Source organism: Ursus arctos, unplaced genomic scaffold (assembly GCF_023065955.2).
Source record: "Ursus arctos isolate Adak ecotype North America unplaced genomic scaffold, UrsArc2.0 scaffold_11, whole genome shotgun sequence".
NCBI classification, from domain to species: Eukaryota; Metazoa; Chordata; class Mammalia; order Carnivora; family Ursidae; genus Ursus; species Ursus arctos.
Genome location: NW_026622775.1, coordinates 419,164 through 563,342, shown reverse-complemented (window position 1 = coordinate 563,342; position 144,179 = coordinate 419,164). Strand labels below are relative to the sequence as shown.

The 144,179-nt window shown below is 36.3% G+C and overlaps 1 protein-coding gene and 1 pseudogene across 1 annotated transcript; one reads left to right on the top strand and one right to left on the bottom strand.

The window, feature by feature from the left end:
* Nucleotides 1-20,475: 20,475 nt before the first annotated feature.
* On the bottom strand, nt 20,476-20,989 carry LOC113255458 (translationally-controlled tumor protein-like; annotated as a pseudogene).
* A 3,631-nt stretch (nt 20,990-24,620) lies between these two features.
* Nucleotides 24,621-100,946, top strand: TACR3 (tachykinin receptor 3). The gene is made up of 5 exons (XM_026499108.4): nt 24,621-25,470; nt 57,862-58,050; nt 60,489-60,639; nt 96,822-97,018; nt 98,673-100,946. The coding sequence occupies exons 1-5, from the start codon at nt 24,938-24,940 to the stop codon at nt 98,983-98,985; spliced, it is 1,383 nt and encodes a 460-aa protein (XP_026354893.1). The 5' UTR covers nt 24,621-24,937; the 3' UTR covers nt 98,986-100,946.
* The last annotated feature ends 43,233 nt before the right edge of the window (nt 100,947-144,179 follow it).

Below are 144,179 nucleotides of genomic sequence, written 5' to 3'. Positions count from 1 at the left end.
CTATTGTGACTTCTGTTAACAAATAATACATTTGGTCTTTTAATATTATATTTCCTAACAGCGCTAGACATAGAGTAGATGCTTCAAAAATATATGTTGTAAAAATGAGTTAATTGTATATTTGTTGACATAGCATTTAATTTTACTTCCCATAAGGACAAATTCTGGGCATTATGCATAATCATTTTCAATAATACTTGTTAGATTTAACGTAATAACAGAGACACAAAAATGCTGTATATCATTCTGGTGAAATAAAACATCGATCCCATATAAATAGAAAAGGGTCTCATTTAACCAAAATCTGGGAGTAAATTGCTTACATTATTTCGTCCATTCTAGGCCTGAAAATTTTTTACTGTGATAATCAGATAAGTTTCACTCAGTTTGATATCTGATAGACTCCTTTTATGGAAAGGATTAAAAATAGTATAGGATTTGTTGAGAATTACTGAGCCAAATTATAGTGTTCGAGCTATATACAGTCTCTTCTATGTGCATATAAAATTATCAGTGGGTTCATATATATAGCCTTTTTCTAGTGTCAGAAAGAAACAGATAATAACCCCCTACCAATATGTCCATTTCATTCCTAAATGTAATTAATATAAAATTATTGAGATATTTTAACTATTTTCATAGTAAGTGCTTGAGTCTAATGTGTATATTATACCCAATGCACATCTTAAATTGGACTGACCATGTTTCAAGGGCTCACTCATCACAAGTGACTAGTGGCTACTGTGTTAGACAGTGAAGACAATGTCTTAACATTTGCTTATTTTCTTGCTTAAAATAAAGCCTTTGAATACTGTTTTTTGTCAGTTTGCTTGTTCTGCCTATTGTTATCTACCGAAGTTTTGCTTTAGAGTAGGAAACCATCCAATTCAAGATGGTCAACTGTCATGCAGTTTATGAAATCATTTTTGTTCTGCTGAAGTTCTCTGCCTTTCTATGTCTGAGACTTCTGTCATATCTGTGCTACTCCAGCAGATGTTGTATTCTTGGCAATTGCTTCTTTATCTACATGCTTTAAAAAGAAATAATTTAAATAATTTTTCATGGAAAAAAGAATGGCCCAGTTCTGTAATAATGCCATGAAACACTTCTTCTTTTTTTTTTAAAAAAGATTTTATTTATTTATTTGACAGAGAGAGAGACAGCAAGCGAGAGAGGGAACACAAGCAGGGGGAGTGGGAGAGGAAGAAGCAGGCTCCTAGCGGAGGAGCCTGATGTGGGGCTTGATCCCAGAACGCTGGGATCACGCCCTGAGCTGAAGGCAGACGCTTAACCGCTGTGCCACCCAGGTGCCCCATGAAACACTTCTAAATGATGCTATTAAATATCCTCCTGGAAGAAAGTTAATTGGCATTATTTTATAATCACTTCCCAAGGAGAATAAATTTGATCCGATTTGAGCTCATCCAACTCTCCAAAATGTAAATTAAAAATTTAGCTTTCTAGAATATTCAGAGCAATTAATGTGTGCTTCTGACCACCAGGTTTTTTACTTACTCAACCCAATTTGAATAGTCTTTTACTGGAATTGGTCATCATGACCTTTCTCAATTGAGATTACCAGGCCCTCTCAAGTAGTGTTTGTTTTTAAACTTTAGAATGGTAGAATTCTTCCAAATAAAATATTTAAAGATAAAAGCTAATCTCTGAAGAGAGAAAACAAGACTTCAATTCACTTTCTCTTATTAATTCTCTCTGAGGCTTCAGAGAAACTCTCTATGGCATCCTTATGGTGATGCAAAATACAGTGAGAAAATAAATGGTTTTGAGTAGTTAAGAATAAAATCACATTCAAATTCTGAATTAGGGTTCTCTCTTACTTCTTCAACCTTAGAAATTCATATACACAAAGAGAAAAATCTCCATTTTACTCCAAATTCCCCAAGAGCAGTTGAAACTACATATGATATCCCAAACCAGATCCTATCCAGTTAAATATAATCTGCAGAGCTATACTTATGTTTCATCATGTTTTGTTTCTACAAAAAAATTATGCTGAAAACCGAGTCCTTATAGAAACAGAGGACATTCACACGGCGTTATCACTAGTTTCTTTCTTCTTGCTGTCTTGCTTTTTATGATATAGTTTGTGATATATAACTTTTCTGTGGTGTGCTTCTGAAAACTAGTGAGAAAATACCTCTCCACTATAAGCAAGCTATGTTCATACCCTTTGGTGGATACTAACTATAATAGGAGCCATCACGCAACAGTTTTTAAAAAATACTGTACAAAGTGGGGAGATAAAGTTGGCTATAACTAATGCCAACAATAACGTGCATTCTGAGACCATAGACCCTAGCTTTAAGAGCTTTTATTGTTATTTATTTTCTTCACTATTTGATAAATGACTCCTTTTGGTAGAGCTATCCTAGTAAGTTAGTGGAAGTATGATTTTGCTCAAATACTATTTAGTTTCAATGCCACGGATCAAAAAAAAAATCTTTAAAGAAATGTCAGATTAAAAAAAAATAATTCAAATTAGTAAAAGATTTTTATATATTCGGTTCATTTTTCTAAGACTATATTAAGGGCTATTTCTTTTTATTCACATTATTATATGAATTTAAACATACAAAAATATATTTAAAATATAAATTTTTCATGTGTTTTTCTATTGTACTTTGAAGCAAAAAGTCAGAATACAAAAACTGTGTAAATAGTTCTTTGTATGTACAGGTTTCTTTGAAATTGTTAACTTCTTATAAAAAAAAAAAAGCAAAAGTTAAAGGGATATACATTAAATGAGGAAAAATCTGTTTCAGGTAGCAGAAGCTTAATAAACATTGTTTTTTAAATGATTAAACATAGAATGATCTTCATATGTACTGTTTTGAAATGCTGGCCTCCACAATCAATATTTATTTAGTTCTTAACATTGTATGCTGGGTATCTCCTACTGAAGAGATTTAAAAAAAAGTATAATAAAGCTTATTCTCTGTCCTCAGGAAGATTATAAGCATATTCTTGAATTTATATTTACTTTCATATGATGGCACTATTGAGGTAGATGTAAAAGGGATTCTGAGAACAAAACTAACTAAGCAAGCAGGCCTTCTTCCCTCCCTGCTTCCCTCCACTCTCTGTTTCTCTCTTGAACCAAATGGCTTCTGAGGCTGTGAGAGTGAATGATCAGGAGTTCTGGGGTCTCTTGGAGTCTCTATTGAGAACAGGTGCATTATTCATTTGTGGGAGAAGGGTGTGTTTGGAGACCACTTTGGGCGAGACACTATATTGCAAAGCCACAGTTCACTGTCTGGACATGAATTTATTCCTAGAGAACTGCAGGTGCCCTTAGGAATAGAATAATATCAGGCGGTTCAACCATGCCCAGTTTTTCTGACCCTAAGAAGGCAGTTAAGAATTGGAAGGAGTTAGTCTGTTGTTCCTGCTTCTTACAATGGAAAGGTAGAAGGAAACAGGCTTTGCCCAGTACCTTAGCTGCCCAGGGAGAGAAAGATGAGACAGAAGAACATTCAGCCAAGTAGAGCTAATGGAAGAGGCAGAAACTTGAACTTAAAAACGAGGGTGATGATGATAACAGCAGGAACTGAGAAAATTTTCCTGTGCTTGAAAAAGTCTTTTTGAATCTAAACCAACACAAAACAAAAAACCATGATTTTACCAGTTAAACAAGTCAGTGGATGAATTGAATGAGGAGATGGAAACAGTTAATGGTTTGGAAAACCAAAAAATATCTAAATCACAGAGCAAAACTGTAAAAAATAGACATAACTGAAAAAAAGATGAGGAGATTGGAGAATGTATTAATGGCACCTAAAATACAAATACTAGTATTTTCAAAAAGGCACAGATGCAAAAGGATGGAAATTAAGCCAAGAATGTAAGAAAGTGTCCTCTAGATGAAGAGAAACATAGGTTTGAAAATTGGAATGACTCAGGCTGAATTCATGAAAAAAAGTCACAACTAGTCATGTTATTTCTGAACTTTAAAAACTCTAAACCCTAAGAATAAAAAAAAATCATACATTGACCTACCCCAAATCAAATTTATATTGGTTTTCTCCATTTATAATGCTAGAGGCTGATAAAGAATAGAATAGTATCCACAGACTACTCTGAAAGTGGAATATAATCCATGAGACTTGATAAGGGAGGAGTAAGAAAAATATTGATGACAAATGCAATATATATCAAACTAGATCTAAATATTCAAAGATAAATAAGATGTATTGAAATTGATGATTAGTTTTCTGAAAACAGAGAGCTATATACATCAGGGGATATTAAAATAAAGTTAAAGATCCAAATTACTAAACTATTTCATCAAAGAAGTTGGAGCAATGCTGAAGCCGGGAGAGTATAAAGACGGTGCAGAGAGAGAGACTGAGTCACACTTACTGCCCCAGTTTGACAGTCAGGTAGCTCCTCCATAGCTTCCCAGACGATGGACAAATGATGACAGATACATGAATGAATACTATTACTACATATTATGAAACATAATCAATACTATGTTTATAGTATATATGTCAATATACTAGGTATATGGTATACATAGTATATATATTATGTATAGTACTATATATCACATGTAATTTATCTTATATATTTATATAACCATAAAACATTTTAATATATTTAAAATGTATATCCATATAGCTTTGTATATGTGAATTTACTATAAACAGGAAATTGCCTGGTGGAAGAGAAAAAATCATTTTATTTTCTCATAGATATGCTTAAATTAAGCAAAATACACTAATATTAATGGATATCTGTCTGCATAGACATAGTCTGATATGAAAGCCAAATTAATTTAAGCCACATTATCCCTGTTACCATTCCGTAAATGTTATCTTTGGAAATTGTAAGACAGACAAAAATTTCTCATATGTAAGATGTGATCTGTTGAATTGTGAAATAATCTCATGTTTAAGGACTTCCATCAAAATGGCTATTATTAATCAAAAATTTTTGTTATTATGGTATTCAAGGCATAATAGGTAGCTCATTCTCTAAATGTTTGCCACCTTTGATACCAAAGTCAGAGTTGTCATCGCTGACTAACAAAAGTTAATTCTCCACAGTAATAACAAAAATTCTCCTACAACGTGTAGTTAAAGACAAGGAAATAAGAGAGATCTAAAATTCCCATTTGATGAACTGATGAAGGATAAATAAAATGAGGAAAGGCAGAAGGAGATAGGATAGAAGAGGAAAAAGAAGAAAAGGAGAGGTAAAGAAAGAAATAATGGTGAAGTTCAGGAAAGAACCTGAAGCATTCAACATTTAGAGTCCATGAATAAGGAGAAGGTATATACAAAGATATAATGTCTCAAACTCTTAAGTGCACAAAGGTTGGTTACCAAAAAACCTCACCCATACGCATAGACATATATTACTTTTGCTGTCATGACATACATTCATTAGAAAAGAGACTACTTTTAAAAGGTAATATCCTTAAAAAAAAAGTTAACATCTTTCATTTCTGTATATTAGATGGCATTATAATAATGTCATTACCAAATATTATAGATACCATAGAATACATGTGTTTTTTTCTTTTAGGGGTATCCCCATTAAATTTAATAACTATGAAATCATAAGCTTGTTTTTTAATTATTATTATCACATTTCAATATCCCAAATAGTGTCTGGCTAATAGTAGTCCTCAACAAATGTTTGTAAATAAAAAAATGAAGATATGACATAAAAATTCTCCTGCAAAATTCATTTTCTGACCTATTGTATAAAAACACCCAGAGTTACAAAAGCATGAGTAATTATGATAAACCATTCCCTTATGAGACCAAGCTGATATTAATGTTTTTAGAATCAAGTGCTTGTTCACTTTTCCCCTTGTATCATAAGTGTCTGTGTATGAAACAATAGTGACAATGGAGATATCTTTTAGAAAGTATCAATATTATCTCCATCTTTTTTTTTCCTTTAGCACAGCAAAATGAAATAATATTTAAAATACTCCATTTTGAGGGAATAAGCAAACTACTCCTTGGAAATTTATATTTATTTTTAAAAATATGTATTTTTCTATTTCAAAAGAGAGACATTGTAGTATTTGTAAAGAATGAGTTTATGTTCCCTAACCTTGACAAAATGAGACTATTCACTTTTCTATTATTCAGAATATTATGGGTATTAAATATTTATATTTATAGAAAATCCCAAACATACATCAATTAACCAGCAGGTTCTTCAAGATGTATCTCTAGCATGGACTTTTAAAAAATACAACTATGCTACCATCACACATAGTAAAATTAACAATTATTTAATTAGGTAATATTAATAATAGCCAGCCCTTAATCACACATTGTCTCAAGCGTGACTTAATTTATCCAAACCAAGATTCAAACAAGTCCACACACTGCACATGGTTGTTATGCTCCTGAAGTTTCTCTTACTGCCTGATAGTTATTTCATCCCTCTCCCCTCCACCACCTCTTGTACTCACCTGAATTGTTGGAGAACTCAAATGGCCAACAGACACATGAAAAGATGTTCAACGTTACTCATCATCAGGGACATACAAATCAAAACTACAGTGAGATACCACCTCACACCTGTCAGAATGGCTAAAACCAACAACACAAGAAAAGTGTTGGCAAGGATGTGGAGAAAGGAGAAACCTCTTACACTGTTGGTAGAAATGCAAACTGGCGCAGCCACTCTGGAAAACAGTATGGAGGTTTTTCAAAAAGTTAAAAATAGAACCACCCTAGGATCCAGCAATTGCACTACTAGGTATTTACCCAAGGGATACAAATATACTGACTCTAGGGGCTGCATGCACCCCAATGTTTATAGCAGCATTATAAACAACAGCCAAACTATGGGAAGAGCCTACATGTCCATTGACTAATGAATGGATAAAGAAGATGTGATATATCTATATGATGGAATATTACTCAGCCATCAAAAGAATGAAATCTTGCCATTTGCAGTGACATGGATGGAGCTAGAGTGTATTTTGTTAAGCAAAATAAGTCAGTCAGAGAAAGACAAATACCATATGATTTCACTAATGTGGAATTTAAGAAACAAAACAGATGAACATATGGAAAGGGAGGAAAAAAGAGAGAGAGGAAAACAAACCAGAAGAGACTGTTTAAGATAGGACAAACTGAGGGTTGATGGAGGGAGGTAGGTAGGGGTGGGTTAAATCACTGTCTTGATGAGCAATGGGTGTTATACGTAAGTGTTGAGTCTCTGAATTGCATACCTGAAATTAACATTACACTGTATGTTAACTAACTGGAATTTAAATAAAAACTTAAAAAAATAAAAAATAAAAACATTTATACTTAAAAAAAGACCCACATTCTAGAACTTCAGCACTAAAAATATTTTTCTTGTCTAGATTGTTATTTTGTCTATCAAAATTATGACACTTTTATAGTTTTTATCATTAATTTTGCATGTACCTTGTTTACTTCATGGCTTTTGCCTTATTAGACAATCTGAATATCTTCTATTATATTAATGGTTGAGTTAGAGTCATTTACACTCATTGATATGACCAAGTATTTGTTCTCAATTCTATCACATTGTTTTATTTTACTTAAAGCCTACATCATATGGTGTATTTCTTTTTATTTCGTCACATCACTTCTTGTGTAGATAAATTTATTTTTTTTGTTTTAATAATTGGCTTTATACTGCTAATAATGATTACATATAATATTCTAGGTCTTCTTTTGACATACTATTTTTGATTCCTATTATTCACAATAATTAATTAGGCTAATAAAATATTTCTCCCTTTCTCTCCCTATGGTCTAATACCTAATTACAATCATATTATTTTAATTTTTATTACCTATAAAACAACTAGTAAACTTGTTTTACTTCCATATACTCTCTCTCTCTTCTCTGCCAATTTTTGATAGTTCTATTATATCTATGATGTCAAAGCATACACATTTATAATTTTCTCATCATCATCCTAAACACTTAACTTGGTTGCATTGTTTAATATACTTTATGTTTATCACCATACCTAATAATGAAACTTCTCCTATGACTGTTCAGATGATTACAGTAGTTATCTAGACTATTATTCATAAATAGTTGATGGGAACAATATTAGTCAATTACTCTCATGTTCATAATTGTCCGTGACCTTTATATTTTGGCTGAATATCTTTAATAAGTTGCTCCACTGTATTCTATTATGAAATATTATGTTCTAGAAGTGTTGCACCTATTTGCTTTTTTTCCCTTTATAAGTAAATTAATTTTTCCTGGTATCCAAATGCCTTTTTAAAAGATATTTGACATTCAGTAATTTTAATAGGTTATATCTTGGTGTTGATCATTCTCAGTTGAAAGTCACATATAATATTGAAGTCTTCCAGTACATAGGTTTAAGTATCATTGTATTCCATAAATAGTTTCCTTAATGATAATTATTAGTATTTGTTCTAGTCCATTTCATTGTTTTTCACTTTGGTGATGCTAATCATAGTGTGTTGGATCATCTTTTCATGCCTATTTTTCTCTTGAAGAGTTTTTTTTTTTTTAAATTTTTAACTCTTAATTTCATTTTCCTTTAGAGATATTGTTATGAATCATATTCAAAAATCATTTCTTCTCCTGGAATTCATAAATGCAATCCAAGTTCCACACTATTGAATCAGGGACAGAAACGGAAAAAATATCAGAAGGGGGACAGAAATTAATGCTATGTGTTTGTACTATCCCTCATTCCTTCTTCTCTATTTTCTGCACAATGTGTCAACAATCTATGCTATCATGAACCCCCTTTATATTCAGATATATTAAGTTTTAACACACATTTATTCAATTTTGCAAGCCTTCCTTATAACCTCTTAATGTAGTAAGCAGCTGTTTCAATTGCCCATTGAAGTTTTTAATTTTCTAATATTTTGTGAATGTGGTAAGATGTGGTATTGTTCCACTGCATTGTTCCACAGCACCCGCAATAAACTGAGTTCCCTCACCAAATGCTATACGAGCAGAAGGTCCAAACTGGAATGTCCTGCGCTAGGCTAGGCATTAACAGTGTTAGAAGTATTTTCTTCAGTTAATGGATATGTAAATCTAGATTCAAAATAATTGCCTACATTGGTCAAGGCCCTTTGGTATCCACCCAGCGACAAGAATAATGAGTCAATGTAATCTATAAACAATGGGCCTGCATAGATCTACTCAAAATGCAGCCATGGCTTCTTTTAGTCTCTAATGTTCCTATTGAAAAAAGCAAATAGTGTCAGTTTCTAAGCCAGTAGGACACATAGTTTTTCTCTGCCAATCAGTGTATTTCTTGGTAGCTCCCCATGCCAACTCATCTCATGTGTCCAAGAGACCACTTTCTAGGAACCATCAAGAGTATCTACTGCTTGGTTTCAGGCCCCTTCTGAATTTGGATGGCATTCTCTTGGTGGGCATCAATATGGCCCATTTTGATTTCTGCCTCCTAAATTCACAACATTTTCCATAACATAGCACCCACTGAAATTTCTTTTGTCTTCCAATTATCTCTGTCTCATTTTCTAGATATGTTGCTGGTTCATTAGCTATTGCCCTATAAATGTGAAAAATCTATATCATATTATCAGCCAGTTACAGTACAATTGCTTTCCAGATTATTAACCTTCTACTCTTGAGACATCTGTAAATCATGCTGCATTTTTAGCACCTTCAGATAACTGATCATTGGAAGGGGCCCATTTAGTCAGAATGTTAGGTAATTCCTCAGGAAGATTTAATGTGGGACCCAAAGAATAATAGCTGTGTGTTCATTTATGTAGTTTGTACCCTCAGTGGTTTCTTCTGTTGCATTTTCTTGAATATTTCCAAGAACCAAGAATACTTCCACTTCCACTTGCTGAGGAACATCTCTGCGCAATTCCCATCCTGCTGGGATGATGATCTGATAGAACACAGACCAAAATAGAGATTTCAGGTCTCAAAATAACTGCATGCCATTCAACAATAGAAGCTTAAATTAAAACCCAAGAGGTAGTTAGCAGTTGCTAACTGAATATGGCAGTACACTGAGCACCAGTGTCCACCAATACTAATAAAGTTTTTTCCTAACCCAAGCCATTTTACCGTATTTACAAAGCAAATGACTTCTCATTTCCTGGTGACTCAATTGCTCTATCTCCAAGGTGTTTGGAGTAAGTGATCTCTACAGTCCCTCTAAGATAAGAGACTTTTGAATACTTCAATTTTTTTCTCTCTTGATTTTATTTCTTCAGGCATCCAAGGAAATTATTTCTGCAGATGAAGTAATCACTTTCTTCTAAGCTCAGAGAGATCAGTTGGGTCTATTTATATAAATAAAAAAGAGTCAGTCTATAAATAAACTGCATTTTTCATAAGTTTGCTCTCTAAGATTTCAGAAACACAGCCTTAATTACGGCTCAGTAGGTAATACTTTTTATCATCAACAAATTGTAGCAACCATAAAAGTACAGTAGGAATCACTGCAAAGGGTAAGATCAGAATTTTCCCATTTTAAGAATGCTTTATTCAGGCATTTTTCCCACCAAAATTATTACATCTGATTTCCCCTAATGCAATAGACCAGAAAGAGTCAATAAATCTATTAGTCTAATATTTCTAGAGAAATAATTTTAAGTCTTTGGATAAAGGATTAATACCAGCTGAAGAGAATGTAAGACATCGGGATTGGAATAAGGGTCTCCCACATAGAGTGGAAATTATAAGCATAATCTCCTAAGGTTAAAAAAATCCATTCAGTAACCTTATTTTTCACACTAGCACTAGGACTCAGGAAGATGGCACAAACCAGAGAAGAAATGTAGTTTTCTGTCATGCCATCATCTTTGTGTCCTACTACTCTAAGCCAACAGGGGAAATCTTCCAGGACCAAAAGCAATGCACCTTGTCTGTGGCTGGAGAATGCGGTGGCAGTGAGAGAAGAGACAGGAAAGGGAAGTATAGCATTAAGATCTTTTATAACAGATTTTCACCAATTAAAAATCAGTGCACACAGGGCATGTGCACGCACACATAATCATTATTGTGTAATTTATACCTTTGTTCTATACTAATATATTATGTAAATTTTAAAATATATATCAATAGCATAAAACAGTTAAAGGATAAGATAAAGAATAAAAGTAATAAAAGTTCTAATATATCCCCCCACATCCTAACGAATCTTCTCCAGCACTGCGTGCAATTTTTCCACCTCACTTGGAGACCAATGGTATAAGGAAGAGATGCTAGGGTTAGAACCATTTATATTTATTTAGGTGAAACAATGCCTCCCTTTTTTATTGTTTTATAGATGTTGTTATTTCTAGAAAGTCTTAAATGTTATTTTTCTCAGTCTTTTCAGATTTTCACACTACTTTATTTTATATAAACTTAATACATTTTCAAAATCCTATAAGAATTTTGAAACTAAAGATTAAACTACCTTGGAAATTTTGCTTTGCCATAGAAAACAATAAAAATAATAAGATTATGAGGGTTGTTTCCAAATATAGGTATACCTCAGATATATTGTGGGTTCAGTTCCACACCACCACAAGAAAGTGACTAACAGTAAGGGGAGACAAATACATTTTTTTGGCTTCCTAGTGTATATACAAGTTATGTTTACACTATACTGTAGCCTATTAAGTAAATGTGCAATAGTATTATGTCTAAAAAAAACAGTGTACACATTTAAAAATATTTTATTGCTAAAAAATGCTAACCATCATTACAACAATGAGTTGTAATCTTTTTCTGGTGGAGGGTCTTGCTTCAATGTTGATAGATGCTGACAGATCAGGGTGGTGGTTGCTGAGGGTTGGGATGGCTGTGGCAATTTCCTAAAATAAGACAACAATGAAGCTTGTTGCCTCAACTGACTCTTAATTTAACAAAAAATTTCTCTGTAGCATGCAATGCTGTTTGATAGCATTTTCCCTACAGTAGAATTTCTTTCAAAATTGGAGTCAATATTCTCAAATTCTGCCACTGCTTTATCAACTAAGTTTATATAATATTCTAAATTCTTTGTTGTCATTTCAACAATTTTCACAGTATAACAGAAGTAGATTGCATCTCAAGAAACTACTTTCTTTGCTCATTCATAGGAAGAAACTCATCTGTTAAAGTGTTATCATAAAACCGCAGTAATTCAGTAACATCTTCAGGCTCTACTTCTAATTCTGGCTTTCTTATTATTTTCATCACATAGTCAGTCACTTCCTCCACTGAACTCCTGAACCCTTCAAAGTCATCCATGAGAAATGAGATTAAATTCTTCCAAACTCCAGTTCATGTTGATATTTCCCATGAATCACAAACTTTGTTAACATGGTATGTAGAATGGTGAGTCCTTCCTAGGAGGTTTTCAATTTATTTTGCCAAAATCCATCAGAGGAATCACTATATCTGGCAGCTTGGATCAAGAAGTCATTTTAATGCTCAAGTCTTATTGAAAAAAATACATTTTATAGCAGCATTATCAACAATAGCCAAACTATGGAGAGAGCCCAATGTCCATCAACTGATGAATGGATAAAGAAGATGTGGTATATACATACAATGGAATAGTATTCAGCCATCAAAAGAATGAAATCTTGCCATTTGCAACGACAGGGATGGAGCTAGAGGGTATTATGCTAAGCAAAATAAGTCAGTCAGAGAAAGACAAATACCATATGATTTCACTCATGTGGAATTCAAGAAACAAAACAGACGAATATATCAGAAGGAGAAAAAAGAGAGAGAGAGAGAGGGAAACAAAGCATAAGAGACTCTTTAAAACAGAGGACAAACTGAGGGCTGATGGAAGGAGGTGAGTGGTTGATGGGTATTAAGGAGGGCATTTGTTGTGATGAGCACTGAATGTTAAATAAAAGTGATGAATCACTAAATTCTACTCCTTACACGATATGTTAACTAACTAAAATTTAAATAAAAATTTTGGAAAAAAGAAGAAATGGCAATGATCTGAACTTGACCATGCAAACACAAAATCTTCAGATGTTTCTCCAAATCTTTTCCACAAGTGGATTGATTATGATTTATTCTGCACTGTCTCTATTGCAAGAAACCTCTGGAGAGGTCTGTCTACCTGTCAGGTAGAGCATTTTGACTCATTAATGAATTCTCCTTCTACAGCAAGGATGACATTAACAAATAGAAGAAAAACCCTATAGTGAAGAGAGACTTAAATTTGCAATTTAAATAAAACTGTAAGAACAGGCCAAAAAAAAAAAAAAAAAACTATCAAGTAAATGTCCTCATAGGTGTTTTATTTCTATGAGAAATTGATAAGAACTAATTTCCATTCAAAACATCTAACCAGTATAACTGGTTATACTGGTTAAATATAACTTGAAATATAAATAATTGTAAGATATGTTCCCCTTTACTTTTATTTTGTTGACTTTTAAGGAATGTTGATGTATTATTTTTTTTATTTCACTCTGTGTATTTTATACTCTGTGTGATGATTTGATGTAAAAAAACCACATTAGCCTCTTCCAATTACTTCCCAATTAAATTGAGACCAAAGAGTGTTTGATTAAGGCTGTGGGATTTGCTTTTGAAACATCTGGATTGGAATGCTGACCCTGTCAGTTAAGTTTCAAATTGCTTCTCTGTTAGTTTCCTCACTCATAAAAGAGAGATTTTAACAATTATGGCACTACATTGCTATATACATTTTTGGACTATATACACATCTATAGTTGACCCTTGAACAATGTAGGGCTTAGGGGCACTGACCCCCTACACAATCAAAAATCCAAACTTTTGCCTCCCCCAAAATTTAACTATTAAAAGCCTACTGTCTACTAGAAGCCTTACTGATAACAAAACTGTCAATTACCACATATTTTGTATGTTACATATATTATATAATGTATTTCTACAATAAAATCAGCAAGAGAAAAGAAAATGTTAAGAAAATAATAAGGAAGAGAAAACACATTTACAGTACTGTACTGTATTTATTCAAAAAATCTGCATATAAGTAATTCAAACTCTTGTTGTTCAAGGGCCAACTGTACTATAATGTCTTATAGACGTACCTGAAGGACTTCTGTTCAGGAAAAATAAATAGTTACATTTAAAAAAATCAGGGTATATGGGGGAAAAAAGGATCAGGAACAGTTCTCAAAATTTATACTATTTAGTTAACAAGAGCACTACCAAAATATACAATCAGTTCTGGGGGAGAGACTTTGGACTACTGAAACAGGCTGGTCAACACGACTGGAGGCAACCTCACCAGATATAAAAATGCACCAACATGGGTCACCTGGATGGCCAGTCAACTAAGCGTGTGATTCTTCATTTCAGCTCAGGTCATGATCACAAGGTTGTGAGACTGAGCCCCACATTGGGCTCTGCGCTAGGTATGGAGCCTACTTGGGATTTTCTCTCTCCCTCTCCCTCTGTGCCTGACCCCTCTCTCAAAAACAAACAAACAAAAAATGCATCTATCCCCCAATTACAGAGTTATCATTCCCTTATTTGCCAACTCCATGCCAACTAGCGCCTACAGGTGCTTCAGTATGGAGCGTTATAGTTTTAATTGTTGGGATACTGAGGAACTGCAAGTGTTCCCAGTAAAGAGGATAAAGCTTCCTAAGAAGAAAAAAGAAAAAAAAAAATCGGTGTTTCAATCAATTAGGAAGTATATTAATACTATAAAAGGTAGGACAGCCATTTCTGCATACACCTGTTGACTCCCGGCTGTGCAGGCAGCCATGGAAGTAGCGGGTTGCTAATAACTTGTTTTGTACGGGTTGTGTGAGAGAAGCACCTATGCAACATTATTAATATCATTTCAAATTAATTACAGAAGGAAAATGTTCCTATCCGTGACCAAATCTACTTTATGTGAATGGAGATTACATACTGAGATCCTATCTGTATGTTTTAAAAACTATTGTCAATGGCTTCATCTTTCTCTATCATTAATATCTTAAATGTACATAATATGTTAATGCAATAATGCAATACATACAATTTATGCATAAACATGCACATATTGATGCGTTCTTTTCAGCTCTTGATCAACAGCTGAATACTACACTAGTCAGTATGTAATAGTACAGAGATTAGAAGGTAATTTGTACCTCAGAGTGTTGGCTATATTTGATTTTTTAATCTAAACCAGATTTAGATTAAGCCATATAAAATGCTGATTTGATCATAGATTGTGTTCTTAGAAATCTTCTTAGACCACTAAGAACATTTCGGAATAAATGTGTATCCAGAAAATTTTGTGCACTATTTTGAGCAAATTTTACCTATTTTCTCTTTAATATATTTCCAATCTTGTGGAGTTTATGCAGTGATCATATTTGAAATGAAAAATGATACTAAGCAAAATAAAGCATACATAAAGATATCAGCTTCTCCTGTACACACTAATTTCTGATTCCTTCTTTAAATGATAGTAAGCGAGTGTGTAGCACAGAAATTATATACCAATCACGGACTCCTATAATTGTACTGATTAACTTTGATTTAATTAACAGATAGGCGTTCTCCAAGGAGCTCTTATTTCGAGAGCAAAAAAAAGCTGAATTATCCAACTACCCCCTACTCACACACATTTAGCAGTTTTTAATTTAGAGTAATAGATACTTTAATGAGTTTTGAAAGATTAATTCTTCTCTTAATTATGTCACCTGTATCTTTTGAATCAACATGGGAAATGCCAGTGTTTGTAGATAACCAACAGAAGTCTGACCCACCACCCCCTACGTATTTGAGTAGAAACTTTTCTCCTCTTAGACAAAAAATAAATAAATAAACAAATCTTGATGTTATTAGAATTCTTTTAATGAATTTGTATGAATATGTTTTTGTTTCTTTGGAAATTGTCTCCAAATTACTTGAGGGTATAAATGTAGGTAGCAAAATTATCGTGATGCTATAATTCTATGGAATTATATTATACATGCATTTCATTTTCTAAAATTCCAACAAATATACTTAGGAAATAAAGAAGGAAAGAAGTAGGGAGAAAAAAAGGAAGGGGAGAAATAATTTACATTTTCAGGTAATGAACTTCCCATTTTCTTTTCTTTTTTTTTTTTAAAGATTTTATTTATTTATTCGACAGAGATAGACAGCCAGCGAGAGAGGGAACACAAGCAGGGGGAGTGGGAGAGGAAGAAGCAGGCTCCCAGCGGAGGAGCCTGATGTGGGGCTCGATCCCATAACGCTGGGATCACGCCCTGAGCCGAAGGCAGACGCTTAACCGCTGTGCCACCCAGGCGCCCCGAACTTCCCATTTTCTTGATTTAGCATAGTCCCAGTGAGAAAAGGAGATGGGAGAAATGAATCTTCAATTCAGTCATTCTGACCTCTCATTGTGTAAAAGTTCTGCACAAATAAGTATGATTCTAGTGTTTGAAATGTGCATTTTGTACCGTCTGGACTCTGAATACAATCTAATGCTTTACCTTGTGCTAAACTGAAGCAGCAGCAATAGATTCCAGCTTGAAGACTAGCTATTTTGTTCCTTAGGAAATATGGTGTGTGCACATATCCTACTTTATAGGTGATATGGAGGATTCTCAAGGGCAACTTTGATAATGTGATTTCCGCTTGCCTACAAACTGTAGTAGCTACTCCTCATGTAATCTGTGACTCTGTTGTGCACACATATGTTTAGAAACATTGGTAGTGAGGACACTGATCACCTCAAAGTCATCACTGTGACTCATATCCAACTCATATCCATGGCTCCAGTCTTACTGATAGCTACTCCAGTCCACCTTTGTTGGCTGGGTTTTAGTTGCAAAGAGATTATCTCTTTGTTTGCTTGCTTGTTGGTTGGCTGGTTGGTTGGAGTATCATTTGTGTTCTACAAAACACTCATCAGTGTTATAATATCTGAGTCCCTGCATGTTTCAAAATGTCTTTCTGTTATCTTTATATTTGAAAAAGAGCTTACTTAATGGGATAAATTTCTTGGAACACATTTTTCTCTCCCGAAGAATTTTTAAGAACTCCTCGACTCTCTTCCAGCACGTAATGTGTAAAATTTCAAGACCAAATTGATTTATTAAACTTACAAGTGATTTAACTATTTTTGCTTGTTGCATATAATATTCTCTCTTTATCTATGAGTCCAGGGGTCTCGTAACTTCACTTGAATATGTCTTGACTTGATTCTTTTGTATAAACCTTGATTGTGACATGACGAATCCTTCTGAACTCTTAGTTCTTTGGTCTTTTTAGGAACTGTTCCCTGTTTTAGGTAAAATTTAAATAACACAAAATCCACCATTTTAATCATTTTAAAGTGTACAATTCAGTAGCTTTTAGCACATTCACAGTATTGTGCAACCATCCCTTCCATCTAATTTTAGAACATTTAAAACATGCTCTTCAAATGATAGGATAAAAGCCCATCTTTGAAGATACTAAGATTCAGTTTTTGGACATGCCAAAATTATTTTATGTTTATGCCTTTTACATTTTTGATCTCATAAATATAACTCTAAAATAGATCCTTGTACATAAATTTTTGTCTGAATTTCTGCTTACTTCCTTAGATCAAATCATTAGGAGTGAAATTATTGGACTTAAAGAATAAGATTATTATCAAGATTCTTGATATATATTACTTTATATCATATCATTTTCCACTTCCATAATAATTCATACACCACATTGGGGGCTATTGTTTTAACAATACTTAGTATTTTGAAGGGGGAAAGGATTCATGGTATCTTTACTCATAGTCTGTTTATTCATTGTTTCCTACTCAGCACTTGATTTGCAAAATCTATATACAACAGACGACCTGTCAGTCTCCAATTTAAAACCTTCCTAAATATGACCTTCGATATTGTGTCCCTCCATACACCCCCCAAATATATTCTGTTCTTAACTCTCAGTACCCGTGAATATGACCTTATTTGAAAACAGAGTCTTTGCTGATGTAATCAAGTTAAGATGAGTATATTTGTTTGGGGCTGACCCTAATGCAATGACTGATCTCATTATAAGAAGAGGTTAATTTGGACACAGAGAAGGTAATGTAAAGACACACAGGGAGAACGTTGTGTGATGACAGAGACAGAATTAGAATGATGTGTCTAGAAGCCAGGAACAACAAAGATTGCCAGCAACCAACAGAAACTAGGAAGGAGGCATGGAACAGATTCTTCCTCAGAGTCTCCAGAAAGAACCAAACTTGCCCACATCCTGACTTTAGGCTTCTAGCCCCTCAAACTGTGAAAGAATAAATTTCTGTTGTCTTAAGCCAGTCAGTTTGTGGTAATTTGTTATGACAACCCTAAGAAACCAATATAAATGTCAAATGCTAATGCTACAGAGAGGTCAAGGAAGTTAAGGACAGAAAATGACACTTTGATTTAACGTGCAGGCAATTGATAGGACAGTGTATTGACAGTATTAAATATTTAAAACTTAAGAATATTATTGTGAGTGACAAAGTGAAAATAATGAATTTAGATATTTTGTTAAAGAAGCTAACGTGGGAAGAGAAGGAGAGAGAGAAGAGTGATAATGATAACTAAAAGGGAATGTGGCGAGAAAAAAGCTATTTTAATGTAGATTCTTAGATGTGTTTCAACCTAAAGGGAAAAAAAAAGATGCTGAAGAGAAAGAGAAAAGAGTTGTTGAAAGAACAGGTGGCACAGATAAAAGAATGGGTTTCTTTTAGAAGATAAATCACTTTCACCAAGATGATAACAAATGATGAAAATATTGACGAAATTCACAGAAATGTGAAATTCACGGCTGATGTTCTTTTTTTTTTTAAAGATTTTATTTATTTACTTATTTAGAGAGCAGGAGGAGGGACAGAGAAGGGGAGAGAACATCTCAAGCAGAGTCCATGTTGAGTGCCCAGTGCAGAGCTGGATCTCACGACCCTGAGATCATGACCTGAGCCAAAATCAAGAGCTGGGTCATTAACCAACTGAACCACCCAGATGCTCCAACTTGGCTGATGTTCTGAATTTTTTTCAGATAAACTGGAGATAACTTGCTGAGAAGGAGAAGGATGATGGAGAAAGAAGAAAGTTGAAGAAATTTGGGATTCAGGGAAATGGAAACTGATAGATCCACATGAAAAGGGTGTCTGGCAGAAAGCAAACATTTTCAAGGAGCACCGGTCTGCACAATAGACTGGCATTTTATCGATTGCTGATTATTGACTGATTGCCAGCAATACTTAGCAGACTGATTGTAGGAGCCCAAAACTCAGAGAGTGGAAATGACCCAATGTGATTGCAAAGTAGTATGATGAAATAACAAAGGAAAAAAGTGCAAAGCAAGAGTCAAAGTGTGGACTATCAGATCTGAAATTCATAAGAAAGAAAAATAAATCTCAACGCAGTGGGAACACTGAACATACTGAAACCAAACTGTTAAAGAGAAGTTTGTTGTCAGAGAAATCTGGAATTTTGACAAAATTTTCTGAAAATAACTCGTCCACTAGCCAGCACCAATACCTGAAATTCTACCCTATTATTTTTAAGAGGACTGTTAAAATAAAAATACAGGTGTGAAATATGCCATATGGTTACCTTGAGTTGTAAGAGAGAAAAAAAAGGAGGAGAAAAGAGGGGGCGAAAGCATGTCATCAGTATCCATTCTATTATTATAAGTCGTTAGCAAATTACTGGGGCACATTACCAATAGGTATTCTAAGCAAAAATATGGAGAACAAATAAAACTTGAAAGAAATGTAATGTATTACACATAATAAAGCAGGTAAACATTTCTTGGTCATTAGGAATAAATAACAAACATCCACATAAAAGATCAGAATTTGTATTAACATTTACACAGTCAAACCAAGATTTCATCACTATAATGTAACCCTATTGGCATCTCCTATGACACCATGCTTGGCTCATCTCCTACCAGGCTCATGCATTTGCATAGGTTTTAAATGTGCTCAAACATATTCCCAAGGTTTTTTTTTTCCTTACTATGTAAGTCTCTTTTTATTCTTTTGGAAATCTCTTCAAGTTAACTACTGCTTCCCTTTGTATGTGATGAAATGTGTAAGGAGTCATTTCAAATGTTTGCACATGTATGAGCATGGTCTTTCCCTTTACTTGAACTCAGAATTAACAGTTTGGTTCTTGTTTTTTTTTTTCTATTCCAGTCCCAGATGAAGTTTTCACTGTAGAAGTTATTTGCAGGCAGTCTTATGCTTTCTAGCCGTAGTCTACAACCAGGCCCTAGCTTCTCCAGGACACAACACAGGATCGATTTAAATATGTATTAAGCTAAGAGTCATTCTCTCAAATGAGTTTAAATGCATTTTATCTTTAGATAACCTATATGATATGTTTTTTTTTAAAAGCCTTAAAAACAGTGCCTCCACTCCAAATAAATCAAGGTCAAAATAAAAGAAGAGCTCAAGATGACATCAGGCCCGTTTGTGTAAGTCCTGGTGTTGTGTGGATGAAGAGCAGCAGCCAGTTACGACAAAAGGTGATGCGTCCAAAGTAATAGCCAAATTTGTTAACACTTTTCCATTTCTAAGCTGTCCTTCAAGAAAATCATACATGGGGTCACACCATTCTCACAACAGTCCAGCAGAGCAACCATGCCATCTGGATTCGTGTTTTCCCCAATAAAGAACTGGTAATTTTTGAAACTAGCTAGGATGTGTTTGATTTGTTCTTCGCCTCCTGTCACGAAAGATTTTACTCTTTCTGGCCTCTGTTCTTTAAGTTTGCCTTTGATTGATTTCATGTAATCTTTGATGTACTTCTTGTGGGCTTCTTTTGTGAAGCCGGTTTCCTGCAAATGATGGTTCATGACAATAGCAACATCAGTGATTACTGTGCTTCCAGTACCTTTGCCAGGGACTTCAGTGGAAGCATTTCCACCATTAGTGAATCATCAATGTTACCCTCTGTCCTACTGACCATCTTCCCCTCCATCTCCAGGCAGAGTCCATCTATGATCTCCCAAATCTCGTAGATGTCGGAGAACATCTCACCTGGCTGAAGAAGTCCTGGTAGATGATCATGAAAGCAGCTGGAGAGAGAGCACTGTGGAGCTAGTTTAGCTGGAGCCTAGAGCTCTGAGCTAGTGGTACAGTCTGAGCGGCATTGGCGGGGAGGAGGAAGTGGCAGAAAAGTCACACTCCCAAGTTTTGAATGTAAGAGTATAGGGTCCTTCTCTAAGACTTAGCTTCTGGTATGTTACCGTTTCCTCTGCCTGTCCTCCTTCCCTTGGGAGTCCAAGGCCAGGACGTTTGGAGTTCTTATAGTAGTAGAAAGAGGAATTGGGAAACTAGCAGAGTGGACTCAGATAAGGGCAGAATTCAGATTCTAGAGCTACCATGAGCAGATTATTCATCAAATTCTCTTAGGAAGAAGTCTAAGGAAGCTCCTTCCTTAGCCATTATCTTCTAAACCTTCCCATTTTTCAAGGCATAATCTTCTGACAAGTCTATTTTTTGGCCCTTCATTCCATCCTTACAAGGAATTTTTGTTAATTGAAGTAGAGTTGACACATAATGTTACACTAATTTCAGGTGAACAACATAGTGATTCCACAACTCTATATGTTATGCTATGTTCACCACAAGTTGGCTACCATCAGTCACTGTACTCCACAATTACAATACCATTGACTATATTCTCTCTGCTGTACCCTTCATCCCTGTGACTTACTCATTACATAACCGGAATCCTGCATTTCCCACTCCCCTTCAACCATTTTGCCTATTCTCCCTTTTCACCACTGGCAACAATCAGCTTGCTCCCTATATTTATGGGTGTGTGTCTACTTTTTTGTTGGTTTTATTTTTTAGATTCTACAGATAAGTGAAATCATATGCTGTTTGTCTTTCTCTGACTCATTTCACTTACTATAATATACTCTAGGTCCATTCATGTTGTCACAAATGGCAAGATCTCATTTTTTATGGCTGAATTATATTCGTCTGTGTGTGTGTGTGTGTGTGTGTGTGTGTGTGTGTAACACCTCCTCTATCCATTCTTCTACCTATGGCCACTTAGGTTGCTTCCATATCTCGGCTATTGTAAATGAAGCTGCAATAAACAGAGGGGTGCATGTATCTTTTCCTTACAAAGAAATTCTTTAAGTTGACAGAATCCAGAATCCAGTTAACACAACAACGTCCTGTTCAGTTGCACACTCCCATTTTTCTCTGTAGTTTCCTATTCCACCATTCATAATACTTGCTCTAAAGTCAAAAATACTGCTAGACTGCAGGCTCAGTGAGGACAGGGTTCATGTCTGGCTTATGTCTGTAGTTTCACTTCTCCATCCCGAGTACTTGGCACAGCTCCTGGAAGGAAGTATACTCAGTACTGATGGGAGGCATGACTGAAGCAATGAATGAACAATAAATCCTCTACTCGGATACACAGAGATTCTCTCTGTGGAAGGCAAATCTAAAAGGAAAGCCATGACCTGGATCCCTCTCTTCCTCTGAAAGAACTCACTCATTAAACCCTTTTCATTGGGGGACTGGGTGGTTCAGTGGGTTGAGCATCTGCCTTGGGCTCAGGTCATGATCCCAGAGTCCTGGGATAGAGTCCTGCATCAGGCTGGCTGCTCAGTGGGGAGTCTGCTTCTCCTTCTGCCCACCCCCACCCCACCCTGCTCTCTCTCTCTCTCTTAAAAATAAATAAATTAAAAATCTTAAAAAAAAAAACCTCTTTCATTGTAAGTACTTCTAATTCTATCATTATCACTTTTTTTTTTCTTACCATTTCCATTCACAGAAAAGTCCAATGAAGGCAGAGTCACAGACATTATAATCTGTATGGATAAGTAAAGCACAGAGTAAACTGAATGGATTTCTACACAACTAGGTAATTTTACAACATTAAATATTTGATCAAAATATGCATAATCCCAAGCTACCACACGACTTATTTGATGACTGATGCAAGTCATACAAAATTTTTTTTTTTAAATTCTTCCTTGATTTCCTTAGGGAAGAAAGAGGTTTTCACTTGTAACTCAGGTAATTTCTAAGTGGTGAATTGGCAGAAAGAAATAACCTGCCTTTCAAAAGAAAGTGATTTAGTTTAGAATTAGTAAGCAGGACATGTGGACTCTATTAAATTCACTGATGATTTATCACATATTTTCACAGGCCTTTCTGAGGAAAAATAATAAATAATAACTTTTGATACTTATCATTTTCAGCCTGCATTTATTTTGAAGCAGAGTTAATTATATTTATTATCAGGTTGCCTCAAAGTTATTTCCATACACTACCTTGTTTGTCATAAAAACTACAAGAAAGAAAACATTATTCATTAGCAGACATCCAGGTCCATTTGCACAATAATCACTGCAGAGTTTTGGAGAAATATGTTCTACACCAGGAAACTAAAGGATACAGAATCATCACAAATCACATGGTACCTTTTCTTGAAGCAAATAAAACTTTCTGTGCCCGTCTCTTTTACCTGAAAATGTTCAGATGAACCAAACAATGATAACAAGAAGAAAGGATGCTAACATGTATTGAGGTCTCCCTCTTGCCTCCTGTTTTTGAAGGTCTGTTGAAACTACTTGCCCCATAATTATTCTGTAAATTAGATTTTTTAAATATTCACTTTCAAATGAGGTTCAAAGAATTTAGTGTTTGGGGGAGGTTGCTAAAACACGATTAACCCAAAATCCCGTTATTCCTGCCTCCAAAAAACTAATAAAGACGAGTTTCTGCTCTGGAACATACTGGTAAATTGCCGGTAACACCCAAGCACAGACTACTGCCTCCAGCTCGCACTGCACAGAGCACCGCTGCTCGGTGCTCCCAGCCGAACCTCAGAAGTCAGGCCCTCTGGGTCTGCGCAGGAAACAGGTCGCTGTCACTCACCCTTATCAGTGTGTCCTCACGGTCCGACCCGGAAACTAAGGCGCCAAATGTCCAAAGCCGGATAGCCACATGAATGTGTTTAGATGCTTACAAAATGTGTTCACGCCAGAGAATCGAAGAGTCAAAGCTTGTCATCGAATTACAAAAACCACCTGCACCTCGGGTTTCCGGTTTCCGCTCAGCGCGCTCTGGCGTTCCGAGGAGAGCGGACTCCCGCAGGAGAAACCGGGCTCTGCCCGGAGGAAGGCGACGGGGCTGATTTCTGGCGACAGAGTTCAGAGGAGGACACACGGGTGCACTTCGTAAGTGGGAGGGAAGGGACCTGGGAAGTGAGAACGCGCACGGGCGGAAAGTGGAACGAACGTCCACAAGCCCGCGGCGCCGACCAGCGCTGTACCCACAGCCCGCGGCGGTCACAGCCCCGCACGCCCTCGACCCCCCACCTCGGCTTTAGGCGCGAATGGTGTCACTGGTTTGGGCAAGCACAGCCCATACGGAATGTCTGCGAACAGGGACCTCAGCCGAATACTTGACGTTAAAAGAGGAGAAGACCATCGCGTACAGATTTAATTACAACCGTGCGAGCGCAGCCCTTCCTGGGCGTCCGGAGCCGCCAGCTCCCGCCGCGGGGCCGCACGCAGCGCACGAACGGAATGAGAAGGGCGCGAGGGAGGAAAGGCGCGCCACCGCAGCCCCGAAGGGGTTCGTCAGCCCCGCGGCCCGCGCGACGTCAGCAGAGCAGGGGCCGAGCGAGACTATAAAGCCCGCTGCGGCGCCCGAACCTCAGCGCTCCGGCCGGCGCCCGGGAACTAGCGCGGGGCGACCCCGGAGTGCCCCGCCGGGGACGGCTCCCCGCATCTCCCTTCCCTCGCACCTCGCGCTTCCTGCCGGCCCGAGCGAGCGAGCGGACGCCGCGGAGAAGCCGCCTCCCCCGTGACCCGTCACCTGCGGGCGCGAAGCGTCTGTCTCACAGCCAGCGAGCGCGGCGGTGGTTTCTCTACCCTGAAGTCCGCCCCGCAGCGAAGGGACCAGCAAGCGGAGAAGAACTTCGGCGGGTCGGCTCCGGCTGGCGGCGGGGAGCGCGGACGTCCGGGCTGCACACTCGCCGCCATGGGCTCTCTCCCCGCAGCCGCGAACTGGACGGATGGCGCGGACGCCGGGAACCTGAGCGCGGCTCTCGGCGCAGGGGCGGCGGCGGGAGCGGCCGAGGCCGAGTGGCTGCACCTGCTGGTCCAAGCCGGCAACCTCTCGGCCGCCTCCTCCGCGCCGGCACCGCCCGCGGCCTCCCCGGCGCCTACGCAGCCCCGGGCCAACCTCACCAACCAGTTCGTGCAGCCGTCCTGGCGCATCGCCCTCTGGTCCCTGGCGTACGGCGTGGTGGTGGCCGTGGCGGTCTTCGGGAATCTCATCGTGATCTGGATCATCCTGGCCCACAAGCGCATGAGGACCGTCACCAACTACTTCCTCGTGAACCTGGCTTTCTCCGACGCCTCCATGGCCGCCTTCAACACCTTGGTCAACTTCATCTATGCGCTTCACAGCGAGTGGTACTTCGGCGCCAACTACTGTCGCTTCCAGAACTTCTTTCCTATCACGGCGGTGTTCGCCAGCATCTACTCTATGACGGCCATTGCGGTGGACAGGTGAGGAGAGAATGGGGAGGAATGGGGGAGAAGGGAGAGAGAAGAGCTGGGCAGTGGGATAAGGTTACCAAGGACATGGTGACAAGATGGATTTGATAAAAGGAAAGCGCCTAGGAAAGAGTTCTTGGAGAAGGGAGGTCACCAAACACATTGGTAGCTCTCCAACTGGCTGAACCAGTTTCTGCTTCTGTGGCCTCCCCACTGTCCCTAACCCCTGATCCCATTAAGGGCATCTAGAGGGACTGGGAAGACCAATGAGGGAGATGGGGAAAATCTGTCATTCCAAGTAGGACAAACTAAGCTAGAAACAATAGTAGCAAGCTTTCCCAAATGGCTTCAAGCAATTGCTGCAAAACTTACGTTCTCTGTAAAACGTACTTTTTGTTCTTCCTTCTCTCTGTTAGTAACTATTCTGTCAGAAAAATGGACAATGAGTCACCTTCCACCTTTCCCCCTGTCTCTGCTGGGCCTCATCCCCACCCACCCTATTCCCTGTCCTTGCTCCAACGCCAATACTGGCTTGGCCTCCCAGTCATGGAACATCCATTAGAGGTAACAGTGCCCCTCCAAAGACTGCTTTATGCTGCAAGTTTCCACAGTGACTTGGGTTAGATTTCACTTTCAATAATCTGAGGAGGCTATGAGCTGGGTACACCGTGTTCCTGGAAGATCACATACAGCCAAATGTTTCGGACCATGGGGGAAGTCCTAAATAATAAATGGTTAAAAAATGAGACCTACCACTTTATAGCTATTTGAGATATTTTTTTTAGACTGTTCCCCCATCTTCGATGAGGATTCTGCGATTCATAAGCAATTAAAAGAAGCCTGATAGACCTCCAATATTTGTTACCATATTTAAGTTTTTAAAATTTCTGTTTGCACTTGCTTTGTCCTATTGAACATTATGAAATATGCATACTTGTGTTAAGACAATGGTAAACCCCTACTTATATTGAAAGCTGGTTACACTTTAATTCAGTATTATTCTAAAAACCAACACCACCAGTTGATTCGTCTCTGTTCTGTGACGGGCAGCTGCATGGGGGATGTGGGGGGGGGGGTGATGTGACTTTAACTTCAAGCTCAATGTTCTTAACCTTGAAAGGAAAAGAGCACTTTTTTCTATATTAACAACCTGTTTCAAAATACAATGAGACTTAATTAAGCCACCATTATGAAATAAAATAAGAAAAAACAAATTCTTTCCATAAATCTACCCCCTGTAGTTACTATTTGAAATAGACAAAGATATTGAAAACATAAATCTTTAAAAATTACTTTCACATGCTAGGCTCAGAGGATTAAATTGGAGGAGCAGTGATTAGTAGCCACTAACTAGGATAAAAAAAAATCACAAAATCACATTTTTAATGAGCCTCTGAAACTGTCAACCTCTTTATCTCTGATCTTCCACATGCATCTTACCCCTTCCCTTTTGTAGGGACAGGAGTGAGTGCAAAGAAGAACAAAATCAGCTCCAACTTGAGGGATAGGTGAAAACTGCCTCTAATCTTGCTCTACCAAGACAGAAACAAATGTTCCTTTGGTTTGAACATCTTCCTTTTTTGTTTTGTTTTGGTTTCCTTTTCCTTCCTTTTTTTTTTTTTATTACTTGCAAATGTGATTTTTAATGGGATCAGGAGGGGAATTATTATGTTATAAAATTCTCACTGTCTTCTTGAAATAATTATTCATTATGAGATTTGATAAAATTTTAGTGTGTGTGAAATTGGTATTTCAAGTCTGAGGGGCAAAAAGGGGTATTTTTTTTCCAGTTATTTTCTGCCAACAGAGAAAATCTGAAGTGGTCTTGGAGTTATTTTAATTGATAATATATATAATTCTATTTCTTCACAGTTACTGATTTGAAATTAATGGCTGCTTTACTTATTCTTTACTATTTCTTTAGTAGAAAACATTATTCAATCACCAAAACAATAAAAAATCTATTGAGCATGCAATTTGCAACTATTTAAAGCATGCTCAGCTTAGATACTGAAAATCTTTTTAAAAACTTGTTTAAAGGAGCACACAATTGTTGAAATACAGACATAGAAAAACCTGTTTAAGGTAATTTTGAGAATCAAAGACCATTCAAATATAACAGTTATTAGAATTTTCAATAGTTTACCATCCCATGGAATCTTTCTGCACTAGTGTCTTATCAACCATGAACTGGAAAAACTAATCCTGTGGTATTTGCAGTCACTTTAGAGATTCAAGTTTGCAAGGTTGACCCGCTCTGAGAAATTTCAGGTGAGTCATGGTGCCTTGGTTATGGCTGCATGGGCTCTCTACCCCGTATAGAGCATAGGCAATAGTATGTGCTCACAGAAATTATATTTTCCTGTATAATTCATGCTTTAGTGAAATAATCATAAAGGTTATTAGTTCCCTAATTAGTTCTTATTGATAAACAAATACATCATTTAGACTGCGATGTGAATACTTGTGTTATTGAATTGTGTTTTCCATCCTCATTTAACATAAACTGAATTGTATTCTCCCAGCCTAAATAGAAAACATATTTAACTCACTCTGTCCCTCTGCATAAAATCAAAAGATCCTCTGAGTTTGAAAACTACTTCAGCTTTGACTCAGACACAAATGGCTTTTCTTCAGCTAGAGCAAAATGCTTGCAATCTCCTAAGACCTTTGAAATTTTAGACCTGATTGTAGATATTCCCTAAATGAACACATGTATTTTACTAATGGAGAACCTCAAGCTGTCACACATTTTGTTTTGTTTCTGTATGATACTAGTAATTCGACTAACGATGTGCATATGAGGTCACAGGTTCTGGTCTTATCCTGAAACATGTTACTTTCTGTTTTGTTAGAAATTTCTGCAAAACTGTTTTTATTGGCTCAGAAACCATCTTTCAGTTCTACACAGTTCCCTCTTGCCTGGAAGTCTACTTCCGCATCCTTACACACCCACACCCACGCGCACACACACACGCACACACACGCACACACGCACACACGCACACACACGCGCACACACACACGCACACACACGCACACACGCACACACCCACACCCACGCGCGCACACACACGCACACACACGCACACACACGCACGCACACACACACGCGCACACACGCGCACACACACGCACACACACGCACACCCACGCGCACACACCCACACCCACGCGCACACACACACGCACACACACGCACACACGCACACACACACGCACACACACACACACACACACACAGAGGAATTATTTGCCAATCAGGTCCCTGTTTCTCTTCACCATCCTTCCCAAATTTGCCATTTTGAATTTTAACGTTTAAATATAACGATTATTCAGAAGATGCTAAACTTTCCCAAGATCATGTAGTAGAGCCAAGATTCAAACCACTGTAACCCACTCAAGGGCCTGTGCTATTCTCAGCCTCTACACTAGTAAAATGGCTCCTAAGGAAGTCTGATGACTGTAGGGTTTAATTAGACAAAATTATTACCTTCATTTAAATTATCATTTAGTGCTTATTTATACTAAATAAACTATATACCTATATATTATATATCTTACATATACATTTAACACATCTTACATATATATTACCTTTGTTGTAATTGAGAATGTAGATCTTAGAAAATTATTAATATAATACAAACATTGTATTTTATTCATTTATGGCCATATACCACTTGATATGTAGGAATATATTAAAAAACAGAAAATATTTTTTCCGTTTTCTAAGCACATTTTTGAGATTAAGTTGGAAGCTCTAGGAAGAGTTTATTAACAAATAGTAAAAGAGAATTTCAGAGCTCATCCTCCAGTATTGACTGGAATTTTTAATTAAAGAATTTTTAAAATGACATTCACTGTTTCTTACCTGCAAACCTTAAGGAACTGTTTTTAATATGTCTAATTTAATAGTCCAAAAACATTAACAAAGACAGCAGAAAATATTTTATACTCTTCAAATCCAGGGACACACCCAGCATGAATAATTGTTAAAGAAATAGCTTATCTAGCTGAACTGTTTTATTTTTCAGCCAAATAGATAAAAGTTGATGTTATATGCTGCTCTTCATTTTTTAAAAAATATCTGTAGGAAGATTCTTTTTCATAAAGCTGTTCATAAATGCAAAGTATTCATAGAACCTCTATTTCTTTTGAAATTTATTATGGGCAAATAAAAATATGTAGTTATAGAAAATCATGAAGCCTCAATGTGATCAAAATTACCTAAATGTATTGTGGTTACTTTTACATCACTGCTATGAATATTATCGATATAAACACTTCAGTAAATGTTTTAAAACTCCCTTATCAGTCTTTAATTCTGGTGCCCTGAGCCAAACTCCTCATTCCTCTCTCTGTTAGGGATAGCTACCGCCCATGCAGTTAATATTCTGCATAACACTAATATTAGTGTTATGGTAAGACTTGACCTCAATATTTAACCCGGATAATGAATTGGATGAGTTTAGCCTAAGATTAATTTCTCTATCTTTGCTCTATTTACAAAATAGTAAGTAAATCTATGTTTGGGGAAAGACTACTTTTAGGAAATTTACTGTGGAATCTTTGGCTCTTTCTACAATTTGTAGTTGTTATCCAAGGATTTTAAAATATCCCATTTACATCTACTAAAATTACTGCTGTAGTGAGCTATGAACATTCTGTTAAAATTAGAGTGCGAATTCTTATAAAGTTAATCATGAGCAAATAGTGAAAGCAATAAATATACATTAATTGAGTGGGTGAAACATATGATCATCATCGCATAAGATATAATCACAAGTGGCTCTTCTATAACTAGCAGAACTCCAGTTGATATCAAGGTTAAATTCACCGTAACGGGAAAGACTATGTTGAAGAAGAGTTTATAGCATAGTTAAGAGACTTAGTGTAAAGACAAAACCTTAAAATATAACACATTCTTATGCACTAATAAGAATATACAACACTAATATAAAAGAACAAAAGACATAAACAGAGAGTTCATAGAAGAAAAAAAGGTCTAACAAACATGAAATTATGGGCTGCTTACATTTCGTATTTCTCCATTTCTTCACCTGCTATTTTGTTCCTCAAGATACTCAAATCTGAATTCATCTCCCAAAACTCTATCTGAAGATAAATTGTGAAACCCGGGGGGCATTTCACTCAACTTCTTTGATTTTTCAGTAGTATTCCTATCAGGTGGCTACTGCTTCTTGGCTTCCAATTTCCCAGGTCCCCGCCTTCCTCCTCGGCCTGTCTTCCATGCTTGTATTTCTGATTCTCTGCCTCTAGGTAGTGAATAAATACATAGTTTCCTCAATGCTAAATCCTGGGCTTGAGTTTGTCTTAACTTTATTCTTTCTCCCCAAGTAAGCTCATCCAAACCCATGGCCTTATTCTTCTTCACTTTTGAATAAAAGAGCTCCCATTGTTTCTATTATCAAATTGGTTTTCTACTAGATTATAAGGATACATAACAATTTGTACAGTAGACAAATATAAATGAAAGAAATTTAAAACTGGAGAAAATAAAGAGAAAATATGAAAAAAAATCAGGGTAAAGTTATAACACAGACATTCAAGTTAAAGAGTTCTAATCGTTAATGAAAGTTGAACTTCAGATATGTCTGCAACTCTTGATATACATGCAAAAAAATACAATTAGTAATATAGCTTACACTGTCCATAAAAACAATACATACACATTCATTAAGGGCTAAGGATTTCTGGTATCAGGTTTTAAGAAATTCTTTGTATGGGTAATAAAGAGGACACTGTCCTCAACAACACTGTCACAATGGAAAAGCTGGCCTCCAACAGGTGTTTGTTAAGTGTTCCTCTGGGTGAGCTAAAGGCATTTGCCAAAGCAGAATTCAGTGAATAAAGTCCTCAGGGTACCAGTTCTCTATATGAACAGTTTCAGATGTTCAGGTTGGATGCACTGAAGAAATTACAAGAAGGGATAAAGTACATTTCCCCCAGAAGCATTTTCCTCACCTGAACTTTGGATGTAGCTTGAGAATCAGATAACTCAAAGTTGTAAGGTATGGCTAAAGCTCCCCAAATCATCTTCCTTCCAGGACCAATCTCTGATCCTTCTCTATCCTCTATACCAGTCTTTTATTCCAATGTGCTATTTCACTCATTCATTTTAAGAGACACATATGCACAGTGCAACAAAATACAAAACTATTAATGTTAGGGAGTTAAATTTACATATGCTTATCTTACTCCCCAAGTATAGCCAACCTACGATCTTCATATTCACGTTTCAACTCTCATTTCTGTGATATATTTATATAATCTGACATATATGTATGACACATATACACATACTCTGATGCATAGTACATTATATATATGCATAAATACAGACGTCTTTCCTTTAATTACTAAAATAATGTCACATTATTGTATTTTTAATTTAATAAACTGTTATTAAACTTTTACTGAACAAATTATAATCTTGGACATTATTTGATATGGGAATATAGAGATTTATCTTGCTCTATAATATTCTTTAAATTTTTAATAGATAATACATATATTCTGTTTAAAACTCAAAAAGTAAATGGCTCACAATTTAAAGTCCAATATCTAAACCTTCTTCAAGCTCTGGTTATGTATATTCAGTTACCTACTTGACATTTCCACTTGGATATCTAAAAAGCCCCTTAAACTCCACCAAATGTATTACCTTACCTCTAACCCTTTTCCTTTTCCAGTGCTCCCCATTTCAACAAACAGTACAAGCATCCATTCAGTTGTTCAAATAGCTCCCAAATCTATTACCTTTTTTCTGTCTCTACCCCAATTTCCCAAGTCCAAGCTACCATCATGGTCATATAAAGAATGATGCTTCAGTATACACGTAAGAACATGATTCTGCAACCCTGCTTAAAATCCCACAATGTTTGCCCATTGCTCTTATGAAAAAATCAGTATTCTTTTTTTTTTTTTAGATTTTATTTATTTATTTGACAGAGAGAGACAGCCAGCGAGAGAGGCAACACAGCAGGGGGAGTGGGAGAGGAAGAAGCAGGCTCCCAGCAGAGGAGCCTGATGTGGGGCTCGATCCCAGAACGCCGGGATCACGCCCTGAGCCGAAGGCAGACGCTTAACCGCTGTGCCACCTAGGCGCCCCGAAAAAATCAGTATTCTTAATCCCCACAGTAATGACTGATTCCTTCACCTGTCCAACTTCATCTCATACCGTAACTGAACTGACCTAATCTCTGTTCCAGGCACTCCTATCTTCTTTCAAGTCCCTGAATGTATGATGCTCAATTTTTGCCACGAAGCCTTTGAACACAATTTACCATTTCAAATTCCCTTCTGCCAACTCCTCATTAGTTAAATCTACTCCTCTTTTAAATAACAACTCAAATGTCACTTTCACAGGGAAACCTTCCGTGAGCCTCCCAATTTAAATTAGATGTCCCTTTATAGACTCTCTCAGCACATGTCAGTCATGGCATTTTCCATATATAAAATTTCATACTTATATTTAAGAATATTTGATTAATAATGTCCTCTAACAGACTTGTAAACGCCATGAAGACAGGTTCAGTTCTGAAATTAGTGCTTTTTGTGTCCTTATGCTTATCATAGTGGTTTGCACGTGGTAAGCACACAATCCAGATTGCTAAATAAACAAATCATAAGAGTAATTAAAACAACAAAAATTAAAGTAATGAGATACAACTCTTTATTAAAATTGGCAGAGATTTGTAAGTATGTAATGAACAGGGCATTTTTACATATAGTTTTGGATTGAGCCATAGGTAATTGCCATTTTTTATAGGGTTTTTTTTTTTAAGATTTTATTTATTACTTGAGGTGGGGTGCACCGAGGGACAGGTAGACTCCCCGCTGAGCAGGGAGCCCGATGTGGGGCTCGATCTCAGGACCCTGAGACCATGACCTGAACTGAAGGCAGATGCTTCACCGAGTGAGCCACCCAGGCACCCCACCATTTTTTATAGTTTAGGGGCGCCTGGGTGGCATAGCGGTTAAGCGTCTGCCTTCGGCTCAGGGCGTGATCCTGGCATTATGGGATCGAGCCCCACATCAGGCTCCTCTGCTATGAGCCTGCTTCTTCCTCTCCCACTCCCCCTGCTTGTGTTCCTTCTCTAGCTGGCTGTCTCTATCCTGTCGAATAAATAAATAAAATCTTTAAAAAAAAAAATAAATAAAATGTCAGTATTTTATATGGTTTAGCCTAACAGTTGGAGATATTTTGTCAAAATCTTTCAGGAGTTCTATTAGCCAATATATTCAAGGATATTTTTCTTCCTCTCCCCCTTTTCTTTTCTTTTTAGAGAGAGGGAGCATGAACAGAAGAGAGCAGGGGAGGGGCAGAGGGAGAGGGATAAAGAAAATCCTAAGCAGGAGCCCACCACAGGGCTCAATCTCGGGACCCTAAGATCGTGACCTGAGCCAAAGTCAAGAGTCAGACCCTTAACCGACTGAGCCACATAGGTGCCGCTCACGGATCTTTTTCAACCCAAAATTTGAAGAACTGAAAACATTTAAAATCCCCCCCAAAAGAAGATGATCAAACAAATGATGAGGCATCTATGAGGCCAAAATGAAATTTTAAAACCACGTGTTTGAATATAACATCAGTCCTCTCACCTCTCCTGGCACACATGTATAAATGTAACATAAGCATAAATATCGATTTTTTAAGTTCATAACCTTTACTTATAAACTACTTCCTGCAAGTCTCCAATGATTTCAGAGCCCTAGGGAGGTCTGATAACAGTTCATCAGTAGTCCTCTTTAGCACCTCTAATCTCCCCATCCTACACTAGGGAAAAAAAGAAAAGAAAAAGCAATGTCATCACATTGGTACAGAGCATGAGAGTTTCTCTGGAGGAGGAAGCCATGTCCTTCTCCGGATTGTTGTTTGGGGCAAATTGCATCCAAATATGTGAAACTTATAAGCTACAAAATTTATCCTCTGCTTGAAATTTTTGTGATGACTATTTATGTTGAAAGAAAATTTAGAAGAATGATCTTGTCCCTAATCTTTGTTCCATTAATAATTTCCTAATGACCAAAATTCCTTCATCTTCTACTTGCAGCTCTCTGTCCTTGGGGCTGAGCCATAAATGGTGTATCCAGGATGGGGAATTGTCCATACCTCCTCTTCCCCATGCCTCATCACTCTAGGCATAAATCATTTTTATTGAGGCTTGCTCACTGGTACATTAAATAAATGCTGCAAAATAGACAATTGGGGTTTGCAGCCCTACCACTTCATTAGACACAGTCAGAGTCTGAAACCCATTTTAGACTCAGCAGGGTCTCTAACACATGAGGGATTTTTAGACTACGGATTTAACAGTCTAATATAATTCTATATGTGCAACAAGGTTGATTTGCTCTGAATGGGGAGACTTTGGGGGATGTTATTTTGTTTTGTACTTTTTAAATGATCTACAACAACATGCACTTCTTTTATATGAAAGAAATTATTAATTAAAGTTCTGTAGATAGTGGTAAAGGTCACACAACAATGTGAATGTACATAATACCTGAACTGTACACTTAAAAATAGTTAAAACGGTAAATTTTATATATATTTTACCACAGTACAAATTTTTTAAATATTAATTAAGTAAATATTTTTTAAAGAACCAATAGTGACTGAGATATATGCCAAACAGTTGGGACTTCAGAACAGAACAACTTAATTAAACTTTGTATAGATATTCTTGTGATAGATGTCTTATGGCAACATTTTTAAACACATTTTCTAGGCTGAATTTGAATTTATGAAGAAATCTCTGGCAAGAGAATACTGTTAACATTATAATATTATTTTATAGGCTGTGAATTTTTTTTCCCAGGAATTGTATAATATCTCAGATGTGTGGAGTAATTTAAAATCCTGGCTAAGGGTACAAGGATAAACTTAGTTTGGTATGTGACATAGGTTTTTAAATATTTGCTTAAATCCCCCATTTTGAGCTTTTATTATCAACTATGAATTTTTTTTCCTTCCTATCTGCCCAAGTATCAAACTTATTTAAAATTCTCTTCTATGTCTACCTGTAAGTAAGGAAAATACGTATATGATTTTTATTGGGAGGGGAAAGAAGATAGAGTCATTTTATTTTATTTTAAAACATTTTAAAATTTTTTAATTAAAAAAATGTTTAATTCCAGTAGTTAACATACAGTGTTATATTAGTTTCAGGTGTACAGTGTAGTGATTCAGCACTTCCATACACCGCCCAGAGCTCATCACAACAAGTGCACTCCTTAATTCCCATTGCCGCTTTCACCCATCTCCCAACCCGCCTCCAAGATAGTATTATTTTAAACCAGCATTTAAGATCACAGACTAAATAATAAAAGAATAGGAAGGAATGGGAAAGTCAATTGAGAGAAGTCGAAAATCATTAAATAAGTATATGATTATATCACTAAACAAGAGTGGGCTTAGTTTTGTCCTGGCGCTGGTTTATACTGGATAGAGGGACTCAACTGCACACGTTTCTTCCCAATTCTGCATTTAGTGGTGTTACTTTGGTAACTTGAAATCATGGTATGAGTTTACACCACTAAAATCTGCCAACACTAGAAATCAGAAGTTTTGTTTTCCGTTTGATTTTTTTCCCCCCAGAGGCTTGTAGTTAAACATTTACCAGCACACAAGTCATTATATTTGTAGTCACTCAACAGGTATTTTGTGAGTACCTTCTAAGTACTAAACATTGTATAGGTATGGTACAGAGTGAGATAACCAAGGTAGACATGGCTCATAGCCTAATGAAACCAATTAATATATCTAGCTTGCACCCCTCAGCTGTATTCCAGAATCTTAAATCCAACAACTTATTAGACTTTACCGTTGAGATGTCTAATGGACATCTCAGACTTTACTGAGATTGAGGTGTCTCTGGACTTGACTGAGTTCCTGGTATTCCTCCAAACTTACTCCCCCTGCAGTCTTCTGAGGTCAAAATCTGAATCTCAGGTCACATATTCTTGACTCATCTCTTCTTTCATATTCCATGTCCAATCGATCAGCAAATCTAACACCTCTATTTTCAGAATATATGTAGAATCTAATCACTTCTTAAGACGTCTACTACTGCCTCCCTAGTCTTGGTCAGTCCATTTCTCACCTAACTTGTTTTCCTACTCCTACTCTTGCTCCTTTTTGGTTTGTTCTAAATGAAAACCACCAGAGTGATCCTGTTAATAATGAACCTGATCATTTTCCCTTCAGCAAAGTCTCCAATAGCCCCCAGGGTAGGAATCAAAGTTCTTACAGTGGGCTCTAAGAATTTGTAGTAACTGGTCCTTTGTTACTCTCTGATCTAATCTCCTGCTACTTACCACTCCCCACTCTGCTCCACCATCATTAGTCTCCTCTGTTTCATCAATGTACTAGTCATATTTCCACTTCAGGAGCTTACATTCTATGTGAAACATGCTTTCTCCAGATAGCCATTTTGCTCATTCCCTGTACTACTTCTGAACCATGACTACTCTACTTAAAACTGCTTTATTCTTTATCACATGTGTCACTTTCTGAAATACTATATAATTAGTACATCTTTATTGCTTATTGTTTTTTGTCTATCTGTCCTACAAGGTTATAAGTTCCATGAGGACCAGACTAGACCTGTATTTCAATTAAATGAATGAATAATACAGTTTATGATAACTGTAAGAACACATAGTAGGGGAAAACACATGTATAATGTTAGAACAGAAAAAGAAATCGTAGAAGCATTTTTAAAGTTCATCGTACAGAGGAATAGAAAATATCTACTAATAAATTGACTATGAGTAGTTAATATTGAAGTAAAAATAAAACATCTTAAATACTCTATACAGCCTAATGCATGATTATAGTATCCAGCTGAATTATCTACAAAGAAAAAGACTTGGAGATTTTCAAAGCATAAGGAACAATTTTGAAGAAAGCAAAATACTCACAAAAATGAGTGTTTATGTTGAATAAGTACTATCAATCACAATTCAGAATACCCAGATGAATAAACCTATTAAGTTTAAAAGATGGCACAGTACCATGTGTATTGATTTTTATACCTTCAAATTGAATGGATATATGTAGGTAGTTTTTTCCAGTAAGCTAACTACATGGCATAAAATAAATTCAAAATTCTTAAACTGCATTATGTTTTTATTAGCTTAAAATATTTTACTCCTTAAATCAAAATATTTTCAATATCTCTTCAACAAAGACTTACGTAATCCTAATTTCATGTTGAAGGTTATAATATTTCAGAATCAAACAAAATGAGTATAATCCAGTATTATTTTTTTAAATAATAGATGAAAATATCTTTCCTATACAAGATATTACCGGCAACTGGCATTCACCAGTCACAGAACCATTGCTGATAAATATCTTTAATGAACAGGAATGAAACAGATCTGCTTAGAAACATATGAAATGATACCAATTTTATAGCTTTAGCAGCTCACAAACAGAACATATATGCTAAAGATTAAATAAATAAATAAATATTTGTATGAACAGATTGCCAATTTTATGCATGCACTTCTCACTTTGCACAAATTTCATATATATATATCAGTCCTCTCAAGAACACGGCTAAAATTTTAGTTACCAAGTCATAATAACTGTAATATGATGGTGAGGTGTGAAGGGGACGTGTTCTGGAGTCCTATGATTAGGTCTAGTCATTTAGTGAGGATATGCCTCTGGACTATGAACTTAAGTGTTTTTCTCTTTCTTTTTTTCCTTCCCTCTTAGATGGGACAGGATGGCTAGAGTGGGCTAGGGTGGGATGCTTCCATACTACTTGGAAGGCGATATGGGGCTGGATTTGGCTATCACTTTCCCCCAGGACAATTAGACTCTGATAATACCCTGTCTGGTTAGGCTCTGGCTAACTAGTTTCCCCTGAGGGCAGGCTTTACTAAGAACAGTCTTCGATGTGTTTCAAACGGTTCCTCTTCGCCTCTCCTTGCTAGAGTGTGAGGGGGTGTTTCTCCAATAGTTACTATGGTAACATGGTCAAGTTCCTGGAGATGAATCTGATAACATTGTGGAGGCACCCTTATGATTGGGTCCCCTGAAGTCTTCAAATTTCAGATATGTCCACTCTGAGCTTCCAGGAATTCATATACTACAGCTCAGGTTTTCCTACCCACACGCTAGTTCTGACAGAATTTTTGCTTGTGAGCCTCTGCTCAGATATTTGCCTGTCTGCCCAATCTTGGGGTCAGTGGTTTTCCCCGCATCCTACCCTCTCCTCCAGATCTGAGAAAAGTTGCTGATTTTTCAGTCTGTGCGACTTTTTACTTGTTAGGGTGGAGTAGCAACTTCTAAGCTCCCTACATGCAGCACCAGAAACCAGAAGTCCCATGATACTTTCTTTTACAAAAAATAAAAAAAACCCACTTATTTTTAACATTTCTAATGTTTAAAAGTACACCGTATGAAATATTAGTTTTATTATTTTTTCATTCCCTTGTGTATACGTAACTGAAATTATGATTTTTAAATTTATTGACAGACATTTTTAAAGGTCCCAGAAAATTTGTCATTTTTCTCCTTGATCATTAAAATCATTTTGCACCGTTTCGACTTGCATGGTCATTTTGATGTTCTCATACCACTTTGTGAAGTGAGAACTGCCGGCACGTCAAGTACCACAACCTGATTGCCTAAGTTTGGTAATAAATAAATACTTTTGTCTCAGGCATTTACACACTCTTTAGATAGTTAACACATATAGACCATTCTGTTCACCAAATGTAATTATTACATTATTCAAGAATGAATCTTGCCATTTGCAATGACATAGATGGAACTAGAGGGTATTATGCTGAGCAAAATGAATCAGTCAGAGAAAGACAAATACCATAGGATTTCACTCATATGTGGAATTTAAGAAACAAAACAAATAAGCAAAGGGGGAAAAAAAGAGAAGGGGGGCAAACCAAGAAACAGACTCTTAACTATAGAGAACAAACTGATGGTTACTAGAGGGGAGGTGGGGAGAAATGGGTGAAACAGGTGATGGGGTTAAGGAGGACACTCGTGGTGAGCACAGGGTGATGTACGGAAGTGCTGAATCACTCTATTGTACACCTGAAACTAATATTACACTGTATGTTAACAACTGGAATTAAAATAAAAACTAAAAAAAGTAACTTTGTCCAAGATACAAATTATATAGCTGTGCAGATAGAATTGAAAAGGAAAATGGGAGAAGGAAACACCTAGTAGGAAAGACAACCCAGAGAAATAGGAATGGCTGAATGCCAGAAACTATTAATATATGATGTAAAAAATAAGCAAATGATCATCTAAATGGATTTTGAAATACATCTAAGATAATTCAGTACACATTCCTAACAGAATTCTTGGTGAATTACAATATATGGTACTTTCTTAACATGATAAACAAATATATATCCCCAAATGCAATATGTGAGAACTATATGAAATAAAGTTTACACACACACATGCGCGTGCGTGCGCTTGAAAACAGAAAACATATAGTAAAAAAGCTAAATAGTAAAAATGTATCCGTTGTCTTAAGGCACAATGTAATTCTAGTAAGACCACAGTAGAAGTTGAATAGAATCTAAAATAGTCTACAATTTTTCTGACAATAAGTTGTACTACTTATTATGTACTTATTATGTACTACTTAGTTGGGACTAACTAAGAAATGTTTGTTAATAATAAAAATAATAATAAAGATAATTGCTAAAGAGAATGAGAAAGTACTGTAAGTTATAATAAATGAAAAAAAATTGGAACTGTTGAACAAGAACCAAGTCAGGTTGATAATATATGTAATGAAATTCCTACACATATGAGATTATACAAAGAAAATATCACATGCCAATAAAAGCATAATTAGTCAAAATAAGAATTTTGGAATTTACCTAATTATTTGGAAAAACCCAAGTTAGAGACTCACTTTACACTATGTGCTAATATAAATATCAGATAGATTAAATAGTTAAAATATAACAATTAAACCATGAAGAAGAAAACAGAAAAGCTTATCATTAAATAATCTTAGCTAGGAAAAAAATTTCTAAACATCAGGGCAGCAAAAGACTGCAGAGAAAGATATTAGTTGATTTGACTGTAAGAAACTATATAACCAAAACATTATATAGTTTATCCACAAAATCAAAAATATTAAAGCACAATTAAACAGTAAGCAAAGTGTTTTAATTATTTTCAATATAAGTGACAGACACAAGATTAATAACCTTAACTTATAATGAGCTCCTATAAATCAATAAGAAAATATTAATGCAAATATGCAAAACATGACAATTTTTAAGAGAATAAAACTACTACATAAATAAATGAAAAAGATATTTATCTTAACAATAACCAAAGAAATACACATTCATTTAAAAATATTTTATGTTAATACAGTGCTAATGAAAGTTAGAAAAGCAGGCATTCTAATTTTTTGCTGGCGGAAACAGAAATCACAACATTTTGAGAAATCAATTTGGTAACATATATACTAAAATTGCTCATTCCATTAGGCGCAGCAATTCTAACTCCAGGTATCCATAAAAAATAAAGTTGCAAAGAATGACTTCATTGTCTGCAATTTTTTTACATTATAATAGGTCAGAAATAGACATTCTTATATACATTTTAGAATATTATGTAGTGATTAAGAATAGTATTTTGAGAATATATTCAAAGAGCATGCAATAAAATATTAATTACAAAGAATGTAGATAATTATAAACAGGTACAAGATACAATGATATAGTGATACATAAATAAATATGCACCTGCATAAATAAAATAGTACAAAGGAAATGAAAAATGAACCAGGATATATAGCACGGTTGTCCCTTAGTAGCAGGATTATGGGGAATTTGTACTTTTTTTTCTTTTTAAGATTTTATTTATTTATCTGAGAGAGAGCAAGAGCAAGGGAGAGAGAGAGAGAATGAGCACGGGGAGGGGCGGAGGGAGAGGGAGAAGCCGTCTCCTCACTCAGGGAAGGATTCCAGGACCCTGGGATCATGACCTGAGCTGAAGGCAGACATTTAACTGACTGATCCACCCAGAAGCCCCTATATTTTCTTAATATACCCTAGTGTCCTCAGTTGAATAATCTGAGGGGAAAATGTAACTTTCTATAAAGCAGGATAAGATTGTTTTTCCACAATTTCATTTTGTAGAAGGACCTGAATGTTCATGTGCTTTCTCACTACTGTTACTTTGCTCATTTATTCCATGGAAGCCGCAACAACGGTTTTCCCTTTGCTGTAACCTGTTCCTTAGAACTCATCCTGAGGTTTTTCACATGTACCTGTTCCCGCAAATCTCTGGAGTTATGTGATAGGGGTATTTCATGACCCTTTGTACAGTATTTTCCATTCATCTGCTATTTGGATATGGTTCCGCTATTTGATTTGTTAAATTTTAGGGGCAATCACTCTGATAGGTTGTTTTAAAAAAAATCCCACAAGCACCACATATATAAAGTTTCAAAATAAATTGATGGAAGTGTTGACATTGTCTGATGTGATGAACTCTCTGTAATTACTAAAGTTCATTAATCATGTTCACATCTTCTTCATCTTTACTGGGTCTTGTTATTGTCATTGTTCTGTTTTCTGTTCTATCAGTTACTGAGAGAACTATATGATAGTCCAACTGTAACTGGGAATGTATTTTTCATTTTAGTTCTGTCCATTTTGCTTTGCATATTTTAAAGGAATGTTAATACAAATCTAGGATTTGTGATGCCTTCCTGCTAAACTTATCTTTTTTATCATTATGAAACATCCATCTTTATATTTAGTATCACTTCATGCCTTAACGTCTAATGTTTGTGATACTTACATAGTTAGTCTTTTGTGGTCAGAGGTGGGGTAGTTCGTGTTTACATGCTAACCCCTTTCACACAAATATTTTAATACCAAGAATATCTCGTATGATTAGAAATCACAAATTTGATTTCAATGATGTGTGAAAATCTAAATTCCAACTGTATAACTTTATTTTAAAAGTAACATAGAGTAAAATTGATTTTAATTGATGTACAAATGCAGGCTTTTTAATGCATGAATAGATCCATTTAACAGACACCACAATCAGAGCACAAAATAATTTTTTTCCCTGATGCCATACCTTTGTATTCATACCTTCTCCCTGCCCTGAGAACTGATTATCACTTATTTATCTTCCACCACTATAGTTTGGTCTTTTTGGAAAATATCATATTAATATAATCATACATGTAAACTTCGAATCTGGATACTTTCACTAACCATAACATCTCTGAGATTTATTGAGGTTGCTGAGTGTTTCAGAAGTTTGCTCTTTTTTATTACTGAGGATATTGCATTGCATGGCTATACCAAAGTTTGTTTGTTCATCCACCGTTGGTAAAACATTTGTGTTGTTTCTGGTTTTGAACAATTATGAATAGAGTTGCTATAAACACCATGCAAAGATTTGTGTATGAACAGAAGCTTTTATTTCTCTAGGGTAAATAACTAAGAGTGGGATTGCTGGGCCATATAACAAATAAAAACTTTATGAGAAATTGTAACATCACCTCATACCTGTCAGAATGACTATTATCAAAAAGATAAGAAATAACAAGTGTTGGCGAGGATGTGGAGAAAAAAGAACCCTTCTGTACTTTTATAGAAAACAATATGGAGGCTTCTCAAAAAATTAAAAATAGAACTACCATATGATCCAACAATTGCATTTCTAGGTATTTATCCAAAGAAAATAAAAACACTAATTTGAAAAAAAAGATATATGTACGCCTATGTTCATTGCAGCATTATTTACAATAGCCAAGACAGGAAAGCAACCAAAATGTCTATCAATAGATGGATAAAGAAGATGTGCTATATGTATGCAATGGAATATTACTCAGCTATGAAAAAACGAATGAAATCATACCATTTTCAACAATATGGTTGGACCTAGAGGGTATTGCGCTAAGGGAAACAGTCAAACAGAGAAGACAAATATCATATAATTTCACTTATATGTGGAATCTAAAAGACAAAACTAACAAAACAAAAACAGACTCATAAATACAGAGAACAAAGTGGTGTTTGCCAAAGGGGAAGTGGGTGGGCAGATGAGCAAAAGAGGTGAAGGGGATTAAGAGGTACAAACTTCCAGTTATAAAATACCTAAGTTATAGGGATGTGAAGCACAGTGTAGGGAGTATAGTCAATACCATTGTAATAACTTTGTATGGTGACGAATGGATAACTACACTTATCATGGTGAGCACTTTGTAATGTATATAAAAGTCAAATCACTGTTATGTACACCTGAGAATAATATAATATTATATGTCAACTCTATTTTAATAAAAAGAAAAGAGAAAAAATTGTGAAACTGTTTTCCACAGTGGCTGTACCATTCTGTATTCATACCAACAGTGTATGAGAGTTCGACTTATTGCACATCTTCATCAGCAGTTGGTATTGTCAGTACTTTTGTTTTTATTTTAGCAATTCTAATGTGTTTGTAGTTGTATCTCAGTGTGGCTTTAATTCGCATTTCATGAATGGATAATTATGTTGGACATCTTCATGTGCTTGTCATTAATATTTCTTCATTGGTGAAGTGTCTGTTCAAGCCATTGCCCATTTTTAAATTGGATTGTCTTCTTACCGTTGAGATATTATTTTTAATAGCCTTATTGAGTTATAATTTACACATCATAAAATAGTCATTTAAGTGCATAATTCAATAATTATTCATAAGTTTTTAGTTATGTAACCATTAACACAGTCTAATTTTAGAACATTTTCACTACCCCAAAAAGAAACCTCATTCTAATTGCAGTCACTCCCTGTCCCACATCCGCACCTACACGACCACTATGCTATTTTCTCCTGCCGTAGATTTGACTTTTCTGGAATTTGGTATAAATGGAGTCCTACAACATGTAGTCTTTCGTGTGGACTTCAAATTGTTTCCTCTGTTTTTAAATTGGGTTATATGTCTTATTAAATTGTAAGAGTTACTTGTGTATTTTAGACACAAGTCCTTTATTGGACGTATTATTTGCAAGTATTTTCTCTCTGGCTTGTCTTTTCACTTTCTTCGTGGTGAATTTGAAGAGCAAAAATGTTTAATTTTGATGAAATACAATATATCATTTTTCCCTTCATTGTTTGTGTTTTTGTGGTCAATTCTAAGAAATCATTAGTTACGTCAAGGTGGTGAAGATTCAGTTCTGTTTTTTTCCTTATGGTTTTATAGGTTTAGATCTTCCATTTATATATGATCCATTTGGAGATGATTTTTGTGTACAGTATGACATACAGTGTAATTCATCTTTCTGTGCGTGGCTATCTAATTGTTCCAGTACTGTTTGTTGAAGACTGCAGTTTCCCCTCACTGAGTTGCTTTGGTACATTTGTCAAAAATAACCAATAAATGAAAGTGTTTGTTTCTCGACCCTTGATATTTCTAGTTCATTGATCTATATGTCCGTTTTTCTGCCAGAACTACACTATCTTGATTCCTGCAGCCTCATAATATGTTTTGAAATATGGAAGTGTAAGTCCTTCAACTTCATCCTTATTTTTCAAAATTGTTTTGACTGTTCTAGGAGGTTTGAATTTCCAAATTGTTTTTAGGATCAGCTTTTTAAGTTTTGAAATCAGAATAGGGACTTTTATAAGGATCGTGTCGCATCTTTCAATCAACTTGGGAAGTATTGTCAGCTTAACAATATTGAGACTTCCCATCCATGGATTGCCTCTCCATTTATTGAGGTATTTCATTTCTTTCAGCAATGCTTTGTAGTTTTCAATGTACAAAACTTTCATTAAATTTAGTTCTTAATATTTTATTCCTTTTTGTGCTGCTGAATGGAATTTTTAAATTTAATTTTTATTTAAATTCTAGTTAGTTAACACCCCGTGCAATATTGGTTTCAGGAGTGGAGTTCAGTGATTCATCACCTACATATAGCACCTAGAGCTCATCACAAGTGCCCTCCTCAATCCCCATCACCCATCTAGTCCATCCCCCACCACCCTCCCTCCATCAACCCTCAGTTTTTTCTTTACCCATAGGAGTCTCTTATGGTTTGTTTCCCTCCCTCTTTTATTTCCCCCTCCCATATGTCATCTGTTTGTTTTTTAAATTCCACATTGCTGAATGGAATTTTTAAAGTGCATTTTCAGATTGTTCATAGCTAGGAGGTAGAAATGCAGTTGATTGAACTTGTATCCTGTGACCTCGCTGCACTTATTTATCAATTCTAATGGGTTTCAGTTTTTGTGCATTCCTTGGGGTGTTCAGTATGGAGGACCATGTCATCTGCTAATGAAGACATTACTTTCTTCTTTTCAATTTGCATGCTTTTAATTTCTTTTTCTTTTCTTTTCTTTTCTTTTCTTTTCTTTTCTTTATTTTATATTTTATTTTTGTTTGTTTGTTTTTTGGCTGATTGATTACCCTGGCTAGAACCTCCAGTACAATTTTTAATGGAAGTGATGAAATTGGACATCTTTGCCTTCTTTTAGATGATAGGGAGAAAGAATTAAATTTTTAACAATTAAGTATGATGTTAACTGTAGGTTTTTCATCAATGCACTTTATCAGGTTGAAGAAGTTCTTTTATATTCCTAGTGTGTGGAAAGTTTTTATTCTGAAAAGCTTTTAGACTTTGGTAAATTATTTAATTATTATTTAATATGATCACATAGTCTTTGTTCTTTATCTTATTACTATGGCATATCACATTAACTGATTTTCAGATTGACCTTGAATTTCTGAAATAATTCCCTCTTTTCCGTGATGGATAATACCTTTTGTATGTTTCTGAAATAATCGCCATACAACATTATATTAGTTTTGCATACACAACATAATAATTTGGCATTTGTATATATTATAAAATTATCACCACAATAAGTCTAGTTAACATATGTTACCACACAACTACAATTTTTTTCTTGTGAAGAGTGCTTTTAAGATCTATTCTTTTAGCAGGTTTCAACTATGCAATACAGTATAAACTAGAGGAGCCATGCTGTACACTACATCCCCCATGGCTTACTTATTTTATAACTAGAAGCTTGTACCTTTCAACCCCCTTTGGCTCTGATACCATGGTAATGCTAACCTCACACAGTGAGAGGGGAAGTGTTTCTTCCTCTATTTACTGGAAGAGTTTGGAAGGATTAGTAATATTTTTCCATTAAATGTTCAGGCCAATTCACCATTGAAACAATCTGAATCTAATTTTTCTTTGTGGGAAGATTTTTGATTTCTAATTTTATACCTGTATTTGTTATATATAAGTTCAGATTTTTTATTTTTCTTTAGTCAATTTCAGTCTCTTATTTCCTTTTAAGAATGCTTCAATTTTACTTAAGTTTTCTAATTTGTTGGCATATTGTTGTTCAGGAAAGCATGGAAGAGTATTGGTCCACAAAGAAAAAAGGTTATTAAAATAAAATTATCTTATATTTAGAGGTGTGTTGTAAGAGGACAAATAAAACAACTTTTACAAAGAAATGAATAGATACCTTTCATTTTCTCGGTGTGTATCATATGTGAATTGAGTGATCACCATCTCAATAGTAACCTCATGTTATTTTCTATCCACGTATTCTGACTTATTTTTCTTCATAATATTGACTATTATCTATTTTGTTTACTACCATATTCATAACATCTAAGATAATGACTACATACATTTGGCACTCGATACATATTTCTTGTATGACTGAGTGAATGGAAGAAAATTTTAAAATTGTTTTCCTATCATTTCCTATCATTGAATAATTCAAACACAAATTACCTTAAAAAGATACAATGAAAATATAATTAGAAAGAAAAATAAGATATTTTTCTTAAGATAAGATAAAAAGCTTTCATTTTCCATCTTTATAATCCAAGTTTAAAGGCTATCTGTTTTCTTCCATTTGCACAGTTAAATAAGCCTTTACCTCATCACAACTTAAATACCCAAAGATTTAGAAATCCTCCTGCTGGCTGAGTGTCATCATCTCTATGGATTTAAAGATAATCTAGTGGAGCTGCTACATGCCCCTGTTCATTTCAGAAAGGAGTCTGACATGGTGTAGACCCACAGTAGACAAAATGGAAGGGAATTAATTCTTAGTATACACTGCTTTTAAAAATCTCCACGCATAACACTGACTATTTCCATTTAATCATTGAATCGTTGAGCATTAAATGTCCTTCTTGAAGTTGCAAAGAAAATCCCATTACTCTCTATATAGAAAATTGTTTCAGATGGAGAGATTTAGAAGAGAGATAACATGTACTGTGCTACCCTCATGGGATAGGTTTGTGTTGAGGAGCTAGGGACAATACCAAAAGATGTTTTTTCAATCCTTAGATTAGAATTTGGGCATAAACTTGTTTTTCTTTCCATGCCAATCACAAGTTTAAGAACCATGTTAAATTGTTTTGTTTTTGTCTCAAACTTACCACTTTAGCTGTTTCGTTTTAGGTTTTGCTTTTGTTTTTGTCCTAAGTGTTAATTTCATTTTATTCAACATAGTTTGGAATGTTTTAGATTGTCTGCTGTGCCTGACATTAGCTAAGTCTCTTTGTATACACGGTGTTATTTAATGTTATTTTAACCTCATAATCATACTCTATATTTATTATTCCCACTTAGCAGAGTTAAGGAAGCTATTCCTTTAAAAATTGTATACATGCTAAAGTCTCCATTTGTAAGCAATTATTCACCGTATCCAAATAGTCAACAACCATAGAAGTATTCAAGTATTCAACTGTCTAAATATGTAATATAACCATTTGCAGTCACTGTTCGACTATCATGTCAACTACTATACATACTTTGTTAGGTGTTACAGAACACAGAGAAGAATAAATCAGTAATTCCAATGAGCTAAAATCAAAATATGAGCATAATGCTGTTGGAGCACTGAGAAGGTTAAAACTAACTCTGGACAGAGAGAAGGGAAAGAATCCACAGGGAACATTCTGTAATCCGAGTGGAAACTTAAGGATGCCTGGAAGTTGAGCAGTTGTAGAACTTTAGAGTAAGGTGTGAGCCAGAGAAATCATTCCAGCAAAGAAACTACCAGGTGAGAAACATGAAATTATTAAAGGCTATGTGAGCTGGGCAGTTTCCATCTCTCAGTTCAGATCTACTCTCTACTTATTCTACTCCTTTTTTCCGCCCCCTCCCCACGAGGCTATTTCTGTGGACTAAATGCACCTATAGGATCCCTTGCTCTCTGGCCTCTTTTTGGCTTTGCCTAATGGGAGACAGTTGGAAGAAATGCGAGGAAGGGAGGAGAGCAACTTTGGGTTGTATCTACCACCCCTTCCATTCAGAATTGCTGCAAATTGGCTAAGCCCCCAACATATCTCTTGTCAGGTGTTCCTCCCCCAAGGGTTCATCTCCTCACTTCAGATTATAGCATCCTTTCATCCCTCAGACCTGGCCGGGGGCGGGGGGGGGATACCCACTCCTCCCACTCTTTGTTATTGCTAGTCCTAGGAATGTCATTTCAAGTTGATTTCCTTTAACACCTTTGTAAAATGGGGTTTGTAAATGGTTTATATATTTGATTTTATAAATGGCCCCCTTTTTAAACTCTCTTCAGTGTTCCCCCACCAGTGTGCCGTCTGTTTCTCCTGGAGCTCTGACTGATACAATGTAGTAAGTTTGAGCAAAAGGTAAGATATTTAGTGCTACCATGGTAAATTAATCCTGTCAAAAGTGAAGAGACAGTGAAATAATTTAGAAAGATAACTTTAAAGATATTGTGAAGAAAGCTAAGAAAGAGTAGCATCAGAGAAACCCATTATGCTGATGTTCCAATAATTCAGGAATTGAGAGTTGGAAAGGAGGACTGAATAGATTTGGTGATGCCAGAAGCTGAACTGATAAGGTTTATGATTGTGCAAAGGAAATGAGAAAAACAAAGGGGTTCAGAGTAACTCATATGTACGTAAGAATAATACTTACAATGAGCACACTCAAAAAAGTATTCATTTTCCAAAAGTGAAAAACCTATTATTGAAACATAAACATATTTTCATATGTGCATAGTAATACTCATGGTTTTTTCTGAAGTCATTTACACTGTCAAAGCGTAGATGTAAAATGTTTCCATCCACTCCCATAATTCTCTTAATGTTGCTGTTAGTTAAGAAAAGCGTCTGCCAAAACTATTGACTTGTAGTGCCAATTGCAATATGTAGCTTTACCTAATCAATGCCTATAAAAGCCATATAAAAAGGGAAGCCAAATAATTATAAGGGGAAGCTAATAGAGGGGAAGCGAATTTTGGCTCAATACTATTTGATATGAGTCACATTTGTAGTACTCTGCAAGTTACACAAAGTAATAAGTTACTTCACTCAGTTGTCCCAATAATCTGCTTCCTGTCAGAATTCTGATGATAAGGGCCTGGAACTATAATTAGTTTTCAGACAACTTCCCTCTGATTAAAATTAGAATCTCAAAGTTGTGTGGGAGACTACTTTTATCTGTTTCAACAATTCACCTTACTTTTATAAAATCCTTTAATTCACTCAATAAGTGGTGACTCAATTTATTCCTGGTTCCTGAGTGCTTCAACAACAGAGAGAGAGAAGAAAAAAAAAAAAAAAACAACTTATTACCACTGGAGACAATCTATTGTCCCCTAGAGAGCTGTGATTCATCTTTCTCCAGAACTGTAGTCTGAGCTCTGCCTCCTACAGAGATCTGAAACTCCTCGACTATCTACACTATAGTTCTTCATACATTTGACTAAAGCTGACAAGTGTCCTGAGTCTTTTCTTAAGAAATTTCACTTCCTTTATCCATGGATTATAATTTGACATGTCTGTCACTTCCATCTGGGAGTTTCTTTAGCTCTTATATGCTAACTCCTCCACTTTGGGGCAACCTTTTGAATTCTCTCTTCATCTGAAACTCTTTTTCTTATAAAATGAAATTAAACTGGATTGAGTATCTTTTCTTATTGCCGTGAAAAGAGGCTTTGTATGCATTTTAGGAAGCATATTACCTCAGAGTATAAATATAATATCATGTATAATTATACTATACACAAGCATGTATAGCATTTTGTGTTATCTCTATAAAATATTGAATACTAAAAATATTTATAGGTCAATTTCAACATCAGCTATATTTTAACGAAGGCATTGTTTCCAGGAAAATAATCTGCCCAGAGTTCAAAAGTATTTTCAAGGGAAATTAGTTTCTTAACAAAGAAACTAATTAACTTTTTAATATATGATTGATAACATAAAGGCAACTTTATGAAAGCAGTACTTTTGAAATGGTATATAGAAGTGGTGATGTATGTTCCCATTATTTTCCTGAGACAATACAGAGATGGCATAAAATGTTAGTAAATTGGACTTTTAAAAAAGTGATTTAAGGGGCGCCTGGGTGGCACAGCGGTTAAGCGTCTGCCTTCGGCTCAGGGCGTGATCCCGGCGATCTGGGATCGAGCCCCACATCAGGCTCTTCTGCTGTGAGCCTGCTTCTTCCTCTCCCACTCCCCCTGCTTGTGTTCCCTCTCTCACTGGCTGTCTCTATCTCTGTCGAATAAATAAATTAAAAAAAAAAATCTTTAAAAAAAAATAAAAAAATAAAAAAGTGATTTAGAGTTTTATAGTATCTCATGGGTGAAATAACGTATTATGTTCTGATTTTTAAATTACTTATCATCAGAGATAGTATAAATAAGATAATTGTTAGTAAGTTTTATATTGTCAGTTTAGAAAACCACTTCTGAATTCATGTCTGAAATTTTGAGGAGAAATTGTTTTATGTCATACTCACTAATGAGGTAGCATTTTGTTATAACTCATTTTGTAATTACTACAAAAGAATTTAAAGATTAAATGATTTATATACAAAGCTCTTAGAATAGTGGCTGGTATAGGTGTTAGCAATTATTGCTTTTATTGTCAAAAAAGAAAATCTATATAATGGATATATAATATCAGTGAAGTCGCGATTAATACCTACCTCTCCAGCTTCATTTGACACCTCTGCTTTTCCCTCCTCTATGCTGTAGAGAAGCTGGCTTTCTTAGTTCCTCAAATACTTCATGCTTTCTCTAACCGGACTTGCGATTCCACTTTCTCTTCCAATCCCACCTTCATTCTAATTAACGCCTATTCGTCATTCTAAACTGATGTTGCTTCCTCAGGGAAGCCGTGCCTACTAATATCTCTACCATCATTTCAACCTATACCTATACCCCAGACTAGGTCAAACTCCCTGTTTTGTGCTTTGTAATTACTAGTACATTTCATAACATCATAGGGACACAAGGGAGACAACTTTATTTTGCAGCCTTCCCGAAGGATTATGCTAGACAGACTGGCCTACTGACAGTACAGGGAACTGGGCTAAACTTCTCAAGGCTTTGCAAATGACAGGGTCCCCATGGTACATGTAGAGTTTTTCAAAAATTGCAGAATATAAAGTGAGCATAACAAAGGGAAGAAAAGTCAAGTTTAGTATCATAGGATGAAGACTGCCAGTATATTCTTCCCTCCCCTAAACTCCTAAATCCAATAAAATTTTGAAATCTGAAATGCTTTATATAATTGGAATTGTTGTGGAAATCATCAGTACAATTTCACATCCAGGTTCACAGTGGGTGAGATGAATGTATTCTATACAGATTCAAGAACAGAAACAAGAGGGTACTGTATAGATCAGATTGAATTTCACTTAGAAATCGTGGGGGAGGGTGCTGAACTTGCACAGGCCGTTACAACAAAGCTCCAAGGAAAGGTTAACTAAATATCCCAGAGGCAGTGTTTCCTAAGCAACATTTAGGTAGTAATTTCTTAACTTATTTTGTGACTGTCTGAATAATGTATTTCTTCTGCATTAGACTCTGAACTCCACAAGAGTAGGAACTGTATCTGTTCATTTACCAATATGGCCAAAGATTGTAATACAGTCTTGGAAAGAAGCACTCAAGAAATAGTTGAAAACAAATAGCTGATATTAAATTAATAAATGAATAGATACACTTAATTGCCAAATTTAAATTGAAAGTATATATAGTGAGGGTCAAGTACTTTCACTATACAGAAACTTTTATTTTTTAAATATAATCTCCCTCAAATGTCTGTTTATGAATTTTACTTATAAAAATTAAAAAAAAAAACAAACTTGGGCCACCTGGGTGGCTCAGTTGGCTATGTGTCTGCGTTTGGCTGACCCCAGGGTCCTGGGATCTAGTCACATCAGGCTCCTTGCTCAGCAGGGAGTCTGCTTCTCCCTCTGCCTGCCGCCCTCCCACCTTGTGCGCAGGCGCTCTCTCTGACAAATAAATAAATAAAATCTTTTTAAAAAATCAAAAAACTTGAGTAAGTAAAGTGATTTGTTTCTTGCTTGATAATATTTTGAAGTTCCTATTATATGTGTACATATATTTGAATATATATATGTTTATTTTAATAAATACTCCCTTCAAAATTCACTAAGACCATATTTATAACAGATTAATTGGCTCACTCTTGCTTCTTTAAAACACGAAAAATCCAAAATAAAATTTGTCTACAAAACGCAATTTCAGAAAAGATTATATTTCTCTCTAGTGATTTTTCAAAGCAGAAAATGCCTTAGCACCAAAGGCCAGAAGTTGAAATTTTATGGGTCGTGTCTAGTCTTTACTTTGCACAGACAATGGCTAGACAGGATTTTATATACGGGCTTTACAGACTAAACAGTGTCTACTGTGGCCAGAAGCAAATTGGAAAACAGCCAGACCCATGTCATTTAGGGCAAATATTCTTTGCATTGTTCCTATAATCAAGTACCCATCTGAAGAGTACACTCTGTCTTCATACCAAAATTTTAAAATTTGCAGAAGCACAAAAAGATCCAGAAACAGAACTTAATAAAAATGTTAACAAAAGGAAGAATTATAGCAGATGTCAAGAACAATTGCAAAATGGAAAAGGCTTACTTATTGAAAAAGTTATGTCAAAATATTCTATTTTAGACACCAAGGGACCAGAAAAGACCCTTCAATTATATCAGAAAAAAGTAAGTGGTAAAGGAATTTATTAGAATGAAAAAGAAAATTGATAAAAGATGGCATTAAAAATATGAGCTTTCAATGGACGCTTCTGAGAATTTCAGACTCAAAAGAGAATAAAAAGTGATTTTAAACTCATTTAGGTGATATGCTAATTGGAAGAGTGGAGACGCTAATCTTAGCTATTACATACGAAATAATCATACCGAGGAAACTAACATCTTTGAGACTCCGTTTAGTGAGGGAAGAATGGTAGTGAGAAGCTCAGACAAAAACCTAGGAACAGCTAATGTGATCACATAAAGATATGTATTTCTTTAAGGGAGAAATAAAAGTACTGGCAATCATTTATGTGCTATTATATCTCAGATTGGATCATTTCTTATCAGGGTCCAGAGGATATTCATGTGGCTGAGCCTAAGGGTCCTTTTATGTTTTATGCCTGTGTTTGAGCATATTATTATTGCTGGAGAGAGTCCTAGAACAGGAAATATTGATGCCGCAATGAATTCCTAACTACTAATTTCAAATTGGTCTTGTCAGCAGGGCCTGGCAATTCTACGTCCTTCTTTGGCCGACTGGCTTGCTCTCTCTACAATGTTTCAACATTCCTTTATTTTCTTCAAACCATTAACATAATTCAATCGCTCACGTAACACCCTACTCCAGGCAGCAATCCTCTCATCCAAACCAAAAGGATAGCCAAGTTACTTCCTCCCCTGCTTCCATTCTTTTCCTTCCTTCAGTCCATTTTCCATACTAAAATCTGATCATTCTCCTCTGACTAATCACCTCAACTACTTGCCGTAGGACAAAAGACCTACAATCTGCTGTACAAATGCATCTCAAACCACTTCCGCGTTCACTTTCTATGTTTCTGTTCAGTAGTCTTTAATTACTCAAGTGCCCAATGCTTCCGCATCCTTACCCATTGCTTTGGTTTCCTGGGGCTGTTGTAACAAAGTAACGCAGATGGAGTGACTTAAAACAACAGAATTTTACAGTCTTAACAGTTCTGGAAGCTAGAAGTCTGAAATCAAGGGTTGACAAGGGCCATGCTCCCTCAGAAACCTTTAAGGAAACCCTTCCTTGCCTCCTCTTAGCTTTTTGTGGTTTTTCTGGCAGTCTTTGGCAATCCTTGGCTTTTTTTTTTTAATTCGATTTGCCAACATATAGTACATCATTAGTTTTTGATGTAGCGTTCAATGATTAATTAGTTACGTATAATACCCAGTGCTCGTCACATCATGTGCCCTCCTTAATGCCCGTCACCCAGTTACCCCATCCCCCCACCCACTGCCCCTTCTGCAACCCTCAGTTTGTTCCCCAGAGTCAGGAGTCTCTCACGGTTTGTCTCCCTCTCTGATATCTTTAGCTGCATCATTCAATCCTCCAACTTCGTATGGCATTCTCCATATGTTTCTCTCTGTTCCCAAATTTCTCCTTTAAATCAGTCATATTGGATTAGGGCCCACCCTAATGACCTCATTTTGACTCACTTGCCTTTATAAAAACTCGATTTCCAACTAAGTTCACATTCTGTGATACACGGGTTTAGGACTTATATATATCTTTTTTAGAGACACATAGTTCAACCAATAAAAACCCATTAACACAGGAATTTTTCACATATCCTTTGTTCTTACACAAATCTGACAATCCTTATTCTTCTGCCACCTTGCCTAGTCACCTTTCCAAATTTCAACCCAGAATGACTTTTCTTAGGGAAGACTGAGTCACGATCTAAATATATTTTTTCCCAGTAAATGCATTCACATGGCTATATATTGCTTGCCTTTGTAACCCTTGTCATATTTGTATTTTATGTTTATTTTACATTATTTGGATAGTATCTATCTACTTCACTGGACTGGGAGCTCTGTGAAGGTTGTTTCTCTTAGGTGTTGTATCACTGTAGAGTCAAGAATGCCACAGTAGGCATTCAATAATGTTTGGTTGAATGAATAATGGATCAAACCAGGAATGACAAAATGTCAACTTGAAGCTCTTAAGTTCCTATTTTCACTAAAGTATTAGTTAATGAGAATATAAATTGATTGTTTTCATATAATTCATATAAAACAATATTCTCTGTGTCAGGAAATAATTTCTGTAATAAAGAGTAATTCACCAAAACAAATCAATAAGCAACTTGCACCTTTTTAAAAATTATTTGTGCTGTAGTAACTTTACAGGACTCTAACCCTGCTCGTGTCACTCAAATCCTCTTTCAGTCTCAAAAACTCAACTGTCTAAACATCCAGAGTGCATTCATGTACTTCCAGGGCAAGCAAAAAAGCAAAAGAGTATGACAGAGTTGAGGAATATTCAGTCCAGCACAACAAAATTTATTGATAAGTGTCAAGCTTGGCTCTAGAAACGCCCGTGAAGCAACAAGTCAGTATAATGAGAGAAATGCTGTGGTGAATCAAAATCAGCAGCAGTGGAAACAGAAATGCCCAGCCCCCGATGCTGCCTTCCTAGGCTTGACTTCTGTCTCTAATATTGCACATGAACGCTTTGGATTCTGCGGCAAAATGTGATTCTCTGGATGGCATCTACCTTACATAGTTTTCTTTCTCTTGCACAATTCCTTACAAGACCAGTCCCGTTCAAAACCTCAGTCTTAAACATGGACTTTGAAGACTGGCAGAACTGGTTTAGAATTCTAGCTATTGCCATCTGGGTCATTTTGAACAACTTACTTGATGTTTTTGAGCTTCAGTTTTCTATAAAAAAAGAGATAATAATATTATTTGGTTGATTAGATTGTTCTGGATATTAAATATATATAATGTATATAATAAATTGCCTGCTCATGGTTAGTAATCAGTAAATGTTGCTATTATTCACCAACGTAAGCACAGGAGGCACATTTTAAACAATTTTCGGTTTAAACATATGCATTCTATTTTCATTGTGTGGTTCACTTTATTTTCTGAAATTATGGTACTGTTTTTAGGATTTTTTTTTCATACCTAACATTCACTTTTACCTATTAGCTGTCATACATAATAAACTAAGGATATTTCCTTTAAGTACATTTCAACTAAAGTTAATATTAGTAGTAGTATATAGATAAGTTCCAATATAACTATGAAAGGTCCAATTCTGCCTAATAGTCATAAGACTAAGAGCAATAAGGAAGTTAATAAATTATCCTCATCTTGAAATATTTATTCTTAAGATTAAAATGTTTTGGGTTTAAGTAACACTCATTCTTTGATTAAATTGTTGCCTTTGAAAATTTTGCATAAATCAAAATATATTTGAGAAACACAAAATGGTCAACAGTAAAATAATTTAAATAATGTTTTATTGATAGAAATGCAGAAATACAATTGATTTTATGTATAATTTGTAATTAATTTTCTGCTTTATTAGCCAGAATTTGGCAATTAGATATATTATCCAATTTAAAACTGTAAATTGATTCTCCCAGACATAGTTACTACTTTGCCAATTGAATATAGCTTGACTTTTGTTACCATATTCAGAGTTTCCAATTTCCCAGAAAGTTGCACTCTAAGTGTGTTTTTAAGAGTCTCAAATATATTTTCCTATAACTATTATATTATACATAGTTACATAGACTGAAGATTTTCATGATAAACCATGAATTCAATTTTAGAGGTAACAGCAAGGCGTAGCCTCAGTCACACTTGACTTATTCATTATTATCTGAATCCTGAACTTGTCTCTTGATGTTTTTATTTTTATTTTTTATTTTTTTCTTCAGTTAGCTGCTATATGGTACATCATTAGTTTTTGACGCAGTGCTCAGTGACTCATTAGTTACCTACAACACCCAGTGCTCATCACATCACATGACCTGCTTGATGTTTTTAAATGGAGCTGTTGATGATACCCTTTTATAGAGGTTCCTCATCTTTGTCAATCATATCCATATTCCTTCTCTAGAATTTTCTTGTAAACAGTTAAACATACAGAAGAAAAATGGATGTCTTGAGGTATAGAACTCATATTTTTAAGCACTTACTAAGTCCTTTTCCAATTCCACTCAGCAGACATTTATGAATTCTGATGTGCCAGGCACCGCACCAAATAATCGATACCTTTCACTTACATTATTTCTATTAATCTTGACTTCACCCCTACGAGGTGGGTGTTCTTATTTCTATTTTTAAAATAATGAAGCTGAGGTTCAAAAGGTTAAATACGTGACAGAATAGGATCTGAAGGTTCGCCTGCCGGATCCCGAAGACGACACCGTGACTGTCGTTCTCTGCTGCTTCCACGTAAGGAAAACGCTCACTAACTGGCTTCAGAGTGACTCCTTTAAAACTCCATTCTTAAGTCTATTGCAAGAGAGAAGACAAAATGGTTTTGTTTGTTTTTATATAGGTATATGGCCATTATTGATCCCTTGAAGCCCAGACTGTCTGCCACAGCAACCAAGATCGTCATTGGAAGCATCTGGATTCTAGCATTCCTACTTGCCTTCCCTCAGTGTCTTTACTCCAGAATTAAAGTCATGCCAGGCCGTACTCTTTGCTACGTGCAATGGCCAGAAGGTCCCAAACAACATTTCACGTAAGTTAATTCTCTATTGCAGTTTTTAATTCAACTTATTAAACGCTTGTAAAACTACAGGTTGGGAGTAACAATTAAGCAAATAAGACATAAGCATTTCCCTCAAGGGTTCACACATTACTTGGGAAAAGATATATATCAAAATATTAAATACATGGGGTGCCTGGCTAGTTCAGTCAGTAGAGCAACTCTTGATCTCAGAGTTGTGAGTTTGAGCCTCATACTGGGTGTAGAGATTATTTAAAAATAAAATCTTTTTAAAAAATGGTTTAAAATACTACAATATAATATGGTCCATAAGTTTTATAAGTTACCAAGGTTTCTAATAGGAAAAATTTGATGACATTTATATGGGGTAGAGCTAGAGAGTTTCCTGGAGGAAGTGAGAAGATCCCTGGAGATGAAAGCATTACACAAACGAAAGCAGGGTTATTACCAAGAGAGAAAAGAATGAGAAGGGAAGAACTGAAGCCCAAAGGTGTTGATTGCCCTTTTAAAATCCTGGCCAGAGAAAGGCAGTGCTGGTAGGCTCTTGGTTGTGGTCCTTTCTTTTACCATTAAAGAAATGTAAACACTAGGTTGGAAAGGAAATAAGAATGCTATAATGGTAGAGTTTGGTATTTCATACTTTGGACCCATCTTTAAAAAAGAAAAACAAAACAAAACAAAACCCATAACTGGGCAACTGCTTGCCCAGTTTGCATTTTTTTTTTTTAAGATTTATTTATTTATTTGAGACAGAGAGAGAGAGAGAGAGAGAGACCAGGGGGAAGGCCAGAGGGGGGGAGAGAGAGAATCCCAAGCCGACTCCACACTTCCCATCATGGGGCTCGATCCCAGGACCCTGAGATCATGACCTGAGCCGAAGTCAAGAGCAGACGGTTTAACTGACTGAGCCACCCAGGTGCCTCTGTTTGCATTCTTTATTGGGATCATTTAAATTTTAATTCAACAAAATCTTACGTAGTGTCCAATTTTTCCCTTTAACAATAACAAGTGATACAAATACAATGGTCATCTTTCAAACTGGTCTATACTCAATGTCCAGATTTTTTTTATTTTAAGTTTTTATTTTAATTCCAGTTAGTTAACATACAGTATAATATTAGTTTCAGGTGTACAATATAGTGGTTCAACAATTCCATACTTCACCCAGTGCTCATCAAAAGTGTACTCCTTAATCCCCATCACCAGTTTAACCCATCCCTCCACACCCCCCGCCCCTCTGGTAACCATCAGTTTGTTCTCTAGAGTTAACAGCCTCTTTCTTAATTTGTTTCTCTCTCCCTCTTTTTTTTCTTTGCTCATTTGTTTTGCTTCTTAAATTCCACATATGAGTGGAATCATATAGTATTTGTCTTTCTCTGACTGCACAGAATCCAGATTTTTAAAGAAAAATATTAAGAAGTATTTATTGACGGAAAAGCAGGCAGAGGTTATTAAACTCAGTACTGTTATTCTATCTGATATTAAAAAATCTTAGCTGTATAACAAAATAAAAATAATCAGGATAATAAAATTAAATTATCTGTTGACTGAATGGCTTCCCCCCGACTGTAACTCAATACTTAATAAGCTATCAGGAAACAGGAAGGCAAAGAGTTTTAAGATTCTCTTTACAAAGAAACAGATAGTGCAGTGTACCAAATTCTTTAATTACTTTAAAGCCTTCCTAAGACAGAAGTTGTGCAAAACTATACACATTCTAATTGTGTGATTATATTATCAGTTGTCCTGTTCCTCCCCAATGGCATCCTTATAATTTTGATCAAAAGCTATGAAGTCCTAGAATTTAGTTTGCTAATTTATAGTATCATGACACTGGTGTGACTAACACAACTGAATGTTATTTACCAAATTAATAATGCTGTCGGATGTGGCATGACATTGGAAAAATGCATGTAAATGTCAATACCTGAGTTTTTAAATTGCAGTCATATAGCTTGTGGATCCAAAGTGGCTTACAGTATCTAGTTACATTTTTTACTTGGATAAAAAAGCAATCTATCTCAAATATGACTGGTGTTGCAGAGATATATAGAATAATTTTACATGTGAGAAAATATCTGTCAGTTGATCGGTTTATTCTGTCTCATCTCTTTCTCTCTGATGATCAATTTAATTAGATTAATTCCACATTACCAAGCAGAGAAATGGCGTTCATCCTGAACCCCTAGGCAGGGGGAACGTGGGTAGTTCAATCAGCACTGCAGCTGTAGTGTTTGCATAGGAATCAGAGATTGACAGAGACCAACTGGTAGCATTTGGGTGACTGGTAGACAGTAACATGGTATCTTGATAGATTTGTGAGATGAGGACTTGGAGAAAATGTGGAAATGATCTTTGGAATTTTCGGTTATGACTTAGAAGGGAATGAATTCGAAGTTCCACAAACTACATCTCGACATGCTCTTCAGCACGTGTGTGTTTCCTTGCAGTTACCACGTTATTGTCATCGTCCTGGTGTACTGCTTCCCACTGCTCGTCATGGCTGTGACATACACCATTGTTGGAGTTACTCTGTGGGGGGGAGAGATCCCAGGCGATACCTGTGACAAGTACCATGACCAGCTAAAGGCTAAAAGAAAGGTACTGTTCCATATGATTTTACCTAGTATTTGCAAATGTGAGTGGCCCGTCAAGGAGGGGGAAGACCTAGTCATGGCGTTTTAATATAATATGATTGGAGGCTTTACTCTTTTTTGTACTTGTTTGTACTTGTACTGCTGGTACTCGTTTACTATTTTTTGTCTTGTTTTCATTCTTTCTATCAATTTTTTTCTTTTAATTTCTTTATGTCTTCTATAAGCACTGTCTATGTACAGTATCAGTCTGGAATACATAGTCACTTTCTTGTAGCAGGACTTATACTACCTTTTGCAGAGTGTTCTCAATTACTCCACGTGAAACTTCTGAAATTTCACTTGAAGTCCCAGTGATTGTATTTCTGCGGCTGTAGCTACCTTTGTCCTTTGTTGAACAGGATGCCCCTGATGTCCTCTAATCTTCCCGCAGCTTCTTTTATCCCTGGAACCTCTCCCAGTATGTGCTATAATTCCCTAATATCCATCCACCTTACCCTCTCCCTACACATGCCTCCCCTCCTCCCCCAGGCCCATCTGGTTTCTACCCAGCCATCGCGTATGTCTGATTATGAGATGAGAGCTGCACTAACGCTCTGCTATGACTTACTGGGTGGCAAGAAAAAGCTTATTTTTGAACAATTCACATGAAACAAAAAGCCTCTAAAAATTATTATGTTGACATTTTACAAGGATTTTTTTAATTAAGAGTTTTTTTCATTAAGATTTTTTTTCTATCATCATGTGACTCAATAAGTGAGTTTTTAAAAAAATTTGTGGAGTTAAAAAGAATCCTAGAGTCATCTATTCCATCTTCCTCTCTCCAGTTGATGTGTTCCTAATACAAATCAGAGAGGCTTTCCCAGAGATAAAAGAGTCATGCTGATTATGCCAACGATTATTTATTCCGTTGACGACTCATTTACTTATGTAGAGCTACTACTTACTGCATGGACGTGTCCCTTAAAAAGCACTCAACAATTTAAAAACTACTTACCTATAAACACTCAACAGAGATCAATCACGTTTTAAAATTTAATGTAGCAAATTGATTCCATTTTAGTACTGTTATGTTTTTCCTCTGTTACCAATAAATAATGGAAGCTAAGATTTATGTTCAGTTCACATTTTATCATGGTCTCTAGTCTTTGAAAAGTAGCATGAACTTCTACACATTAATTTAGTCATTTCAGCCTATAATATGGATAATTATGGATTTATTTCTCTCTCAAAGAAACTTACCTTAAAAATGAAGTGCACAAACAATTAAACTATGCCTTCAGCACACCACACACACACACACACACACACACACACACACAGCCCCAGAAGAACATCAAAAACACACATCTTAAATGAACAGTTTCTCTTTCTACTTTGTAGTTTCAGCTCCTTTTCCAACATCTTGCTCATATTGCAGGATACTTTGGGGGGTAAAATTTTTTATAGCTATGTTTTAGGTGTCATCACATTAAATAAATGATAGGTATTTCAGAGTAATGTCTGTCTCTGTACTGATGACTTAGTTTCCCATCTTTTATTTCTTTCTTTTGGCTTAGCCATCTTTTTTTTTTTTTTTTTTACAATTTTTTCTTGTTCACGCCTAAACAAATTAAAATAAGTCCAGTAATTATTGATGATAGTTCCCTTTCTCATATTCATGTAATATTGTCTAGCAAGAAATGAAAAGTTAATGTGAGTGTTCCTTTTTATTTGTTATTTGAGTCCCAGAGGGAAGAAAAGTAAGAGGGGATGTTTTTTCTTTGCCCTTCTATAACTGATAAGAGTAAGGCATAAATATTTACTTTTTATTTCATTACTCTACAATTTCAAAGTGTAAATACCAATTCAAACTGAGAGAGTGACCTTTCTAGAACATTTCAAAAAAGTATGACATTTAAAAGTTCCAGCCCATATTTCTGTCATATTGTGTTCTGGGCTAAAATAAGACAAAATGACATCCATGCCATGGACTTCTTATAATAAATCACCTTGCCCCTGGATTCCTTTTGTAGGCATGTATTGGAATGATCATCGGAATCTCCGAAGTAGCACTCATTTTGTCTAAAAATTTAAAATTTAAAAATAGAGCTGGGTGTTCTCTTCATTTCTTTATTTGTACCTAAAATTAAATATTGTCTGATATGGTCTGGAATACAGTTAATTTATCAAGGAATCATATGTTTCTTATATTTTAATATGACAACTTAGGTCAAAGATGTAAATCGTACCCTGGATGAGCACTTTAATTTTATGCTGTCTTCTAAAGAATACATCCTCGATAGTACAGACTGGACGTCAGAGACAAATAGGAGGGAATGATATACATGATAATACAAATCCATGATGACTATGGGGAAAAACTCCATAAACAACTCTTAGCTAGCCTCCTAGTTAAAAAGAGTAGTGGAGCCCCCAAATACACATGAACAAGAATAAATGAAAGCTTAAGAAATTGAGACAAGTCACTGAGATCTCTGCCACCACTGAGAAGCATTACTGCCATTTCTTTTTCTCCCACAATCTGCAGGAATTGTGCTCAATTTCAAACATTATACGTTAAATTCTCTGAAGAACAGCCAGTAAAATAAATTACTATGTCTAAGCCATAATGAATTTAGCAACCTAAAAATTAAACTAATATGAAACTTTCAGTTAATTGGGATTAACTTCCCCACTCAATCTTTACAGATGAACTACCTAAGTATACATATAGTTTGAAAATAATAAGTAGTTCTAGCCAGCACCAGGTTAAAAAAAAAACTAAATATCAGCCTTGAGAAATAAGTTAATAGCTCTAGAAATATTTCCTCATCATTGAAATTGGAGTGTTGAAACTGAAAATCAGTATTAAAATTCAATGGCTCTAAGAAGCTCACTAAACTCTAGGAGGTAATGGGTAGGATTGTCTGACGTTTGAGTCACATATATAGAACTAGTCTTCCAAAACATGTTAGCAATCACATCAATAAACTCTGTCTTATGTAAGTGTATTTTACAACTTCAAAGCACTTTGTGTACCTCATAGCACAATCAGGTATCCTTAATTTATAGTAAATGTGGTAGATTTTAAAATATTGTATGTTATATACACATTGGCTTTCAATATAAATCTATTTAAATATGCATATTGAAATAATAATGTACCTTTAATGTAATAAAGTGGTTAACTTAGGAATCCAAGTACTTTAAATAAAATTATCCTCAAATAGCAGCAAAATATAAAGTTTCAATTAATATCACACAATTCCCAGGGTCTTGGTTCTCATTAGTTTTATCTTTTTTTTTTTTTTTTGGTAGTAATTGCTTATTATTCTTGCCAAAGCTCTCCATCAGGAAATGTGTACTATTTTGTACATTGTTATAATATTCAAGTTGAAAATTGAAATTATATTTTTACAAATTTTTAAGAGACTGCTTTTCTAACGTTATTCTGTTTGCTGAGCTTGTTATATTAATGCTTGCATTCCAGTGTAAGAATAATTTAGTGTCTAGAAGAAAAAACTGGTCCTGGTCTACTTTATTCTACTTACTCATGGGTATAGTCACAGATTTTGGCTACCTGTGGCTGAAACTCTATGTATGAAAGCAATCTACTTGAAGTTCACATAACAATTATGCAACAAAATTTGAAACTGTATCTTTTTATGTTGGCAAATAAAAAGTCAGATTTTAAATATTTAGCCGTCAACTCACAAGCTGATTTTAAAATACATTTGCAATTTAAAAAATGTATTTTAGAATGACAGATCTGATCAGAACCTAAAATTTCATGAATCCCTTGCTTACTGCTACTCTTTATTAAAATCAAATGCAGTATAAGGAGGAAATGAGTATAGGTTGTTAACATCTCGTATTTAGGATGTTTTGGTAAAAGAAATCAAATATGTTCTTTGACGTTTTTTCAGTCTTGTCAGTATTGTTCTATTTCCTCAAGTATCGAGAAGTAAGAAAACTATAGATACTGTCTCAGAAGCCATCGTAATGCTTATTTGAGTTAGGATGTTATCTACAACTAAATCTACACAGCTACAATTTGAAAGCTACACTTTGGAAACAGAAATGAGTTGCTATCCATCTCTCCCACTGAATATTCTCATAAATTGACTACTTCCTTGGCAATGTGGGTGAAAAAAACGTAGTGACATTCTCCTATGATATTAAATTCTTGGCAATGACAAAATATATCCCACAATATATGTGTAAGTCTGCTGGCATCTTGGAGTAATTATGTAGAAAATAAATTCCAGAACACCAGTGATTAGCAAGATGGAAAGAAAATAAATTATATTTAATAATAGATATATGAGTTGGACATAAAACATAGCTTAATACTTCAAGTAATTATAATTATTAAATTCACCTATAAGAAAAATAAATGGTGGCTTGATAGAGAATGAAAACAATGATAAGAACTATATGAGATCAACTTTAATTTATTCATCAAAGGTGATATATTAAAAGTTCCTATTGTAGAAAGACCACTGACAAAGTTTGTCTGATATCAGAAAAAAATTGCTATCTTGTAATATTCTTACAAATCAGATAAAGAAAAATGGCCTTGTGGGGCGCCTGGGTGTCTCAGTCGTTGAGCGTCTGCCTTCGGCTCAGGGCGTGATCCCGGCGTTATGGGATCGAGCCCCACATCGGGCTCCTCCTCTGGGAGCCTGCTTCTTCCTCTCCCACTCCCCCTGCCTGTGTTCCCTCTCTTGCTGGCTGTCTCTCTCTCTCTGTCAAATAAATAAATAAAATCTTAAAAAAAAAAAAAAGAGAAAAATGGCCTTGTTGCAAATCATGTTAGTATTGATTGAATTTGGACACTCCATGTGTGCTGATGAAGAGAATGATGTCAGTCTAAACAGAGGCGTTGAGGGGCATGCCACAGAGCTCTGTCATCGGGACTAGCTCATTCAAAACTGATCAATAAGAAGAAAATCAACTCTGTGGCCAAGATAAATAAGTCTACAGATAGAGACAGAATATTAGATGATTGGAATAAAAACTAGGAAGGCCTAGAATACAGGGCCATGTGCATGATAGATTGTACATGCTGTATGGTCTTGATCCCATGGCTGACCAGAAAAAGAGGGGTCTTGGATGTCAATGATCTCTACTCTTTTTATTTTTTAATTTAAAGACATTTATTTATTTAGAGAGCAGGGAAAGCAGCAGAGAGAGAGGGAGGGAGAGAATCTCAAGCAGACTGAGGAACTCGACCTGGGGCTTGATCTCAAGACCCTGAGATCATGACCTGAGCTGAAATCAATAGTCAGGCGCTTAACCAAGTGAGTTGCCCCATCAATGATCTCTATTCTAGTTCCTGCCCTATCAGTGTGATCCTAGACACATCTCTTTAACTTTCAGAGTCCCTGCTTACTTAAGACTGTGGAGGTTTGAAAAAGGACCTTTTGTGTTAAAATTCAGTGGTTCTAATGCCCAGCATCATGCCTTTTACAAAGAAGGCATTTAATTCCTGTTGCTATTTCCTTCTTCTTGAACCATTTTCTAGCTTTTTCAATATGTAGAACGTAAAACTAAGTGCAGAACTCATATCTAGACATTTACGTATGACTCTCACTTTACTCCTTTTAATAAATCAATGATTTGTCTTTAAGCTGACTGTAGATTTTATCAGGACTTATAGTTGAGATATATTACATTAAGTATAAAATCCATTTCCAAACAGCCTAGAGTTTTTTGTTTTCTTCCCACGCATTAATTTAACAAAAAATATAAATGGAAAATTTCCTGTGACTACATTTAACCAAAGTAACAACAACAGCTCAACCACAAGGGGAAAAAGAGTTACTTTCAATTTTTCGGATTTAGCCTATAAGCCTCTTATTCTTGGAAAATATCCATTAAAACAAGGTGAATCAATAATTTGATAGCACATTTCTTTCTCTGTGTTTTAATATTTCCATCACATTTTATGCTATTAATCTGATTTTTCCCCTAGCAATTGTCTTCCTTTAGCTACCCAGCTGTAGCAAAGAAAGTAACACAGCATGTGCACATTTTCCTAAAAGAGAGCTCGCCGTGCAGTGTCAGCAGTGGCAAGCGTTCAAATTAATTGAGAATCTGCTGAAATGCTGGCTTTGTAAATAAACTAAAAGTTTTGTGTCTCACTCTTTACCCATAACCAATTGTTTTATCTTTATGTACTTTATTTTGTTGCAATAAAAAAACTTGATATTTTCTATATGATTTAGACTTCAAATATTAATACATTATGTAAATGTACAAGCTAGTATATAATTCAGTGATTTTCCTATCTTTGTGTCCCTCCCTCATTTCTGTGCCTCCATGACACCTTTCCACTTATTTCCATGCATCTTTCCCTAATAATTTGGCATAATAATATTATTATTCACATTATTAATGATAAAACCATATATCCCTTTTAAAATCTCTATATTTTAAGAAATACATATCTTCTCATGTGTTCTTTCCTTTAAAATGTATGCTATAGGTATACATTTTAGATATGGGTATACTTATATATATATAGGTGTATATATATATGTGTGTGTGTGTGTGTATGTGTGTATATATATATATAAACCTAAAGTTTATGCAGGTATAAAACCAATATTTTAGTAGTAGATTTTCTAGGGAAATGAAAATCAAGAATTTTAAAATATCATTTTAAGTTTTTGTCTTGTATCACACAATATCTCCCCCACAAAGAAAAATAAATATTGTTAGTACTTTTATATATAAGTTCATGATAATTTATCAACATTTTTCATTCATATATTTTGAGAACAGTTTGTGTTTTGGCTGATGAATCAATGAGCATCATTAGAACATACCTACTTTTTTTTATTTTGGAAATTATACAAATACTTCATCCCATCAGGATAGATGAAAATTTATATGAATTGGGTCTTTAAAAACCTCGATGTCTTCAAGGAAAAGAACTAAGATCAAAACAAAGTCAAAAAAATACCTGGAATTTATGATAGATAAGAATAATATTGCCATGAAATATTTCTAATTGAAATAGTGAGACTTAAAGAAACTAATAGCTGCTCCATCTCATTAACTTCTATCCCACCTGGTGCTATGACCCACAATCAGGAGCGACTCCTACACCTGAGCTTTGCATTGAGTGCAGATGCCACTTGGTTACAATTCTCTGATTAACTCTTCTCCCTGCTCTCTGTGGGTGGCAGTGGATGGCAATCATCTGTGTAAGCCTAGAAAATTTCTGTGTATTTCTTTCTGGTTTGCCAGGGGTACTCGAGAAGAGGAAGTGTTTACTCCTTTTTGGAAAAGGTAGCACTTTTGGAGGAAATGTCTGCAGCCTTTCAGTGCTTGGCAATCACTTGAAAAGATTTCTCCATAGATTACTCATTAATAGTTCTCATTCTGCAATCACAGGTGCAGAAAAGATTGGAACCAGGTTCAGAAATCGTGGATTTCTCACAGAAAAATTAAGCTTAGCCTATGAAATCTGTAACAAGTGCTACAAAATCAATATGCAGGAATCTGTTGCATTTTTATGCACTGATAACAAACTATCAGAAAGAGAAATAAACAAAACAATTCAATTTACAACTGCATCAAAAAGAAGAAAATACCTAGGAATAAATTTAACCAAGGAGGTGGAAGACCTGTATACTGAAGCTATAAGACATTGATGAAAGAAATTGAAAACAACACAAATAAATGGAAAGATACTCCATGCTCATGTATTGAAAAAATTAATATGTTAAAATGCCAATACTACCCAAAGCAATCTACAGATTCAATGCAATTCCTATCAAAATTCCAATAGCATTTTTTACAGAAATAGAACAAACAATCCTAAAATGTGTATGGAACCACACACACACACACACACACACACACACACAAATAGCCAAAACAATCTTGAGAAAGAAAACCATAGCTGGAGGTATCATACTTCCTGATTTCAAACTGTATTACAAAGCCATAGTAATTAAAATGGTATGGTATTAGCATAAAAACAGACACATCAATCAATGGAACAGAATTGACAGCCTAGAAATAAACTCACATCAATCTGGTCAATTATTTTACAACAAAGGAGCCAAGAATATAAAATGAGAAAAGGACAGTCTGTTCAATTAACTATGTTGGGAAAACTAGACAGCTACATAGGAAAGAATGAAACTGGGCCACTATCTTAAAATTCTCAATACTTCAGGACACACAAACACACAAAGGCACACATGAGAATGGTATCAATTATTACAGGTTTTACAAAATCACCCTCTATATGGATAGATGAGATTGAATCAAACTCTTCTACTGGTTTTATGTGTTTGTTATTTAAAACTTAGATCCATCTGAGGTTTATTTATACGAGCTGTGGAATGGGGTAACAGTTTTGTTTTCTAGATGCTCTTCTATTTTACCTACCACTATTTATTGCATAACCCATCTTTTCCAAGACTAACTTAAAATGTTACAATTATCATAGCCTAAATTCCCAAATGTGTTTGAGACTCAGTCAACTTTCTATTCTCTTCTATCTGGCTGTTCATGCATTATCACCACATAGGTTAAATTAGCGAAACTTAATAATGTATTTTAATATCTGACTGGCAACTCTCCACTCCATTTACCTTTTTTCTTTCCAGAATTTTCCTAGCTATTCTTACATGTTTACTTTTACATAAAAATTTTATAAAATCATTTTGTCTAGTTAAAATGATTCTTGATTTTGGAATTAGATAACATTTATTAACTTTGAGAGAACTGGACCATAAATATTTAGTAAGGGGAAAATGGAATGGGTTGATGAATGAATAAACCCATGGTATTCTTTTATGTTGCATGAGACAACTGAATGTAATGACTGGGAACAGAGACTCTTAGTGTGCCAAGTTCAAATGCTGACTCTGGCACCTATCTTGGGCTATATAACCTGTCTGAACCTCAGAGAGGTTACAACCTCTATAAAATGAAGGGAAAATAATAATAATGAATATCCATGTGGTTGTATAGAGATTAAATGAGGCAATGAATGTTAAGTACTCCAAAAAGTGCCTAGCACCTAGCATACTGTTCTCAGTAAATGGTACCTGTCAATGTGGAACCTTACTGTGATTATATATGCCAGTACTGCAGAGGTCAGAAAGCATCTTGTGGTAGCAAAGTAAAGAGGTATGAAAGTGGCCATTTATCTTTTTAAACTTAATATTGACCTACATGTGTGTGTGTGCTCTTAATCCCCCTCACTTATTTCATCCATCCCCCTACCCACCTACATTGACTTCTTTCCACATATATATTACTTAATTCTTATAATACCTATGTGAAGTTTTCTTGCTTTACAGAAAAACGAAACTGAGTCTCAAACTTATAAAATTAATAAGTGGCAGAACTTGGACTTGAATCCTGGACAGAAGTTTTTAGGGCTGTGTTATTTTAGAGAACTACTTAGTTCAAAGAACCAGGTTTCAGAATGATACTTTATGTTTGAATATTATTTGTATTATACAAGGTACATTCTTATATATTGTCTATACTGAGCTTCATAATTTCCCTGGGGAAGTAGGCCTGGTGGAAGGTGTTTTCTTCCACTTAACATTATCAGGAAACTGAAGCTCCAGGAAGGTGAAAGTTGCCCAAATTCATACAGCTGATAATTGCATACGTGGAGCCCATTCAGTACTATGGTATGCAAGATGACCATTCCTTCCATTATATTCAACTGCAAAGGATTGGCAGCTACCCTCCCAATCTTCTGTGCATTACAAATTTCTGCCTGGTCCTTCCATTACACATTCTGACTTACTCTAGACTAGTGCTGTCCACTAGAAGTTTCTGCAATAACGGGAATGTTCTATGTCTCAACTGTCCAGTGTGATCGTCATTAACCACATGTACCCAATGTACGAACACCAAGTACAGTCACTATAACGAGAAATGAAAATTAATTCATTTTATTTTATTAATGTAAATTGAAATTTAAATGCCTCATCTGGGTAGTGACTACCATATTTTTATCAGTGCTACTCTAAAAAGGCATAAGAACAATAAACCAACTACTTATTTTGCAACCAGTGTTTACTCTCATTTACTGTGATAATTTAGTTAAGAGTTGAAGAAAATTGTAATGCTACCATTAGGTTCTTAAAAAACTAAGATTCTCTTACTTTAACATTTTGCTTATAGAATTCTGGTATTTGAAATATTTTTTCTCTATTCTTGATTCTTATTATGTGTCACGTGTATTTTAACTATCTTGTGTCACATATATATTTATTTTGGCTATTAAGTTTCTTGAGCCATAAGTAAAGATTTCTTTGTAAGAAAAGGGCCATCATGACTTCCTTACATTTCTGACATCATGCCTAACACGAACACATGTGACATATTTGTACAGTGTTAATGGGGGAAAAAACAAAACAAAACATGAACTGTGGAGTCAGATATAGGCTGGTTTGTTTCCTGGATTGCTGGCTACTGGTTCTCTCACACTTAATCTCTCACCTTCCAATATGCATTTGTAAAATACCAAAATACTATTTCTTTCCTTGAAACGTTTTGATGAGGGCTAATCAAGATAATGTATGTATTAAAATGTCTGGTACCTAATGCTCATAAATATGCAATCCCAGTCTACACTTACTTTCATCTATTTGTGAGACAAAAATAAACCTAATTAGGATCACTAATAAAAATAATGCTTATGATAGCTTTATAAAAGCAACAGCATTTATTGTTCTTGTTATGTGCCAGACACTTGATTTAGGTGTTTTAAATAGATGAGCCAACTGAATTCTGACAACCACATGAGGAAGGTATTGTTATGATTTCATTTTACAGATGCAGTAGCAGGGTAGCTAGGGTAAGGAATTGCCTAGTCTGCTGAATGATAAAGTCAAGATTCGAACCCAGCAAATCTGATTCTAGAGAATGTGTTTCTTTTTTTAAAAAGTTATTTATTTATTTATTTATTTATTTATTTATTTATTTATTTTAGAGAGAGAGAGAGAGAACGTATGCGGATGGGGGGGCAGAGGAAGAGAGAGAATCTCAAGCAGACTCCCCCACTGAGTGCAGAGCCTGATGGGGGCTTGATCTCATGACCCTGAATTCATGACCTGAGCCAAAGTCAAGAGTCAGATGCTTAACCGACTGAGCCACCCAGGCTCCCATGGAGAACATGTTCTTAACCTCTCTATTATACTGATCATTTCCATACTTTGCTCCAACTTTGGGAAGGGGGGGATGTAAATCAGATAAAAGAATTCTTCACTTATTTTTCTATTTGTTTAATTACCAGTAGTACCATTGAATTATACTATTGTATTATTTATTCACGTTCTGAATTAAAATACATAATATTGTTTTTTAAAGAATAAGTATTTCCCAGTACTAGCAGTCAACTTAAAATTTATTTCCACTACCAGCAATCAACTTAAAAATTAATTCTTAGAAAACAATCCATCAGTAAACTAAGACTGCATGCAGTTACCAAATTGAAGAGGCATCTATTTTAGAAATGCAAAAATGTGCACTAAGAATGTGTTGCTGATCATTAAAAATTGTAAATCAGCTCAATATATTGTATCATTTTATGTTCTTTGTTCAGATCAATTTTTAACATTCTAAAACTCCTTTTAAGACATAAAAAATAAAAACAACAAGCTGCCGCAACAAATTGCCCTTAGTTAATATAACATCCAAAAGCATACTGGTATTAATTAACGGTTTTGCAGCAACTAAAACAATTCCACAATAATTACAGTGCCATTGCCAAATATCAGTAGACAGATATAAATGCAACCGTTTCTTGTATTTGGAGAAAATCTAGATTTGTAAAGCCAAATAAGCACATTTTTTATGTGCCAGACAGCAAGAAGAAAAGAGAGGGAGCAACAGAGGGATTAGGGGAAGGAAAGAAAACTAGGAAGGAGAGTGATACACAGGATACGTAACAAAAAAGACGAAAGGGTTTATAGTCCAGTGGAAGGAAAACTGGGACTCGGGACAGCTGAGTGCTAGACCTGGTATATTTCAGCATTCTCTTGTTTGAATCACCACTTTTCTCTGGGCTCATTGTCTTATTTGTAAGATGAGAGGTTTGATATATACCATCTCTAAGTTCTCTTCCAACCATAAATATCCATGACTGAGATTCATGAATTATTTATTCAACATCTAGTGTATACTAGGCATTGTGCACAAGTGATTTTATTTAACCTTACAAAATCCTATAAAAGAGGCTATATTTCAGAAATATTAGTGGCCCAAGCTCACTGGAAATTTTCTAATGGGCTCTGTGTAGTTGACTATGCTTACACACCAAAGTTTTTCCTCATATCTCTGACCCCACTCAAGCAACCAAAGCCACACATATTATATTATTGTCTGCAAGTGCTGTATCATGCAGGGATACAGGTGGAAGGACCCACAATAAGATCAGTTTAGCACGGAGTCCCCTCCACTCAAAAATCAAATTATTCTCCTAATTTGTAACACTTCAGTCCATACATTTCTTTCTCTCTGGTTTCAGCCACCCCTCCCCTCCACCTCCTGCTCCAGCCCTCTCTAGTTGGGGGGAAGAAAAATTATGTGCATTGACATAAGCTTAGGCAAGTGTTTCATAGGAACACTAATGGGACAGGAAACAGGAAGGAAAATCACAGGAAGCAATACTTACAGTATCAACTTATGCTTATAGTGCAAGGTGATGTTTAATGCAGTAGTTTCTGTGCCCGTTGCTGATATAAATATCTCTTCATATAAAATACACAGAATGTCTTTCTCTGCGCTGCAGCGTGCACTAGATGGTTGAAGTAGGGAAGCAACAATGCAGTCTGAAACTAGCTCAGAATCATGAGGGAAAAATTTCCTAATTCCATAACCTTTATAACACACGATCTCTACATTATTTTACTTTACACTCATAATAATGCTCCAGGACAGACTGGAAAGTTTTTTATCTTACTTTAGAGATATGTAAGCAAGAGTCAATGTTAGAGAAGGTAAAGATGAAATAGAAAGAGGTCAATGTGAAAAACTTAAAATAATCATCAGAGTTTGGTGACTGATTAGATATGAAGACTGAGAGAGAGGAAATTAAAAGTTCTATTTAAAGACTCAGTTGCTGAGAAAGTTAAGATGCTAGGGACAAGACAGTTGCCTGTGAGCAGATCCAGCAATTTGCAGTGAAGGTGGATTCACAGTGAGAAGGAGCCAGCAAGGTGGAAATGGTCCACATGGTGCTGCAGGTGTGGTGCAGCAGAGGGAACACTTACTCGTGCTGAGGAAGATGACAGCTCATGTTACGACTGCAGAAAATGTCTCGCACTTCTGTAATCTAAGAGCACCGGTTTCGAGCACTGTATTCTGTACTATGATTACAAGTGTTCATACGAAGAACATTCTGTCCCACCCTCTCAAGGACATAATAATCGTGAATTTAGGTGCACCATCTACCGAATATCGTGGGCACAAATTCCTCTGCTCATGTCCTCTCTTCATGTCCCTTCCTTCCTCCCATTCTCCACACCACCAACCTCCCGAAGCCTAAGTCAGAGGAGCGGAGAAAAATCCTTTGGCCAGGACTACCTGCTTCTATTTATATTTATTTCATTATTTCTACTTTCTATTATTTGCAATTCTGTTAAAACTATCTCTCAACCCATGCAGAAAATTCCATTGATAGCACTGTTCCTCTTTACTAGAGGTAACCAGTTAATAACCGGTTAGTAAAATATTCTTTGAAACAGATGAATGGCTAACTGACCATTTATGCAGCTATTCTTGTGCTCTCAAAGTAAGAGAGTGAATATCACTTGTCTTCTATTCCTATTTAATTTTGCATCATAATCATATAGCCTATATTAATAATAATGTGTAGTCTTCAGCTTGTGAAGTCACCTGATGTGACTTGGTAAAAGTCGAAATCATGAAAGGGGAGAACCAGGTTTGGAATTTAGACTTCCCGAGTCCTACCCTGGTACTCTGCCCCTCGTCCCGGCACACATGGGAAAGATTTTAGTTTAAATCTGCAGAACAAAGTGAACGTCTTCAGGACTGTATCAGTATCCTCAGCACTAAATGAAGTCTACTGATCTATTGCTGAATGAGTTAAACTGTGCTTGAAAAGTGTCCATAATTCATTAAATAAAAACATTTCTTACCCCTGCCACAAGTAAAATAATATATCGGACTCCCTGTTATACATATTCTCGATACAGTATTCCCGTAAGCTAAAGAGTCTAGTCAGTAAAAGTAGTTTATATGCATACATATACTATTCATTATATAATTCCAAATTCCTTTAACATCAAACTATGCTGGAAAACAGCCTCCTTTCTTTCACGAAGGAGAAAAACATTTCAGTGTTTTGCAGAACTAACTTTATCAGTATCAAATACAAATAGCCTGACCATGTACAATAATGAACAGAGAGGTTCAGTTAACAGAGTTATGGACATCAGAGGGTATACTCTTAGGCTTGAGTATTGTGTATCCCCATAGATTTGCTATCCTAGCAAACATTTCCACAAACCTCCCATTCTGCCCATGTCCTCAGCTGGTAACTACAGCTGTAAAGCTTTTTCTAAAAAGAAAACACCCTTCCAAAAACCCAAAGAACACGTTAAGAACAAGCATTTCTTTGTGTCCTTTCGGTTGACAGCTAGGACACGGGAGTTGACAGAATCCAGGGCTCTCTCTGCTGGAGGTAAGCAGTAGGAGATACCAGATTAAATTAGCCATTTCAGCGCCAGGAGCAGCTATGTGAAGTGCACATGCATCGGGCTCACGGTGGATCTAAATTAGGTAACAGAAGAGAGATATCAGTTCTGTTTCATGATACCTGCCACAAATGATTTAGAAGTGGTGAGAGGTTGGGGGGAGAAAGGCGGAAAGAAAACGTATGAGTTTGTTAGAGAAGCCATAGCAAACAACCACAGACTAAGCGACTGAAAAACAGAAATTTATTTTCCCGAAATTCTGGAGGCTTAGAAGATCAAGGTGTCAGCAGGGTTGGTTTCTTTAAGGTCTCTTTCCCTGGCTCGAAGATGGCCATCTTCCTCCAGTGTCTTCATGTGACTTCCCTCTATATAAGGGCACCACTCGTAATAAATTAGGGTCCACCCGTAGGACCTTCGCTGTACATTATTTAGCTTTTTAAAGGCCCTGTTTCCAAATACAGTCCCAACCGGGGGTACTGAGGGTTAGAACTTTAACATATGAATTTGAGAGGGGGACACGAGTCAGCCCATAACAAACACGCCATTCATAATTTTACCCCGAGTAAGTCACTTCGGGGTTCTGGCAGCTTGCTGGCACCAAGGAGTATTTCTGCTGGTTACAAAGATGCAAGTTCCTTAACAAAGGAGAGAGAGTGCACTAACTGAGGGCTAGGAGAGTGCTTCTCTCCACTTCAGCCCAACAGGCTTATCTTCTGCTCAAAGAAAATTGAAACCATTCTTCGGTTTGACTTGAACCGTTTTATTCTTTTTCATTCCTAGTTGGCAGTTTGCTGGTGGAGAGCCCTTTGCACTTCCCTGTTCTCCTCCAGTCCTCTTTCTTCATTCCTTACCTCAAAGAAACAGTTCCTTTTGAAATGATTTCACCTTCCCATCTTTAGGTAATCTTTGTGGTCTGTTAAAGTGCCTGGCATAATGTCCGAGCCCCCCAGCACAGCAGTCCGTGAGTGACTCTTACTCCCCGCATGTTTAATGACAGCCCGTTCCCAGGATTCTCCATTTTCATTTACCATTAGTTATGTGACCTGGTTTTTAACTAACTTCATATAATCACTTTTTCCATATGTCCTGAATGAAAAGTGTAGGTTTTCTCGAGGACTTTGTAGGTTAGTCGAAAGGGAGAATTTGCCTCTCAGAACATAGAACTCCTTTAGCACATCTTCTCAAGTCAGCAACCAGGTAATTATGTCCATCTCTCTCCCTCTTCACCTTCTCCCTCCCCACCTTTCCTTCTTGCAGCCCCTCCTTGATCCATTTCTCTGCTCCACAATGAGCACGCACCCACAATTTTCAAAGGCACATTTAGTACTGTTCCTAGAGTTCCAACTACAGTACTGTTCCTATAACTCAAATAGTTCCAAACATGCTAATTCCCATCTGTATCCATTACCCTTCTTAGCAAACGATATACCCTCCCTATACTCGACTTTTCTCTGTTCCATGTCAGGAGATAATTACAAATAGAAAAATAATGTTGTCGTTGCTGTTGTTGCCAACGTTGTTGTTTTCTGTCACACCATGTTGCACCGACCCTTCATGTATGTGATTCTAATTATGCTCTAAGTCTTTTTCAGGTGTCTTTATGCTCCTGCTTTTATTTTTATTCCATTTCTGAAAAGATTTCAGAAAGATTTTCCTCTCCTACTTTGCTTAGGTGGTTAATCTTAAAGGACTGTGGATTCTTGGTACTTCTATATGCTTTCCTCAGTGTATTTCCAAATTTATGTATTTTTCAAATCATTTATATTCCTTCCAAACCTGTCTTTAATCTGTTTTTATTTGGAAATATTTAGGATTGGAGAAATAATACATTGTGAATACTTCTTACATTTTCATTCTCAGATATTATCCTCAGATTATTTCTGCTTCATTATTTCATCATTCTCCAACATGATCTGGCAGCATTATACAAATCTCTGAAATAGGAATTTCTAAAGCCTTTTGCCACAGCCATCTAAGCACAGATGAGAAGAATGATTTTCACTGACACCTTAAAGGAACACATACATGCTTCACATATTAAATCTGTAAAGGAAAAGAGCATCTTAAAAGAACTGAAAACAATGGATAGAATAGTAGTTGCATACCAAAAAGGAATACGAACTTCAGTATTAATTAGAATAAACAACGGGTCCTTCAGCGTTATCCATGCTGATTAAAAGGCAGAGATAGTAATTTCCTTTATATTAACAGTGCCTCACCGGAAATTGAAAACACATGATTGATGGCCATAAGCTCATAAACCACATTAATCCAGCTTGAACATCACAGGCCAGTTTATTTTAAAAAGGCTTCATGGAAAACTAGAAGACATTGCTTCATTTACTTGACTGAGAAAACAAACCAGGTCTCCATCAACACAACCCCAGTCTACCTTCTAACCAGAAGATTTCATGGGACATCTCATAGAACATTTCATTACCAGACCCGGAATTTTACTAGGAAGGACTCTGTACAGAGCTCTAACTCCACTGCTGAGAGACAATTAGTAAATCAACTTGCATTTGCTTGGGATCACCTGTAATACGTTGAGAGTGGGAGACCTCGGACCTTACACCTCAGTTTTAGTTGTTCTCCTCTCTTCCTATAAGACATCTTAGAATTCAGGCAGCTTTGAGAAAATGATTCATATGTGGTTTTTACCAGCACCTTCCTCAAGTCCCATAGTCCAAAAGCGAAGCATGGTTCAGGAACGTTTTGCTATAGCGATTTCATTTTTTAATACATATATGGCATATAAATGGCTGTTCTATTATATTCTGTGATGACAAACCAAAAAATATTTTGCCATAAGCAAAAGGAACTATTTTCCAACACATGAAGTGGTTAATATTTTTTTAAAGTTTTGGAGGAAATTTGCAGAATCTGTCTTTGGGTAATTGACCAACACAGATCAGATTGTCATCTCTCTGAAATGTGTTGCTTCACACATAATCATTCTTTTTTCATCCAGCTACAGTACCAGGTTATATTAGTTGGCTGGGGGGGGGGGGGAAGCTTCTAGTTGTTTTTTAGCTTCTAGTTTTATTTATACTAATTTTAAGGAGAAAAGGATGAAACTTGTTTTGAATCCTTTTTCTAAGACAGTTGTAGGTATATTCCAATTTGAGGACTGGTAGACCCAGCAAATGACCTTACAGCATTCCCATTGATTTCTGTCCTCCAATTCATTCTGATTTGAACTTCAATATGCATTTCATTTTAATTTTAGGAAGCGTGGTTCCTTAAAGGTGGTGAATGCCCTTCCCTAATGGCCTTAACAATGGTCACTCCTGGGTCTTATTTCTCCATGCAACTGAGTTCCATGACCCCACAGAAACACATCTGTTCTGCAGTACAGAACAATTCCCAGCAAAGCATATTGTCTGCACACCTCATCCAGCTTCTGTGATCTTCCTCTGGTCCTAGTGTTCTCATGTTCTTCATCTATGGACTACTTGTGTTCTGGATACTTGGCTCTTCCTTCTCAAGACCACTCTTCCATCAGTTAAACCATCTTTCACTTCACTATGATTCCCCTTGGAAGGCGGGCATGCTCACATCTCTTCCATCGCTTTCTCCTCTTTTTACCGATCTTTTACTCTTCTTGTTAGAACTTTTTGGCTTCCAACACACCATTCTTCTGAAACTATCTTTGCCAAAGTTACTTTTGCCTTCTTTGTCTCTAAATTCATTGGAGATATCTAGTCCCTGAGCAGACTGGAGCAATAGATATCTTCTGATCACTCTCCATTTGAGATGTCTCTCCTATGGAATTTGTCTCTATTCTCTCCTCAGGCAATTCCTTTTCAGTATCTTTTACTGGCTTTTTTCCCCTCTAACTACCACTAAAATGCTAGTCTTTACCCCAGAGGCCCATTCTTCATATTTTTATAGCTTTCATATAGAATCTTACTTGAATAATTTCATCTACATCAACACCCTTGAAAATTACTTCCAAATCTACATTTACATTATGCCCATTTCTAGACTTTTCTTCTGAGGTCCAGGTTCTAGGCTCCAGATTAAAATTCTATTAATCATCTCTCATGCCAGCCCTGTGTGTAATATATAATAAACGCTTCAAAATAAGTGGTCAAAATGATATAATCATCTTTATCCCTGAAATTCTTCTTCCCCATTTCATAGCTGAATAGTGGCTCAGATCAAAACACACACACACCAAAAAACAAAAACTGGAAATAATCTGTAATATCTCCCTTTCATCAGCTGAAATCCAAGCAATAACAGGGTTCTTCAAATTAACTCTGAAAGCACTCAGATTCCCTTCTTTCATAAGCTCCTGCTCTACTCTTGTCTAGATCTACATAATTTATCACCTAGATTAATATCCTTGTCTACTAGTGATCTTCCTGCCTCCATTAACTCTCACTCAAATAAAATCCATCCTACACTGTCTTCAAAGTGATCTCTCTAAGATCTGAATCTATTAATACCTTCCTTAAAATCCTGTATTGGCTTCTCTGCCCTGTAAACTGCACTTACCACTCCCTAATCTCATTTCCATTTATCTCTCCCAGTTTCTCCATCAGCATAACCTATATAATACACTACTTCCTAGTCAGTCAAGCTGTTTGTAGTACTAGAGTGAGATACAAGTTTTGCATATTTTATTTTCTGTGACTAGGACACTCTTCTCCCCTACTCCTCCACCCCTTTTCTGGTTCTCCTCTGCTATGAGCCTGCTTCTTCCTCTCCCACCTCCCCCTGCTTGTGTTCCCTCTCTTGCTGGCTGTCTCTCTGTCAAATAAATAAATAAAATCTTTAAAAATAAAAAAAATTAAAAAACCAGAATGTTTAATAAATAGAATGTTTATTATTTTTTTTCTCCCTGATAATATAATAGCTTTTTTACATAGGAAAGCTTTTCAAGAAATACCTGTTATCCTGTTATTTTATAGAAATATGCTATGTTGGAAAAATGACAAAGCCACTGTAAGTATAAAATAATTGTGCCTGTTGTTTTTTTAAGCTGTAATAGAAAACATGGATTTGATGTTACTTCCCACTTTCTCTTTCCCCCTCTCTATTTCTGTCTCTATCATTCACAATCACAGACACACACATTCACACACAGATAGCAGGACTATGATGGAAAAAGAGCCATTCTTAAAATTCTTATTGTCTGCACACTTTCTGTTACAAAATTTCTTGGCTCTTAATACTCAGTCTGTATTCTACCATTGTCCCCCAGCCTGCCACCATAGCCTTTCTTTGCCTTTACAAAATGCATGTTTGTAATCAATTTATGTGATACCAATGATTTAAAATTTGCTTATAAATTAGTCAGATTGGGGAATGAAGTGAAAATTAATATCTCACCACGCCCAGAGTATCTGATGAGCCTGGCATCCACACTTCCATTTAATCTTCACAGTCCCTGCATGAAAAGTGTTCTTGTTCTTTCTTTACTAATAACACTATGAAATGAGGAAAGATTAAGTAATTTTCCTAAGGTCACATAGCTGTTTATGAACAAGGCCTAGATTTACATCAAAGTCTTAGAGTCCAGTGCTCCTGACACTGTACTGCATTACCGTGCAATGAGGTCTTCAAGGTTTGCTTCTAACTATTCCAGAGAGTGTCGCTTAAACATACACCCCTGCGCAGCCATGTGATGAGCCATTAAAATGTTTTTGCCTCAACACTAAATAGAAGCAAGTTAATAAAGCCTTAAAAATATCAGGGAAAGAATTCCTCTCATCAACTCCTTAAAAAACTTGTGTGTGTCTCCAAATTTGGAAATCATTTTTCCTAGGCCAAACAATGAATCACAGTATATTAATATAAATATTAAAACTAATATCAAAAGAAAAACATTACTTTCTAGAAAACACAATAGATCATTAGTAACTCAAAGGAAAAGTCTAGAAAATAAAAGAACTAAACACATTCATAAATTAGCACTTGAAAATATATTATCTTACATTTATCATTGCTAAGGACAAATTGTGTCCCCTAAAATTCACATTTTGGAGCTCTAAACCTTAATATGATTGTATTTGAAGACAGGGCCTATAGGGAGATAGTTAGGGTTAAATGAGGTCGTATGGATGGGGCCCTGGTCCAATAATAATAATAATGCTTTTATAAGAAGACAGCCCAGAGAGTTTACTCTCTCTCTCTGTGAGCACACAGAGAAGAGTCCTGTGGTCACATGGTAGGGTGCTGACTGACTGCAAACCAGGGAGGGGACCCTCACCAGAAACTGACCATACTGGCACCCAGATCTTGGACTTTCAGCCTCTAGAAGTGTGAGAAAATAAATATCTGTTATTTGAGCCACCTATTCTATGATACTTTGTTATAGCAGACTGAGCTAAGATAGTTATTATTTTATTATAAGCTATAAAATATAATAGTAGTTTTGGCAGTTTTCCCCCATAGGATGCTTAAAAGTATTATTTGAAATAATCTTCATCACAATCATATGTAAGGTTAGTCTCATTTTGCATTTGAGAAAGCTGAGGTTTAGAGAGATTAAATGACGTACACAAGATCACACAGATAATTTGCTAGTGATGCTGTGTGACTGGAATTCATATCTCCTGGTTCTTCATCTATTCTTCCATCACAACACCCATATTATGAGACTAAATAGTAACCACTTTGCATATGTGAAGACTCATCAGCATCAGCACGATCTATGACTTAAAAATATGACAATGTTAAAGACCATTTTGCACAGTGCAAAATTATCCATATAATATTAATTAGTTTTACACTGTAGAGAGAATCCAAAAAAAACCTTTAAAATGCTCTGTTTGTATGAAGTTAAAAGTGTATTGATTCAGAATATCACAGCCCTGGAGGCGCCTGGGTGGCTCAGTCGCTAAGCGTCTGCCTTCGGCTCAGGGCGTGATCCCGGCGTTATGGGATCGAGCCCCACATCAGGCTCCTCCGCTAGGAGCCTGCTTCTTCCTCTCCCCCTCCCCCTGCTTGTGTTCCCTCTCTCGCTGGCTGTCTCTGTGTCTGTCAAATAAATTAAAAAAAAACTTAAAAAAAAAAAAAAGAACATCACAGCCCTGGACCATGTATAAGAATGCCAATCATTTTATTTTAGATTACTTATACTATTCCATTCACATATAGATTTGCTCATTTATTTGAAATCCTGTGCTGTGTGTATTCTTCTAAACCCTAGAGATACTAGGATAAACAAAACTAAAATGTTCGAGACCCTCGTGGGATTTACATTCAAGCAGTGCAGAAAGACCCCCTAGATAAATAAAATAATGACCAAACGTACTGGGAGTAGTGCCTGGAACAGAAAAGAGACTGATGTGTTTAATTAAGGACAAGAAAGAAGAAAGCTGAAGTATAAAGAACCAAGGAGAGTATGTAATGGGTAAGACTAGAGAATGGGACAGAAGCAAAATGCAGTACAAGTTTTAAGGAACAGGAAGAAGATTTGGTTTTATCCTGGATACAATGAGAAAATCATTTTAAGTAGAGAGTTACTGTATTTCTCTTTTTTAAGCCACTCTAGCTATGGAAGCAAAGACCAGTTAGGTGATTATTGCACTAGTCCGGGAGAAAGGTAATGATAACTTTCGCAGATGTTACAGCAATAGAGATGACAAGACATGAAGAGATTTAAGACATATTTTGCTGACTTAGCCAGCAGGATTTGCCTCAGTATTGAACGGGGCAGTAAAAATGAGGGGATGCAAAGACACAAGCATGGCTTCCGAGGGTCTGGCTTCCGGTACAAGATGGGTGGTGGTGTCACTTACTGAGACAGGGACGTTCACAGAAAACACAGCTTCGGAGACAGGGAGAGAATGGAAGGAGCTTTTTTTACACATAACATTTTGAGCTGTCTCTGAGACTCCAGACGAATCATCTCTCTGGGGGAACATGGTGACCTAAAGTTCTACCTTCTGGTCTACAACTTGCTAATTCTCCTGAGTGAAGTAACAACTGAGATAGGACAGTGGGCCACACTCAGAGGGCTGTGTGAAGCCCAGGGGTGCTACAATCAAGGACAGAAAGGCCCAGAGTTTTATGCATCAACCTTACCATTCCTGAGACTGGGAGGATGTAATGCTCCCACTCCGTCCACACGGGGCACACGGCCTTCTGCACCCTCCAAGAACACACACGCAGATTTGCTGCTTGAAGAGAACACTTGCAATTTATCTTTATAGGCAAGGATGAACAGAGCCCGGAGTTGGACAAAAGAAATAAAAGTAGGGGCACCTGGCTGACTCAGTCAGTAGAGCATGCAACTCTTGACCTCGGGGTTGTGAGTTCAAGCCCCATGTTGGCTGTAGAGATTACTTAAACATTTTTAAAAATCTGGGGCTCCTGGGTGGCTTAGTCGGTTAAGCATCTGCGTCCGGCTCGGGTCATGATCCCAGGGTTCTAGGACCAAGCAGCAAGATGGGCTTTCTGCTCAGCAGAAGCCTGCTTCCCCTTCTCCCTGCCGCTCCCCCTGCTTGTGCTCTCTCTCTCTCTCTCTGTCAAATAAATAAATAAATAAATAAAATCTTCAGGGGGGAAAAAAACTTAATTTTTTTTAAATCTTTAAAAAAAAAAAAAAGAAATGAAAGCAAACCTCAGGGAACCCAGCTGCTAGAAACAAGACAAAGAAGCAGAGCACCTAGAATAAGCTGTATTTCATGAACTAAAACACAAAATATAAGATCACTTAATTATGATGGAAAAATTATGAGACTAAATACATGATTTTTAAATGTAAAACTCCAATTGTTAAAAAGATGTCACCATTGTGAAGTGAAGAAATATATCAAAACACAAATATACAAAATACCTAAGGATCACGAAAGAAAAAGTAAAGAAGTTTAGAGGAGGGGTCTAGGGTAGCCATATGAATTCACTTGAATAACAAAAAATTCACTGTATTGGAGGAGAACGGTTTCTTTACCTTTATCTCCAGAATCAGCCTCTTCTACTTCTTTTTTTTTTTTTTAAGATTTTATTTATTCATTCGACAGAGAAAGAGACAGCCAGCGAGAGAGGGAACACAAGCAGGGGGAGTGGGAGAGGAAGAAGCAGGCTCATAGCAGAGGAGCCTGATGTGGGGCTCGATCCCAGAACGCCGGGATCACGCCCTGAGCCGAAGGCAGACGCTTAACGACTGTGCCACCCAGGCGCCCTTCTCTTCTACTTCTTGACAACACTCCCTGTTAGAAAAGAAATGCATGTCTACTTGACATTTAACTGTAACTGCAACACAGCAGGGCACCTCTGATATGTACCAAGTGCGTCAATTAGAGTGAGGAAACACACAGAATACATGTAGCACAGTCCTTTTCATAAAGCAGGTCCTCAACAAATTTTAGTTTCCCTTCAACTTAGGAGGTCACTCTTTGTCCTTTACTTTTTGAGATATTTATTTATTCATTTATTATCCTCTTTCCTAAACATTCTTATAAAACCAAATGCACCTACATGTTAGTACCACATTCTGTGTTAATGTCTTACTATAAAAAGTCATTTCTTTCTTTATACCATTGCTGCTATTAAGAGAAGAAAGTACAAGCTTCTAGAATATATATCTTGACTTATATTTGCCTAAGGGTGTAAATAAATCTAGACTGACACAAGATCACACTCTACAAAAAGAAGTTTGTGTGTGGAAATAGTTTCTGTAGTCACCACTGAAATAAAAGGCAATGCACAATACAGACATGGATCTAACCTACTCTATTACTAGCACACCAAAATTAAATCCAAGAACATAATGAAGTCTATGCTGTTGTAACGGTAAAGTTTATGCGTCAACTTGACTGGGACACAAGGTCCCCAGATAGCTTGTTAAACATTATTCTGAGTGTGTCTTTGACACTTGAACATTAACAGTCGAACAGGTGGACTGTACAGCAGATGCCCTCCCCAATGGGGGTGAACATCATCCCATTTGTTGCGAGCCTGAGAAGAACAAAAAAGCAGAGAATGGTTGAATTGCTCTCTGCCTGACCACCTAAGCTGATACATCAATTTTCTCCACCAGCTTTCCTGGGTCTCCAGCTTGCACATGGCACATCATGGGATTACTCAGCCTTCCTAGTTGAGTGAACCAAGACCATTTATATATAATGCTCAATAATATTTGCAAAATTAATGTATTAATAAAGTATGAAGCAATGCCATAATGCCATTGGCTAAACTGATGAGGAATGGGTTGTATATCGGGAAAAAAATGTATTCTCGCTTAGATCAAATATGTTTTTATATGAAAATGAAAGTGCTCAGGAATTGGCTGCTTCTAGAAGGCCAAAAATATGGAAATATGTAGTATATAATAGAGAACTGTGCAATATAATGGATATCATAGTTCTGTTAGTGTTACCCAGAGAAAAAGTATATATATATATATATATAATTCATATATGTCTGAATATATATTATATATATAATTCATTCATTCCTATATTCATTCTTATATTCATTCATTCTCAAGATATTAAATATCATCTACAGGTCACTGACTCTGAAATGTATATCATAAATCAATACTACTTCTATGAGCTCTAGGTTTATGTAACAAGCTACATGCTTGATGTCCTTGCTTTGCCTATTTCTCAGGTGTTTTGAAATTATAATATGCATTACTGATCTCTGAGTCTCCAGGTGTGGCATAAAAGGAGACTTTTCCTACAGTCATCCAAATACAAGTGCATGGTACTTCCATTTACCCAGATACTAATTTCTATGAAGAGTCATTCTTAAAAACTCCCCTTTCTCTCTTACCCTCACCTGATTCATTACTAAATCCTAATGGTCTTCATCCCTAAAATAGTTCCTATCTCTGTATTTTTCTCTCTCTCCATTAAAATGATTCTCCAAGATTCTATCACTTGTCCACAGGTCCACCACAACAACCTCTCCAACTCACTTTCCCAGGTCTGCACTTGTTTCCCCAAATTCATTCTTCACTTAGCATCCAGGATGATTTTTTAATGAGCTGTAACATTATATTAGTTTCAGGTGTATCGCGTAATGATTTGGTATTGTATGTATTACAAAATGATCACTACATTAAGTCTGGTAATCATCTATCACCACACATAGTTAAAATTCTTTTTTCTTGTGATAAGAACTTTTAAAACCAAGTCCTTTAGCATCTTCCAATATATAATACAGTGTTAGTGGTTACAGCCACCATGGTGTATTACAACTGATGTTTTTAAAATGTAAACCAACTCATACAACCTGCTTGCAATTTTTTAGTAGTTTCCCGATACACGTAAGGAAATAAATAAAAGAAATTGCAAACCCTGAAAATAACCTACAAGGTTCCACAGAATCTTGCTGCCATTTACTCTGCCAACCTCATTTTGTGCCACTTTGCCATTTATACACTGCGTTCCCATAACACTTGCTCTCGGTTGTTTGAACACATCAAACTTTCTTCCACTTCTCGGTCTTCACTCACACTATTATCGGGGCCTAGAATGCTATGCCCTTTATTCTTCTGTCTGTACAGCCTCTAGGTTGCAGCTTAAATAGTACTTCCTCAAACAGACCTTCCGTTGTACTCTACAAATCTAGATGTGATTATTTTTTCTATTGAATTTATCAGAATTTGTAATTTCATATGTTTTCTATACTTATTATTTAACAAATGTCTCTTTGATAGGGTATAAATGCTTTGAAAATAGATAACTTTTTTTTCTTTTTTAATTTCGCACTGTATCTCTAGAGTCTGGAGCCTTGGTTTCTTTAGAAAAATGGCATTATTGTAAAACAATTGTTATATAAGTGTACAATAAATTAAGTATGCAAAAGTAATTGGCTTCCTTTTTAAGCCTGAGCCATCACATGGTTCAAATATTTTTTTCAAACGTTGTGCTAAACACAAAAGTCAAGGGCAATAATAATTATCTTAATTTAGATATAAAATATTTAAATGTATTTCTGTTTTATTCACTTAAATAATATTTTTGAAACAGAATCAGACCTATAAATATACAGAACAAATTGATAGTTGCCAGAGGGGAAGAGGATAGGGGGTTGGACAAACTGGGTGAAGCGGAGTGGGAGATACAGGCTTCCAGTTCTGAATGAGTAAGTCATGGGAATAAAAGCATGGCATACGGGGGAGGGGGAGTAGGAAAAAAAAAAGAAAAAAAAATTCTGCCTTCCTAGTTCAAAAATGTATATTTTTGAAATCCTATTATGTGCATGATAGGGCAAAACACTGATAAGACAAAAATAAATGATGCTTCTTGCAATTAAAGTGTTCATAAAATGAGTGAGAAAATCTGATACCTTCAGTTAACAAGTAATTTATTCAATGTCAAGAACTATGCTAGGTTCTGGAGACAAAAAAACAAATAATGCATATGCCCATATTTGGTCTGAAGGAAACAGAGACGTGCTTGACTATAACATGTACCTGTGTTATAAGATGTAAGCGTGATTTGCTAAATCTCATTAGGAAGTAACTAAGAATACCCGCATGAAGAAATGAGGGAAGCTACTGAGGAGGTGAACTTGGGGGGACCTCCTGAAAGATGGATAGAGAATTTTACAGGGAGAGAGATCAGATCAGGGCATTCCAGAGTGATAGGCATGTGCGAACCACATGGGTTTATTTCAAGGTAACTACAAATCAAGACAATAACATTATTTATAATCCATGCCTTCCTATTTCCCATATATCATAGAGAAAAATATTAATATTCAGTGGTTGATCTTATTTTCTACCAGATTTAGTATAGAAAAGTGTATTTTTAAGTATTCTAGATTTATGCTGCTTCAAAAAGCAATTAAGGTATGCACAACTTGAAGACAAAAAGCCAACTGTAAAAGTACCTTGAGACACTGGCTGACCTAATATTTCAGACCACAATCTATTAATAAGAGTGTATTTTTAAAAGGACAAGTTATGTCAACATAGAGCAAGATATAAAATCTCTTGGTCAGGCAAATGTCATCAGCCTAGCCTTTTTCACCTGGCCAGGCACACTCCCGAGACACCAGATCTCCCCCAGCAACTCCTGGAACAGAAAAGGAAGAGATGAGCCCATGCCCTGGTGCCAGCAGGCTGGCAGCAGATTGCAGCTGTTTGCTCTTGACACTCACTTTCCCACAAAGGTAACTGAGGCAGAAATTCTCTTCGCTCACTCCCCTTCTGTGAATGTCAAAAGATCTTAAATCCTAACAGTGTTTATTTGGGACTAAAGTAATCCTTTTCAGCAGACCTGCTTTATGGCTACTAGGGAAAAAGAATACAGGAGATTGTCAAGAATTTACAGTTCTTGTGCATTTGTCTTTGAACATGCTCAACATAAATGAAGTCTGTGGAAGTAAGTGGTACCACACGAGCCCATAAAATATTTGAAGTTCCGAGTCCCTATTTCACAGTTTTAATGCAGATCAATCTGTCCATATTCCCATAGTAATAGATACACCAGATTCCAACTAAAAGTTCCCAGCCCGCTCCACCATTCCAACTTCTTTTCTCATTCTCTCATCTTTTGGAAAAGATCTCATCTTACCTGAAGCTCAAATGGGCAATTCCTGGGCAAAATGAGGCCATCTGACTACCCTTCACTTAAGCACCCCTGAGCGCGCTAGCTGAGGAAAGAAGCCGGGGCTCTTTCTAAAGGTCTTGAGAAGTAGAATGTACGCAAAATGAGCTCTTAGCTAATGAAGAATTAAGAGACCCAGGAATCCTTGCTGTGAACCTGCCTTTCGCATTTTGAGAAAGCACCCCACCTCCTGGGTTTTAAGTCTCTCATCTATAAAATGGAGAAGCTATATGGTCAAAGGTTTGTCATGAAGATTATAGAAGATCATACATTGGAAAGTTTCTTTTTTTAGTAATTATAAAAAGCACCAAGCCTTTTACTAAAATCAGAAGTGAACACAACTCCGCTGAGTCCTCCATCAAATGCGTCTGCTGGCCTTGCCTCACTCAAAGGACAATGTTGCCATCAGCATGATTTTCCTTTGGGAAGTCGGAAAGTGCGTGTTAGAACGACCTGGCCAACGCGTGGAGTGCAGCACCTGGGCTGAATGTCACACTCTGTAGCACAGAGTCTGTAGCACCAGAAACTAGCACAGGAAGGTAGTAAGGGGAAAGAAGCTTTGAAAGGTAGGATGAAACAAGTAGAGCACAGGGTAAGTTTGGAAACACCGCTGTATCTTCTAGTTTATGAAGGAGAGATCTGAAATGCAGTCAGGAATGGGCTCTGGACTGCACTGCAGTTAAAATGTAACAACCCAGCCCCTCTCCCTAAGAGCACAAGATACTGATCAAGGAATTTCAAACTTCGTTCCCATTACCAGACCACCATCTCATAGTCCACTATGAATCAGTATTACGTTTTGTCAGCATGCTCTGAACAGTACTCTTGTATTACATTTTGGTGTTAATTTGCTAAACATATATTTTAAAGTAATCTACATTTTTAACCATACTCTGACATTCCTTCCCGTTCTAATAAAACAGAAGCCTCAAAAACATGACTTTGACCCAATATTCACAATATGTGACCCTTCCTTTTCAAAAACTCTTGTTAAAATTGCTCTTGATTATTTGGAAACCCATGAAATGTGGTAAATAAATCTACTTCTCCTGTTTTTGTAAACCACAGAAATTGTTTTCTGGCTATTTTCTATTTTAATTTTCTGCCTCTAACCTAACAAGCCACAACAGCTTTGCTCCTTCCGAGGTGAACGCTTGAGTGTGATAACAAAGGAGCCTTTTGCCTGAATCAAAGGGACCACTCTTCAGTCTAAGCTCAAGTGACAGATTCAATTGGAATTTTGAATTGTATAACAACCAAGAAAAATCTATCATCTCATTCAGCAAGCAAGCTTTCTACGTGCAGTGTCATTATGTCTGCTGCAAAAAAATTACCATGGAACACAGTGCTCCTGAGGAAGACCATATGTAACCTGAGAGGTTCATCTGTTGCAAATGGAGGTCCTGGTCTGTTTCTGATACTGCTAACAGCAGTTCTACAGGCAATCCAAACCTCTCTGGAAATCTCCATTTTCTGGGACCCTGTAGAGTATTTTGCCTTCTATTTTGCTGGCATGAAGCCATATCATCTAGTGTCCTCAGCATTTCAAACCCTGTTGCTGTCTTTTCAGGCCGCCATAACAAAATACAATAGACTGGTGGTTTAAACAACAGACATTTATTTTCTTGCTGTTCTGGAGGTGAGCCGTCTGAGTTGAAGGTGTTGTCAGGAATGGTTTCCTGTAAGACTTCTCTGTTTGGTGTGCAGATGGCTGCAAACCTTTGTATTCCCACGGTCTTCCCTCTGTGTGTCAGTGTTCCAATCACTTCTTTCAACAACACGGGTCATACTGATTGAGGCCCCCTCCTAATGAACTCATTTTAACTTAATTACCTCTTTCAACACCCTCTCCCCAAATTCAGTCTCATGCTGAGGTAATGGGGATTAGAATATCAACACGAATTTTGAAGACTGACATCAGCAAGATGACAAAATAAGACATCTCTTGTTATCTCCTTAATAACAATGTGGCATCTATCCACAGGCAAATGTGCCTTGTGGGTGCTGAAGGGTCAGATAGGTCTGGTGCCGTCCCAGAAAGAGGAGGAGTCATTTTGAGAAGGCAGGCCTGTATCCAGGAGGCTAAAACAAGGTTCCAGCTGGAGACCCAGAAACAGCGCTATACCCCAGAGAATTTGGCTCTTGCCTCATTTGGCTTTGGTTCTTTCATCAGCACCAAACTCCAAGAGATCCGAGAGGAGTCTCACTCACTGTGAGTTGGGTAATGAATATAGAGACCTCCATGCAGCTGTGGACCCTACCGTGGCCCGTCAATCAGCTCCAGCTCCTCTCAGCTACAGTCCAGGGGCCCTGGGAAACACTGATTTAGGGAATCACCCATGGACCTGGGAGCCATGTGGAAGTCCAGGAGTCTAGCAGAGAAGTTCCAGCACAACGTTAGCGATAAAAAATGTGATGCAGATGCACTGGAGAGGGTGAGAGGAATAGTTTGACTGCACACACATCACCTCTCCCTGAAAGTGACACAGCTCAGCGCCAAGAGGTTCCTTCTCAGAGGTGATTTCTCCCAAGGGGGGAAATGAAAGTATGTGAATGAGTGAGTACCCACTGCCCCAGTTCTGCAGGCTGCTGCCAAAAAGGCCCATTTCTTTCCCTCCATCCAGAGAACTGAGTCTTGAGCTGCAGAACTAGGAGGCAGGGGAGTGGCTAAGAAAACAGCAGGCAAGGTAAATGGACCCCAGCCGGGGGACTTGGATTCCACTAACCGGTCACGGACTCTGTGGGAGGCCAGTCCACCAGCCGCCGGGGATGCCTCTCCTCTCCTCTCCCACTGGCCCAGTTATAAGATGAAGGCAGTCTGAGGATCTGACGTGAAGCATGAGGACTCCAGTTAACTATACTGGGTTGTATACTGAAAAGTTGCCATAAATCTTAAACGCACTTACCACACACACACAAACCAAAAACGGTAATTATGTGTGAGGAGATAGACCTTATTGCAGTAACCACCTCACAATACATACATGTATCAAATCATCACATTGAACACTTTAAACATACACATTAGATATCAATTATATCTCAATAAAGCCAGAAGGAAAGGGAAGAAAGAAAGAAAGAAACCGTATAAATTTTAAAAAAATGGGGGAACACAATTTGGTCCATAAGAAGGCTCCATGCATTTTTATCTCCAACCACGATCCCATAACATCAGTCTTTATTTGTCTTGCTCGACGTACTTCCTTTACTAATTTCATCTCATCTTCCTTTTTATGGCTGCTTCACTTTCTCCGGCTTTAGACCATTGTAAGCCTAAAATCTTATGATGCTCTCAAAGTCTAAGTTTTCAATGGAAAAAATGAAAATACACTAAAAACGAAATATGACCAGTAACATGTACAGGACAGTCCAAATACAACACTGCACACACACACACACACACACACACAAAGGCTCTCCACGCTTGCACTTACACACACATAGGTTTTTTCCTTTGTTTGGGCTTGACGTCACTTCTTACAGGCATCACTCTGATGTTAACTGCATGCACACGTTACTTGGAGTTGGTACCAGCGTCACGGTTCTTGGACCACACCAACACAGCGCACCCGTATTCTCATCTAATTCTAAAATTACTAGCAAAATTCAACTCGGCTTCTGGACCACGGTGCCCTTTTTTTCACCACTATTATTACTGAGTTCTTATTTCCTCACTCGAGACAGAAATGTTTAAGCCCACTGAATGTAATGGAAGCAGCAAAACCTCAACCTAAATAGCCCATGAAATGGTACTTTACATTTTGATGCTTTTATTGAAAATTTTCCCGTATCCTACTCTGGAGAATATTATTTTAATTTGCTAATGTGTGGTTAAAATAAGCAGGCCTGCAGTTTTGACTTAAGGAAATTTAATGGTCCATTTAAGACCATTTCTGCAGACAAAAGGCGTGATGAAGTGGTAGGATGTGACTCATGGGATGGTCCTCCAGAACATTCTGAAGGGGTTCTGATCAAAGCAAGAAGCTTCCTGCCACATGGCGTTGAAAATTTCCAGTTCGGACATTTTTAGGAACATAAACCCTACGCTGAAGAAGATAATCCTACACGTTTTTTTATGGTTGGCACTCTTCTATTTCATTTCCTAGACTTACATTTTTTTTTTCTCTTTTATGACCTAAACCTCAAAATCATCCCTCCTACACTAATTTAATATGAAAGATAAGAACGGCTGCAGGCATTTCAGTCTAACCTGTACAAGATACAAAAATCAAAGATTTTTTTTCCCTTTGATACACAAAGAAAAGATGCCCAAAGCTTATTTTCACTTACCAAAGCATGCATTTCAGTCCTGCCTATGTGAGTAAAGTGGATTCTTAACTACTAAAAACAGGCAGTAGAACTGTAGGAGCTTCATCACTCGTCCCACCTCCCTTCTTCCTCCTGCTAGTAAGTGTCTGTGCCAAGGACAGCGGACAGCCATGACCATCCATGTTGCCATGGAAAGTGGAAAATAAATCCCACTGCCTCAGAAGTGGGACGTGTCTCAGATTCCTGAAATACCCAACATCAATCAATCTTCATATCAGGTTGTAGCACAATTTGCTAAGACATGGTGAAAGATTTGAACCGTCTCTATCCCAGTCTCTTATCTCGCCTAAAAATTTCAGGATTTTCAGGAAGTCTACCAAACTGCATACCTTTCCTGCTTAGTATTTATGTGCTAGTGCCGTCGTCCAGCCATGAGACACAGGGGAACTGCTCGCAGCCTTTGCACATCTCTCATTGCTCAAGATTTGTGCTTCAAAGTGCTCTCTTCCTGAGCAATTTAAAGAGTAGGATTACAGATTCATGATTTTGGCACTTCACAAAGCAATGCAATTTCTCCCACCTAGAACCCTGCTTTTTTGCATATACATGACACCTGGGGTCCTGAAAGTTTGACATCTGAGATAATTCCACAAGATTTGGTGAGCAGACACTGAAGCTAACAGTTAAAATGTATTTTATAGAAATAAGTAAGTGAAGAATATTATAACCATGTTTCACTGGAAAAGACATTTTCTTTCAGAGTCTTTCAGATTTTTCCTTATTTTCAAATAAATATCTAAATGTTTTATAACAAGGTCCATAAGGCCCTATATCCGTGAATTAGAAGTTATCTGAAACTTCGGTTCCAGAGGCATTTTTATTTAATTTAATTCTCCACGTGCACTTTAATTTTTCCACATTATTGATGGTTGGAAGTCACTTAAAGATTCTGATAGCTTTTGTAGGTCTTTACTATTGTTAGAAAATAGCTTCATGCGCAGGGATTTTGTGGTCAGCCTGCACAAAAGCATTCAAAGAAGCTTTTATGCATATTTGCTGATACTGTATTTAACAGAGTAGCCTATACCATGTTCACACTGTCGTAGTTTTTTTTTTTTTGCCCTTAGCATTTATTCAGAATAAAATTTAATGCTTTCATGCACCCCAAATAATGTATCAGTTGTATTGTTTATACACTCATACTCTTTTGAATTTGTTTGCCTAGAAAAATGAGATAGCAATAAAACATCAGGCACATTCGATACATACATGCCCATTTTAAATTTGGAGGACAAATGATACCAGTAATTAATGACCAAGTAAAATTAGGGACATCTCTTAACCACCTATATGACTCTCGGGTGTTGTTTTGTTTTGTTTTGTTGTATTCAGCTTTCATGGATTTATTTTAAAAAATTCTTGAGCACTGATTGTGTATGAAGTCCGATCTATGTGCCTGAATCCATCAGCAAAAAACAAAGCAAGCAGAAAATTCTTGCTCTTTTATATTCTAACATGAGGAGACAGGAAGTAAAGAATAAACATAACAAACTGAAAATAAAGAGCAAGCTAAGGAGTTTGGTGCTGGAAGGGCAGACTGCACTTTTAAACAGGTTGGTCAGAATGGGAGTCACAGAGAAAGTGACAGCTGTGCAAAGGCGTGAAGAACATGATGGGGTTACCCAGTGGGAGTAACTGGGAGAAGAGTGTTCTGGAGGGAGAATAATTTGGGGCAGGAGCTTACTTGTCGTATTCAAGGAATAGTATAATGTTCATATATTCAAAGTAAAAAGGCAATAGAACTTGTTTCATTCAGTCTTATATCCCTGGGCTACAGTTACCATGTACTGAATAGTTCTTGCTTATAATAAACTAGAAAGTTCTCATAAATATTATTTCAACTTTATATGCACATGTTTATATTCACCACATTTCTGTGCATTTTTTATTTACATTTTTCATTATATTGTAAGCTTCTGCAGGATAAGAAATGGGTCCTTTACTTACTATTTTTCTCTATTCTGTTTTCTAGACCCAGTAGACATTCAGTAAATGTTAACTGTAAGCAGGAAGAAAAAAGACTTAAAAATCTTAGTTTTAAAACTCCAGCCTTGTCTCGTGAATCACAGTGGTCAAATCTTTTGGTCTTTGCCTCAGTTTCCTAAAGCACAATTGAAAACCAACTGATAAGGTGTTAAATACATGAAACATTATATAAATGTGAATTATAATAAAATACAGTTCTCACTTATATTCCACAAATAAATGAATAGGAAATCAGAGAGATAAATGCAGAAATCTGAACACAGCTTTTCAGGGGGAAAAAAAAAGGGGCAGTTTAAAGAGCACTGAGAAAAAAAGGGTTTGGATGGTGCAGCCAGTGATGACATTCTCTGAGCTATTGACCTTGATCTTCAGCTCTGATGACTAATTTCCATCAGCTCAATACTAGTTCCCTGGATGGTACAGTGATTAGGCCCTTGGGAAAACTTTGCTTTCCACACTGATCCACTTCATGCTTTGCCTTGTTCTAGAATTACGTCTCTCCTGACTCTTAACCTTGCCAACTTTTCTTATGAATCCCTAACTTGCAGTGAAATGAAGAGTCCAGTCCATAAATGTATTTTCATAGTTCTAAGATGCCTCACAGATCATTTATGTCAAGACTGTCTCTGATTTGTGTGCTGATCTGACTAGGGGTAAGCCCCCAAATTATTTTATTTAACATATATCATTCTAAACATTTTACTATTTCCAAATTGCCAAAAGAAGTATGGACAAATTTAGTAGATAGATTGCTAGTGAGAAATATCAAATGCGGTAATCATAGAATATTGTGATTTCCCTTTCCATACAAAGCTAAGCAGCTCTGAGTCTACCTTTCTTACAGTCACAGACAATGGACAGATTTTATTTCATCTAGGGACACATAAAACAGCCTCCCATTCAACCTACTATTGCAAATTGTACATCGTCATTCATTATTCATTCATTCCGTATCTAGTTATTTATCTTCAGCTATATACTTCAGATTGTGCTAGATGCTGGGAATATGAAGATAATTAAGACATTCTCTCTGCCATCTAGGAACTTAAGGCCTAGTGGTGGAGGAATAAAGGCTGATATGCTACTTCGGCCAGGGCTTTCTAGAGTATTTGGTTTCAAAGGTATGAAAACCAACGGAAATGATCCATGTTTACAAAATTCATAAGACCTGCTGTATAAACCAGTTGATTACCTACTTGCAAATTTAAAGCTAATGATATTTCCTCAGACTGTGGGTGCTCATAATCACTATCCAGAGAAACCTTTCCCAATACCAGTTTCTCTAGATATAATATCTCTGCTATTTTAATGTTCAGGCTAGCAGAGCCAAATCTTGCTCCACTCTCCCCTAAGCTCGTTGGATTTTTGTAAACACTTATTTTCTTCAGGCCAATTAATAAATATTTGTTTCTGTTTGAGTTAGTGCCATCCATTCTCTTGGGTTAGGTAAAGAAGGAATGGTCACATCAGCATGCTTTCTTGAGACTTATCTTGGGCAGCTGTCCCTAGATTACTCCCACTTTTTAGATACTTATCCTTAGGCATGCTATGTATTTAGCTATATTGGGAGAAAAATATGATTTGTAGTAAGCTACTGCAACTAATATATTTAATGACTTTTAAATTTTCCAAAACTGACCTCTTTCCTTCTTTCTTTGTAGGTTGTAAAAATGATGATAATTGTCGTGGTGACATTTGCCATCTGCTGGCTGCCGTATCATATTTACTTCATCCTCACCGCAGTCTACCAACAACTAAATAGGTGGAAATACATCCAGCAGGTCTACCTGGCCAGCTTTTGGCTGGCAATGAGCTCGACCATGTACAACCCCATCATCTACTGCTGTCTGAATAAAAGGTAGAAAGTTACCAAACCACAGAGTTCTTGTCACTCTTGGCTTAGCTGAAAGCATATAATTTTGTTCCAGCTTCTTGGTACAAATTACAAATGCAAAAGGAAGGAAAAATTTAAAAATTTACTAAGAAGAGTACAGAACTTGATTTTTTTCAGAATTCCTCCTACGTTATGAAATATCCCACCTTAACAATTACATCCTCAAAACAGTAAACTTAAGAGTTCTAACTGGGAGATTTTTATATGGCCTATTCTCCCTCCAGACCCTTCAGAATTTTGTCTGTTAAGAAAAAAAAAGTCCATCATGATTGAAGGAGGTGAGTGGAATATGTGCTCAAGTCCTCAAAGAAATGAAGACACTTCATAGAAATATACAGATAATTTTTATAAGATGGGGAGAGATGATGGCATATGTGAGTGGATAGACTTCAAAATAGAAGATGTTGCTGTGAGGGTTACAGAATCAACAGTAAGGGCGAGGAGAATTCCAATCCTCCTGCCGGTATAATGAGGTCAGCAAGTAAGACAGGATGCAGTCTCCATGGAAATAGGCTATGAAGAAATTAAAGTGGTCAGGGCAAAGCTACTTTTACAGTAAAGTTTTTAAAAGGCAGTATTTGGGGCGCCTGGGTGGCACAGCGGTTAAGCGTCTGCCTTCGGCTCAGGGTGTGATCCCGGCGTTCTGGGATCGAGCCCCACATCAGGCTCCTCCACTGGGAGCCTGCTTCTTCCTCTCCCACTCCCCCTGCTGTGTTCCCTCTTTTGCTGGCTGTCTCTCTCTCTCTGTCAAATAAATGAATAAAATATTTAAAAAAATAAAAATAAAAGGCAATATTTGACTGTAGTCAAATTTAGGACTGGAAAGGAGGGTAAAATGCTGTTTCCAGATAAAAACACCTCGGCTGTAAAAACACATGGAGGGGCAGGGCTAAATGTCGTAAGATCGGTAATTCCCTGAAGAAACCAATGTGTTCTGAGCAGAACTAGAAGTAGAACTTCACGTAAGTAACTGTAAGCCAAATCCTAATTCTCTTTCCAGTTGAGCCTCCACTACACTGTGCCTTAAGTTTGTTAAATACTTAATTCTTCTTTTTTTTCTCTCAATTGCATAAGCCATATATGAATTCAAGCCACCCCACAAACAGTATATCTGTTTTTAATCAACTTCACTTCATGGTTTACAAAGCAAAAGATTTTGCACTTTCATATATGATTAGATAAAAACCATCAAGATTAGTAATTAATTCCAACATTAAATGAGACTTTAATGTACAAATGTTTAATCATTTCCGAAAGAAGCTATTTTGAAATATGTCATTTTTCAGTGCCTTAACCACCAAGCCTAATTCAATTACACTTCTGCAAATGTATAAAATTATTGAAGAAATGTACACTGTTTCTTTGGCATATGGATTATGTGATGCTCTGCTTTTTCTCTTCAATGACATGCTTCTCATCCATAGGAAATTAAAATTCAAACAAGAAAATTTACAAGACTGGTACCAATACTGTGGCATACATTTTAAGAATTTGTCAAGAAAATCAAATTCAAAACCTGATTTTGCTTAATTGCCTTCAATAGGGCTTTCTGTGGCAATTGAAAGAAATTTCCACTTGAAAACATAATTTTTTCTTTCTGTGACCTGCTTCTCTTCAGATTTCGAGCTGGCTTCAAGAGGGCGTTTCGCTGGTGTCCTTTCATTGAAGTTTCTAGCTATGATGAGCTGGAGCTCAAGACCACCAGGTTTCACCCCACTCGGCAAAGCAGCCTGTACACGGTGACCAGGATGGAGTCCATGACGGTGGTGTTTGAGCCTAGTGATGCAGACAACACCAAATCCAGTCGGAAGAAGAGAGCAACTCCAAGAGATCCAAGCTTCAGGGGCTGCTCCCGCAGGAATTCCAAATCTGCCTCCACCACTTCCAGTTTCATTAGTTCGCCCTATACTTCTGTGGATGAATACTCCTAAATTCATTTCCTGAAGTAAGACAGTCATATGAGGCCATCATGGTTTCAGCATAAGCCCCCATTCTCCTGTTTACCAGTCCTGTCCTACCTACTTTTGGGAAACAGAGGGCAGTTTTGGTCAGCAAAGCTTCAACTGAGGAAGGTAGAATAGAAATGTAACAAAGACACTATTAAGATATTTTTTCCCCTCAAAAATAAAATGGGCTGTCCATTTATTCTTTGAAAACTCTAAATTATTACATGTAACATACTAAAAATAAATCTGAAAAATACCAAAGTGTTAAATTTTTCTCATTTAAAAATTGCAATAAACATTTATGACGCTAAGGTGACATATGATTTTTCCAAGAGATTAAAGAAGCTTTAAAAATATAATGTTGTGAGTGAATAAAAACAAAATCTATGTGAATGAAACATTTTCATCTGTAGTTATAAAACAGAAAAAAAATAAATGACTCATTTTCCCATGAGAATGAAGGAAAATTGCCTCAAGGAGTAGAAATTAATGAAAATCTTTGCTCAAGTGAATTCAGTTTGTAGAATAAAAAATTTTAAAGATTTAAGTATTTTTTCCATGAAATCAGTAACTGGAAAGGAAATCTAGTAAAATTATTAGACAGCGGTACATGTCATTCTCTTTATTATTTTCTCTGAGAATATGGCTTCAAAAGAAAAAAAAATACCCCTTTACTTTTTGACCATTATATAAAGTACCAAGCTAAGAAATTGTCAAAGTTAAGTCCTGAAAAGGACAAAGCAAATTCCTATGATCCTCTTTACTTTATTTTTCACAAATATTTAAAATTTTTTAGAAAACGGGCAGATTATAAAACATTAAAGATGCCTTCTAATGAAGAAGGGAAGAATCCCATTTGTCTCTGAAACTGGCTACCAATTTTTAGGCAAGAATTAAAGATAGTAATTCTTAATTAGGACGGCAGACAGGAACATCTACCAGCTTCAAAGGAAGAAGTGTTTCTCCCCATAATTCAAGGAAAAAGCTTAAGATGAATATTGACTTTATCAATTGTACAGCGTCCTTCTCCTGTCCTCTCCCTCCACTGAAAAATGAGTAAGGACTAGGGGAAAGTATCAGAAAATATAGTCAAATGCAAATCCTTAGAAAAGTAAGTCTATGTACTACCTATATGTACTAATAAGCATATGTAGAAAGGCGAACAAACTGTTAGAATAAAAGGCAGAACAAGAGTTTGGATACATGCGAACTAATACCAGGCAAACAAGAGTATAATACACACCTTTCCACAGAGAGCTTTCCTTTTGTCTGTTTAAATAATTCAGAGGAATGAGCTAATGGTCCTAAAGAAGCATCTGTTTACTATACAAAAAAATTTACTATCGTATTTCTGAGAGCCATAACAAAAAAAAGGACACTTTAAGTGTAGGGGTCAGTACCTGGAAATCATCTTTCTTTGAATTAAAGATACTGTCAATTTTGCTCAAAGAAGCAGAAACCTTCTGAGAATGTGGATATACAATATAAACTTCCCAGAAAGGTTAAATATTCAGTTAGATTGTTTTTAAAGCTATCCAGATGAACTAATTACCTGTGATGCTTTACCGCATTGTTATGCCTCCATCAATACAGAACCAACTGTCTTTGGAGAACAAGGTAAAAGCAATTATTCAAGAGCAAATCATGGTCTATTGCTGCCACTGCCTTGACTTTTCCAGTCCTCTTTCCCATTTTGGGCCCAAAGCCAGAAATACCTAATTGTTACAAAGTGTTAAAAGTCTATACAGCTCCACCATGTGTTTAAGCTGATTTCTTCTGATTGTACCAATAAACAGACACACACATATATACTCACAAGTGTGCAAATACAATCATTCTAATGTATGTAACAGCTTCAAAGAATTAAATTCAAAATCGAATGCTAAAATAGTAAGTGGTTATTACAGAGTTGCCAGAAAAAGATCAACAAAATCCATGAAGCTTGTGTGCATGCTTTGGATAAGCGAATTTATCATTATTTACTATTTAGTTGTTGAATATAATTTTTTAAATGTTCATTCCAAAGCATGTAAATGCTTATCATACAATGTGAAAGTGTTGAGAAAAAGTCTAATATTTTAGCAAACGTTATCTTCTTAAAGTTACAAATAATTATGAGACTAGCATACATGGGGCTGTATTCAGCTGCAGGAAGTGAATGTGAAGTTGGGCCGTCAGGTTCACCTAAGTCAGCCACCTCCAAAGGCAGTTTGAAAAACCTAACTCCTGGCGTTCACACGGTAGGAAAATTTAGTATAATTTGCTAAGACATCTAAGGAAAAGTATTGCTTCAATCTGTCGTTTTGTTTGGTTTCTTTTGTTTTTTTGGTTTTTTGGGTTTTTCAGTAGATTTGTTGTTGCTGTGCTTAACCAAGTATTATCCTCAAGTGTGACAGAAATGCCTAATGTCCAGATAGCCCGGGAAAACTGACATCATTAACTCAATATTTACGACTTTTAAATGAAAACTTAGGAAGCAGAATTTTCAAGGTCAAAAGTTTAAAAAATAATAGTAAAACAAGAACAATGTGAAAGAAGATTTTAGCCCCTTTGTCTGAATTTTGACACTGAGAATTATAGAATAATACACATGGAAATCACTTGCAATAGAGGTCACTTTAAATAAAGCTATGCTGATATGTTCACATTTGTCAGGGTTTGGAATAATTTACCTCCAAAATTCACCCTACCCTCTGATGTTAAAGTTCAGTGCAAATCTTTTTCACTATTTGAAGGTAAAAACTGACTAGAAATACTAGGCAGATGGTTAAAACATCCTAGGATATTTTGGATTTAGGTCAGCAATAGAAAATACAAAATATTTTGAGAAAAATCTGAAAGACCCAAAAAGACTTGAAACATTTTAAATATTTTTTAAAAGACCAAAGTAAGTAAATAATGAATGTCGTATTTTCATTATTTTGCATCTGGCAAAGTGATTTTGAAATTACCTGCGTGGGAAAACATTAAAGCCAACATGATTGTTGTAGAGTCTGCATCTTTTATGTTTTAGCGAGCTCAGTACGCTGCTTCATTAGTCCATCTCCCAGCTTCACGATGGTGACATTTCTGACCCAGCAGCCAGATTCGTATTCTTCTCCAGATCCTGCCAATCTCTTATCGACAGAGATCGACCAACTTCAAAGTGACCTCCATGCTTACAAAGCACAGAGAAGAATACCAAGAAGCTTAGCATCAAACCTCAGAAGCACAAAATAAATGTGAAAAATCGATGCTAGCCAGCTCAGATTTGAACTTGAATTTTGTTAATGCAGAATTTCATCAGAAAACTTCTGATTAGTGTCTGGTAAATTATTCCATCAAATGCAAAGTCAGGAGAGTTACAATTTCTCACACTTTTAACAGTAACAAATTGAGATCCCACTTGTTGCTGATAGCATTCCAAAAGTTAAAGAAATGAAGCATGACACTGGCCATGTAGAATAATGTTGTAATAATTTCCCTTAGGGCTAAGCAGGAATGAAGAATAAACTACAATAGCTTTGTACAAGGTCAGTGATCATGTGTTATCAAGTAGCTTGGCAAAAATTCTGTGTATATAAGAAGTAAATGAATATAAAGTTTGCAGCGAGTGAATAAAGTATTTTTAAGTTGTTCTAATTATACTGAATAGTTTAATACATTCATATCCTTTGTATATGTGGGAATATGTGACAGATTTGATTTTGCTTTTTTTCTTTAAAAATATTAAAAATAATATTAAAAATGAAAGTAGTCCTAATATTTTCCTACTGGCTAGCAAAATATATACTATGGAAGGTCCTATATTGTCCCAACACACTCACCCTCAGAACTATATTGTGCTTTGCTTTCTTCCTTAGTTTTCCTCATTGAAAATATCTAGTTTTCCTGTTATCTTGATGCAGAAAAAAGGCATCTATGGAAAGAAAAGTTATCAAAATGTAGAAAGATATTCTGTGTGGAGAGCACATGGAATATAGAACAGAAAGAGTATGAAGTTGAGTCAGAGCATAACCTTGTAGAGCTATGGCAGCACCGCTCTAACAACTGACAGACAAGTTTAGATCTAAGCCTCATCAACTGATAGCTGGGAAGCCTGGGGCAAGTGATTCTGCCCTGAGCCCCATTTAACTCATCAATAAAAAAGAGAAAATAATAATTTCTTCCAAATGCTGATGTGAGAACTGAATGAGCTAATGCATGAATAAGGCAGGGCCAAATATTAGACAAGTGTTCAAAACATCACTAATATCATTGTGTGCATGGGGAGAATACTAAAGAAACCTTTTCATGCCTGTATCATTCTGCCCCCATCCAAAGCTCTTTGAGGCATTAATAGCCATATAGCCTGCTATCACTTAGCCCTGGGCTATTTTCAGAGTCTGCACAGGATCTCACGGATTATGTGTATGAGTGTTCTGGGAATGTACTATCTGGCCCTGGGTCCCCGTGTAAGGGAAAGCTGTATAGGTGAAGGGTTAGAAATGGCCAATTAATAGAAGTAGCTTTGGACATGTTAAGCTAAACTCACTTTTTAGGAAAGATGTAGCCATTTTAGGTTGAAGAATAAGAATGTTTAACTTCAAAAGAAAATAGATGAGGAAGAGAATGCAGAGAAGTTTCTTTTCAGGTTTCCTGGGCAGCTCCACAGACTGCTCTCTCCGCGTTCCTCCCATGTGCTCTGAGAAGACTGCCCAGAGACAATTCCATGTCAGGTGTCAGCAATGATCCTCATTGCCTATCTATTTCCAACAGCTGCAAAGACATCTTCCTTGATCCACTTCCTCAACCCCACTCAGATACAAGCCAAGTATCCTCTACCCTATCTTATCAGTTTATCATAAAAAGAAAAGAAAAAAGAAGCAGGATATCTTCACCAGCCCACCACACATCCAAAGCATCAGGACATCCTAAAATATACCCAAGTTTCAACTGATACACACCATGTCAACTGCTACAAACCTGGTCCAAGCTACCATCATCCCTTACCTGGATTATTGCAAAAGCCTCTACCACACGCCCTCCCCAAAACTGATTCTCAATAATCAGAGTGATTCTTTTAAAATAGCAACCTATCATTTCACTCATTTGCTCACAATCCTCTCATGGCTTCCCACTTTACCTAGAGAACTTAATTTTATTTTCTTGGATTTTAAGAATATCTAAGATAAAGAATGAAGGAGGGGTGCCTGGGTGGCTCAGTCGTTAAGTGTCTGCCTTTGGCTCAGGGCATCGAGCCCCATATCGGGCTTCTACGCTGGGAGCCTGCTTCTTCCTCTCCCACTCCCCCTGCTTGTGTTCCCTCTCTCGCTGGCTGTCTCTCTCTGTCAAATAAAATCTTTAAAAAAAAAAAAAAAGAATGAAGGAACCCACTTCACTTAGAAAAAAATATTTTCTCCAACCACAAAGGAATGAAACTAGAACTCAACAACCAAAAAAAAAAAAAAAAAGCAGGAAATTCATGTATACGTGGAAATTAAACAACATGCTCTTAAACAATCAAAAGATCAAAGAAGAAACCATGTGATAATTGTCTTTCTCTGCTTGACTTATTTCTCTTTAGGGATGTACTGTGTGGTTACTAACATAATGTAATAAAAAATTATTATTAAAAAAATATAAAAGAAGAAATCATAAGGGAAATTAGAAAATATTTGAGATGAATGAAAACAAAGCTACATTCCAAAACCCATGAGATACAATTATGGTGGCGTTCAGAAGGAAATTAATATTTAAAAAGAAGGAATATTTCAAATTAATTCCTCAACTTTACACACTTTCTAGTTAGAAAAAGAAGAACAAACTAAATCCCAAACTACTAAAAGGAAGGAGAGAATAAAGATAAGAATAGAGATGAAAGAAATAGAGAATAGAAAAACAATAGAGAGAATCAACAAAACCAAACGTTGGTTCTTTGAAACGATCAACAAATCTGACAAACTTTTAGTTACACTGTCAAAGAAAAAAAGAGAGTGATGCAAATAACTAAAATCAGAAATGAAAGTGGGGATAAAGTATTATAATACTAGATTAAAATGCAAATTCCTAGAAATACACAAAATACCTAAGGTTATTCAAGAAGAAAGAGAAAATCTCAAATAACTATAACAAAGAAAAAGATGAAATGTAAAAAACTTAAAAAACAAAAGGACTAGGACCAGATGGCAAACCACTAAAGAAAGAATAACAGCAAGCCTTCTCAAATTCTTGTAAAAAAAAATAGAAGAGGAAGAAATACTTGTTCAGCTCATCCTATGAGGCTAGCATTAACCTGATACCAAAGCCAGATTAAAATATCACAAGAAAAGAAAATTATAGACAAATGTCCCTTATGAATACAGTTACACAAAAATCTTCAATAGAATCGTAGTAAACTGAATTCAATAGCATATTAATGAAGGTAGTGAAAACCTTGTACACTGAAAACTACAACACATCACTAAAAGAAGTTAAAAGCAAACAAATAAATGAAAAGACATCCTATGCTCATGGATCAGAAAACTTAGTATTGTTAAGACGTCAATACTATCCAAATAGATCTAAAGAGTCAATTCAATTCCTATTAAAATTATAAACAGCATTTTTTGCAGAAATGGAAAAGTCAGTCCTCAAATGCATATGGAATTGCAGGATACCTACGCTGAGGAAACAATCTTGAAAAAGAAGGACAAAGTTGAAGGGCTCCAAATCACACTTACCAATTTCAAAACTTAGTACAAATTTACAGTAGTCAAAACAGTATGGTACTGGCATAAGAAGAGACATATTCTTGGACCAATGGAATAGAACTTAGAGTCCAGGAACAGACTTGTGTACCTCTATAGCCCATTGATTTTTGACAAGAGTGCTAAGACCATCCAATGGAGGGAAGAATAATCTCTTTAACAAATGTAGCTAAGAGAAATGGATTTCCACATGCAAAATAATGAACCCTTGCATCACACCATACACAAAAATTAATTCAAAATGCATCCATAACCTAAAGATAAGCACTGAAAGCAGTAAACTCATAGAAGAAAAACTGAGGTAAATTTTCATGACACTGGAAATATCAATGGTTTCTGGGATATGACACCAAACACATGAGCAACAAAGAAAAAAATAGATAAAATGGACTTCAGCAAAATTTGAAACTTTTGTGCATCAAAGAACATTCTCAAGAAAGTAAAAAGAGGGCCAACAGAATGGGAGAAGATATTTGCAAATCATATGTCTGATAAGGGTTTAATATTCAAAATACATAAAGAACTCCTACTGCTCAATGACAAAAGACAAAATCTCAGTTTAAACATGGATAAAGGGCTTGAATTAGCATTTCTCCAAAGAAGATATAAAAATGGCCAATAAGCATATGAAAAATGTTCAACATTATTTGTCACTAGGGAAACCACAGTGAGAGACCACTTCACATCCACTTAGGATGGCCATAATCAAAATATAGACAACAGCACAATTTGGAAAGAATGTGGATATACTGAAATTGAGTTGAGTGAAAAATGGTGCAGCTGCTGTGGAAAACATCTTGGCAATTCCTCAAGATGTTAAACACAGAGTTTCCATAGGTTTCAGCCATTCCACTCCCAGGTATCTACCCAAGAGAAACGAAAGCATATGCCCATCCAAAAGTTGTACCCAGACATTCATAGCAGAATTATTTGTAATTCTCAAAAAGTGGCAACAACGCAAATGCCTGTTGGCTAACAAATGAATAGACAAAACATGGTGTATCAATAAAGTGTTGTTTGGCAATCTATAAAAAGAAATGAAGTAATAATTGTGCTCCAAAATCATTATACTAAGTCAAAGAAGCCAGTCACGAAGAACCACATATTGCATGATTCCACAAATATGAAACAAACAGAATAGATAAATCTACAAAGAAAGAAAGTAGATTTGCTGTTGCCTGGGTGCCTAGTGCTGGAGGCGAGAGAAAGGAGTGGAAAAGGGTCGTGATTGCTAATGGGTACAAGGCTTTTTGTGGAAGGCTCTAAAATTAGATTTTTGTGATATCTATACTGTTGGGGTTAATGTAGAGCGTGAAACCAGCCATAATACCTGGCTTGCTACAATGTAACTCGGAGCCCAGTGAGGGCAGGGACGGTTTCAGAGAAGGGCAAGGGCGTAGGCCTTTGTTATGCCGAGGCCCGCGTGACCACTCTGCCTTTGGAATGCCACGCAAGGGGTGGGGGGGGGAGTGGCCCTCCCCAAGCTTTCCCAGCCCAAACAGCAGCCTTGTGATCTAAGAGATGCAGGCATTGTCCCTTAGGCTGTGTTTACTAGAACATTCCCAAATTAGCATATCGCATCTTTCTGTAAACAGATCTTCCCAGTCTCAGTAAGACCCCTTGTCACACAGCATGTGCTTGAGAAACAGTGATAAGGATTTGTGATTATCCTGAAGGACCAATGAAAGCGGGAGCAAAGAAGAGCAAACGGTCTTCACCTCTGAGCATTGACCCCCTTGCCTTCTCCCCTCTTTCGCAGCAAGTTTGGAGTAATCTTTCATCTGTTGGTACCAGGATTGCTGGCCATTCCGGCACTACACGACTCTAAATATGCTTTAAAAAAAAAAAACCCACTGGATTGTATGCTTTAAACAGGTATAAATCATACAACAATAAAACTGATCGAAAAGGAATAAGGATTTTAAGGAGCAAATCTAATGGGACTATCAATAACCTGTATCATTAAAAGAGCCCAAAGGCGAAAAAACATCAAATCAGCAAGCAAAAGTGTTGGTTGAACAAATCTTACTAAGGACATAACAAAATAGTGCAAGGATTGGTTCCTCTTTTACAAATGCAACTGAATGTCTTTATAATATTTGACCTTATTATAGACATAACCCTATGTAGTACTGTGATTTATAATAAGAAATACGTATTTATTTCCCAGAGTCCATAGTCTCTCATGCTTCATTCCCCCTTCTGTTTACCCCCCCTTTCTTCTTCCCTTCCTTCTCCTACCGATCTTCCTATTTCTTATGCTCCATAAATGAGTAAAACCATATGATAATTGTCTTTTTCTGCTTGACTTATGTCACTTAGCATAATCTCCTCCAGTGCCGTCCATGTTGCTGCAAATGTTGTATAGTTGTTCTTTCTGATGGCTGAGTAATACTAACATCGTATGTGGAAAAACAGTTATTCAGGAAACTGATGAACATGGGAAGGGTTATTATATAGTCATTTTCTTTTATTGGTTTTCTCTATTTTTCCCCCTTGGACTACAGTTCTTATCTGTGACTAAGACACTGTTGATAAATACAGTATCTATCTTTGTTGAATCTATCTTGTTGAATCTTCAAAATGTTAAGCTCAGTTACAATTATGAACAATAATTTCACTACAACATAATAAATGATTAAGAGATTTACAGTAAGGCACCATGGGAACAGACTGCGGAGAGCACGTCTGCCTCCCTGGAAAAATTGCAAGGAAAGAAGAGATGCATAGAGAGTAATTTTCACAGATGATGTTTGAGCTGAATCCTGAAGGATAAATAGGAATTCTCCAAAGAGAAGAAAAGTCAATCATAGAGAACAGAGTGCACAGGGGCAAGAAGGCCTAAATAATCCACAAGTTTTTTTTTCACTAGCTGTTAAATTACTTTCAAAGTTAAGAGTAAAGAAAGCCAATACTAAAATTGTCTTGAGGTTTGAATATGCCAAATAATAGATTACTTCTGCCACCTTTTATAATATCAATTTAGATTCACACAACCAAAGAAGTGCTCACATCTTCCTCACATTCTCCTTAGGTTCTTTCAGCCATGCATCAAAGTCATACGAATGGACACTAATCTGATTACAAATGACCAAGGCCTTTCCTGTCGGTAACATTTCACATCAAACTCGATGTGCAGAGAATTTCCTCAATCATTACAAGCAACAAAAAGGATTTTTTATTATTCTACACTATTTGTACAAGCTGTTGGATTTATTGGGTACACAACATTTTGACCCAGAAACATTAATGCAATCATTTTTTTTTTAATTTCAGGAAGACTTTACTATGAAATATTCAGCTTTGTTTTGTTATCATACTGTTTAAAATAGATGTGTTCATTCCATGTCTGAGACTGACCTCTTAAGGTCAGGGATGAAATGAAGGAAAGTTGAGGGTCAAGTTTGAGTGCAGAGATAAATGGCTTAGGGTGGAAGAAAGAAATATATAGAGATCAGAATGGAGTGACATCAAGTTCAGAATGAGTCATGGCTGCAGTGAAGATCATGTATGAAGTAAGTCTGAGGCATTACTCCATTATTAACAAAATCTTCCCATATTTGTCATTTATTAATATTTAAAAGATGTATGCAACATAAGAATAACAAGATAGATGGATGATTGATGATAGAAGACAGACAGGTAGATAGATAATGGAATTATTTTGCTACAGAACTGTATATTAACTAGTGTGGCCCTCTTTGGAATTATTATTATTATTAAAGTCAATAGGACAGTTCAAACTTTGAATAGATATTTTTAAAGAGTGAAGCTGAACACAGAAACGTATTATAAGTTCAGTAATACTAATATTTTTGAAAAACTCTTCCAATAAGCTATTCTAGGCATAAGGTAAAATAAAAAAACAGTTGAAAACAGTTTTGTTTTTATCCTTACTGTTAAATGGATTCCTTCCACTTCCACTTATGACTGAGAAGAGAACAAAGTATTTACTGTTCATTCACACTATGCCAAGACTTGTGCCAAACATTAGAAATCTCATTAAGAACAAGATAGAGATCAGGACATCTTAGAACTTATGGTCAAGTAAAGAGATAGTACTCAAATAATTCCTGGATATTCATTTAATTATGACGATCAAAGAGTTATAAAGGAAAAATTCACAATGAGAATACATAGCAAGGAAACATAAGCTAACTTGAGAGGCCAAGGAGGTTTTCCTGAGAAACAGACATTTAAACAGAAACCTAGGATGATCCTGATTATCCAGAAGAAAATGGGAGATTATTTTTTCAGGCACCGATAAAAGCGTATGCAAATATTCTGAAGCAAGAACTTGTCTTGTTTGTGAAACTAAAAGGTTAGCAAGGCTTCAGCATAGGTATCTAGGGAGAGTGACATTAGAGAAGGCTGGGCCATGTGGTGGTTGCCGATACCTCTGCCTGTTGCAATTTCTCAGGTGGTAAGTACTTACACTATTAGATGAGAAACACCCTACAAATTGTTACATTGGCCTCTGAAAGACAGATATGGCTAACTTCCTATGGAAAAAGAATGAATACTTTTTTTTTTCTTCAAGATTTAGTCATTTATTTTAGAGAAAGAGAGAGCACGCATGCAGCCAGCAGAGGGAGGGGCAAAAGGAGAGGGAGAGCGCAGAGCCTGACACAGGGCTCTATCTCAGGACCCTGAGATCGTGACCTGAGCCTAAATCAAGAGTCTGATGTCCAACCGACTGAGTGTCTCTGGATGCTTATTTTCTATATACACGTGCCTTAGATTCCACAGGGGATTTTGTTGTCAAAATTAAACAACTAAATGCTAGAGACCAGTAGATACCACTGGTTTCACTGAACTATAAATGGAGACAACCAGCAAAGAATGTCCAATTTCCTCTCCATTTCCCACAACTCTACAGATACCCTTTGCTCAAGGTTATCAGGTTGTAAATCCAAAGATTACTTATCTTACAAGATCACTCAGGAGTATTTGTCACGTATGATCACTTCCTTCTTGAAATGTTTCTCTTGGATCATACTTCACATCATGGTGTTCTTCCTATCGCACCAGCTACTCTTCCCGGTCTCTTTGATACTTCTCTCGAAGTGGAAATGTATCCAAAGCTAAGTCCTGGGCCCTCTTCTCTTCTCTATCTCTATACTCTCCCATCCAGGACTATGACTTGATACATTCATTATCTACTAAATCATTACCTCCAATTCTGACTTCTCACAGTTCTAGATGTATATATCCAACTTGACACCTCCATGTCTTCACACAGACATCTCAAACATAACATGGCCAAAAGAACTCGATGTCCCCCCTGTATTATAAAATCTAAAATTTCAAGTGCTGCCTTGACATCTTTGAGTCTCACAGGGCCCCAGAAGGATAGCTGTGAGCTCCCCTGCTCCTGCCAGAAGTGCTCCTACCCAGTGGGAAATTTCCCCATCTGACTATTTCCCTTATCACCTGGACCAACTGCACCCACCCCCAAACCGATCCTCAACCTAACAGATTCAGCTCCCTGCCAACCCATAAAATTATTTAAACAAGCTAATCAGAACTTCCTGCAAGAACCAATAGGCACTGCTCCTTCCTGTTACTATAAGGCCTGCTTCCCCGCAGCCCCTCTGGTTCACCCAGCTTCCAAGTGCAACACCTGTATGGCCTACCATAGCATGCAGTGTCCTCTTCCTCTGGGCTGAGAATACATGACTAATAAACTGCTGTTAATCTCATCTATCCAGTATCAGGTATTGTGTGTTTGACCATCTGCTATATTTTAAGGCACAGGATCCTTCCTTCACCAATGGGATGAATAGGAGGTGGTCATAACACCCCAAAAACTAACTCTTCCTCTGAGCTACGTCTCAATACATAGTGCTGCCATCCAACAAGTTGGTTAAACCAACTTTTCTTTCCCTCTGATGCAATCTAATCAATTTAAAAGTCCCATCAACTCTGCCTCAAAAACTGTTTCCATCTGCATGACCTATGTTTAGCTAACATTATCTCTCACCTATATCACTACAGTGACCCCGAACTGGACCCTTTGCCTCTACTCTTATCATAAACAAGTCATTATTCACACAACAGCCAGTTAAAAAATCTCCAGTGGTTTTCCATCCAGTTAGAATATAAATTCTTTTCCTAGTTTACAAAGTCTTAAATGATTTTATTCTGCCTGCCTCCTTGATTCATTTTGCCTTCTGCTTCTCATCACCCACTCTGCTTCAACCATATTAACCTTCTTCTGTCCCTAGAACTAGATTCTTGCCTTTGGGCTCTTACATTAGCTGTTCTTTCTGCCTGGAAAGAGTTCCTCAGATCTCGTCATGGCTGGCTAATTAGTCAATCAGATCTCAGTTAAAAAGGTATCTCCTTAGATATATTCCCTGATCTCTCAATCTCTATCATATCACCTTCTTTTAATTTCCTTCATACATTACCACCATCTGATACCTTTCTTGCTTATTTATTTGCTCATTTGCTTTATATCTGTCTCTGCTACCGTTGGCTTATTTACCAATGCAATCTCAGCATCCAGGGCCACGACTGACATATAATAAGAAATTAATGGTTAAAAGAACAAATGAATAAAACAAAAGAATGCATTTTTAAAGCCTAAAGTTTGGATTCACATAGGCCATTGTTCAAATCCCAACGTATGATCTCTCTGAATCTTAGTTTTCTTCTGTTTCAAAAGTGGTTGCAGTCATTTATACTCTTGTTTCCAGTTGCTCCACATCCTAACAACTTTTGGATTATCTGTCTTTTTCACATTAGCTGTCCTGGCAGGGGTGCATTAAGTTAGATTATTGTTTTAATTCTTTACCTATGACCAATGAAGTTAAGCACCTTTTTAAAAATGTATTGGTCATATGAATCTATTCTTTTATGAAGTGCTGGCTTGAGTCTCTCATTCAATTTTTTATTGGATTACTTGTTTGTTCTAATTGATTTGTAGAATATCTATGTATTTTAAATATGAATGCCTTATCAGGTATGTACATTTATATATATTCTTCTGTGTAGCTTGAATTTTATAACATTTTATTAATATCTTTTGATGAATAATAGTTCTTAAATTTAATATCCTACTATTTACCAATCTTTCCCTTTGTTAGTGTTTTCTGTGTCTTTAAAGAAATGGTTTTCTACCTTACATTTAGGAACATAATCTCCTTGGATTTCTTTCAGAATCTTTTTGTTTTACTTTTGACATTTAGGTCTGCAATCTGTATGGAAAGATTCCTGTGTATGATGTGATCTGTCAAGAATCTTTTTTCTTACATATATCTAATTGCTTCAGCACCACTTTATTGAAAAGATCATCTTTCTCCTGTCTCACTAAATTGAAATGCCACTTTTTGGCAGTATGAATATGTGTAGGTTTTTTTCTGGATTCCACTCTATTCCATTAGTCTCTTTTTTTTTTAATCTGTGGTCCATACTGTCTTAATACTATAGCTTTTACTAAGTCTAGATGTGTAGGTGAAACCTCTCCAGTACTTCTCAGCACTAAAGGCATTGTCTTGATCAATTCAGGCTCTGCTACAACAAAGTAACATAATGAGTGCCTTATGAACAACAGAAATTTATTTCTTGTTGTTCTGGAGGCTGGAAGTCAGACATCAGGATGCCAGCATAGTCAGGCTCTGGTGAGAGCTCGCTCTGGGTTGCAGACTGCTGACACCTTGTTGTATCCTCATGGAATGTAACAGAGTGCAGACGTGAGTTCTCTGGTGACTCTTATAAGGGCACTAATCCCATTCACAAGGGCTTCACTCTCAAGACTTCATCTAATCCTAATTACCTCCCAAAGGCCCTATCTCCTAATACTATTACATTAAGGGGTAGGGTTTCAACATAGGAATTTTAGGGGGATACAAACATTCAGTCCATAGACGGCATCTACTTTATTACTAACACTTCAATCATTGCAGCTTTGGGCTTCTGGCTTTATAGAAATTTGAAGTGAATGTGTTTTCAAAGAGTTTTGAATGATGTTGAGACAGACTGCGTAAGTGATCACCAACTCTTCTCCTCCCATCGAAGGGGAGAGTCCGTTTCCCCAGCCGTTGAATCTGGGCTAGCCATGTAACTTAATTCACCTAATGGAACATTAGCCAGCATTTTATGCAAGCAGAAACTTGCCAAGAATTTGGTTTGTTTTTAATGCTTGCAACAAGAATAAGGCTTGCCATATTGCTGCATTTATTTTCATTTTTTAATAATATTTTTTATTATATTATGTTAGTCACCATACAGTACATCCCTAGTTTTTGATGTAAAATTCCATGATTCATTACTTGAGTGTAACACCCAGTGCACCATGCATAAAACCCATGTTGAGAGATATGTGACCCAGCTGCTCCTCGGTCATTTCAGGCATTTGCCGAACATGTGAGTGAGGCCATGCAGAACCAGTCAGCCCTAGCCACCACACCAGCTGATCATAGATGCATGAGCAAATCTAGCTGGGATCAGGAAGGCCAACCCAAATCAGAACAGCCCCTAGGTAATGGGAGCTAAATAAATTGTTATTTTAAGCTAATTTTAAAGGTTTGGGAGGTTGTGGTTTTTACAGAAAAGTTTACTAGTAGATATACTGGTGGTTGTTTATCTTTGACTTATTGATCTTTTTAAGGAAACAAATAATTTCTATTAAAGGGAAATATCTAGTCTCTGTCACAGTTTTTGCATTTCTTGAATACTGCCCAAGTAAAAGGATATCCAAAATCCTTTAAAAAGCATTTTTCCAAAGGAGCTCATAACTTAACCAGTTAAGTATTTTGAGTCAATTTGTGAATAACTATGCAATTAAATACTCTAATATAATACCAGTTACATCCAAATTTGGTTCTTGGTGCTTACATATTTTCTGTAAGAATGAAAACAAATAATAATGATGCATATGGCTGTATCTATATTAGAAAAAGAAATAAAAAAGAAAAATTTCGGATAATGAGATAAAAAGATATTGACATCACTGATACCATTTTTGAATCTAAGTCAGAACTCAATTATTGGTTGTATTTGCTATTCACTTAAAAAGTTACTTGGAAAATCCTTTGAAGTGCTTGCAGCCGTGAAATTATTTGTGTTTAGCAGCAAGGAATGAAACAGTCCTGTTTAGTCCATTACAAAATGTTAAAAACAATAAGAATCTTAAAGGAAGCACACAAACAGATTTAAGATGCCTCACAGGCCATAAAAATATTCTCTAAACCTCACACCACAAAAGGACTAATTTGCACATCAGAAACACAAGAATAAAATTCATACAAATTCAGAGGAATTAATCAATTTGAGGTAAGAAAATATCTAGAACGATCAGAAAACAAATCCAAAATATTTAAAGACCTGAAGTATCTATATAATTTCCTTAGCTCTTCATTCTGCAAAATAGGATGTCGCTTAACCTACCAACACACCATTTAGAAAAAAATCATACTGCACCATATGCTTTCATTGATATGCTTTTCCAAACAAGCATACAGAGAAAAATGAAACTATAACAGAGGTGTACATTAAATTTCTGTTTAGGTTACCAACTATTTATTAGCCTTACCATAGGTTAATGCATGTGCTTTTGTGTCTGTTTCTAATGCTAATTATGTGATCTTCAAAACAGTACCTTTTACAGGCTTCACTACAAAAAATCCCTAAGATTTGATCAGAGAACAAATAAGTGTAGGGTCTAATGTTTACAACCCTTTGCAGTCTTCAAAGCATTTTTATAAAAACAATTGTTTTGTCTCTTCATAACAATCATAGGTAATAAGTATTAGTGTCTATATTTTACATTTAAGCAAGTTGGAGTTCATGAAGGTTAAGTTCTTTGAAATGTACAGATATTAATGTATATTTAAAATACACTTCAAAAATATGATCCAGAAAAGGACTTGGCATTTAAGAAGTATAAATGTGATGCCTACCATATATGTAGATTGAGAGTAAACAGTTGACCAAGATTAGGAGCAGACAGGTCTCAGAAGTATGATTTCTTAAAAAGTCATGTGGAAAAAAAATAATATAAGCCACTTTGTCAGGGTTCTACTGAAAAAATATAAATTTGCTCTACCTAGTTTGAGCAAAAAGCAATTTAATTCCTTGAACTTTCTAAATCATTAGAATGCCTTGAGAGGTAGGCCCTGGGCAAGCCTCCAGGAATGACTCCAGGAAAGGCATCAGAGACGCCACCTGCCCAGGATGTCACCAGCTCTGCCTTTCCAAAGTCACAGAGGCCAGATGATTCTTCTTCATTATCCAGCCAGAGTTCAAGATTAGTTGTAATACTTCTCCACTGGGAAGACTTTGCAGAACCCCCCCCCCCCCAAGATTTATGCCACCTCTGTAACCTACATGTAACCACCTCTGTAACCTACATGTAACCACCTCTGTGACCTACACGTAACCACCTCTGTGACCTACACGTAACCACCTCTGTAACCTACATGTAACCACCTCTGTAACCTACATGTAACCCCCTCTGTGACCTACATGTAACCACCTCTGTGACCTACATGTAACCACCTCTGTGACCTACATGTAACCCCCTCTGTGACCTACATGTAACCCCCTCTGTGACCTACATGTAACCCCCTCTGTGACCTACATGTAACCCCCTCTGTGACCTACATGTAACCACCTCTGTGACCTACATGTAACCCCCTCTGTGACCTACATGTAACCACCTCTGTGACCTACATGTAACCCCCTCTGTGACCTACATGTAACCACCTCTGTGACCTACATGTAACCCCCTCTGTGACCTACATGTAACCACCTCTGTAACCTACATGTAACCACCTCTGTAACCTACATGTAACCACCTCTGTGACCTACATGTAACCACCTCTGTGACCTACATGTAACCACCTCTGTGACCTACATGTAACCCCCTCTGTGACCTACATGTAACCCCCTCTGTGACCTACATGTAACCACCTCTGTGACCTACATGTAACCCCCTCTGTGACCTACATGTAACCACCTCTGTGACCTACATGTAACCCCCTCTGTGACCTACATGTAACCACCTCTGTGACCTACATGTAACCACCTCTGTGACCTACATGTAACCACCTCTGTGACCTAGTACAACGCAGTTTCCACTTGCATTCCATTCATTTGTTTCAATGTGCACTTCTCCTTCTAAACTCAGTTAAGTATGTGTTCTCTTTTTAGCTATATCCCTAAGTATTTATCACAGGCCCTGAATTATAGTAGGCCCTCAATAAATTTTATTAAATACTTATTTCATATCAGTCATAATTTTAAGAACTTTACATGAATTAACTTATTTAATATTTATAATTTCCCTGTGAGGAAGGTCCAATTATTATCCTCACTTAAACTTAGTCAGTCTGGATCCAGAGCTCACATCCTAACCACCATGCTACCCTTCCTCATTGTAAAGGTAATGTCTCCTAAAGAAAGTAGGTTCAGGAAATTAGAAGAAAAGCAGTTAAAAAAAAGAAAAAAAAGGAATATCGGTGAATAAAAGAAACACTGAAGCTCCACAGATTCAATCAAGTTACAGAGACTTGGAACTAAATTGATGGAACTTTAGTGAAAAGCTTTTTGAAAGTCATCTATATTGGAATAAATAACCATCTGTCACAGTTTATTGCTTTTTGCAATTAAAAAAATAAAGCTAGAACCTATTTATAAAAGCTTTAAATGTAACATTCTATGAAAGGATTCAAATACGGTAGATGATGATTTAAGAAAAGAGCTCACCACTCCCTGATTCGAAGCTTGGCGGGATAAAGTGCATTGTAGATGGAGAGCTTTGTGACGAGAGTTTTGGGGGAATTTGACTAGAAATCACAGTCTTTCAGCAGTGTGGGAAGAATGGGGTATTGTATTTTAAGAACATTTAAATAGTTTTTCAGTAAATGTTGGATATTAAGTCAACTGACTAAAAAAAAGCAGTAGAGTAACCAATTTTCTCTTTCTCCACTGAAAGCATTATTTCAGGAATAAATATTGGAAAAGGCATGCAGCATACTAAAGGCAATGTGAGGGTCCTGGACAACCTGGAAATTGGATAATCAAGCCCATGGAGGGCTATAAAACAGAAACTACAGCTTTGCAGTAATTCGTATTAATTGCTCATTTCATTTTGGGGAACAGTGCAATATTCCTATAATCCATTCTTTATCAACTGAAGGAAAGGTGGGTTAGATGACTCAAGACTGCCCACAGCAAGACAGCTACAGCTCTGACACCATTCTTTCATGGCCATGGTCAGCTCTCTGCTATATCTGGGGAGGATTCCTTCCCTCTTAAAGGAACAAACACCACACATAACAACTGCTCAACATTCCAAAATGCAAATGAAAATACTGTGGAAAGAATAACTACTTCCCGAAGATTCTTCTAAGCCAATCCTCATAAATATTTTATTCTGTTTCTGTTCAAGATAATTGCATTGGTCTTTAGCCACTAGTAGAAAAAAGAGATAAACTGTATCAAGTCTTTGTTCATTGGCCATCTCTGCCACCAAATATACCTTTATTAAGACACAATCTCAAATATTTCTCTTCATAAGACTATCAACATAATTTGTGTTTAATAGAACACATTTACATATAATCAAAATAATAATAACATCAATGATAAGAAGTTATTGGGCTAAAGATTCATTCTCATACTTCTTTTTTTTTTTTTTTAAAGATTTTATTTATTTATTCGACAGAGATAGAGACAGCCAGCGAGAGAGGGAACACAAGCAGGGGGAGTGGGAGAGGAAGAAGCAGGCTCGTAGCGGAGGAGCCTGATGTGGGGCTCGATCCCATAACGCCGGGATCACGCCCTGAGCCGAAGGCAGACGCTTAACCGCTGTGCCACCCAGGCGCCCCCATTCTCATACTTCTGATCTTTTGTTTTCATAAAGGGCATGCACCTGTTTTGTATGTTAAGAATTGTTGTGAAATCTACGTATAGGCAAGAGAATATACTAAAAGTAACTACATATAATTTAGGACCAGATAATGCTTTTCAATTCCATTGTATATAAAACAGATTCAATTATGTCAAAACGGATGTACAGAAGTAACTTGGTTACTGAGTGAGCCAACCAAAATTTCAGGATTCAAATCTCATCATTGCTTAAATGTTGCTATTTATCATACAAATTCAGCAACCCTCAGGAATTTAAACTTTACTGAGTCTTAATGTGTGAAATGTATAAGCTACAGAAACATTCACAAATTTAGAAATTTGCTCCAGAACATGTGTTTCAAAGATAAGATGACTTTATGTTCTGGTTCCCCTGGGACAAAGCTCTTTGCATCTTAGCTCTGCATAATAATTAGTAGCACCCATTTCATTCTTGATGGGCTCTGTTTAGATGACAGATCATTTGGCTCCCCTGCTCACTGATGACAAAACTATTGTATTACCAAATTTTGATAACAAATATTTATCAAAATGCTCATGGGCTCTATTGGCAAAAATGAATAATAAAGATATATAGAGTATTTTTGACTTTGTCTCTCAATTATTTCAATAAAGGCTAAGATGTTCTCATTTTATTAAAGTTCCATTACTAAGACACCTAATAATCTGAAACTTTAGTTATACTTCTTATATTTCTCCTTCCATCCAACCTGTCAGTCACAGGTCACAGACTAATACAGAGTTCTCAATGTGTGGTAGTGGATACATGAGTATTTCCATAATAAACTTTTCACTCCCTTTCTTCATAAATGTCTGGTAGAGTTTTCCAGAGATGATGTGATGTATGATGACATCATCACTCTGACAGTTAATGGAAAGCATTCTTGTGTATTCTGTTATGTTCTAGATTTTTCTAAAGTAGGGTTAGGGTATGGTAGTGTACATGCTCTGATTTAACGCATTTTTTTCTCAGGACCTCTACTGTATTGTTACTATGTTCTTTCATTAATCATGCTATAATCTCTATAACTTCATAATCACACACTGAATCATTACTTTACAACCTCTAAATTTTTCTTATTTACTTATTACCTCCTACATAGAAATAAAACATGTAAGTTTACTACATAATCTTGTTTTGTAAAGATAGCTTTTAATTTTTGGGAAACTTTTCTAAATTTTATATTTTATGTAGAGCTGTCATTGTTTTAGGATTTAAAAATATTTAATTCCAAAATTAAAGAAAAAAAAAAGCTTTTTCTTACAGATCATTAGTTTTATTTATTTATTTATTTATTTATTTATTTATTTATTTATTGTTTTTTAATTTTTTAGAGATAAAGTGCGAGCAGGGTGAGCGGCAAAGGGAAAGGGAGAGAGAGAGACTCCTCAGCAGAATCCGCACCGGGAGTAGAGCCCAATGCAGGCTCAACCTCATGACCCTGAGATCATGACCCGAACCAAAACCAAGAGCCAGACACCCAACCAACCGTGACGCCCAGGCATCCTGGATCATTAGTTCTAAAAGAACTGGGCTCTAAAGAAACTGGGCAAAAAATGTAAATAACAACACAAAAATATGATGAAAGTTACCTTTCCCTTAGTTTTGTAGATATTAATAATCTATCTTTCTATGTGTTATTTTATTCAATAAAACATTTTTAATAATATGATATCGGCAAAGTTGCAGTGTAGTTTTGAGACTGTGTACAGTTTTTGGCTTCTACTTTGCAAAATGCATTTAAAGTTTATCCATATTGTCGCAGAATCAATAGTTCATTCTATTGTTGAGTAGAGAACTGTATGGATGGGTGTACCACAGTTTTTGTTCATTTGCTTTTATTTTTGTTTATGTTTATTTATTTACTCATTTTTATGCATTCACCTGTTAAAGGACATCTTGGTTATTTTCAGCTTGGGGCGATTACGGTAAAGCAGCCATAAGCATTTGTGTACAGGGTTTTGTGTGAACATAAATTTCAATTCACTTGAGGAAATGCCTAGGTATGAAATTTCAGGTTGTAGGATAAAAGCTTGTTTACCTCTGTAAGAAACTGTCAAATGGTTTTCCAAAGTCACTGTATCAATTTACATTTCCAGCAGCAATGAATGAGAATTTTTATTGTTCCATACTGGCTTTTAAGCAAGTTAAAATTCCTTTTATTTTAAACTGAAGTCTGGACTAACCTGGAAATCAGGGTTGCTCCAAAGCTATGCGGCTTGCAGCTCAAGGAACCCACTTCTGGAAACTGTTTCCTTCTGACCTCATCCACTGCCAGCATAGCCCTCATTAACATAATTCTCTTATTCCTGAGAGGTCCTGGTTATCCGCATAAGACTGGTACAGAGGAAAACCCAAGTAAAGGAGGATATGGACGAGGGTTGGCCACTCTGAAACACAGTTGCAGCTTCTCAGGAAGTTAAAACAAACATACTAATCCCACTTCTGGCTATTTATGCAAGAGAAATAAACTTACGCTTACACACACGAAATAGTCAAAAACTCATCCCAGATGGATACATACATCAGTTTCCTGTGCTCCCAATTGGGGCCCATTGCCCAGTGTAGGCACGCTCATAGGACACCAGGAAGACCGGAATAGAAATATTATAAGCCTGATGGCAGTTAAAGAGAAAATAAATGTGGCTTTTTTAGTTCGAGTCTTAAGAGAATCAAAAAGCAGCTAATGTTCTCAAATAGATTTTAAATCAGACTTGCTTTAGAAATTGACCCTAGTGAAGTGCTCCCTGCAAGATAAACTCTGTTAGGGTAGAACAGACTATTAGCTTGCTCCCGTTTCCTAGGGAGATCACACCCAGAGTTTGATTTTTTAGCCTCTCAGAGTACATTAATCTCTTGGGTTTGTAGGAGAATTCTGTAAAACTCAACCTTGTAGAATAAAAGATAGAAAAAGACAGAAAGGATTTAAAGATAATTAAAATAGTATCTCAATGCTTTTAAAAGATTATATGATCTAATCCTTGATTCTTAGACATTTATCCAGTTCTTTGACATTTTATTCATGCAGAGTGATAGGCTTAGTTTTAAATTTGTTTTGCCTTAGTGCAAGTTTGTCTTCTAATCTCTCTTTTATCTTCTTTTCCAGTTTTTCCCTTTGTGAATTATTTACATTTAAATAAAATGAAGTGAAAATTAAGCATGTTTATACATTCAGAGGATAAGAAGGAACAGACTTACAACTGAAGTGCATTAATATATAGAATAGGCCTTTTCCTGCTATCTCAAAATTTCAGCTAATGCCTCAAAGCTAGGGAAAATGGATGATATATTCTGAGAAGCATCATGAACTTAATAGGAGCTATGCAAACAGGTCCTTTGACAACTTCAAGCTAGATGAAAATGAAAGAAATCCATAGAAGTAGAGAGCATTATGGTGGTTCCCCTCATGAGGGAAAGTGGAGGGGTGCTTAGCCTCCTCCTCGAGCCAGGTTGGAGAAGAGAAGGAACTCATGGAATTTGCAACTGTCTGCAATAGAAGAGACTAGAATCTTAGATTTGTGAGGTCTTCTCTTCACTCTTACACATGGAAGCATGGAAGCCATGTACTTTTATCCCAAGTACACTGACCTCCAGGGCTTCCACTTGATGCCAACTGATGGTACTGTTGCAGCTGGATGACGGAGCATTAGTGATCTAAAGCTCGGAAACCAAAAACACACACTTCAAAAATGGAAATATAAATACTTTTTTACTTCTCTCTTCATTATATCTCAATTATAAACTCCAGGTGGTCAGCATTATGTAGTGGATTACAGCCCAAACTTTTTAATCAATTACACTTGTGTTTTATCCTTTCCTTACCAGTTATGTAAACTTAGATGAGTCATACAACCTCCTGAAGCTTTAGCTTTCTCGCTGGCAAAATATCAATACATTATATATATATATGTGTGTGTGTGTGTGTGTGTGTGTGTGTGTGTAATTTAAGTTTCTGATTGTTGTACAAATTGAATAATATGTGAAAAGCACTAAGCACAACATAATGCATAGTCATTCTTCCACAGGTACTGCTGTTATTGTTGTTATTATTATTTCTTTAAGGACAAGGTTTATTTGAGTATAATAGTATCTACTCACATGTTTACAAATATTTGATGATTAAATTATTTTTTCTAATTAATATCTAGTACACATATACATTATCTCAATGGAGGAAAATATTTGAGAAGAAAATTAATGTCTGTTGATGAAGATTGCCTTAGCAGCAATTATGATCTATAAAATATCTAAACCACACTTTCAAATGTTCCAAGGCAAGGATTCTAAGAAGCTTTCTAATGACCATCTCCAGTCTCACTGAACACATTTTTAATAAATTTTCTAACATGTATTACCCCCAAATTTGTTTTTATAAACAAGGTAAAAGCTGTTACAGTCAAATATTGACTAAGCACCTGATTTGTCATTTATGGCAAAGCATAAAGGTGAGGTGATTTGCAGAGGAAATAATGCATCACCAGTGGTGTCTTCTGGCAAATACAACAGAATTTCTCAGAGACTGACTTGGGGGAAGGTTTAATCATCCCACTAGATGACTCATTGAAAGGTGGGAGGTCAATACTGGTAATCTGAAGGTAAACTTCTATTCTTGACTTTGTTAGTATTCTGTGGCATTCTTATATGCCCAGGAAAAGAAGGTTACTTGAATATATACTTACCAGTTTTTCTGTGAAAATACCTTCTAGAAATTTTAGCAGGCCTGGAAAATTTTCTCTGAGTGATCAAGTCTCCCAAGCTATTTCAAGTTGTTTTTCCCTGCCCTTGGTTAAGGAAAGTCTACTTATGAGAAGTCAGTCCTTAGAGGAATGAGAGAAATATTTATAAGCTACTGTCGAAGCAAAAATTCCAGCAGAGTTAAACAAGTAAGGAAGACTTCAGTCAAGTTTATTGTAATAAGGTTGAGACAGCAGAAGTCAGTCTGATCAACTCCCTGAAACAAAGGGTGGGACCCTTTTCAGCGTTGAGGTGAGATAACACACTGGCCATTTGTGTCTGCTAATTGGCATCATTCAAAGAAAAAACAAACTTTCTCTTATCTTCATGGCAAGAGACAGTTTTATAACTTGGAGAAAGGTACCCACTGAAATTAGGCACCCACCCTCCCACAAAGACTAGGAGATGGGGGCACTATCTTCTGTAATGTTTACATTTCAAAGAGATGGCTCTCAGATCCTTGAAAAAGATAGTTCTGGTACCGTCAAAACTGGCAAACAGCATTTAAAAAGATTTGCATCTCCTTAGGCAAGGGAAACAAAAGCAAAAATAAACTATTGAGACTGCACCAAACTATAGGCTTTCGCACAGCTTAGGAAACAAAGAGGTAAGCTACTGAATGGGAGAAGATATTTGCAAATGATATCTCTGGTAAGGGGTTAATATCCAAAATATATAAAGAACTTACACAAGTCAACACCAAAAAAACAACAATCCGATTTAAAAATGGGTGGAGGAACTGAACAGACATGTTACCAAAAAAGACATCCAGCTGGCCAACAGACACATGAAAAGATGCTCAACATCACTAATCATCGGGGAAATACAAATCAAAACTACAGTGAGAATCACTTTACACTAGTCAGAATGGCTAGTATCAAAATAAGATAAAAAAATAACACGTGTTGGGGCGTCTGGGAGGCTCAGTTGTTAAGTGTCTGCCTTCAGCTCAGGTCATGATCCCAGGGTCCTGCTCAGCAGGAAGCCTGCTTCTCCCTCTGCCAACCCCCTGCCTTGTGTTCCCTCGCTCTCTTTGTCAAATAAATAAACAAAATCTTTTAAATATATAAATATATATACACATTAGTAATATTATAAATTAGTAATATTTTAAATATTATTCAACCAAAAAAAAAATGAGATCTTGCCATTTGCCACAACATGGATGGTCCTAGAGGGTATTAATGTAAGTAAAGCAAGTCAGACAGAGAAAGACAAATACCATATGATTTCATTTTTATGTGGAATCTTACAAATAAAACAAACAGGCAAACAAACAAAAACCAGAAACAGACTCATACATACAGAGAACGCACTGGTGTTTGCCAGAGAAGAGGGTGGAGGATGGGCAAAATAGACGAAGCAGATTGAGAGGTACAATTGTCCTGTTATAGAATAAGCCACAGAGATGGGAAGTAGAGCATAGGGAATATCACCAATAATACTGGAGTAACACTGCACGGTGACAGATAGGAGCTACACTTATCGTGGTGAGCCCTGAGGAATACATAAAGTAGTTGAATCACTCACTATATTGTACACCTGAAACTACTATAACATTGTATGTTAACTATACCTCAATAGTAAAAATTTTTTAAAAAGTAAAAACTAATAATAACAAAGATTTACAACTCAGAGGGGCAGAGGAAAAATGTATAATTACAAGTGTTCTAAATTGAATACTCTACGGGAGGGGAAGGGCCTCTAGGGTGTAGATTCTGTAAGGACCAGGGCTGAGAGGGAGGGGCCTGAAGACAGAAAGAAGCTTGTCTAAATTTTATTCTAACTGAGGAGAACATTAAGGCCATCCTGATCATGGCAAAGTTAATAAATAACACAAAAGATAAATTTATAAAATAGATCGTATTTTACTTTCTTCATTTCCCCCTCAAAATTACCATGGCTTTTTATTTTATTCCACTTAAACTTTAATTCACATTTTTATAAAAGTTTTTTCTCACTCTGGTATTCCTTGAGATATATTACAATTCACCTCTTGCTCTTCAGCTCCCAGGAATGCTTGTCCAGATATGAGCAGCAACAATACACTTGCCATCAAAGCCCCAGCTGGAACCCTGAGGCTAGTTACTTTCAAGTATGTCCCATCTTCCTCTGTATTCCTTTCCCTTCTAGGGCCCTTGATCTATAATCCACATTGCAAACTTTCCATCTCATTTATATCTTCTCCTCAGAGCTATCATTCTCTTACTGATTCTACTTTTACCTCCTTTTACTGAAACTACATAGAATCCCATCCTATTTCTAAGAAACTTCTCTATAATCCACAAGACCTTGACAGTTCCCTCTACCTCTTGGCCGTAACTATAACTTGGCTCTCCTCTAATGATATAATTTTGCTCAGTAAGCCCTCAGAAGAAACTAATTCTCCCCGCATTTTATAGTGAGCAGGTATGTACATCTTTCTCCTCACTATTCATTCTCACTACGTTTGATACTCATCCCAAAACCCCTCCTCATGTGAGTCCCCGAAAATTCAGTTATACCGTGTTTTACTCACCTTCATCACTGTCATCGACTGACCTCCACTTCCTTATGCCACACTACTGAGGACTTTGGTGTCTGGATGAAGTCTTTCTCTCCACAGAGTCCAGTCATCATTCTGAAAAACAACACATGGATGGCCATATAACAAACTTCGCTCTCATTTCCCTCTGACAAAACACTCTTTAAAGTTTCTATTCCAGACCTCATCATTTTCCCAAATTCATTTTCTGATCTGAGATTTGCAAATATAATTTGCACAGCCATCTTTATACCTCTACCACTATTTCTTCTCACTAAACACCCATGAGACCTTCTTTACTTAATTAACTTCAGGAACCCACACCTCAAGAACAGGGAGATGGGGGGAGGGGGGAGAGCGGGGGAGACATAAGGAAGGATGGAGTTCAAGGTGCTGGTGAAGCTAGAAATCAGATTCCTGGACGTTCCAGTATTACTGGAATATGGAAATCCATTACTCTTCTCTTTCCAACCGCCTACTTGACATAACCATGTTTATCAAATGGGGCCATATAACGTGTCCACACCTGAACTGTTTTGATTCCAAACTCCAATCCCAAAACTGACTTACCCCCAGTCTTTCCCATCTTAGTAAATGTTATCATGATACACCTGGTGGCCCAAGTCAAAAATTTACAAGTCTACACTGTACACAAAAATTAACTCAAAATTGATCAGAGGTTTAAATTTTCTAGAAGAAAACATAGGATAAAATCTGCATGACCCTGGGTTTGGTGAAGAGACTGTTACATATCAAAAACATGATCCATGAAAGAAAAAAAATTGATGTTAGTGTTTTTTAAATTTTAAGTCTGCTCTGCCAAAGACACTGTAAAGAGAATGAGAAAACAAGCCACAGATTGGATGAAAATATCTGCAAAACATATATCTGATATAGGATTTATACCCAAAATATATAAAGAACTCTTGTAACCAAATATATATACATAAAACTTCTAATATATATAATATAAATATATGCAATGCATATATATAGCTTCATATGCATGTGTATGTATATATAAATATATAAAACTTTACATACAGATGTGTGTATATATATATACATACATATATATATAACTTTACACACACACACACACAAATTCTTAAAACTGAACAGTAAAGAAAAAAGCCAAATTTAAAAACAGGCAAAGATCTGAGCAGATACTTCACCAAAGAAGATATACATATAACAAACAAATATATAAAAAGATGCTATCATTTTTCATTAGGAAATGCAAATGAAAACAATGAGATATTACAATGTATGCATCTATCAAAATCATTGAAAATACAATGCAACAGAATTCTCATTCATTGTGGGTGGACATGCTTATATTTTGAGAAGACGATTCTGTACACTATTCTTTTTTTTTAATTTAATTTAATTTTATTTTATTTTAAGATTTTATTTATTTATTCTACAGAGATAGAGACAGCCAGTGAGAGAGGGAACACAAGCAGGGGGAGTGGGAGAGGAAGAAGCAGGCTCCTAGCGGAGGAGCCTGATGTGGGGCTCGATCCCATAACGCCGGGACCACGCCCTGAGCTGAAGGCAGACGCTTAACCGCTGTGCCACCCAGGCGCCCCCTGTACACTTTTCTTATACAGACTATTTTCAAGATTATATCTGACATGGTCTACAGCATGTTCCATATTTTGGAAATCAGAAACAATCTACAAAATAAAATTGAACTCCAGGAGTAGATCTGCCAAAATATATATTTGTCTAAGCATTTTTATAAGAAATCATGACCAATACTGAAAGTCTTTTGATTTTTCAGATTTACACTCTTGTAGTTCAGGAAAAATAAGAATCAAATTTTATTGAGAAAAATTTAGTTCTCGTCTGTCTTCTCCTTTATATAAGTGAATTTAATATATACAATTTTTTCCTCTAAAAACTGAGTTTGTTGAGAATTTCAGTTATTCTTATGCATCCTCAGATAGATATTTTTTCTTATTTCACTGTAAAAAAAAAAATAAATGGTTTTAAAAAAGCAAAACATTACCCCTAACTAACCCCTTTCTCTTTCCCATGTTATGATCTTGTCTTTGTCCATATGCATTCATATTTTTAAAAATGTGTCATGTTATAAATTCTCCATCTCTATTCATATTCCCTATTTGTTTCAGCCAGTATCTGAATGTACTTTCCAGTCCAATACAACAACCCACATTCCAGCACTTTTCTAATTTAGAAAATTAGAAAGAACATGGAAATTGCTGGATTCTACACTCCCCAGAGTTTCACTCATGGCTCTGAGTCTGTAGTGATGAGAAAATCCGAATGCTTGGGAGAGCAAGACACTGGTCTCCCACCTTGTAAGAAAGAAGGCAAAGTTCCAAGTAACTTCCTGCTCTCCTTTATGTATCATCTCTCCTTGCAGAAGTCCTTCCCTTGTAAATTCATAGTATTCTCTTCCTATTCCTCATCTCCCAGAAAGAAGACAGCAACACGCTAAATTTCAGGTGAAAATGTTCACAACTTAATATATTTATTTTTTAAAAGTCCCATTACTACACACTGGAGAGAGCAAGACTTCCCTCCAAAAAGAGCACCTACACCATAGTGAAATTCTATGCATTGTAGGATCTGGGTGGTGGAAATATTTCGAAAAGGTCTTTCTGGCACCCTCCTATTGCCTTACAAAAAAGGCAAAGCCAGCTGCTAGCTCATATCCCCAAATAAATAACAGAGGATTAAGCCTACCATGTAATTATAGAAACATGTAGCTCAGTAAGTTCTCTTTTTATCCTTAATTGCTCCCAAGTGGGTAAATTGGGACACACACTTATCTATGTATTTGTTGGTTTGATAGCTGTTATATGTGACCCATTACACACTCCTATAAATCAAGATGGTTTCTTCTATTGTTCAGCAAATTCTTTCCCCTTAAGTTTTGCTGAGTGCTTTGGCAGAAAATGTTTTCCTCTTCTGTCTTTGATATCCTCTGCTCTGCAGGTTAGTACATTTTGAAACTTAGTTTCAATAAGAACTGCAAACTACAAATAAGAACTTCCATCTCTGTTCCTAAATTGCATTCTCCTCTCCAGTGTGTGCCAAAGAAAAAGGACATTGTTCCTTGATACTGCCCTCATTTGACGTTATTTACTCTTGTAGTGGGTGCTTATAATGAGCTAATCATACATCTCACAAGCTGAGAGAAAATGTTCCTTAAGTCATAAAAAAGGCACAATTATTAAATATAACATGTAATAGCTTAATAAGTTGCAATTTTCAATGTTCCATGGTCTAAAATATCCTCTCCAAGTATTCCTTATATAAATGGATAAAATGAAATGTTCAGAGACAATGAAACTGACACACCTTAAAATGGTGTTCACTGGACTATAAATTGGTAACCTATGTAACAGAATGTTCAACTGGACATTTCCCAAAACTAGAATTTCCTATAGTAGGTAGAATAATTGACCCCAGAGATGTCCACACCCTAATACCCAAAATCTGTGAATGCGTTACTTTACTCGGCAAAAGAGATTTTGCAGATGTAATTAAGGTTAAGGATCTTGAGATGGAAAGATTACCCTTGGTTATCTGAGTGGACCCAGTCCAGTCACTGTGTGTTCTTAAAAACAGAGGACATTCCTTTTCTATAGTCACAGAAAGTCACTATATATGACCAGAAGTTATAAACTTGTTTCCCGCAAATTAATATGTTGAAGCCCTAATCCCCAATGTAACTGTATTTGGAGAGAGGGCCTTGAGAGAGATAATTAATGTTAATGAGGTCTCAAGGATGGATCCCTAATCTGATAGGGCTAGCATCCTTTTAAAAAAAGAAAGAGAAACCAGACCTCTCTCTGTCACTCCTTTCTTTCTCTCTCTCTCCCTAACCCCTACCTGCCCTCACCTCTGTTTATGGATAGGGAAGAAACTGTGTGAAGACAGAAAGAAGGTGGTTGTCTAGAGCCAGGAAGAAAGGTCAGAAACCTGAGGGCACCTTGATCTTGAACTCCTAGCATGCAAAACCATGAGACAATGAATTTGGAATGTTTAAGCCACCTAGTCTGTAGTATTTTGTTATGGCAACCTGCAGAGACTAAAACACTACAGAAAAAGGGTCAGAGAGATTCCATATTGTTTGCTTTGAAAATGGGGGAAAGGGTCATGAACCAAGAAATGTGGATGGCCCCCAGGAGCTGAAAATGTAAGAAAGTGAATTCTCCCCTAGAACTTCCAAAAAAGAACACAATTCTGCCAACACCTTAATATTAACCCAGAGAGATATGCTAGACTTCTGACTGAAAGAGTGATAAGGCAATAAATTTCTGTTGTTTTAAGCCATTAAGTTTGTGGTAATTGGTGACAATCACAATAGAAAACAAATGTATTTTCTAAGACTGAAAAATAGACTATTAATGGCAGAATTGCTAAAAAGAGGATCTTGCTAGGTTTGTGACCCTACCTCCTCACTCTGTCCAGCTTCTATTTATATGTAAGGACTATCATGTGGAGGCATTTCCAGAAAAGTGTTATAGGCCTAGTAGTAATATCATGCTAAGGTTGTGATTCCCCTTCCCTCCTGTCCTCAAAAGAAGGGAGAGCTGCCCTCCAAGCCAGGAGAGGGGAATAAGAAGCTCCAGGAGACAGCAAGGTGGTTGCTAAAGGAGAGGGTCATCCATGGACTGGATATTTGCTGAGCACAGAAGCTTGCAGCTCTTTGTTCTGTTGCTATTGAGGAGATAGTATGACAGTCCTTGAAGAAACTTAGAGATGAGGTACAAAGATTAGAGCTTGCCTTTTGCCTGGAAGATGCAAAAGGCAAGAAGTGGCAAGAGCTGCTCCTGGTAGCTGATCAAGAGGGATGAAAAGCTGCAGACAAAGGGGCTTGATCTTCTAGAGCTTGGTAGAGGAGCACGAACATGCAGAAGTTCCATAAGCCAAAACGGACACTCCAGAAGTTAGCCAGACTTGTTCAGTTCTTAAAGGACCCCTCCCAGGATAATAATCTGCTGTGGTTATGAGAACAAAGCAGAAAGAAGCAGCATGGCATATGGCATTATGACAGCTGTTGAACAAGAGCCATGAGAAGCTAGTGGAGGTCAATGCATCAGGAGCTAGAAAATCAAAGATATCAGCTGGGGTGGGTAGAGTTCTCCAATAACCCACAAAACGGTGCTCAAGGGAAAGCTAACATTTATGCATCTTCCAGACAGAAGGCCTACAGCCAAGTAACAACAGTAGCGGTAGCATTTCTTCTGAGGCTTCTCCCTGCCCTGACGTTGTAGGTAAAGGAATGAAGTGAGGTGAGAAGGGAGTGGAAGAACAGGTGGAAAAGAGGGAAAGGCAGATCACATCCTCTTTCTCCATTGAACTGTAAGAGCTGGCCTGAGCTGGGGGTAGAGACACAGTGGGAGTTTGGAATGGAAGAGAAACTGAAGTTTCAATTTAGGAAGGTCTTGTCTTTTTAACACACAAAAATCTGAACTGTTAGTTCATACCTGAAGAATGACTAGCAAACAATGTGCCCTACCTTAAAGTCTAATCTCAACACATATATACCTTAGCAATGTTAATGAGACCTCCTGATAGTATATCACTTTTGTAAAACTAGACAATAAAATCACTACCTTTGAATTTCAATATGCCTCCACTTATGTTCGTTTCTTCATTTTATTTCCCCTTCTGTTATTTATAGATCTGGTGTGGGTTCTTTCCTGTTTATCTCTCATCTTTTTTGTCTGTCAATAGGGCCTGCTCCATCTGGACATCTGTTTGGCTATTTCTACAAATGTGGGATTAGCACAGGAAGAGTGAGCTGCCAGGAAAGGGTCATAACGACAACATTGGTTTTATAGTTGGGAATGTCCTACTACCCAACCTCTTTTGTCCTCTGCCTAGGGGCATGGCTCACTTTGCTTTTCAGAATTTAGGAGATAAATTCAGAGAAGCTCCTTAAATCATCCTCCCCTTGTGTTGAATCTAGTGCTACTGTTTATCCTTTCTTTTCCACCACTGCCCTCACCTCCATACAGCCTCCTTAGCAGAAGGCTACGTTGCAGATGACAGTGGTGTGTGGGTGACACCTTCACATTCCCCTTCATGTCTCAGCCGTGTTGTGGTTTCAGCAGTATAGAGCTGTCTCTTTAGAGACACTGCCATGTTTCCAGAGCCGTTTTGTGCCTCAGATCTTGTTGCTCTAAGCTAGGAAAGGAGTGTTATAGAAATCTTTCAGAAGCACAGCACTTACTTTTATTTATGTATTTTTTAAGGATTTTTTAAAATTTAAATTCAATTAGCCAAGGTATAGTACAGGTACCACCATAACCAGGTTCTAGGACGATATGAACCATCTCTTAGCATCTTGTCTCATATAGGTCCACATTTCATTAATACTACAAATAATAGTGCATGTTTAGTGAATTCTGGCATATTCTATCTATAATATCTTAATTCTTTTCAGTGTTCAGCTGGTGGTCAATGGTTTGTAGTTGAGACTATGATGTTGTTGCTATTATTAATTCTTTTAATGATAAGGATTAATACTATTTCATTAAATAGTAAGGATTATTTTTCTTTTTTGCTGTTATGGTTGCTGTTTGTTTTATTGAAAGATGAAAGAACACACAGCCCCATCTTCAAACACTAAGCCATATGAACATTTTGCTCTTGTCATACTTAGCATTTCCTAATTACTTGAGCATAATAGTTCACAACCCAGACCTTCAACCATGCTGTTCCTTCTACCTCCTAAACATCTATTTCTTCATGACATTTCAAGATTTACGTCTTTGTGACAGCTCTGATTTCTTCAGAAAGAGTTAGTCAGCCAGCTCTGCCTCTAAACTCCCACAGCATTTTCTTCCTACCTTGCTCTAATATCTGACGTTTAAATGGAAAGTCTCTCTTTCCTATCCCTGGAGACTCCAAGCTTTTGAATCTCTAGCACTCAAATAGCACCGTGCACAAAACAGGCATTCAATAAGTTATATGGAATAAAATTCATAATAATAAATATCAACTAATCAAAAAACATTTAATAATCTATTCAGTAACTTGTACACAGCATGGAAAAAATATGTAAATCCCTCACAAAAATGCTAAATATAAAAAATGTTTAGTATTTAAAGGAAACATAATTAATTTATATGGAAAATAACTAAGTAGAATGTGGATATTGAAAAATTAAGCAGAATATGGATATTGAAAAATTAAGCATCATTGCAACATATTCATTCACTTATTTCATTTTCATACTTTTAACAGTATTCTTCTCAAATCATTTTTAAAATACAGTTCTACTAAAACTTTGAAATACACCATTTTTCAGTGGATTAAATACTATTAATACATTTCAAAAAATCTGTGTTTTAGTGTATTTGCTAATACACCGTTTGTGCAGTTAGCCAAAAAGTTCTTTCAAGAGAACTGGAAAAAGATATCGTATAATAAATGAAAACTGAAAATTGAGAGTTTGCAGAGTCTTCCATAATTATTTAAAGTACAACTACTAAATATTTTTTTCTAAGAGTTCAAGTTTAATAATCTCCTGATTTCTTTAGGGAAGTAAGCCTATCTGTATGTAGTAGATATGTATACCAAAAAATAAAACTGCATTAGTTGTTAAAAACATATGTGCTGGGGGCGTCTGGGTGGCTCAGTTGGTTAAGCAACTGCCTTTGGCTCAGGTCATAATCCCAGGGTCCTGGGATGGGAGCCCCGCATCAGGCTCCCTGCTCAGCGGGGAGCCTGCTTCTCCCTCTGCCTCTGCCTGCCGCTCTGACTACTTGTGCTCTCTCTCTATCTCTCTGTCAAATAAATAAATAAAATCTTTTAAATATATATATTTAAAATACATATATATTATATTTCATATATATATATATGTGCTGACTTAATAAATTTTGGCTCTATTTGTGACATTTTAATTTATTCTATCAGTCAATAAGCAATTTCAATGAACATCTATTATTTGAAAGGTATGATTTCACATGCTGGAATACAAAGAAGAATAAAGCATGGTGATTGTTTTCAGGAGTCCCATAATAACTGAAGACACAGTTATTCAGCAGAGAAATTTTTTTAAGTGCCATAAAGCGATCTCAATATTGTGCCAAAAGAACCTGAAGGACATGAGCCCTGAATGGATAATATTTGGACTGAGTTTAAGAAGTAGCTTGACAGGGGTGCCTGAATGGCTCAGTTGGTTAATCCCCTCTGATGGCTTCCACCAATGCTGAGATTAAGACCAATAGCCTCATCCTAGATAGCTAGACCCTGTGTAGTGGTTGCCTGCCAACCAGTCCAAATTCAGTGCCTACCTCTTGTCCCCTTTCTCTCTGTGTTCCATCCACACAGATCTTCTCTCAGTCTCTCAAACAGGTCATGTTCATTCCCACCATGAGGTCCTTGCTGATGCTAATCCATTTGTCAGGAATGCCCATTCCTCTTTTTACCTAGTTATTTTTTTTCTCAGATTTTAACCTTTTCTGACTACCTTCTCTCAGGATATATCAGGAACCTTTCAGACACTCTCATGGTACCCTATCCCTTTTCTTCGGAGTATTTATCTCTGTTTTAAATTTTGCGTTCGTTAGTGTGATTATTTAATATCTGTCTCCCTTCCACCATTATGTTACAAATTAACTTCAAGAGGAATAATACTTACTTTTGCTCACCACTATATTTCAAGTACGTTTTACATTATTTGTCGTGTAGTGTCATCGAGTAATATATGTGCTGGATCAAGCAATGAATAAATAACATGCCTACATGGGGTGGGGAGAGGGAGAGGAAACACGAACAATTTCAGAATCTTGCAAAAACCTAGCAAATATCGGGAAGGGTAGACATTCAATGCAAATGGCATGTAAGTTGCCTGGGGAAAATCAGTCAGAAAAAAACAAGAGAGAGGACAGAAGAAAAGCTTGAAACATTCTTAAAAGGCTTAGTATCCCAGAATGGTTTTTTTTTTTTTCATATTTTATAAGTTGGTATGATCAACAGATGTTTTAACTAAGGAAATGATAAACTCTATTTTGTTTTTTGGCATTGTAATTCTGGTGAGGGGTGAAGTATAAACTGGAGTGGATAGAAACTGGTGGAGTAGAGATCGTTTTGAAGGTTACTGCAAAGGATGATATTAACTTGGAAAACAGAATGGAAGTGAAGGTGGAAGAAAAGAATCCAGAGGTTACAGATAACTCTAAGGAAAAAGCTCTTCACCAGATAGCACATTAATTGTTGGGTGTGAAAGAGGAAAGGTCTCCAGGTTGGATACTGGATGGATGCCATTCCCAATGTCAAAATGGATCTTGAAGTAAGAGTAGTTGGGTATGGGATGACAGTAACTTCCCATCTTGACATGCCAAATCGAAGGTGCATAGTGCATGTAGTGCAGTTGTTCAACAGCATCACTTCGAAATATGGAGGTGGAGATGCATATTATTGAATCTTTAGAATGTGAGATGGCAGTGAAAACATGAAAGGGGATTAATTCAACCAGAGAAACCATCTAGAATTAGACAAGTAAATGAAAAAGAGACAGGAAAAGAAGAAAGGAAGAAAAGAAAAGAAAGAAAAGAAAAGAAAAGAAAAGAAAAGAAAAAAAAAAGAAGAAAAAAAAACCAGAAAGAGTCACTGAAATGTCAGAGTTCAAATATTGTTAGAGGTGAATGAGACCCAGAGTATATGCTGGTCTCAAAACAAACAAACAAACAAACAAAAAACCAGGAAAGGTCTTCAGTGAGTGGTCTACCATGTTAAAGGCTGATGAGAAATAAAACACGATAAAAACTGAGAATAGGACTTCTGATTTGCAATTAAGAAGATATTAGTGCTTTCAGAAGAACAATTTCAATAGAACGGCAAGGACTGAAGTGGATTTTTAGGCACTGATGAATGAAGTTGAGGAAAGAAACAGCCATGCACTTTGCTCTTTCAAACAGTTTGTCAGTGAAGAGAGAGAGACCATGGTAATGGCTTAAGAGAGGAGCATATCTAGGCAAGATTTTGTTTGCTTGTTTATTAATTACTTTTAAAATCTCAAAAATACCCCCAAATAGTTAATGCCTGACAGAAAAGAAGAGGATGTAATAAAAGACTGGAGAAAAAAAATACAAAGACTATGAAATATTCTTAGTGTTTCCATTTTATGTTTTTATTATTTGAGATGGAAAGTGGCCTCATGGCTCATTAATTTATTTAGCCAAGTGAGTCAGATTTATACATATATATTTAAATTTATTTTATATATATATATATGTATGTATGTATACATACATACATAGAGAGAGAAAGAGAGAGAGGGAGAGAGAGAGAGAGAGAGAGAGAGAGAGGCATCTCTCCCTCCTTGAAGAACTTAAAATCTTGTTAGAGAAAGAACACAAAGTAATAATACAAAGTTTGATCTGGATTGATTCATTTAAAAAATATCAGTGCTTCCAATCAGCCAAACATTATGACAGACACAAAGAATGAGGTAGGGTCATGCCAGATGTAGTTCTGGCCCTCATGGAGCTTGCGCTGAGCATTAAAAATGAAACAAACAGCATATAATGTAATAGTTATAAAATAATTATTTTCTACACTCCAGGAGATGTAGGGAAGAATTCAATGAAAAAAAAAAAACAACTTTAAAATCAAGTAATCTAAAGTACAGTCTCATCTCTGACAGCAGAACAAGTCAACTATAGGAAATCAAGCTGTTATCTTAATGCCAATGATAGAATACCAGGATGAAAAATTAAAATTAAGCACTATTTGTTGTTACTCTTTTAAGGCTTAATGAAGTATAAATTTTAATATGCACGTAAAATTTTTTAGCTTGTTCTCATTAGGGATATCCTAATTCAGAATAGCCAGGTGTTTACATTTTTAGATATTTATACAAAACCTGCCTAGCCCTGGCAGATGAGAGAAGACTAGTCTTTTAGATTCCTAAACTTGTACAGCCTAACTCTTTTTTCCTTGATCTCAGCTATGAATATATGCTTTCACTCTCTCTTCTGCAGCCCTCCCATATGTTGGCTGTTTCATCTCCTAAGCCACACATAGCACTGATCTTGGAAGGGAGGTGGTGCCCTTTTTGTTCCATATCAACACTTCTAAACCATTGTTGTCCCTTATTCCTTAAAAAATACCCACTCTCAAGTATCTGGCTGGTCGTTTTTGTCTAAACCATTCGTCCTGCTGTAAGTCTTAACTCAAATCCCCACCTAGACAATTCTTCCACACCTTGACTTTAAACTTAGGAACGTAAGTTCAAGAATTCTGACAAACTGCATTTCCTCATTTCATTCATTCTCCTATGATACCAAGAAGCTATTCCTACCTTCTTCCTCCTTAAACCTCCAACAGACCCTTCCTTCTTACTATTCTTAGCTACTGATCTTTCTTATATCACAGAGGAAAGAGAAGCAATTAAGAGAGAACTTCCATAAACTACCATTACCTCATCTACCCACTTTTATCCGTACTCATTCGTATTCTACTTTCTCTCCAGTTATAAGGGCAAACTCTCTGGGCTCCTATCCCAGGCCAACTTCTCCACTCAGGCCCTGGATTCCACCTTCTCTCACTTACTTTACGCAATTGCTTCTGAAATTATACCTCTTGTCTGTCTCATCATCACTTTTCTCACACTCTCTACTGGCTTATTATTATCACCATACAGACATGGTATAACATTAAAAATCATTCCTTCCTAGATTCCATATGTTGTTCTACCACTCAACTTTGATCCTTTTTATAACAATACTTCTGGAAAGGACTGTCCAAACTTGCAAACTCCACTTCCCACATCCTCTTGAACCTGTCCCAGTTAGACGTGCCCTTCCCAAGACATTCTCATTGCCAAATCTAATGATCAATCCCTTCTTGCTCAACTCTTACAGTATTTGACTTGAGTGATCACTCCATCCTACTTGAAACACTGTCTTCATGTGACTTCTGGGATGCCACAACCCCTGATTTCCTTCCTACATAACGCATCGCTCTATTAGCCTCCTTTGCTGCATCTTCTTCTGTGTCTACACTCCATAAGTTGGTGTCCCTGAGGACTCAGTCTTTCTAGCCATGTTTATTCTCTCACAAACCATTTGCACAGTAATGACTTCCAAATTTTTACCATCAGCCCACATCTCCCACCCCACACTCTTTACTTTTTATCCAATTCTATATCTCCACCTGATTTATGGTAAGTGTCTTATACTTAACAAGTGCATGACAGAATTTTTGATCCCATTCATCTGAGGCTGATGGCCATGGATTTTGAATGAAATCAGACAGAAAAAAATGTTTTTATTTTTCTTAGTGTCAGCTAAAGCAGTTCAGGCTTGGAGTAGAAGGAGATTTAGATTTAACCAGAACGTGATTTTTCTAAACAATTACAAAGAAACAAAAGAGGGGCAAGGCAGTTGAAGGTGCATGTGCCTATAGAGTCATGACCTACAAAGCTTTTGATCAACTGACCTCTGGCTGCCTTTTAGACCTCCCCTTTTCCTACTGCTTTCTCTGTGCCTGTTCCTCTCTAGCCACCCTGGCCTCCTTGTGCATTCCCATCTCTGAGTCTTTGGACATGGTGAGCCTTTCACTAAATACCTTCACCTTGAATATTCGTAAGGTTTGCCCCTTTACTTCATCTACACCTCTACTCAAAAGGCACATCTCAGAAAGAACTTCTTTCATTAACTTATCTCTCACTCTATTTTAATTTTTTATTGGTACCTATTATATTATATATTTATTTTATTTCCTGCCTCACCTTCGAGAATATATGGTACATGAGGTCAGAAGTTTAGTCTCTTCTATTTACCTAGAATTTAAACAGTGGTTCCTACATGGATATAGCCAACACTCAATAAATATGTGCAAAAATATGATCACTCAAAATATTTATTTTGTGAGGCAACTCAGATGCTATCTATTTGATCATAACATTAATATTCTTGGGGCGCCTGGGTGGCACAGCGGTTGGGCGTCTGCCTTCAGCTCAGGGCGTGATCCCGGTGTTATGGGATCGAGCCCCACATCAGGCTCCTCCGCTATGAGCCTGCTTCTTCCTCTCCCACTCCCCCTGCTTGTGTTCCTTCTCTCGCTGGCTGTCTCTGTCTCATAAATAAATAAAAAAATCTTTAAAAAAAAAATATTCTTACAGGAATAGCTATGGAAGTTCTGCTAGTAACAACAGAAACTTCAAACAAGAAAATCTACATAGAGTACCTAAAATGATGCCTGGCAAATAATGATCATTCAATACTTTCTATCATCATTAATTATCCATAGAAATAATACTTAAAAACTCAGAAATGCTCAAAGTATATTTTTGGTTTTATATGCCCTAATATTTTGACTAAAAACAAAGAAGAAAAAGGATTTTAAATGACTGTTTCTTTCTTCTTGATCATTCTAGTTTGTTTCTTCGTTCTGCTATAAAGATTATGAAAAGCTTTAAAAAAAAGGAGTTAGATTCAATGATCTCTACAATGCCTTTGACACTATAAAGTATAAGCACAACATGCTGCCAGCTCTATCGAGTCATGCATGTTGTCCTCAAAGAGCTGCCTTGCATTCCCCCTTTATCTCCAATGGTCTGTGAAATGCTCAAGAATTACATGCTTTCAGATAGATATGGAGTAATCAAAACTCTTATGAAAGTCAAAATTGCAATTATTTTCTGAGATATATAACTAGAGAAGTAAAATGTACCTAGCCTTGACAATTTAATTATGGACTCCTTTAGTTTGAGGATACGGTTTTCTATAACATTCACTCTAAAGTCTGAGTCATGAGACCATTAAATTGCCTGGTTGGTCATCACCATGTTGTTCAAAACTATCAAATTTAACATGTCTGGGCTGAAGTAACAACACACCATTTTGAAATAAATACAGAGTTTTTGTTATGAGAATCAGGTAAAAATAATAAAATCTAATATTTGGGGTAATTCCATTGAATGAAATGAATTTTTTGTTGTGTTGGACAAAGGCAATTTAAGGAGTGAAGTCAGGACTCCAATTCAAGATCCCATCAAAGTAGAAATGAAAATGCCTGCTGGACTTCTCAATGTGTAAGTAATTTTTTTCAGTCTTTTCCCAAGTGAATTTTTATAGAGTAACAATCTATTTCCTTTTTTTAATATTTGGAATTATTTTTGTCTGTTTCAAGTTTTTATTTAATTTCTAGTTAGTTAACATATAATGTCATATTGGTTTCAGGAGAATTTAGTGATTCATCACTTACATATAACACCCAGTGCTCTAACTCTTCTAATAATGAGGAAGATCAATAACTTGTCAATGTATGTTATTGAGTTTCCTCATTATTAGAATAATTAGAACTGTTCAGTACATGTTTAGTCATTTTCCCTGTGTTAATATCTGATTATTTCTCCAAGTATTTGTGGTCCCTTTCTTTCTCTGGAGAAACACAGAGATTTAAAAAGCTGTGGATTTTGTCAGTGTGAAGTTTTATGTACATCGTGGCTTCACATGGCCAAGGCAGTAAGGTTTACATCATCACATCTCACATGGATTTATAAGCCCTCAAATTCCCCCCTCAAAAGATACATGGAGGTATGGTGGTGCTCTCCAGTATCACCCCAAGACCCATTACGTGAACATTTCATATCAGTTATGCACAGTTAAATTATTTTTTTAGAGAAAATTGCCTAGGCATTCCAGAAGTCTAGCAAATCACACATTAACAAGATAAGGTTAAGAAAGAGTCCAGACACTTGAATATTAAACAAATTAGGAAGCTTCTCTAAAGCTCGTTTTTCTCACCTATAAAATGAATCCCCATTTTATAACAATACAATAATACCTGCTGCCTTAGTTATTTGGGGCACTGTAATAAAAATAACATAGACTGGGTGGCTTAAACAACAAATATTTGTTTCTCACAGCTCTGGAGGTTGGGAAGTCCAATATCATGATGCCAACAGATCCTGCATCTGGTGAGAGCACTCTTCCTGATTCAGAGATGGCTGTCTTCCCACTGTATCCTCACGTGGTGAAGAGGTGAAAGAGCTCTCTGTGGTCTTTGCAGGGGCAATAATCCCATTCATTAGGGCTCTACTCTCATGACCTAATCACTTCCCCAAATCCCCACCTCCTAATACAATCACATTGGGGGTTAGGTTCTGAGCATGAATTTTGCAGGGGCATAAACATTCAATCCATAACACTTCTTTATAAAGTTTTGAGATTTTCAGAATGTCTTATACAGATCAGGTATTGAATATATGTTGAATGACTGATTCAAATAAGACATTACTATTTAAAACATTTTGAGAGAACTTGAGCCATGGTAGGCACTCAAAACATGGTAGGAGTAATAGCAATAATAGTAATGTCAGTACTTAAGACAGTTGTAGTATCCTGTTAATGTTAATATTAATGTTAATCAATGTTAATATGGATTTATTTAATATTAGATTGCTTGATCATTTTTCCAAGTGTTGAGAATAACAAGAATTATACCCCAATCAGGTTTCTACACTGCAGATGTAGTGTATGCTTTTCCTGTTCAGCTCTTCATCTATCCTTGACTGTATATAGATTTATCAAAAGAACTTTATACTACATTCTTCTTCTAGTTCCCCCTTCTCTCCAAGCCTACCCTAAAAATCCTAACATCCTGTGAAGAGTCAGCTCTATGATGTTATTGAATAGGTAATTACTTCAAGATAGGACTTGAGTAATATCAAGATATGCCCTAAACACCTATCTCAACAAGGAGAGAGGATAAATTTTACAAATTAATTATCCATAGGATCAGATAAACTTGGGTTTGAATTCTGGCTCTGTTCTGCATTGAATTCTCAGAAAATTATTTGATCTCTCTGAATTCCAACTTCCTCTCTTATGAAATGGTGATAAAAACCTCCACTGTTAGCTTATTGTGAAGATTAATTGAAATAAAATATGAATTAATATCAGTAGTATGCTAGTAATGTTTAACAAACGACCTTCTAGAAATAAAGAACATGATTTGTAGCATTTGCCAATTTCTGTGGTGCAAATACTTCCACCATGGCTGTTGTTGTTACCAATATAATGTGATTGAACAAAAAGATGTTTTTTTTCTGATGTTTTGATGTGATGTTTTGATGTGATGTTTTGATGCACTATCAGCTCTCACAAACATTTGTCAAATAATTGCAAAAAAATTCTGTTTCTCTTTGGCAATGTAGACCCAGTTGTTAAGCTACAGTGAGATAAGGTAAAATCCTTATAACTAAACCTAATGTTTTATAAGTCTATAGCTTTTATGAGATACAAAACCATAGCATGCTGAAAACTGTAAATGGATCTCTCTTCCAGGATATCACACCATCATTTTCTAGGCCACTGAGCACTAATTATGGACAGCTCTCCTATTACCTACATTAACTGTAAATCAATTTAGCATTACTAAAATTACTAATGTCCAGAGATTTTAGGTATTTTTGAAAACTCAAAATGTGATCTAATAAAGAATCCAGCATACAAATAAAAAATAATGAAAATTTTAATTTATCCTATCTATATTTGAATAGCTATGTAGAATATTATAAATCAGAAATGGTTTACATTCTAGAGCACTATCTATTTCAGCACGTTTTGTTTTTTTTAACTGAACATCTAACAAAAGGCTTTCTCGTTAACATCCCTGTATCACTGAAAATATTACTTATTATTTAGAGAAGAACTTGATAGCATACTAAATTATGCAAAAAGTAGAATGCTTCAATTTCTTTAGTGGGGATATTTTATTATTAAATTTTAATATAGGGTAGCCCAAATATTTGGTATTGTTCATTGTGTTCATAAGTATCTATTCTAACACCAGACCCTTAGAACACAGTTTCTGATTTTTTTCTTTTTTAATAAAAATTCTAATGTCATTTCAAGTATATAGTACCAGAAAGTAATAGGAAAAGCTAGTAATTAATAACACTAAAAAGACATAGACTTTAAAAATCATTTTATTTATTTATTTTTTAAAAGATTTTATTTATTTATTTGCCTCCCTGCTCAGCAGAGAGCCTGCTGCTCCCTCTGCCCATCACCCTGCTTGTGATCTCTCTCTCCTTCCCTCTCTCTCAAATAAATAAATAAAATCTTTAAAAAAAATCAATTGTGTTTCTATACACTGACAATAAACTGTCCAAAAAGGAATTAGTAAAACAATTCCATTTACAATAGCACCAAGAGGAATAAAATATTTAGGAATAAACTTAACTAAGGAGGTAGAAGACTTGTACACTGAAACCAACAAAACATTAATGAAAGAAATTAAAGACACAAATAAATGGAAAAACATCCCTGCTCATGGATTAGAAAAACTTAATATGTTAAAATGTCCATACTACACAAAGTGACCTACAAATTCAGTGCTATTCTTATCAAAATCCAAATGGTTATTTTTTTTTTTACAGGAAAAAGAAAAAGAAATCCTAAAATTTGTATGAAACCATAGGGGACCCCAAAAACCCAAAGCAATCTTGAGCCTGAATAACAAAGCTGGAAAAAGCATCACATTTCCTGATTTCAACTATATCACAAAGCTATAGTAATTAAAACAATATGGTACAGACATAAAGATGGACATATAGACCAATGGAACTGAATCAATTCATTCCCAGAAATCAGTCCATGCATGTATGGTCAACTGATCTTCAACAGAGTGCCAAGAATACACAATGGAGACAGTCTTTTTAACAGATGGTATTGGGAAAACTGGAAATCAGTGTGCAAATGAATGAAATTGGACCCTTATCTTACACCATACACAAAAAGTTACTCAAAATAGATTAAAGACTTAAATGTAAGCCCTGAAATTATAAAATTTTGGAAGATAACATGGAAGAAAACTTTCATGACATTAGTCTTGGCAAAGATGTCCTGGTTATAATACCAAAAGCATAGGCAATTAAAGCAAAAATAGACAAATGACATTCTCTATTACAGCTAAATAACTTAAAATATTGAAAATAACACTAAATATATGCCTACCCCTCCATAAGCAAAGCTGCTATAAGTATTTTTGTACAAGACTTTTTTTTTTTAAGATTTTATTTATTTATTCGACAGAGATAGAGACAGCCAGCGAGAGATGGAACACAAGCAGGGGGAGTGGGAGAGGAAGAAGCAGGCTCATAGCGGAGGAGCCTGATGTGGGGCTCGATCCCATAACGCCGGGATCACGCCCTGAGCTGAAGGCAGACGCTTAACGACTGAGCCACCCAGGCGCCCCTGTACAAGACTTTTTGATGGACAGGTACACTCAGTAGTCTTGGGTATATACCTGTGTATACCTGAAAATATACCTTGTGTATACATGTATATATTCCAGACTAATGAATATATGCTCCCCAAAATACTTG

Excerpts from the sequence above, each read along its gene's own strand:
- TACR3 (XM_026499108.4), top strand. The coding sequence starts at position 24,938 with ATGGGCTCTCTCCCCGCAGCCGCGAACTGGACGGATGGCGCGGACGCC. Across the intron at positions 60,640-96,821 it reads AGCTAAAGGCTAAAAGAAAG|GTTGTAAAAATGATGATAAT; the intron begins GTACTGTTCCAT and ends CTTTCTTTGTAG. Across the intron at positions 97,019-98,672 it reads TACTGCTGTCTGAATAAAAG|ATTTCGAGCTGGCTTCAAGA; the intron begins GTAGAAAGTTAC and ends GCTTCTCTTCAG.